This window comes from Pelmatolapia mariae, linkage group LG20 (genome assembly GCF_036321145.2).
Source record: "Pelmatolapia mariae isolate MD_Pm_ZW linkage group LG20, Pm_UMD_F_2, whole genome shotgun sequence".
Classification (NCBI taxonomy): domain Eukaryota; kingdom Metazoa; phylum Chordata; class Actinopteri; order Cichliformes; family Cichlidae; genus Pelmatolapia; species Pelmatolapia mariae.
In genome coordinates, this window is record NC_086244.1 from 44389414 (window position 1) to 44533592 (window position 144179).

Here is a 144179-nt window from a genome sequence, read left to right on the forward strand (position 1 = left end):
AATTACACTACAGTAGAACTCACTGTAGAAACTACTTACAGAGCCCTACATTTGTCATTTTAATTTTGCATTACACTTTGAAAAAAACACTGATAGTTTGGCTTACAAGTGCAATTTGATCAATTATATAAACTTATATACACCTTTTTTGAGATATTTGTAGGAAGATAATTGGATATTTTGTAATTCAGACTCTTATATTCACATAAATATTAAATTTGATTCAAATACATTTTTCAAGTCTGTTTCATTGGTTATAACATTTGACTACAAGTTTATACTATTATTATTTAAGGACAAACCCTTTTTGTCACTCAGTGTAAGTATTCAGTTAGAATTGTCACCTAGAGGCTCTCCTGAGAACCCAGACTTCCTGTTTCCTGACTGCTGCAGAACATCCAGCTGAAGAATCCCCATCGCCTGTCATCTGATCACCACACCATCACAGCTCCTCATATTTGCTTTAAATTTTAAATATCTGAAAGATTTACACAAAGTCTACTTAAAAGCTAAGAGTTTTATTATAGAGTTTTATTATAGCCTGTTGATTGATTGTTGAGATTTATTCTGCATATTACTTTACAGAAGTATAGACCTATTTGTTATCCAGTCTGGTTAAAAAAAATAGAAGTAATAATATACAGTTTTTGAAAAAGCTACAATAAAACTGTTTTTAAAGAACTTTCAATAAGTTTTATATTGAGATTGTACTTAAGTCAGCCTTTTACATCAATTACATAGTTATAAGAACACTTTACCATTTGTATAGTTTTACATTTCTCCATTTAATAGAAACTTGAGGAGTCATTAGTTTGTCAGTGTATACAGGTTGAATTTTGTTTACATTTGTGTATAAATACATATAAGGTCCAGTTTGTACTTGCACAAAATGCCAAGGAAAGGTCAAAGGTCGCAGTCCCAGAAGCTTAGATGGCAAAAGCAGAAAGAACAGGTAAATGTTTCTCAGTGCGGTGAGGAGGTAAAGGTGTCTGTTACAAGTATTCCCAGTCCAGAAGTGCAGAGCAGTGTTCAGACAGCTGCAGTGTCTTATGCAGATGTGGTAAAGAGAGGTGTTCGCTCAGCATGTGTGCCAGATGCTAAAGTACAGCAGGTAATCCAGACTGAACCCCAGGTAACTGTACAAACGCAGCATGATGGAGAAGCTCCAGGACCGTCTCATGTACAGGTTACAAACAGTGAAAGTCGTCCACGAATGAGTAGCATCTGTGCATCCCGAAGCCAGGCTTCTCCTAAGTATGGAAAGTACAGGAATCATCAATGCATGGCTAACAGTTTGGTTTTCCTGTCATTCTTACACGAGGATGAATTCATTACCAGAGCGGATCTTAACCGTGTGTTGGACAAAGGCCATGCCATGTATTCAGATGCCAGAAAGAGGTTTGTGAACAGCGTGTTTTTAGCCTCCGATGAGCTTCCCTCAGTGGTCACCAGCCGCAGACATGAGTATCAAGTGGACTTGTCTCAGTTAGCTCATTACGGCACATTTGATGGTACAGATCATTTTCTGAGCCTTGAACAGGGACTACAGTGTTTGGCTTCACAGGTTCGCTATGCTTTGCTAGTCATGGGAGGAAACGTCATTGCAGTTTGCAGGCTGTCTTCAGGTGAATACGCATATTTTGACCCTCACCCACGTAAGTCTACAGGAATGCCATTGTCGCTAGCTGTAAGTGGTGGAACTGCAGTTATGTTAAAATTCACACGTCTTAACGACATGATTGACAGGCTCAAACGCTTGTACCAAATGCTTAGCATCGCGCCAACCTGCACTTATGAGCTACAGCCTGTGGAGTTTCACAGTCAAAATGCTGCTAATCAAAGAGATGCTAATCAAAACACAGAATACAGACAATGCGCTACAAGTGCTCCAGCACCAGATTTAAATGAACCTGTTCCTGAATTAAACTCCCAGACATCCACTGAGACCGACACTTTAACCACAGAAGTGACATCATCCAGAGTGGATTATTCAAATGAGACAACTACTCCTGAAAGCAACCATCATCCTTCTGATTTTTTACAAAAAGAAACATCTGCATCCTCTATGAGAGAAACTCAGGTAACATCAGATTCTGTTCCTCAGAAGGATCCAACCACTGCCTCCTGTTCAACCAAGACAACACAGGAACTGCCACATAAACTGCTGAAATATAGTAAACAGGAAAGGAAAAAAATGAGAAGAAGATCACTGGCCCAACAAAAACTACCAAAAAGAAAGGAAAATCAGAAAAAGAAAGAAAGGCAGATGTACACTTCCAATGAAAGCTTTAAGGCAAAGAAAAGAAATTCCAGTAGACAGTCTAATGATCCTGATCACAGACAAAAGAAGAGTGTGTACAAAAGTAATCTATATAAGCTAAATCCTACATATAGAGAGAAACAGAGGGAACATTTGAGAAAGATCTATAAGGAAAGCGATGATTTTAAGGAAAAAAAGAAGGAGCAAATGAGAAGGATCTATAGAGAAAGTGCTAAAACTAGAGAGAAAAAAAGAGAACATGTCATAAGGATGTATAAAGACAATCCTATATTCAAAGAAAAGCAGAAGGAACGAATAAGTAGAACATACAAAGAATCTCCCGTGTTCCGAGAAAAGCAGAAGGAACGAATAACAAGAATATACAGAGAATCTCTTGTGTTCCGAGAAAAGCAGAAGGAACGTATTAGAAGAACATACAGAACTTGTGCTGAATTCAGAGAGAAACATAAAGCTTACATGAGGTCATATGTTTCTAACCTATATAAAGAAAGTGAAGAATTTAGACAGAAAAAACAATGTTACATCACTAAACGTTATGGAGAAGAGAGACAATTTCAGCAGAAACACAAGGAAAATATGAGAGAACGAATGAGAGTAAAATATTGGAACGGTTTTTCTTTTAGACAGATGCATAATATCAGATGTGCAATGAATATAAAAAGAAAATATCGTCAGATGCATCGACCAGCTGAAAGTTTACAGTCTAATCCAGATAACTCTTTGATGAATGAGGCCATATCTCGTTTCAGATCAAACATTAAGTCAGCACCATCATATGTTTGTACTGTTTGTCTAAAAGCTTCTTTTCCTAATCAGGTGAAAATCTGCAAAAGAGAAAATTACTCAAAACACCAAACTGTAGCTCATCAGTGTCTAACTGGTAAATTTGTTCATATGTGTGATGAAGCATGTCATGATAACTGCAGCTTTCCTGTTGAGAGAAAAAAGGAGTATATCTGTCACACGTGTCACAGTTCCCTCAAAAGTGGACGCATGCCAAGGCTTGCTGCTGTCAATGGTTTAGATCTGCAGGATATTCCAGCTGAACTGTGTGATCTCAACATTCTGGAGAGACATCTGATTGCCAAATGCATACCATTTGCTAAGATTATTCCACTTCCAAAGGGCAGACAAAGACTCATACGTGGTAATGTGGTGTGTGTACCATCTGAAGTCCAACAAACAGTTGACTCTTTACCTAGGCTCAGAAGCCAATCACAGATAATGAGGATCAAGTTGAAAAGACGACTGTGCTACAAAGGCCATCAGCTGTTCCAGACTGTCACCTGGTCTAAACTGATCCAAGCCCTGCATAAGCTCAAACAGATTCATCCACAGTACACAGATATTATTATCAGAGACGATGCATTGCTTTGTGATCCCACGTTACCTGATGATGACAGCAGTGATGAAGCCAGCATGGGAAGTGATGATTATGATGAAGCAGATTTAATGGAAATTGACAACTATGAAAAAGATGCCCTTTTGTGTGAAACGGAGTCTGAAAGTGAACAAGCTATTAATATGCAATCCTGTGATGAACAACCAGAGGAAATCAATCCAGAGGAACCAGAAAGTGATTTGAACAATGGAGGTTTTGCTCTAGAAAGTTGCCTGCAGCCTTTAGACATTTCAGAAGAGATTCTCTCTTTCACTGATAACACATATTGTGTGGCTCCTGCAGAAAGAAACAATCCTGTTAGCTTCTTCAGAACTCCTCATTTGGAAGCTATGGCATTCCCTGTGCAGTTTCCTACCGGTCAGAATACACTGGATGAAAAGAGACGTCTTAAACTCACACCAAGTGCTTACTTCAAGTCAAGGCTTTTCAACATTGATGCAAGATTTGCTAAAGATACAAATTACCTGTTTTTCTCACAGTTTGTCACTGAAATACACCTGGCTAATTCCAGCATGACAATACAGCTAAGGAAAGGTAAAACTATGACCAAAGATGGACGCAAAATCACATCAGGAATGTTACAAAATAAGACAGAAGTAGAGAAGCTGGTAAGAAATAAAGATGCAATCAGATTCATGCAGCCACTCAGAGGAACTCCAGCTTACTGGCAGAAAACCACCAAAGATCTATTCAGTATGGTTCGTCAAATAGGAACACCTCAGTTCTTTGTCACTTTCTCTGCTGCTGAGATGAGATGGCCTGAAGTGATTCAAGCTATAAAGAGACAGCAAGGTGAAGAGGTTGATTTTGAAGCCCTGGACTGGTCAGAAAAGTGTGAAATTCTAAGATCAAATCCAGTAACCACCATGCGAATGTTTGATAAGCGTGTTGAGGCTTTGTTCAGAGATTTGCTTTTTTCTCCTGCACAGCCCCTTGGTGAGATCATTGATTACTTTTACAGAGTTGAGTTCCAGCACAGAGGTAGTCCGCATATACACATGTTGCTGTGGATTCAAGAAAAGGTAGAAGTAGATGTGGATGATGACCAAACTGTCTGTGACTTTGTGGACAGATACATCTCAGCTCAACTCCCTGATCCAGAAAAACAGCCTGAACTGCACAAAAAAGTCACTGAACTACAGAAGCACAGCAAAAACCACACAAAAACATGCTTTAAGAGTGTGAACTCTGGTTGTAGATTTGGGTTTCCAAAACCGCCATCCACAAGAACAATGATTGTGAGACAGGATGAGGATTCAGACACTGAAGCTGCAAAAGCCAAACTTAGACCTTTGTTGAACCTGCTGAAAGAACCTGAAGCTGCTTCTCTCACCATAGAGCAGATTCTGTCACGATGCAACTTGACAATGAATGAGTATGAACAATGTCTCCAAGACATAAACAAGAAAACAGCTCTGATTCTGAAACGTGACCCAAAGGACTGTTGGATCAACAATTACAACCCAGACCTGCTTGAAGCCTGGAACTCTAATTTAGATGTCTCGTTCATATTGAATGCCTATTCATGTATAGAATACCTCTGTAAATATATAACGAAGAAAGAATCTGGCCTCTCTGAATACCTGAAGACAGTTATTGACAACTCTGATAAGAACACGGTCAATGAATGTGATGAAATGAGAGCTGTGATGCAGGCTTACTCAAAAAAGAGAGAAATCAGCGCACAGGAGTGTGTGACTCGAGTCTGTGGCCTAAAAATGAAAAAATGTTCCCGCAGTGTTGTATTTGTACCAACAGATGATAACCCGGTAAAAATGAGTCGCCCGATGAGCTATCTGGAAACCACAACACACGACAGCTGTAATATTTGGATGACAAGTTTGGCTGATAAATACAAATGCAGACCTGAGACACCAGAATATGAGGAAATGTCACTGGCTGATTTTGCTGCCTTCTGCAGGTTGGTGAGTGGTCCAAATGAAGGAAAAGATGTGCTTCCTCTTCTAAACCAGCTTGGATTTGTACAAAGGCGAAAGAATGATAAACCAGCTATAATCAGGTATTACCACTGTTCACAGGAAAAAGATCCTGAGCAATATTATGGTCGACTGTTGAGACTTTACCTTCCACACAGATCAGAGCAGGAACTGAAACCACAAGGGTTCCAAACCTATCAGTCCTTCTACAACTCAGGTTTTGTACGACTTCCATGTTCAGACCACAGTGAGTCTGTGAAAAGGGTTGTGAAGAGAAATAAAGACAAGTATGAGAAGAACTCTGAGGATATTGAGAGTGCACTGGAAGAGTTTGAACAAAATAGGGATGTTGTGATTGATGAATGGTGTAATCTTGCTCCTGAATCTGAAGTTGTGAGGTTGCAATGTGATGAGAATCTTCCTGAGAGACATTCTGATGATGAGAACGAACAGGAAAATGTCCCCGACTACAGTCGTCAGTCTGATGCTGTAACAGAGATCAGAGCCATCAGAGAACAACCTGCAGTCGATCCAGCTGTGGTACGTGTAATGTATCAGAATCTGAACCAGAAGCAGGCCTGCGTGTTCTATGCTATAAGAGACTGGTGTATTCAGCGAGTTTGTGGTTTGAACCCAGATCCATTTTTCTTCTATATCAACGGTGGTGCAGGAACTGGAAAGTCACATCTGATTAAATGTATTCACTCTGAAGCATCAAAGATCCTGAGCAGACTGCCTGCTAATGCAGAAGAAGCTGACATATCAAATCCAACTGTTTTACTGACGTCATTTACCGGTACAGCAGCTTTTTCTATCAATGGCTCTACGTTACATTCCCTACTGAAACTACCCAGGAGTCTGAAACCACCCATTCAAGGACTTGGTAACCAACTGGATGAAGTCAGATGTGAGCTTATAAATGCTGAAATTATTGTTATTGATGAGATTTCAATGGTTTCGAAACCCCTTTTTGCTTATGTGGATGCAAGACTGAAACAGATCAAAGGCACTCAGAGACCTTTTGGTGGAATGTCAGTTTTAGCTGTTGGAGATTTTTACCAGCTGCCACCAGTGCGACAGTCTAAACCTCTCTGTGTTTACGATCCAGAACAGATTGACCTATGGCGGGAACATTTTCAGATGATCACTCTAACCGAGATCATGCGTCAGAAAGATGATGTAGCCTTTGCAGAGATGCTGAACAGGATTAGAGTGAAGGAAAAGACAGATAAGCTTTCTCGGTGCGACAGAGATTTGTTGTCACAGGCTGTGACTGCACCAGAAGAATGTCCAACTGAGGTCTTACATATTTATGCCACCAACAAGAATGTTGAATCCCATAACACAGATACCCTGAAGAAGCTTCATTCAAACATCATAATCATCACTGCAGACGATTTCCAGAAGGATAAATGTACAGGCAGAATGGCACGAAGAGACAGACCATTTACAGGTGGGCGAAATGATTTACCCGACACCCTGAATGTTGCTGAAGGAGCTCGAGTGATGCTGACCAGAAACTTGGACACACTAAACGGTTTGGTCAACGGTGCTTTTGGTATACTGATAAAGGTGGTGAGATCTGAAAATGATGGACACATAATTAAACTGGGGCTCAGAATGGACAACCGGCAGCCTATGAGACACAACCGCAGTGCTAATGCAGCATCTGATGATCTGGTTTACATTGAGAGAGCAGAGGAGAGTCTGAAGTTTAAAGGAGCGGTACGCAGACAGTTTCCTGTAAAGCTCGCATTCGCCTGCACAATCCACAAAACCCAGGGTCTTACAACACAGACAGCTGTAGTTTCAATGAAGAACATTTTTGAACCAGGTATGGCTTATGTTGCTCTCAGCAGGGTGACGTCTCTCAGTGGACTCTATTTGCAGGACTTGGATGAGATCAAGATTTATGCCAATCCTGAGGTAACTGCAGCGCTCCAAACCATGAGACAAGCCAGTGTTGAGGAAATGATGCCTCTTCTTCAGGTCAGAGAAACAGCCAGCAGACCTGACACACTTACACTGATCCATCACAATACGGAGGGTTTACCATCTCACATCAGTGACATCAAGAGTCATCATGAAATGTGCTTAGCAGATGTTTTGTGTCTCACAGAGTCTCACCTCCAAGGCTCCTTTGTTGCAGACAGTCTTCATTTGGACGGCTACAACATGTTCAAACGCAACAGACATGTGTCCTACACAAACTTTCCTCACATGGCCAGCAGAAGTGGTGGTGGAGTTGTTGTGTATTTGAGGAATCATTTTCAGGTTCAGGTAAAACAGTATCTGCATAATGTCACTGATCTTGAGTTTTTAGTGTTGAAGGTTCAGGCTCCATTCCCTGCGCTCATTGCTGTTGTGTACAGACCTCCAGACTACAGTTTGACACCATTCATGCAAAACCTGGTAAGTCTTTTAGATTCTCTTGAAATAATGGACTGTCACCCAATCATTGTGTGTGGAGATTTTAATGAGAACCAGTTACAGAGTGGAAGAAAACAGATTCTGGAGCAGTTTCAGTCGAGAGGGTTTTCACAGCTGATCACTTCTGCCACTACAGACAAGAACACCCTGCTTGACCTCATTTTTATTTCTCAGCCACAGCAGAATCTTCATTCAGGTGTTTTGAGGACATATTACAGTTACCACAACCCTGTGTTTTGTGTCCTGTCCTCCAGCCAATCATGAAGTCGTCTGGTGAGTTTTGAAACAATTACAGATCATGTTTGTTACAGAGTTTACTGATTGTAGAGTATGAAAAAGATTTTTCATTGAAAAATCATATTTCTTCATATTGTCTTCCCTACTCTGTCTGTAAGAAGACTCTTTCTTATTGCAATGTTATTAATCATTTCACCCAATCATGGCTGTACTTCATGCAGAGCCGGGAGATCTGCCTTCTGTTATCATGCACCTCTGATCTGAAAATTGCTGCAAAAAGTATTAAACGGACATAATTTATTTTTTTATTCTCATGTTTTAAATGACTAAATCTACTAATGCATTTTTTCATGGATGTTAATTGTCATCTCCTTTTTGGATACTTTTTTTACTCTGACGTATGTATCTCAACAAACAAGAGTTTCCCCTCAAAGGGCTTTCAAATATGAAATAGTAAATAAATAAATCCCAGATAAATGCAGGTATTTATTATGGGTCACAAGAATAGTAACAGACAATTATATTTTCTTGATTATAGTAAATTTTGTAGAATCAAATGTTTTTGGGATGAATGAGATTTTGCTTATCATGTTTTACAGGTAAAAAATGTTAAAAGTTTTAAACTATCTTTAGGTTACCAGAGATGTCTATAATGATACATTATGTAGAGAAAAACATTTTTACAGCTTACAGAATATATATTAAATCTGATTTAGAAGTACATGGAAAGTTTCTGCATCCATTTTCTGACTTGGCCTTTATCCGGGTGGGTTTGGGTTTGGGTGGATAAAGGCCAAGTCAGAATTCTCTGAGCAGCTGGAAAAAGCTGCTAATAAACAAAGACATCAGAAAGCGGGGGCTTTGGGTGTAGCCCCCGCTTTCTGACGCACTAATTAGATTTAGCAACTGACACCCCATACCAGCATTACATAGACACTTGGGGGCTGAGATGGGTGGGTGGGGAGGGTGGGTGGGTAGTGTTAAAAGCACTTTATGTTTTGTAGATGTATTTTTTCAAACAGGGCACACACAGTCCTGTTTCCTTGTGGGAAAACCTTCAAGCTTCACCATCCTCAGCTGAAACAACAACATCTTAACACCATCTTCATGAACTGCTGAGCCAAACCTGATCCATCAGTGCTGGACTGCACAGATAACTACATGCCACAAGGAGACTGCTGTTTCATGAACTGCCATACCAGTGTGTCTTCAATGGAGAAGATGACACACCCATCACCTGATCTCCTGCCTGATCTGGAGACCATCATCATGCTGATACACTACACACCTCTGAGACCATCAATGATGACTGATACTGAGGAAACTGTATTTCCTGTCAGAGATGCTCAGTGATCCTCAGAGCAGAGAGAGGTATGATTCTTTATCTTTGATAAAAATGTCATTGCTTTTAATTAATTTAATTAATTTAAATCCTGTTTAATGCATAAAGAATTACACACCCAAATGATTATACTTGTTGACACTTTTTGAGTTTTAATTCACATTATGGATTACAAATCTATGCTTTTTCTACTTGGTCTCTCTGTGCAGGTATTCTACACAGAACAGATCTAAGTTCTTCAGTCTCCCAACTGAGACATTCAAACCTCATTGCAGAGCTCAAGTCTTTCCTCACCATCATGTGAGTGTGAGATTGCTCTGGATTCTGGTTATGTGGCCTGCAGCACCTATAAGGTATTTCAACATTGTTCATTGTATAACTTATTTGTAGTTTTTAGGCCTTTACACAAATAAAATGTTCCTTTTTCTGTATTTTTAGAACAAGCTCGTACAGTGTGCCTGCATTCCAGCTTCTTAGACTCTACGCAAGTGGACAGAGTGTCAGTGTTTGGCCACTCTTACAGACACCGACTTCTGTCAACTCACTGCTACTGATCAGGTACCCCACTCCAGGAACAGAGGGCTGCAAGCCTGTCATCGTTTCCAGTGTGGCTTTGAATTCTTGGGGTAGTATCAGATTTTTCCCACAAATATTCAAAGGTAACACTTATTTTACGCTTTGTTTTTAATCAAAAGTCTTCCCTTGTGTTAATTTTTTATTATTATTTTATTTATTTATTTTGTTTTCTTTTAGATTTATATGCAGTGATTGGATGTGGTGGAGCTTTGTTAACTGTGTGTAAAACATCTGTTTGTGATGATATTTACAATGAGGCTTTAAGGTGACAGTTTCCATGTAATTTCAGTCCTTTTACTAAGCAAAAACATGTTTGCAATTAACATATTTTTTTCAGTTTTGTCTTTTGGATTTATGCTTAACATTCCTCTGTGACAGCAAATACTAAACTCGTCCAAGTAACCAGCATATCGTTGGTTAAAGGCAAAAAGGACCACATGTCACACTAGCAATGAATTTTTGACTGTGTTTGTGTCACCAGATTTAACAAACAATATCAGACATATGAAACTGAACTCTGGATTAATGTCTAGATGTTTTTTGTGTTTTTTTTCATTGTTGAATAATTATTTTGTAGGACAAACCCAATCTATTTACCCAAACAATGTAACTTGTTTGGGTAAATAGTGGATTAATATATCTAAGTCTATAAGTATAGCAAGCTGAATTCATACAAACACACAGCTCTAAATCTTGAATTGTAGGATGTACAAAAATGATCATGTGATTATTATGGACATTTAAATAACTATATCTATTGCACCATTACACATATTCTTTATAGAAATTACACAATCTCAAAATGTGAAAAAAGAAAATGTTTAAGAGAATAAATAATGTGTGTTTGTATGAATCCTGCCTTAGTATGGGGTGTCAGTAACTACATTAGTATAGAGTAGGTCTAACAGTGGTTTTCGACATCTGCTCTAATATATATATATAGATAATGGGTCAGACATATAAAGTCATTTTGAAAAGTTCATAAAGGTTACATCCATTTATATGTGTTCCTCTTTATTATTTTATATCAGGTCACACAGCTGACTTGAGTTTTGATCAGAGTAGAACCATAACATTCATGCTAATGGTTCTACTGTTTACAGTTACTTTATGATGGATTTCATCCTGGTCACAGCACTATGTGAAAAGCTGTTAGAGGTAAAGTTAACCCAATTAATACCTCATCATAAGTCACTCTCTAACGCAAAGCAGTGATTATTTTCACTGTAATTTATTCCACAATAATGTTCTTTATTTGATCCCTCTTTCTTTAAATATGCACATCGATTGTTCAGCTGTGTGACTCTCTACACTTCAAATATATCACAATGTGGACTTCATTTCGACAGTATTTTGTAGATTGGTACCATATTTATCATAAAATCAGGAAACTGTAAACTAACTGAAAAAATGACGCTTATGAAAATTTTAACGTGGCATTGGAACATGTTGTTTATCCTTGCCAAATGGTATTTACACAAAACTCCAGCAAATCAGAGGATATATTTTTGTCTCTTTCTTGCTGTTTATATATGTGTATATTTTTGCAGTTAATAGCCTATCATGTGTCTGCGCATCTTAGGGCCATAAACATAAACATGGCAAACAAGGATATGTTCACAATTCCAACATATGCTTCAATTGTTTGTATAGATGTTAGATCCATTTGATTTGCATTTTCTATTAATATTTTTCTGTTTATCCCAAATAGGATTTTTATTTCTGTATGCGATTATTGTAATCATTGGAAAACCACTGAGTAAATATTTTGTATCATATGTTTCTAAATATATTTGAATGTTCTACTTTTCTACTACTGGTTTACTACTTTCTAAACTTTCTGTCACTCTTTGGCATTTCAATAACATTATTTTTGGGTGTTTTTATCTCTGACCGCTGCATCTTGTGCATTTATTACCTAAATGTTGTTTGTGTGGGTTTTGTTTTGGGGTTTTTTTTGTTTGTTTTGTTTGTTTGTTTGTTTGTTTGTTTGTTTGTTTTTGCCATTTTTAGATTCCACCAGCTGTGTAAACTCTGTTATTTTCCCTTGGTTTTGTTCCACATCAGTTTATCTGCTGGCTGATTTTCTTCCTTTTCTAATGTTTCTGGTAATTTTTAACAGTTAAACAAGTAACTTTGAGATTACTTGAGCCATTTCAGCTGTTATCTGTTGACAGTTTTGCCTAATTACTACATTTCTTCAAAATTATAGCAGTTCTGATAACTTGTAATATTCCTGCCAAGTTTTTAATTTTCTACTAAATGATATTATTTTTGCTAGGTTACACTACTTTTATTTATTATGTTATGTTATGTTAAGTTATGTTATTCTAAATTATTTCATTTCTGCTAAGTTGTAGCTTCTGGTAAACTACAACATTTCTGCTGAATTGTTATGTTTCTTCTAAGTTATTGCATTTCTGCTAAGTTATTACATTTTTGTTAACTTGATGTTGTTCTGCAACGTAATTAAAATTCAACAACTTTTTAAACACTGACTTTGATTTCTTCAGCTATTTTCAACTATTTTCAGCAGACAGCTTCAGCTTTACAGCATCCACACTGCATTTTCGCAGGAAATGCAAATTGTGTGGATGCTTTATGCATCCACACTATTGAGTTCCTGTTTCTCTTTATTCTTTATTATTGTGTGGATGCTGGAGGCATCCACACTATTGTTTTCCTGTTTCTCTTTATTGTGTGGATGCTGGAGGCATCCACACTATTGAGTTCCTCTTGGGACTTCCGTACACTTTTTGGCACTTAACTACTTCCACAATTTTCAGCCGATTTTCACCGTTCAAATTTTAAACTATTCTGCTATTTCTGCTAATGTGTGCTATGTCTTTTGGTATTTTTCACTATTATACTTTTTAAAATATTAAGCTTAATTTGTCCCATTGAAATGAATGGGAAACTTCTGCAATTCTGCTAAAACTTGCTTGTTTTTGAAACTTAACTACTTCCTCATATTTTCACGTAGAACAACCATTCAAACTTTAAAATGTTCTCAAATTATTGGGCTATTCAGGTATAAATCAGCTTTTTCAAATCTTTTACCGTTTTATTTTTATGCCTCTTAAAGTTTTCAGTTGCAAAATTGTGATTTTTCACAAAATACATGCGTTGTTATGGTTGCTATGCACTTGGCTTCCAGTGTGCCACTGAAGGTTTTGCAGTCTTCTCTTCATGTCTGAACAACTTCTTGCTACTTGCTCAATTTTCACTCAACTTCCACAAATTATACATCAAAACGTAGGTATTTTTGCTGGCTTTCCGAAAATGTCACTATCATTGTTTTGGGATTTATAGAATTTTGGCAAATCTCCTCAGACCAACACAAAGTCGCAAAACTCTCCATAGAAAGTCAATGGAGAGCTTGTTCAAAATCACCGCTTGATTTCTGTAATGAGAGGCATATTCGAATCATCATATCTCCTTAACGAAGCAAAGTTAAGACATAAGGCTTGTCCCAGTATATCTTCAGACACTCCTGACGCTCACAATTCAAGAATTATTTTCTCACCTATTACCGTTCTGAAATGAGTTAGACTTGTTTGAGGGTAGGAAATTCGTCCTTCGCTCAGATTTCTTCAGATTTCAAACTCTGGAAATGAACCACTTTTTTCTCTTGTCATATCTTTTTGATGGATTTCCACAGAGACCTGAAAATTTCCAGGATTGTTCACCAAAGCCTGCTGTTTCTTACGATGAAAGAATGATATTGATACTCCAAACAGATTTAGAGTTAGAAAGCGTTGTTTGAGGGCAAGTCAAGGCAGTTTTTGCTTTGGTCTACTCAGTTATGGTGCATTAGAAGTCAAATATCTTTAATAATTCATATTTTAATGATAAATTGTCAACACTTTAAGATTCCCCCATCTCTTCTGAACAAAACGGTGTAAGAATGACCGTTCTAGCCCCTACGGTTAGGAAATTATGGTCATTTGTTTGAGGGGAGTCCTGACTATGAGAAATAGACTGCAAAAATCCTGTGTCTCTCTGTGCTGCGTGCACCTGTTTTGGCGGGAAAAAGTGCACAGGCTCTCTGATTAGTGGATTCAAATTCAGCAGCTCCCAGGCTGCTTGACTGAGCTAGAAACTTACTTCTCTCTCCCTGTGTGTGTGTGTGTGTGTGTGTGTGTGTGTGTGTGTGTGTGTGTGTGTGTGTGTGTGTGTGTGACAGAGAGAGAGAGAGAGAGAGAGAGAGAGAGCCTTTTTATGGGATGATCTCATTGTAAGATTCAAATTCAATATATTTAGACTGGTTGACTGAATTGGATCTTGTGTGTGTGTGTGTTTGTGTGTTTGTGTGACAGAGAGAGAGAGAGAGAGAGGGCGAGAGAGAGTTTTTATGGGAGCATCTTATTGTATGATTTAAATTCAATATATTTAGACTGGTTGACTGAATTTGATCCTGTGTGTGTCTCTCTGTGCTTGTGTGTTTCCATATGTGTCCATATTTGTGATTGTGTGACTGTTATACTTTTTTTTGCTGATTTTTTTTTTCATTTAACAATTACATTTGAGGGACCCTTAGCATGTTCAGCATTTTTTCAGCTGTTCATTTTGCTTTTCCAATTTTTCTATTTAAGTTATTACTATTGTGCTAAGTCATAGCATTTCTGCTGCTTTTCAGTATTTGTGCTAAATACAGCATTTCTGCTAAATCATACTATTTCTGCTATTTTATAAGATTTGTGCTAAATACAGCATTTGTGCTAAATCATACTATGTCTGCTACTTTATAGGATTTGTACTTAATATATTATTTCTGCTTAATTATAGTATTTCTGCCATTTTATAGTATTTGTGCTAAAACATAGTATTTCTACTAAATGCAGTATTTCTGGGTAATCATTGTATTTCTATATATTTCTGCCAGGTCCCCAGGGAGTCAATCCTCTGTAAGGACTGTAATATTCAAAGTTACATATCAGGACCTGCACGACTTCACAACTAGCCAATCACATCTGAGGGCTGGCACATTCAAATTTGCATATTGTTGCCTTCATGGCTTCCCAGCCAGCCATTCATATCTGAGGGCTGGCACATTCAAATTTGCATATTGGGGCCTTCATGGCTTCTAAGCCAACCAATCATCTATGTCATATATCTATAATTATTTATATATTTTTTAAAAAGACAACACTTGACGATTCCCCCATCTCGTCTGAACAAAAGAATGTTAGACCTGAGACCTGAAAATTTCCATGACTGTTCACCAAAGCCTGCTGTGTCTTACGGTGAAACAATGATATCGATACTCTATATAGATTTAGAGTTACAAAGCGTTGTTTGAGCGCAAGTCAAAGCAGTTTTTGCTTCGCCTCTACTCAGTTATGGTGCATTGCAAGTCAAATATCTTTAATAATTCATATTTTAATGACAAATTGTCAACACTTTAAGATTCCCCCATCTCTTCTGAACAAAACGGTGTAAGAATGACTGTTCTAGCCCCTACGGTTAGGAAATTATAGCCATTTGTTTGAGGGGAATCCTGACTATGAAAAATAGACAGCACAAATCCTGTCTCTGTGCTGCCTGTGTGTAAAAACAGGTGCACCTGTTTTGGCGGGAAAAAGTACACAGCCTCTCTGATTGGTGGATTCAAATTCAGCAGCTCCCAGGCTGCTTGGCTGACCTAGAAACTTGCTTGTCTCTCCCTGTGTGTGTGTGCGTGTGCGTGTGTGTGTGTGTGTGTGACAAAGAGAGAGAGAAAGAGAGGGCGAGAGAGAGGTTTTATGGGAGCATCTTATTGTATGATTTAAATTCAATATATTTAGACTGGTTGACTGAATTTGATCCTGTGTGTGTCTCTCTGTGCATGTGTGTTTCCATATGTGTATATATTTGTGATTGTGTGACTGTTATACTTTTTTTTTGCTGATTTTTTTTCGTTTCACAATTACATTTGAGGGACCCTTAGCATGTTCAGGATTTTTTCAGCTGTCCATTTTGCTTTTCCAATTTTTCTATTTAAGTTATTACTATTGTGCTAAGTCATAGCATTTCTGCTGCTTTTCAGTATTTATTTTTATTTCAGTAATCATACTATTTCTGCCATTTTATAGGATTTGTACTTAATATATTATTTCTTGCTTAATTATAGTATTTCTGCCATTTCATAAGATTTGTGCTAAATATAGTTTTTCTGCTAAAAAATAGTATTTCTGCCAAATATAGTATTTTTGATTAATTATAGTTTTTCTACCAAATCATAGTAAAGTTTTACTGCTTTTTCTATGGCTTCTAAGACAACCAATCATATTTGAGGGCTGGCACATTCAAAGTTGCATATAAATATGCCTTCATGGCTTCCCAGCCAGCCAATCATATCTGAGGGCTGGCACATTCAAATTTGCATATTGTTGGCTTCATGGCATCCCAGCCAGCCAATCATATCTGAGGCCTGGCACATTCAAATTTGCATATTGGGGCATTCATGGCTTCTAAGCCAACCAATCATCTATGTCATATATCTTTAAATTTATATTTGTATTTTAAATGGTCAACATTTCAAGATTCCCCCATGTCTTCCGAACAAAATGGTCTCAAAATGACCGTTTTAGCCCCTACGGTTAGGAATTTATGGCTGTTTGTTTGAGGGGAGTCCTCACTATGAGAAATAGACTGCAAAAATCCTGTCTCTCTCTGTGCTGTGTGTGTAAAAGCCTGCACTTGGTGCACCAGTTTTGGCAGGAAAACGTACACAGCCTCTCTGATTGGTGGATTCAAATTGAGAAGCTCACAGCTGTTTGACTGACCTAGAAACATGCTGTTAACAGCCCCTGTTCACTTTCTGCTGCTGCTGCTGCTGTGTGTGTGTGTGTGTGTGTGTGTGTGTGTGTGTGTGTGTGTGTGTGTGTGTGTGTGTGTGTGTGTGAGAGAGAGAGAGAGAGAGAGAGACACACACACACACAAAGACCCTTTTTAAGGCAGCATCTCATTGTTGGATAAAAATATAATATATTCAGACTGGTTGACTGGCATAGACCCTGTCTGTGTGTCTCTCTCTGTACATTTGTGTATCCATATTTGATTTCTTGTGTATTTGTTGATTTGTGTATCCATATTTGATTTTGTGTGTATCTGTTGGCTGTTCTTATTTGTTTTTTTTCTAAATGTATTTTTATTTTATTTTTTCACAGGTGAACTAAAATTAGTTTTCAGCGAACTTAACCATGTTCCTTTTTATTCAGCTTGTCATTTTACCTTTCCAATATTTTTACTTAAGTTATTACTATTGTGCTCAATCATAGAATCTGTTCTAAATCATTGTTATTAAGCTATATTGTAGGATTTCTGCTAAATCAAAGTATTTCTACTATATTATATTTTTCTTTCTAAATATAGCATTTCTGCTATAGAATAGTATTTCTGCTATGTTATAATATTTGTGCTAAACTGGAGTATTTTTGCTAAAACATAGTATTTATTTAAAATTACAATATTCATAGTATATTGCAGTGTCTCTGGTAAATCACAGCATTTCTGCTATGTTGTACTGTTTTTCTAAATCATAGTATTTCTGTAATGATTAAGAATGTTTGGCTAAATATATTCTTTCTGTTATCTTATACTATTTCTCTTAAATTCTTGTATTTTTGAGAAGTTATCGTGTTTCTGGTAACTTACAATGTTTCTGCTAAGTTCTGCTATGCTATTGTATTTCTGCCAAGTATTATGTTTCCTCTAAGATATTGCAGTTCTGCTAAGTTACTACATTTTAGCAAAGTTCCTTAGCTTCTGCAAAATTTTTACAATTTCTGCAACTTTTCAGCTTTTTCAGCTATTTTTAGCAGACAGCTTCAGCATTACAGCATCCACACTGCATTTTCGCAGGAAATGCAAATTTTTCTAGTTCTTTATTATTATTATTATTCTAGTTGCGTTCCGTACACTTTTTGGCACTTAACTACTTCCACAATTTTCAGCCGATTTTCACCATTCAAATTTTAAACTATTCTGCTATTTCTGCTAATGCGCGCTATATCTTTTGGTATTTTTCACTATTATACTTTTTAAAATATTACGTTTTTTTCCTTTAATTTGTCCCATTGAAATGAATGGGAAACTTCAGCAATTCTGCTAAATTTTGCTTGTTTTTGAAACTTAACTACTTCCTCATATTTTCGCGTAGAACAACCATTCAAACTTTAAAATGTTCTCAAATTATTGGGCTATTCAGGTATAAATCAGCTTTTTCAAATCTTTTACCGTTTTACTTTTATGCCTCTTAAAGTTTTGAGTTGCAAAATTGTGATTTTTCACAAAATACATGCGTTGTTATGGTTGCTATGCACTTGGCTTTCAGTGTGCCACTGTAGGTTTCGCAGTTTTCTCTTCATGTCCGAACAACTTCTTGCTACTTGCTCAATTTTCACTCAACTTCCACAAATTATACATGAAAACGTAGGTATTTTTGCTGGCTTTCAGAAAATGTCACTGTCATTGTTGTGGGATTTATAGAATTTTGCCAAATCTCCTCAGACAGACACAAGGTCGGAAAAGTCTCCATACAAAGTCAATGGAAAGTTTGTTCGATATCACCGCTTGATTTCTGTCATGAGAGGCATATTCGAATCGTCATATCTCCTTAATGAAGCGAAGTTAAAACATGAGGCTTGTCCCAGTATATCTTCAGATAGTACTGACGCTCAAAATTCAAGAGTTATTTTCTCACCTATTACCGTTCTGAGATGAGTTACACTTGTTTGAGGGTAGGAAATTCATCCTTCGCTCAGATTTCTTCAGATTTCAAACTCTGGAAATGAACCACTTTTTTCTCTCGTCATATCTTTTTTTTGGATTTCCACAGAGACCTGAAAATTTCCATGACTGTTCACCAAAGCCTGCTGTCTCTTACGGTGAAAGAATGATATCGATACTCCAAATAGATTTAGAGTTAGAAAGCGTTGTTTGAGGGCAGGTCAAGGCAGTTTTTGCTTCGCCTCTGCTCAGTTATGGTGCATTACAAGTCAAATATCTTTAATAATTCATATTTTAATGATAAATCGTGAACACTTTAAGATTCCCCCATCTCTTCTGAACAAAACGGTGTAAGAATGACCGTTCTAGCCCCTACGGTTAGGAAATTATGGCCATTTGTTTGAGGGGAATGCTCACTATGACAAATACACTGCAGAAATCCTGTCTCTCTCTGTGTCTGTGTGTGTAAAAGCCTGCACTTGGTGCACCAGTTTTGGCGGGAAAAAGCACACAGCCTCTCTGATTGGTGAATTCAAATTAAGCAGCTCCCAGGCTGCTTGACTGACCTAGAGTCTTGCTTGTCTCTCCCTGTGTGTGTGTGTGTGTGTGTGTGTGTGTGTGTGTGTGTGTGTGTGTGAGAGAGAGAGCCTTTTTATGGGAGCATCTTACTGTATGATTTAAATTCAATATATTTAGACTGGTTGACTGAATTTGGTCCTGTGTGTGTATCTCTGTGCTTGTGTGTTTCTATATGTGTCCATCTTTGTGATTGTGTGACTGTTATACTTTTTTTTACTGATTTTTTTTTTTCATTTAACAATTACATTTGAGGGACCCTTATCATGTTCAGGATTTTTTCAGCTGTCCATTTTGCTTTTCCAATTTTTCTATTTAAGTTATTACTATTGTGCTAAGTCATAGCATTTCTGCTGCTTTTCAGTATTTGTGCTAAATACAGCATTTCTGCTAAATCATACTATTTCTGCTATTTCATAAGATTTTTGCTACATGTAATGTTTCTGCTAAAAAATACAATTTCTCCCAAATATAGTATTTTTGATTAATTATAGTTTTTCTACCAAATCATAGTACAGTTTTACTGCTTTTTATATGGCTTCTAAGACAACCAATCATGTCTGAGGGCTTGCACATTCAAATTTGCATATTGGGGCCCTCGTGGCTTCTTAGATAACCAATCATCTATGTCATATATCTATGATATTTCATATTTTTATTTTAAATGGTCAACATTTCAAGATTCTCCCATGTCTTCTGAACAAAACGGTCTAAGAACGACCATTTTAGCCCCTACGGTTAGGAATTTATGGCTGTTTGTTTGAGGGGAGTCCTCACTATGAGAAATAGACTGCAAAAATCCTGTCTCTCTCTGTGCTGTAAGAGCCTGCACTTAGTGCACCAGTTTTGGTGGGAAAAATACACAGCCTCTCTGATTGGTGGATTCAAATTAAGAAGCTCACAGCTGTTTGACTGACCTAGAAACATGCTGTTAACAGCCCCTGTTCACTTGCTGATGCTGCTGCTGCTGCTGCTGGTGTGTGTGTGTGTGTGTGTGTGTGTGTGTGTGTGTGTGTGTGTGTGTGTGTGTGTGTGACAGAGAGAGAGAGAGAGAGAGAGAGAGAGAGAGAGAGAGAGAGAGAGAGAGAGAGAGAGAAAGCCTTTTTATGGGATGATCTCATTGTAAAATTCAAATTCAATATATTTAGACTGGTTGACTGAATTGGATCTTGTGTGTGTGTGTGTCTGTGTGTGTGTGTGTTTGTGTGACAGAGAGAGAGAGAGAGAGAGAAAGCCTTTTTATGGGATGATCTCATTGTAAGATTCAAATTCAATATATTTAGACTGGTTGACTGAATTTGATCCTGTGTGTCTCTCTGTACATGTGTGTTTCCATAGGTGTCCATATTTGTGATTGTGTGACTGTTATACTTTTTTTTGCTGAGTTTTTTTTTTTCATTTAACACGTACATTTGAAGGATCCTTAGCATGTTCAGCATTTTTTCAGCTGTCCATTTTGCTTTTCCAATTTTTCTGTTTAAGTTATTACTATTGTGCTGAATCATACTATTTCTGCTATTTTACAAGATTTGTGCTAAATATAGTATTTCTGATTAATTATAGTTTTTCTACCAAATCATAGCATAGTATTTCTGCTTTTTATAGGATTTGTGCTTAATATAGTATTTTTGCTTTTTATAGGATTTGTGCTTAATACAGTATTTCTGCTAAATGTAGTATTTATGCTTAATCATACTATTACTATATATTTCTGCCAGGTCCCCAGGCAGCCAATCCTCTGAGGACTGAGACATTCAAATTTACATATCAGGGCCTGCACGGCTTCCCAGCCAGCCAATCATATCTGAGGTCTGCCCTTTCTTCTCTCGTCATATCTCTGCGTCGGATGTACAAAGAGCAATGAAAATCGCAGCCAAAGTACACCAAAGTCCGCTGATTCACCCAGTACAAGAATTATGCTGCTAGCCCTCCTAGTTTTTGAGTTAGACGACGTTTTGTAACTCCAAAAAACTGTATTCTTCGCCTCTCACCGCGATCTAATTCTGACTGCTCATCACCCTGTTTCCCAAGGGCTCACTGTCTTTCCCAGTGGCGCAGCTGGTAATGACACGGGTCTGCAACCCAAAGGTCGTGGGTTCAAGTCCACCTTGGTCAACATCTTTTTTGCCCTACAAATTAATACACTATCACAGACCACTAATTCATATTCATCATTTATTACAATTCTGCAAACTTTTTAGCAGCTTTTCTAATATGGACCTCAGTTTCTTGTTAACACTCCATGGCACAAATACTGTTCCCTTTAGGCTCTGTGTATGTGTGTGTGTATCAATATTTCTCCCATTTTAAAGTATTACTCCTCCATAATTGTATTTCTCTTAAATCAAAGTACTTTTACTACATCTTAGTACTTCTGCTCAATCATAGTATTTCTGCTAAATCATACTATTTTGCCAAATTATGGTTTTTGTGCCAAATCATAACATTTGTGTTATGTTATAGTATTACTACTAAGTGGAGGAATTTATGTCATGTTACAGTATATGTGCTGATTACAGTGTTTCTGCTAAATCATAGTATTTCTACTATATTATATTTTTCTTTCTAAATATAGCATTTCTGCTATATAATTGTATTTCTGCTATGTTAAAATATTTGTGCTAAACCAGTGTATTTGTACTGAAACATAGTATTTCTGCCAAATGTAGTATTTCTGTCAAATTACAGCATTTTTGCTATGTTGTACTGTTTCTCTAAATCATAGTATTTCTGTAATGTTTAAGAATGTTTGGCTAAATATATTCTTTCTGTTATCTTATACTATTTTTCCTAAATTCTTGTTTTTTTGAGAAGTTATCGTGTTTCTGGTAAGTTACAATATTTCTGCTAAGTTCTGCTATGCTATTGTATTTCTGCTAAGTATTATGTTTCCTCTAAGATATTGCAGTTCTGCTAAGTTACTACATCTTAGCAAAGTTCCTTTGCTTCTGCAAAGTTTTTACAATTTCTGCAACTTTTCAGCTTTTTCAGCTAGTTTCAGCAAAAAGCTTCAGCTTTAAAGCATCCACACTGCATTTTCGCAGGAAATGCAAATTTTTCTAGTTGTGTGGATGCCCTAAAAGGGCTTCCACACTATTGAGTTCCTGTTTCTCTTTATTCTTTATTATTATTCTTCTAGTTGCTTCCGTACACTTTTTGGCACTTAACTACTTCCTCAGTTTTCAGCCGATTTTCTCAGTTCAAACTCTATACTGTTCTGCTCTTTCTGCTCTTTCCGGCAATGATTTTTGGTGTTTATTACTTTTATACTTTTTCAAATATTACACTTTTTTCCTTTAATTTGTCCCATTGAAATGAATGGAAATCTTCAGAAATTCTGCTAAAACTTGCTTGTTTTTGAAACTTAACTACTTCCTCATACTTTCACCCAGAAACTCCATTCAAACTTTAAAATGTTCTCAGATTATTGGGCTATTCCTGTATGATTCAGCTTTTTCAGATCTTCTACCATTTTAATTTTATACCTCTTTAAGTTTTCAGTTGCAAAATTGTGATTTTTCAGAAAATACATGCGTTGTTATGGTTGCTATGCAATTAACTCAGAGTGGACAGTGGAAATTTCTGAATTTTCTCTTCATGTCTGAACAACTTCTTGCAACTCGCACAATTTACACTCAACCCCCACAAAGTATACATCAAAACGTAGGTATTTTTGCTGGCTTTCAGAAATTGTCACTATCATTGTTGTGGGACTTACAGAATTTTGGCACATCTCCTCAGAGCAACACAAAGTCTGTAAAGTCTCCTTAGAGAGTCAATGGAGAGTTTGTTCAAAATCAGCGCTGGATTTCTCTAATGACAGGCATTTTCAAATCGTCATATCTCCTTAATGAAACAAAGTTGACACATGACGCTTGTGCCAATATATCTTCAGACACCCCTGATGCTCACAATTCAAGAATTGTTTTCTCACCTATTACCGTTTGGCCATGAATTACATTTGTTTGAGGGTAGGAAATTCGTGCCTTGCTCAGATCTCTTCAGATTTCAAACTCTGGAAATGAGCAACTTTTTTCTCTCGTCAGATCTTTTTGATGGATTTCCACAGAGACCTGAAAATTCCCATGACTGTTCACCAAAGCCTGCTGTTTCTTACGGTGAAAGAATGATTTTGATGGTCCATATAGATTTAGAGTTACAAAACGTTGTTTGAGGGCAAGTCAAGGCAGTTTTGCTTTGCCTCTACTCAGTTACAATGTATTACAAGTCATATATCTTCAAAAAAGTATATTCTATCTCTGAATTAAGAAGACCTGCAGATTCCCCCATCTCTTCTGAACAAAACGGTGTCACAATGAGCATTGTAGCCCCTACGGTTAGGAAATTATGGCCATTTGTTCGAGGGGAATCCTGAATGTGAGAAATACACTGCAGAAAACTTATACCTCTCTGTGTGTCTGTGTGTGTAAGGGCTGATTACAGCAGGTGCAGCCAATTTAGCTGACCTAGATATACCAAGCCCAGAGTCTTAACAGCCACTGCTCCCTTTAGGCTCTGTGTATATGTATGTTTGTGTGTCTGTATCAATATTTCTCCCATGTTAAAGTATTACTCCTCCATAATAGTATTTCTGTTAAATCAAAGTGGAGAAGTTTTTACAGTCATCTTACTGTTGAGCCATATATTATGTTTGTTTGAAGGGTGGAAATCTGTCCTCCCTTTCACTTTTCAAACTCTGAAAATGAAGCCGTTCCTTCCCTCGTCATATCTCCGCGACGGAGGTACAAAGAGCAATGAAAATCGCAGTCAAAGTACACCAAAGTCCGCTGATTCACCCAGTAGAAGAATTATGCTGCTAGCCCTCCTAGTTTTTGAGTTACACGACGTTTTGTAACTCCAAAAATCGGCGTTTTACGCCTCAAGGCGATCTAATTCTGACAGTTCATCTTCCCCTTTTCTAAGCCACTGCTATGCTTCCCAGTGGCGCAGTTGGTAATGACACCGGTCTGCAGGCCGAAGTTCGCCGGTTCAACACCACCTTGGTCATCGTTTTTTTCCCCCCTACAAATTAATGCACTATCACAGACAAGTAATTCATATTTTGTTTATTTATTACAATTCTGCAAACTTTTATGATTTTAGCAGCTTTCCTAATGGAAATCTGTCCTTCTCTCAGTCTTCAAACTCTGAAAATGAAGCCGTTTCTTCTCTCGTCATATCTCCGCGACGGAGGTACAAAGAGCTTTGAAAATCGCAGTCAAAGTACACCAAAGTCCGCTGATTCACCCAGTACAAGAATTATGCTTCTATCCCTCCTAGTTTATGAGTTACACGACGTTTTGTAACTCCAAAAAACGGCGCTTTTCGCCTCTCACCGCGATCTATTTCTGATTCCTGATCTCTTAGTTTTTCAGCTGCTTGCACCCCTCTCAGGTGGCGCAATCAGTAATGACTCGGCTCTGCAGCTCAAAGGTCGTGGGTTCAATCCCACCTTAGTCAACATTTCTTTTTCACTACAAATTTATACACTATCACAGACCTGTAATTTATATTGCTATTTTTTTTCACTATAAATGAGTAGTGCAAAAACATACTATGTCTGCAACATCACAGTATATCTGTTATGTTATAGTATTACTACTAAATCACAGTATTTCTGCCGGAGGCTGACTGTTACTAAGTGCATCAGTGTACATAGGTCATCTCTTGTGTTGGAGTGCCCTCTTGTGGCGCCTTTTGGGTAGTGCCTTAGTAAACGTGAACACTGCAAATAAGTGGTATCAGACTGGTTTGTAGTGGAGGAATTTGTTGCCAGTTTCTTTCATCTTTAATCCGTATTCATGTTGTAATGTAGTTACTTTTGTGGCACAAATACCACAATATGGCAGAAATACTATGTTTTGGCACAAATACTTTGATTTGGTATACTTTAGCTTCCTCACCCCTTTTCAGCAAAATTTTCATTTTTTTCACCCCTTTTCAGCACAAATTCCAGCTTTTTTGGCTGTTTTCAGAAAAAAAACTCTTTTCAGCAGAAACTCTGCTGATTCACCTCTTTTCTGCAAAATTTTCAGCCTTTTCACCTGAAACCTGTACTGAAACATAGTATTTCTGCCAAATCATAGTATTACTGCTATTTCATAGTATTTGAGTGAAATTACAGTGTTTCTGCAAAAACATTGTATTTCTGCTAAATCATAGTGTCTGCCAAATCATAGTATTTGTGCCAAATTATGGGATTTTGCCATTTTGGCTAAGTAGTAGGGTGACTGTTACTAAGTGCATCAGTGTACATAGATCATCTCTTGTGTTGGAGTGCCCTCTTGTGGCGCGTTTTGGGTAGTGCCTTAGTAAACGTGAACACTGCAAAGAAGTGGTATCAGACTGGTTTTGTAGTGGAGGAATTTGTTGCCAGTTTCTTTCATCTTTAATCTGTATTCATGTTGTAATGTAGTAGTACCACAATATGGCAGAAACACTATGTTTTGGCACAAATACTTTGATTTGGTATACTTTAGCTTCTTCACCCCTTTTCAGCAAAATTTTCATTTTTTTTTCACCCCTTTTCATCACAAATTCCAGCTTTTTTGGCTGTTTTCAGAAAAAAAAAACTCCTTTCAGCAGAAACTCTGCTGATTCATCTCTTTTCAGCGCAAGTTTCTGCTTCTTTGCCTCTTTTCTGCAGAAATTCTGCTGATTCACCTCTTTTCCAGTTTGGCTCAATGAGTATCTGAAAATTTTCAGCCTGTTCTGCTCTTTCAGAAGAATTTCAGCTTTTCCACCTCTTTTCAACACTATTTCAGCATTTTCACCTGTTTCGAGCATACAGTTCTGCTTCTTCCCCTCTTTTCACAACAATTCAGCTTCTTCGGCCCCCCTGCATATTTTTTCTCTCATCATATCTCTTGTTGGAACAAGAACTGCTTTGGCTCAGTGAGATGAGCAGCTACTGTGATTGCTTCTCTCCGTCTTTTCTGCAGAAAGTATTACTCCTCCATAATAGTATTTCTGTTAAATCAAAGTACTTCTACTACATCTTAGTACTCCTGCTCAATCAAAGTATTTCTGCCAAATCATGGTATTTGTGCCAAGTTATGGTATTTGTGCCAAATTAAAATTTCCGTTATGTTATAGTATTACTATTAAGGCATAGTATTTCTACCAAATCATAGTATTCCTTCAAAATCATAGTATTACTGCAATTTCATAGTATTTGAGCGAAATCGTAGTGTTCATGCAAAAACATACTATGTCTGCAAAATCACAGTATATCTGTTATGTTATAGTATTACTACTAAGGCATAGTATTTCTACCAAATCATAGTATTCCTTCAAAATCATAGTATTACTGCAATTTCATAGTATTTGAGCGAAATCGTAGTGTTCATGCAAAAACATACTATGTCTGCAAAATCACAGTATATCTGTTATGTTATAGAATTACTACTAAGGCATAGTATTTCTACCAAATCAAAGTATTCCTTCAAAATCATATTATTACTGCAATTTCATAGTATTTGAGTGAAATCGTAGTATTCATGCAAAAACATACTATGTCTGCAAAATCACAGTATATCTGTTATGTTATAGTATTACTACTAAGGCATGGTATTTCTACCAAATCATAGTATTCCTTCAAAATCATAGTATTACTGCAATTTCATAGTATTTGAGCAAAATCGTAGTATTTGTGCAAAAACATACTATGTCTGCAAAATCACAGTATATCTGTTATGTTAAAGTATTACTACTAAGTCACAGTATTTCTGCCAATTCGTAGTATTTGTACTAAATCATGGTACTTGTGCCAAATCATAGTATTTTTTGCAAATCATAGTATTCGAACCAAAACATAGTATTTGTACGCAGTCATAGTATGTCTTCTAAATCATAGTATTTCAATAAAATCTCAGTAGTTGTGCTAAAACGCAGTATTATTGCCAAATCATAGTATTTGTACTGAAACATAGTATTTCTGCCCAATCATAGTATTTGTACTAAATCATAGTACTTATGCCAAATCATGGTATTTTGCCATATTGTGCATAGTTCTGCAAAAACATAGACTGTCTGCAAAATCATAGTATATCTATTTTGTTATAGTATTACTACTAAGTCGTAGACTTTCTATTTTAATATAGTATATCTGCTGAACATAGTATATGTGCCAAATCATAGTATTTAAAGCAAATCATAGTATTTGTGCTAAAACATAGTATTTCTGCCACATTATAGTATTTGTGTAAAACCAGAATGTCTGCAAAATCATCATACATCTGTTATGTTATAGTATTACTGCTAAGGCATAGTATTTCTGCAAAATCATAGTATTTTTGCAGAAACATAGTATTTCTGGTTAATTATAGTATTACTACTAAATAATAGTATTTCTGCCTAATCATAGTATTTGTTTCAAATCATAGCATCTGAACCAAATCATAGTACTTGTGCCAAAACATTGTATTTGTACAAAGTCGTAGTATGTCTTCTAAATCATAGTATTTCAATCAAATCTCAGGAGTTGTGCTAAAACGCAGTATTATTGCCAAATCATAGTATTTGTACCCAAACATATTAGTTCAACTTATTTAACTCTTCTCAACAGCCCAACACCTCTTCTTCACCGTTTCAGCAGAATTGTGAGTTTTTTCACCCCTTTTCAGCACAAATCCCAGCTTTTTAAAGTGTTTTCAACAGAAATCTCTTTTTTAGCAGAAATTCTGCTGATTCACCTGTTTTCAGTGCAACATTCTACTTCTTTAGCTCTTTTCAGTAGAGATTCTGCTGATTCACCTATTTTAAGCAGAATTTTCAGCCTTTCACCTCTTATCAGTACAAATCTCAGTATCTTCTGCTCATTTCAGAAGAAACTTTTTCACCTCTTTTCAGTACAAATTTGAACTTCTTTACCCCTTTGAAGCAGAATCTTTGCTTTTTCACCTCTTTTCAGCAAAAGATTCTGCATCTTCACCTGTTTTCAGCAGAATTTTTCAGTTTCTTTACTGCCATACAATTTTCGCAGCTTTTCATCTTTTTCAGTCATTTTAAGCAGACAGCTTCGGCGTTAAGGCATCCACACAGCATTTTCGCAGGAAATGCAAATTTTTCTAGTTCTTTATTATTGTGTGGATGCTGTTAAGCATCCACACTATTGAGTTCCTGTTTCTCTTTATTCTTTATTATTATTCTTCATCTTCAAGTTGCTTCCGTACGTTTTTTGGCCTTTAACTAGTTCCACAATTTTTGTGCTATTTTCACCGTTCAAATTTCACAATATTTTGCTATTTCTGCTCTTTCCGGCTATGACTTTTGGTATTTATTACTATTATACTTTTTGAAATATCAAGTTTTTTTCCTTTAATTTGTCCCATTGAAATGAATGGGAAACTTCCGCAATTCTGCTAAAACTTGCTTGTTTTTGAAACTTAACTACTTCCTTATACTTTCACATAGAAACTCCATTTAAACTTTAAAATGTTCACAAATTATTGGGCTATTCATGTTTGATTCAGCTTTTTCATATCTGTTACTGTTTTCATCTTATCCCTCTTTAAGTTTTGAGTTTCATCTTTGTGATTTTTCACAAAATACATGTGTTGTTATGGTTGCTATGCAGTTGGTTCTGTGTGAGCCACTGTACCTTTCGCAATTTTCTCTTTATGTCCGAACAACTTCTTGCTACTTGCTCAATTTCCACTCAACCGCCACAAATTATACATCAAAACGTAGGTATTTTTGCTGGCTTTCAGAAAATGTCACTATCATTGTTGTGGGATTTATAGAATTTTGGCAAATCTCCTCAGAGCAACACAAAGTCTCAAAAATCCCCATAGAAAGTCAATGGAGAGTTCGTTTAAAATCACCGCTTGATTTAAGTAATGAGAGGCATTTTCGAATCGTCATATCTCCCGAACGAAGCGAAGTTAAGACATGAGGCTTGTGCCAATATATCTTCAGACACTCCTGACGCTCACAATTTAAGAATTGTTTTCTCACCTATTACCATTTGGCCATGAATTACACTTGTTTGAGGGTAGGAAATTTGTCCCTCGCTCAGATTTCTTCAGATTTCAAACTCTGGAAATGAGGCACTTTTTTCTCTCGTCATATCTTTTTTTTGGATTTACACAGAGACCTGAAAATTTCCAGGATTGTTCACCAAAGCCTGCTGTCTCTTACGGTGAAAGAATGATATCGATACTCCAAATAGATTTAGAGTTAGAAAGCGTTGTTTGAGGGCAAGTCAATGCAGTTTTCGCTTTGCCTCTACTCAGTTATGGTGCATTAGAAGTCAAATATCTTTAATAATTCATATATTAATGATAAATTGTCAACACATTAAGATTCCCCCATCTCTTCTGAACAAAACGGTGTAAGAATGACTGTTCTAGCCCCTACGGTTAGGAAATTATGGCCATTTGTTTGAGGGGAATCCTGAATATGAGAAATACACTGCAAAAATCATGCCTCTCTGTGCAGCGTGTGTAAAAACGGCTGCACCTGTTTTGGCGGGAAAAAGTACACAGCCTCTCTGATTGGTGGATTCAAATTTAGCAGCTCCCAGGCTGCTTGACTGACCTAGAAACTTGATTTCTCTGTGAATTTGGTCCTGTGTGTGTCTCTCTGTGCATATGTGTTTCCATATGTGTACATATTTGTGATTGTGTGTGTGTGTGTGTCTGTGTGTGTGTGTGTAACAGAGAGAGAGAGAAAGAGAGGGCGAGAGAGAGTTTTTATGGGAGCATCTTAATGTATGATTTAAATTCAATATATTTAAACTGGTTGACTGAATTTGATCCTGTGTGTGTCTCTCTCTGTGTATGTGTTTTTCCATATGTGTCCATATATGTGATTGTGTGGCTGTTATATTTTTTTTGCTGATTTTTTTCATTTAACAATTACATTTGAGGGACCCTTATCATATTCAGGATTTTTTCAGCTGTCCATTTTGCTTTTCCAATTTTTCTATTTAAGTTATTACTATTGTGCTAAGTCATAAAATTTCTGCTGCTTTTCACCATTTGTGCTAAATACAGCATTTCTGCTAAATCATACTATTTCTTCTATTTTATGAGATTTGTGCTAAATACTGCACTTCTGCTAAATCATACTATTTCTGCTTTTTTATGAGATTTGTGCTAAATACAGCATTTCTGCTAAATCATACTATTTCTTCTATTTTATGAGATTTGTGCTAAATACTGCATTTCTGCTAAATCATACTATTTCTGCTATTTTATAAGATTTGTGCTAAATACAGCATTTCTGCTAAATCATACTATTTCTGCTTTTTTATGAGATTTGTGCTAAATACAGCATTTCTGCTAAATCATACTATTTCTTCTATTTTATGAGATTTGTGCTAAATACAGCATTTCTGCTAAATCATACTATTTCTGCTATTTTATGAGATTTGTGCTAAGTACAGCATTTCTGCTAAATCATACTTTTTCTGCTTTTTTATAAGATTTGTGCTAAATACTGCATTTCTGCTAAATCATATTATTTCTGCTTTTTTATGAGATTTGTGCTGAAAACAGCATTTCTGCTAAATCATACTTTTTCTGCTACTTTATGAGATTTGTGCTAAATACAGCATTTCTGTTAAATCATACTATTTTTAGTTTTTTATGAGATTTGTGCTAAATACAGCATTTCTGCTAAATCATACTATTTGTGCTATTTTATAAGATTTGTGCTAAATACTGCATTTCTGCTAAATCATATTATTTCTGCTTTTTTATGAGATTTGTGCTAAAAACAGCATTTCTGCTAAATCATACTTTTTCTGCTATTTTATGAGATTTGTGCTAAATACAGCATTTCTGCTAAATCATACTTTTTCTGCTATTTTATGAGATTTGTGCTAAATACAGCATTTCTGCTAAATCATTCTATTTCTGCTATTTTATAAGATTTGTGCTAAATAGAGCATTTCTGCTAAATCATAGTATTTCTACTATATTATATTTTCTTTCTAAATATAGCATTTCTGCTATAGAGTAGTATTTCTGCTATGTTATAATATTTGTGCTAAACTGGAGTATTTTTGCTAAAACATAGTATTTATTTAAAATTACAATATTCATAGTATATTACAGTATCTCTGGTAAATCACAGCATTTCTGCTATGTTATACTGTTTTTCTAAATCATAGTATTTCTGTAATGTTTAAGAATGTTTGGCTAAATATATTCTGTCTGTTATCTTATACTATTTCTCCTAAATTCTTGTATTTTTGAGAAGTTATCGTGTTTCTGGTAAGTTACAATGTTTCTGCTAAGTTCTGCTATGCTATTGTACTTCTGTCAAGTATTATTTTTCCTCTAAGATATTACAGTTCTGCTAAGTTACTACATTTTAGCAAAGTTCCTTTGCTTCTGCAAAGTTTTTACAATTTCTGCAACTTTCCAGCTTTTTCAGCTATTTTTAGCAGACAGCTTCAGCATTCCAGCATCCACACTGCATTTTCGCAGGAAATGCAAATTTTTCTAGTTGTGTGGATGCCCTAAAAGGGCTTCCACACTATTGAGTTCCTGTTTCTCTTTATTCTTTATTATTATTCTTCTAGTTGCTTCCGTACACTTTTTGGCACTTAACTACTTCCTCAGTTTTCAGCCGATTTTCTCAGTTCAAACTCTATACTGTTCTGCTCTTTCTGCTCTTTCCGGCAATGATTTTTGGTGTTTATTACTTTTATACTTTTTAAAATATTACACTTTTTTCCTTTAATTTGTCCCATTGAAATGAATGGAAATCTTCAGAAATTCTGCTAAAACTTGCTTGTTTTTGAAACTTAACTACTTCCTCATACTTTCACCCAGAAACTCCATTCAAACTTTAAAATGTTCTCAGATTATTGGGCTATTCCTGTATGATTCAGCTTTTTCAGATCTTCTACCATTTTAATTTTATACCTCTTTAAGTTTTCAGTTGCAAAATTGTGATTTTTCAGAAAATACATGCGTTGTTATGGTTGCTATGCAATTAACTCAGAGTGGACAGTGGAAATTTCTGAATTTTCTCTTCTTGTCTGAACAACTTCTTGCAACTCGCTCAATTACCACTCAACTCCCACAAAGTATACATCAAAACGTAGGTATTTTTGCTGGCTTTCAGAAATTGTCACTATCATTGTTGTGGGACTTACAGAATTTTGGCACATCTCCTCAGAGCAACACAAAGTCTGTAAAGTCTCCTTAGAGAGTCAATGGAGAGTTTGTTCAAAATCAGCGCTGGATTTCTCTAATGACAGGCATTTTCAAATCGTCATATCTCCTTAATGAAACAAAGTTGACACATGACGCTTGTGCCAATATATCTTCAGACACCCCTGATGCTCACAATTCAAGAATTTTTTTCTCACCTATTACCGTTTGGCCATGAATTACATTTGTTTGAGGGTAGGAAATTCGTGCCTTGCTCAGATCTCTTCAGATTTCAAACTCTGGAAATGAGCAACTTTTTTCTCTCGTCAGATCTTTTTGATGGATTTCCACAGAGACCTGAAAATTCCCATGACTGTTCACCAAAGCCTGCTGTTTCTTACGGTGAAAGAATCATTTTGATGCTCCATATAGATTTAGAGTTACAAAACGTTGTTTGAGGGCAAGTCAAGGCAGTTTTGCTTTGCCTCTACTCAGTTACAGTGTATTACAAGTCATATATCTTCAAAAATGTATATTCTATCTCTGAATTAAGAAGACCTGCAGATTCCCCCATCTCTTCTGAACAAAACGGTGTCACAATGAGCATTGTAGCCCCTACGGTTAGGAAATTATGGCCATTTGTTCGAGGGGAATCCTGAATGTGAGAAATACACTGCAGAAAACTTATACCTCTCTGTGTGTCTGTGTCTGTAAGGGCTGATTACAGCAGGTGCAGCCAATTTAGCTGACCTAGATATACCAAGCCCAGACTCTTAACAGCCACTGCTCCCTTTAGGCTCTGTGTTTATGTATGTTTGTGTGTCTGTATCAATACTTCTCCCATGTTAAAGTATTACTCCTCCATAATAGTATTTCTGTTGAATCAAAGTGGAGAAGTTTTTACAGTCATCTTACTGTTGAGCCATAAATTATGTTTGTTTGAAGGGTGGAAATCTGTCCTCCCTTTCACTTTTCAAACTCTGAAAATGAAGCCGTTCCTTCCCTCGCCATATCTCCGCGACGGAGGTACAAAGAGCAATGAAAATCGCAGTCAAAGTACACCAAAGTCCGCTGATTCACCCAGTAGAAGAATTATGCTGCTAGCCCTCCTAGTTTTTGAGTTACACGACGTTTTGTAACTCCAAAAATCGGCGTTTTATGCCTCACCGCGATCTAATTCTGACAGTTCATGTCCCCGTTTTCTAAGCCACTGCTATGCTTCCCAGTGGCGCAGTTGGTAATGACACCGGTCGGCAGACCGAAGATCGCCGGTTCAACTCCACCTTGGTCATCGTTTTTTCCCCCCCTACAAACTAATGCACTATCACAGACAAGTAATTCATATTTTGTTTATTTATTACAATTCTGCAAACTTTGATGATTTTAGCAGCTTTCCTAATGGAAATCTGTCCTTCTCTCAGTCTTCAAACTCTGAAAATGAAGCCGTTTCTTCTCTCGTCATATCTCCGCGACGGAGGTACAAAGAGCTATGAAAATCGCAGTCAAAGTACACCAAAGTCCGCTGATTCACCCAGTAGAAGAATTATGCTTCTATCCCTCCTAGTTTATGAGTTACACGACGTTTTGTAACTCCAAAAAACGGCGCTTTTCGCCTCTCACCGCGATCTATTTCTGATTCCTGATCTCTTAGTTTTTCAGCCACTTGCCCCCCTCCCAGGTGGCGCAATCAGTAATGACTCGGCTCTGCAGCTCAAAGGTCGTGGGTTCAATCCCACCTTAGTCAACATTTCTTTTTCACTACAAATTTATACACTATCACAGACCTGTAATTTATATTGCTATTTTTTTTCACTGTAAATGAGTAGTGCAAAAACATACTATGTCTGCAACATCACAGTATATCTGTTATGTTATAGTATTACTACTAAATCATAGTATTTCTGCCGGAGGCTGACTGTTACTAAGTGCATCAGTGTTCATAGGTCATCTCTTGTGTTGGAGTGCCCTCTTGTGGCGCCTTTTGGGTAGTGCCTTAGTAAACGTCAACACTGCAAATAAGTGGTATCAGACTGGTTTGTAGTGGAGGAATTTGTTGCCAGTTTCTTTCATCTTTAATCCGTATTCATGTTGTAATGTAGTTACCTTTGTGGCACAATTACCACAATATGGCAGAAATACTATGTTTTGGCACAAATACTTTGATTTGGTATACTTTAGCTTCTTCACCCCTTTTCAGCAAAATTTTAATTTTTTTCACCCCTTTTCAGCACAAATTCCAGCTTTTTTGGCTGTTTTCAGAAAAAAAAACTCTTTTCAGCAGAAACTCTGCTGATTCATCTCTTTTCAGCGCAAGTTTCTGCTTCTATGCCTCTTTTCTGCAGAAATTCTGCTGATTCACCTCTTTTCCAGTTTGGCTCAATGAGTATCTGAAAATTTTCAGCCTGTTCTGCTCTTTCAGAAGAATTTCAGCTTTTCCACCTCTTTTCAACACTATTTCAGCATTTTCACCTGTTTCGAGCATACAGTTCTGCTTCTTCCCCTCTTTTTACAACAATTCAGCTTCTTCGGCCCCCTGCATATTTTTTCTCTCATCATATCTCTTGTTGGAACAAGAACTGCTTTGGCTCAGTGAGATGAGCAGCTACTGTAATTGCTTCTCTCCGTCTTTTCTGCAGAAAGTATTACTCCTCCATAATAGTATTTCTGTTAAATCAAAGTACTTCTACTACATCTTAGTACTCCTGCTCAATCAAAGTATTTCTGCCAAATCATGGTATTTGTGCCAAGTTATGGTATTTGTGCCAAATTAAAATTTCCGTTATGTTATAGTATTACTATTAAGGCATAGTATGTCTACCACATCATAGTATTCCTTCAAAAACATAGTATTACTGCAATTTCATAGTATTTGAACGAAATCGTAGTATTTGTGTTAAAACATACCATGTCTGCAAAATCACAGTATATCTGTTATGTTATAGTATTACTACTAAGGCATAGTATTTCTACCAAATCATAGTATTCCTTCAAAATCATAGTATTACTGCAATTTCATAGTATTTGAGCGAAATCGTAGTATTCATGCAAAAACATACTATGTCTGCAAAATCACAGTATATCTGTTATGTTATAGAATTACTACTAAGGCATAGTATTTCTACCAAATCAAAGTATTCCTTCAAAATCATATTATTACTGCAATTTCATAGTATTTGAGTGAAATCGTAGTATTCATGCAAAAACATACTATGTCTGCAAAATCACAGTATATCTGTTATGTTATAGTATTACTACTAAGGCATGGTATTTCTACCAAATCACAGTATTCCTTCAAAATCGTAGTATTACTGCAATTTCATAGTATTTGAGTGAAATCGTAGTATTTGTGCAAAAACATACTATGTCTGCAAAATGACAGTATATCTGTTATGTTAAAGTATTACTACTAAGTCACAGTATTTCTGCCAATTCGTAGTATTTGTACTAAATCGTGGTACTTGTGCCAAATCATAGTATTTTTTGCAAATCATAGTATTCGAACCAAAACATAGTATTTGTACGCAGTCATAGTATGTCTTCTAAATCATAGTATTTCAATAAAATCTCAGTAGTTGTGCTAAAACGCAGTATTATTGCCAAATCATAGTATTTGTACTGAAACATAGTATTTCTGCCCAATCATAGTATTTGTACTAAATCATAGTGCTTATGCCAAATCATGGTATTTTGCCATATTGTGCATAGTTCTGCAAAAACATAGACTGTCTGCAAAATCATAGTATATCTATTTTGTTATAGTATTACTACTAAGTCATAGACTTTCTATTTTAATATAGTATATCTGCTGAACATAGTATATGTGCCAAATCATAGTATTTAAAGCAAATCATAGTATTTGTGCTAAAACATAGTATTTCTGCCACATTATAGTATTTGTGTAAAACCAGAATGTCTGCAAAATCATCATACATCTGTTATGTTATAGTATTACTGCTATGGCATAGTATTTCTGCAAAATCATAGTATTTTTGCAGAAACATAGTATTTCTGGTTAATTATAGTATTACTACTAAATAATAGTATTTCTGCCTAATCATAGTATTTGTTTCAAATCATAGCATCTGAACCAAATCATAGTACTTGTGCCAAAACATTGTATTTGTACAAAGTCGTAGTATGTCTTCTAAATCATAGTATTTCAATCAAATCTCAGGAGTTGTGCTAAAACGCAGTATTATTGCCAAATCATAGTATTTGTACCCAAACATATTAGTTCAACTTATTTAACTCTTCTCAACAGCCCAACAACTTTCTTCACCGTTTCAGCAGAATTGTGAGTTTTTTCACCCCTTTTCAGCACAAATCCCAGCTTTTTAAAGTGTTTTCAACAGAAATCTCTTTTTTAGCAGAAATTCTGCTGATTCACCTGTTTTCAGTGCAACGTTCTACTTCTTTAGCTCTTTTCAGTAGAAATTCTGCTGATTCACCTATTTTAAGCAGAATTTTCAGCCTTTCACCTCTTATCAGTACAAATCTCAGTATCTTCTGCTCATTTCAGAAGAAACTTTTTCACCTCTTTTCAGTACAAATTTGAACTTCTTTACCCCTTTGAAGCAGAATCTTTGCTTTTTCACCTCTTTTCAGCAAAAGATTCGGCTTCTTCACCTGTTTTCAGCAGAATTTTTCAGTTTCTTTACTGCCATACAATTTTCGCAGCTTTTCATCTTTTTCAGTCATTTTAAGCAGACAGCTTCAGCGTTAAGGCATCCACACAGCATTTTCGCAGGAAATGCAAATTTTTCTAGTTATTCTTCTAGTTGCTTCCGTACACTTTTTGGCACTTAACTACTTCCTCAGTTTTCAGCCGATTTTCTCAGTTCAAACTCTATACTGTTCTGCTCTTTCTGCTCTTTCCGGCAATGATTTTTGGTGTTTATTACTTTTATACTTTTTAAAATATTACACTTTTTTCCTTTAATTTGTCCCATTGAAATGAATGGAAATCTTCAGAAATTCTGCTAAAACTTGCTTGTTTTTGAAACTTAACTACTTCCTCATACTTTCACCCAGAAACTCCATTCAAACTTTAAAATGTTCTCAGATTATTGGGCTATTCCTGTATGATTCAGCTTTTTCAGATCTTCTACCATTTTAATTTTATACCTCTTTAAGTTTTCAGTTGCAAAATTGTGATTTTTCAGAAAATACATGCGTTGTTATGGTTGCTATGCAATTAACTCAGAGTGGACAGTGGAAATTTCTGAATTTTCTCTTCTTGTCTGAACAACTTCTTGCAACTCGCTCAATTACCACTCAACTCCCACAAAGTATACATCAAAACGTAGGTATTTTTGCTGGCTTTCAGAAATTGTCACTATCATTGTTGTGGGACTTACAGAATTTTGGCACATCTCCTCAGAGCAACACAAAGTCTGTAAAGTCTCCTTAGAGAGTCAATGGAGAGTTTGTTCAAAATCAGCGCTGGATTTCTCTAATGACAGGCATTTTCAAATCGTCATATCTCCTTAATGAAACAAAGTTGACACATGACGCTTGTGCCAATATATCTTCAGACACCCCTGATGCTCACAATTCAAGAATTTTTTTCTCACCTATTACCGTTTGGCCATGAATTACATTTGTTTGAGGGTAGGAAATTCGTGCCTTGCTCAGATCTCTTCAGATTTCAAACTCTGGAAATGAGCAACTTTTTTCTCTCGTCAGATCTTTTTGATGGATTTCCACAGAGACCTGAAAATTCCCATGACTGTTCACCAAAGCCTGCTGTTTCTTACGGTGAAAGAATCATTTTGATGCTCCATATAGATTTAGAGTTACAAAACGTTGTTTGAGGGCAAGTCAAGGCAGTTTTGCTTTGCCTCTACTCAGTTACAGTGTATTACAAGTCATATATCTTCAAAAATGTATATTCTATCTCTGAATTAAGAAGACCTGCAGATTCCCCCATCTCTTCTGAACAAAACGGTGTCACAATGAGCATTGTAGCCCCTACGGTTAGGAAATTATGGCCATTTGTTCGAGGGGAATCCTGAATGTGAGAAATACACTGCAGAAAACTTATACCTCTCTGTGTGTCTGTGTCTGTAAGGGCTGATTACAGCAGGTGCAGCCAATTTAGCTGACCTAGATATACCAAGCCCAGACTCTTAACAGCCACTGCTCCCTTTAGGCTCTGTGTTTATGTATGTTTGTGTGTCTGTATCAATACTTCTCCCATGTTAAAGTATTACTCCTCCATAATAGTATTTCTGTTGAATCAAAGTGGAGAAGTTTTTACAGTCATCTTACTGTTGAGCCATAAATTATGTTTGTTTGAAGGGTGGAAATCTGTCCTCCCTTTCACTTTTCAAACTCTGAAAATGAAGCCGTTCCTTCCCTCGCCATATCTCCGCGACGGAGGTACAAAGAGCAATGAAAATCGCAGTCAAAGTACACCAAAGTCCGCTGATTCACCCAGTAGAAGAATTATGCTGCTAGCCCTCCTAGTTTTTGAGTTACACGACGTTTTGTAACTCCAAAAATCGGCGTTTTACGCCTCACCGCGATCTAATTCTGACAGTTCATGTCCCCGTTTTCTAAGCCACTGCTATGCTTCCCAGTGGCGCAGTTGGTAATGACACCGGTCGGCAGACCGAAGATCGCCGGTTCAACTCCACCTTGGTCATCGTTTTTTTCCCCCCCTACAAACTAATGCACTATCACAGACAAGTAATTCATATTTTGTTTATTTATTACAATTCTGCAAACTTTGATGATTTTAGCAGCTTTCCTAATGGAAATCTGTCCTTCTCTCAGTCTTCAAACTCTGAAAATGAAGCCGTTTCTTCTCTCGTCATATCTCCGCGACGGAGGTACAAAGAGCTATGAAAATCGCAGTCAAAGTACACCAAAGTCCGCTGATTCACCCAGTAGAAGAATTATGCTTCTATCCCTCCTAGTTTATGAGTTACACGACGTTTTGTAACTCCAAAAAACGGCGCTTTTCGCCTCTCACCGCGATCTATTTCTGATTCCTGATCTCTTAGTTTTTCAGCCGCTTGCACCCCTCTCAGGTGGCGCAATCAGTAATGACTCGGCTCTGCAGCTCAAAGGTCGTGGGTTCAATCCCACCTTAGTCAACATTTCTTTTTCACTACAAATTTATACACTATCACAGACCTGTAATTTATATTGCTATTTTTTTTCACTGTAAATGAGTAGTGCAAAAACATACTATGTCTGCAACATCACAGTATATCTGTTATGTTATAGTATTACTACTAAATCATAGTATTTCTGCCGGAGGCTGACTGTTACTAAGTGCATCAGTGTTCATAGGTCATCTCTTGTGTTGGAGTGCCCTCTTGTGGCGCCTTTTGGGTAGTGCCTTAGTAAACGTCAACACTGCAAATAAGTGGTATCAGACTGGTTTGTAGTGGAGGAATTTGTTGCCAGTTTCTTTCATCTTTAATCCGTATTCATGTTGTAATGTAGTTACCTTTGTGGCACAATTACCACAATATGGCAGAAATACTATGTTTTGGCACAAATACTTTGATTTGGTATACTTTAGCTTCTTCACCCCTTTTCAGCAAAATTTTAATTTTTTTCACCCCTTTTCAGCACAAATTCCAGCTTTTTTGGCTGTTTTCAGAAAAAAAAACTCTTTTCAGCAGAAACTCTGCTGATTCATCTCTTTTCAGCGCAAGTTTCTGCTTCTATGCCTCTTTTCTGCAGAAATTCTGCTGATTCACCTCTTTTCCAGTTTGGCTCAATGAGTATCTGAAAATTTTCAGCCTGTTCTGCTCTTTCAGAAGAATTTCAGCTTTTCCACCTCTTTTCAACACTATTTCAGCATTTTCACCTGTTTCGAGCATACAGTTCTGCTTCTTCCCCTCTTTTTACAACAATTCAGCTTCTTCGGCCCCCTGCATATTTTTTCTCTCATCATATCTCTTGTTGGAACAAGAACTGCTTTGGCTCAGTGAGATGAGCAGCTACTGTAATTGCTTCTCTCCGTCTTTTCTGCAGAAAGTATTACTCCTCCATAATAGTATTTCTGTTAAATCAAAGTACTTCTACTACATCTTAGTACTCCTGCTCAATCAAAGTATTTCTGCCAAATCATGGTATTTGTGCCAAGTTATGGTATTTGTGCCAAATTAAAATTTCCGTTATGTTATAGTATTACTATTAAGGCATAGTATGTCTACCACATCATAGTATTCCTTCAAAAACATAGTATTACTGCAATTTCATAGTATTTGAACGAAATCGTAGTATTTGTGTTAAAACATACCATGTCTGCAAAATCACAGTATATCTGTTATGTTATAGTATTACTACTAAGGCATAGTATTTCTACCAAATCATAGTATTCCTTCAAAATCATAGTATTACTGCAATTTCATAGTATTTGAGCGAAATCGTAGTATTCATGCAAAAACATACTATGTCTGCAAAATCACAGTATATCTGTTATGTTATAGAATTACTACTAAGGCATAGTATTTCTACCAAATCATAGTATTCCTTCAAAATCATATTATTACTGCAATTTCATAGTATTTGAGTGAAATCGTAGTATTCATGCAAAAACATACTATGTCTGCAAAATCACAGTATATCTGTTATGTTATAGTATTACTACTAAGGCATGGTATTTCTACCAAATCACAGTATTCCTTCAAAATCGTAGTATTACTGCAATTTCATAGTATTTGAGTGAAATCGTAGTATTTGTGCAAAAACATACTATGTCTGCAAAATGACAGTATATCTGTTATGTTAAAGTATTACTACTAAGTCACAGTATTTCTGCCAATTCGTAGTATTTGTACTAAATCGTGGTACTTGTGCCAAATCATAGTATTTTTTGCAAATCATAGTATTCGAACCAAAACATAGTATTTGTACGCAGTCATAGTATGTCTTCTAAATCATAGTATTTCAATAAAATCTCAGTAGTTGTGCTAAAACGCAGTATTATTGCCAAATCATAGTATTTGTACTGAAACATAGTATTTCTGCCCAATCATAGTATTTGTACTAAATCATAGTGCTTATGCCAAATCATGGTATTTTGCCATATTGTGCATAGTTCTGCAAAAACATAGACTGTCTGCAAAATCATAGTATATCTATTTTGTTATAGTATTACTACTAAGTCATAGACTTTCTATTTTAATATAGTATATCTGCTGAACATAGTATATGTGCCAAATCATAGTATTTAAAGCAAATCATAGTATTTGTGCTAAAACATAGTATTTCTGCCACATTATAGTATTTGTGTAAAACCAGAATGTCTGCAAAATCATCATACATCTGTTATGTTATAGTATTACTGCTATGGCATAGTATTTCTGCAAAATCATAGTATTTTTGCAGAAACATAGTATTTCTGGTTAATTATAGTATTACTACTAAATAATAGTATTTCTGCCTAATCATAGTATTTGTTTCAAATCATAGCATCTGAACCAAATCATAGTACTTGTGCCAAAACATTGTATTTGTACAAAGTCGTAGTATGTCTTCTAAATCATAGTATTTCAATCAAATCTCAGGAGTTGTGCTAAAACGCAGTATTATTGCCAAATCATAGTATTTGTACCCAAACATATTAGTTCAACTTATTTAACTCTTCTCAACAGCCCAACAACTTTCTTCACCGTTTCAGCAGAATTGTGAGTTTTTTCACCCCTTTTCAGCACAAATCCCAGCTTTTTAAAGTGTTTTCAACAGAAATCTCTTTTTTAGCAGAAATTCTGCTGATTCACCTGTTTTCAGTGCAACGTTCTACTTCTTTAGCTCTTTTCAGTAGAAATTCTGCTGATTCACCTATTTTAAGCAGAATTTTCAGCCTTTCACCTCTTATCAGTACAAATCTCAGTATCTTCTGCTCATTTCAGAAGAAACTTTTTCACCTCTTTTCAGTACAAATTTGAACTTCTTTACCCCTTTGAAGCAGAATCTTTGCTTTTTCACCTCTTTTCAGCAAAAGATTCGGCTTCTTCACCTGTTTTCAGCAGAATTTTTCAGTTTCTTTACTGCCATACAATTTTCGCAGCTTTTCATCTTTTTCAGTCATTTTAAGCAGACAGCTTCAGCGTTAAGGCATCCACACAGCATTTTCGCAGGAAATGCAAATTTTTCTAGTTCTACTTTATTATTCTAGTTGCCACTTTTGCACTTTTTTTGGCACTTTTCTACTTCCACAATTTTCAGCCGATTTTCACCGTTCAAATTTTAAACTATTCTGCTATTTCTGCTAATGTGTGCTATGACTTTTGGTATTTTTTGCTATTATACTTTTTAAAATATTAAGCTTTTTTCCTTTAATTTGTCCCATTGAAATGAATGGGAAACTTCCGCAATTCTGCTAAAATTTGCTTGTTTTTGAAACTTAACTACTTCCTCATATTTACACGTAGAACAACCATTCAAACTTTAAAATGTTCTCAAATTATTGGGCTATTCAGGTATAAGTCAGCTTTTTCAAATCTTTTACCGTTTTACTTTTATGCCTCTTAAAGTTTTGAGTTTCATTTTTGTGATTTTTCACAAAATACATGCGTTGTTATGGTTGCTATGGTCTTGGCTTCCAGTGTGCCACTGAAGGTTTTGCAGTCTTCTCTTCATGTCCGAACAACTTCTTGCTACTCGCTCAATTTTCACTCAACTCACACAAATTATACATCAAAACGTAGGTATTTTTGCTGGCTTTCAGAAAATGTCACTGTCATTGTTGTGGGATTTATAGGATTTTGCCAAATCCCCTCAGACCAACACAAGGTCGGAAAAGTCTCCATACAAAGTCAATGGAGAGTTTGTTCAAAATCACCGCTTGATTTCTGTCATGAGAGGCATATTCGAATCGTCATATCTCCTTAACGAAGCGAAGTTAAAACATGAGGCTTGTCCCAGTATATCTTCAGACACTCCTGATGCTCACAATTCAAGAATTTGTTTCTCACCTATTACCGTTTTGAAATGAGTTAGACTTGTTTGAGGGTAGGAAATTCGTCCTTCGCTTAGATTTCTTCAGATTTCAAACTCTGGAAATGAACCACTTTTTTCTCTCGTCATAACTTTTTGTTGGATTTCCACAGAGACCTGAAAATTTCCATGCATGTTCACCAAAGCCTGCTGTCTCTTACGGTGAAAGAATGATATCGATACTCCAAAGAGATTTAGAGTTACAAAGCTTTGTTCGAGGGCAAGTCAGGGCAGTTTTCTCTTCGTCTCTACTCAGTTATGTGCATTACAAGTCAAATATCTTTAATAATTCATGTTTTAATGATAAATTGTCAACACTGAAAGATTCCCCCATCTCTTCTGAACAAAACAGTGTAAGAATGACTGTTCTAGCCCCTATGGTTAGGAAATTATGGCCATTTGTTTGAGGGGAGTCCTGACTATGAGAAATAGACTGCAGAAATCCTGTCTCTGTGCTGCGTGTGTGTAAAAACAGGTGCACCTGTTTTGGCGGGAAAAAGCACACAGCCTCTCTGATTGGTGGATTCAAATTTAGCAGCTCCCAGGCTGCTTGTCTGACCTAGAAACTTGGTTTTCTCTCCCTGTGTGTGTGTGAGACACAGAGAAAGAGAGAGCCTTTTTATGGGAGCATCTTATTGTATGATTTTAATTCAATATATTTAGACTGGTTGACTGAATTTGATCCTGTGTGTGTCTCTCTGTGCTTGTGTGTTTCTATATTTGTCCATCTTTGTGATTGTATTACTGTTATACCTTTTTTACAGATTTTGTTTAATTTAACAATTACATTTGAGGGACCCTTAGCATGTTCAGCATTTGTTCAGCTGTCCATTTTGCTTTTCCAATTTTTCTATTTAACTTATTACTATTGTGCTAAGTCATAGCATTGCTGCTACTTTTCAGCATTTGTGCTAAATACAGCATTTCTGCTAAATCATACTTTTTCTGCTATTTTATGAGATTTGTGCTAAATACAGCATTTCTGCTAAATCATACTATTTCTGCTTTTTTATGAGATTTGTGCTAAATACAGCATTTCTGCTAAATCATACTTTTTCTGCTATTTTATGAGATTTGTGCTAAATACAGCATTTCTGCTAAATCATACTATTTCTGCTTTTTTATGAGATTTGTGCTAAATACAGCATTTCTGCTAAATCATACTATTTCTGCTTTTTTATGAGATTTGTGCTAAATACAGCATTTCTGCTAAATCATACTTTTTTCTGCTTTTTTATGAGATTTGTGCTAAATACAGCATTTCTGCTAAATCATACTTTTTCTGCTTTTTTATGAGAGTTGTGCTAAATACAGCATTTCTGCTAAATCATACTTTTTCTGCTTTTTTATGAGAGTTGTGCTAAATACAGCATTTCTGCTAAATCATACTTTTTCTGCTTTTTTATGAGAGTTGTGCTAAATACAGCATTTCTGCTAAATCATACTATTTTCTGCTTTTTTATGAGATTTGTGCTAAATACAGCATTTCTGCTAAATCATGCTTTTTCTGCTTTTTTATGAGATTTGTGCTAAATACAGCATTTCTGCTAAATCATAGGGCACCTGTAACCGGAAGGTTGCCGGTTCGATCCCCGGCCTCTCTGTCCTGGTCGTTGTGTCCTTGGGCAAGACTCTTTACCCTGCCGCCTACTGGTGTTGGCCAGAGGGGCCGATGGCGCGATATGGCAGCCTCGCTTCTGTCAGTCTGCCCCAGGGCAGCTGTGGCTACAACCGTAGCTTGCCTCCACCAGTGTATGAATGTGAGCATGAATGAATAATGTCATTGTAAAGCGCTTTGGGTGCCTTGAAAAGCGCTATATAAATCCAATGCATTATTAATATTATTATTGTTATTAATTATTCATTTTTTTTTTTTAAAAAAGAAAACACTTGACGATTCCCCCATCTCTTCTGAACAAAAAAATGTTAGACCTGAGACCTGAAATTTTCCTGACTGTTCACTAAAGCCTGCTGTGTCTTACGGTGAAAGAATGATATAGAGACTCCAAATAGATTTAGAGTTAGAAAGCGTTGTTTGAGGGCAAGTCAAGGCAGTTTTCGCTTCGCCTCTACTCAGTTATGGTGCATTACAAGTCAAATATCTTCAATAATTCATATTTTAATGATAAATCGTCAACACTTGAAGATTCCCTGATCTCTTCTGAACAAAACAGTGTAAGAATGACCATTCTATCCCCTACGGTTAGGAAATTATAGCCATTTGTTTGAGGGGTGTCTTCACTATGAGAAATAGACTACAGAAATCCAGTCTCTCTCTGTGCTGCATGTGCAAAAGCCTGCACTTGGAGCACCGGTTTTGGCTGGAAAAAGCACACAGCCTCTCTGATTGGTGGATTCAAATTGAGAAGGTCACAGCTGTTTGACTGACCTAGAAACATGCTGTTAACAGCCCCTCTCCACTTGCTGCTGCTGTCTGTGTGTGTGTGTGTGTGTGTGTGTGTGTGTGTGTGTGTGTGTGTGTGTGTGTGTGTGTGTGTGAGAGAGAGAGAGAGAGAGAGCCTTTTTATGGGAGCATCTTATTGTATGATTTTAATTCAATATATTTAGACTGGTTGACTGAATTTTGTCCTGTGTGTGTCTCTCTGTGCTTGGGTGTTTCCATATTTGTGATTGTGTGACTGTTATACCTTTTTTTACTGATTTTCTTTCCTTTAACAATTACTTTTAAGGGACCCTTAGCATATTCAGGATTTTTTCAGCTTTCCATTTTGCTTTTCCAATTTTATCTATTTAAGTTAATACTATTGTGCTAAGTCATAGCATTTCTGCTGCTTTTCAGCATTTCTTCTAAATACAGCATTTCTGCTAAATCATACTATTTCTGCTTTTTTATGAGATTTGTGCTAAATACAGCATTTCTGCTAAATCATACTTTTTCTGCTTTTTTATGAGATTTGTGCTAAATACAGCATTTCTGCTAAATTATACTTTTCTGCTTTTTTATGAGATTTGTGCTAAATACAGCATTTCTGCTAAATCATACTATTTCTGCTATTTTATAAGATTTGTGCTAAATACAGCATTTCTGCTAAATCATACTATTTCTGCTATTTTATAAGATTTGTGCTAAATACAGCATTTCTGCTAAATCATACTATTTCTGCTATTTTATAAGATTTGTGCCAAATACAGCATTTCTGCTAAATCATACTATTTCTGCTATTTTATAAGATTTGTGCTAAATACAGCATTTCTGCTAAATCATAGTATTTCTGCTACTTTTTAGTATTTGTGCTAAAGACAGTATTTCTGCCAAATATTATTATTTCTTCCAAATAATAGTATTTATGCTAAGTTATTATGTTTCTCTTAAGTCACAATTTTTTTGCAAAGATGTTATGTTACTGCTCCATGTCTGAAATACATTACAGAAATCCCACGTCTCTGTCGGTGTGAGCAAGGGATGCAGCTGCATTGACAGGAACAACTATATAGCCTGATGAAACAGACAGAAGTGGCAGCTCTGATTGGTGGATTCAAAATGAGCAGATCCAGGCTTTTTGACTCTCATAGATACAGCATAAAATATAAAGCTGAAAAAAAAAAACTGAGTAAGCCGATGTCAGTGTTTGAAAAAGTTTTTGAACTTCTAATAACTTTACAGAAGCATGTCTGTGTCTGTGTGTGTGCTTGTGTGACTCAATTTTTATTTGTTGGTGACCAGCATCCATTAGTGGATTCAACTTGACCAGATTCAGACTGATTGACTGGCATAGAAACACACAGGACACTTCATGCTCTGTTTGTCTCTGTGTGCCCTTGTGTGTGTATGTTTGTGTGTCTGTGTGTTTATGCTTGCATCTATGTTTGTACACATTGTTTTCTGAACATGGGTTATGTGTCTGTGTGTGTGTGTGCGCGCGCGCGCGTGTGTGTCCCTATTTGTAAACATTGCTAGGCAGTCATTTTTGCCTTAGCTTTGTGTATCTGCTGGTAGTTCCTTTGTAACTTTCTAAAATTTCTGCTAATTTTTCACAGTTGAACAACAAATAATCTTTTCTAGGTTTGTGCTACATATGAACATTTCTGCTGTATTACAACACTTCTGCCACGTTGTACTTTTCTATTTCTATTTTCTATTTCTGCCAAGTTACTATTTTTCTGCTGAGTTATAATATTTCTGCTAAATTCTCCTTTGATACTGTCAGGAGATTTATTCTAAAACACTTCTTCAGTTGAGAATCAGAGAGGAGAAACACACACTGCAGTTAGTTACTTGCAAGCAAGGGCAGCCACAGAACTCACACAGAAGTGCGGGCTCTGAGACTCGCGCCGTGCCACTGCCCTGGTCTTTATTTATACATCAGTGGGTGTTTGTTCCTTACATTGGAATGTGGATGTTTAGGTGTGTGTGTGTGTGTGTGTGTGTGTCCATAACCAACTTCCTAACCTGCTGGCATGAACGTCCAGCAGTTCATCTAAACAAAATGCACTTAGAGTAAAACAGACATAGATACGTTTATCCTGCCATAAAACAATAAAAGAAGGTACGACCTCTCCCATACTCCCAGGATGTGGGTGGGAAAACCAGAACACTCTGGAATCAAACAAGCTTCTTAGGATGAGACATTCTTTCAGGATACTATCAACTACATACTTCTAAACACTAATGATTACATGCACATTCTACCATAAGTAAACCTATATAATTAAAAGCTAATACTGACATTATATTTGACATTTTATTAACAGATACAGTATTTTTACAAACGTATTATGTTTCTTCTTAAGTTTGCGTGTGTGTGTATGTTTCTGATTTTGTGCTGTTCTTTCTTGTTTTTCTAAACTTTTTGCCAATTTGCCTTAGTAGAGCAACAAATACTTTTGAGCAAAGTTTACCAGCGGTTAACTTATTTTCAGCTGGTAATATTGATTTTCCAATATTCCTGCTAAGTTACACATTCCTACTAAATCGGCTGCCAAGTCCCCAGGCAGCCAATCATCTATGAGGACTGGAACATTCAAGTCGCATATCCGGGCCTGCACGACTTCCCAGCCAGCCAATTGTCTAAGTTATATATGTTTAATAATTCATATTTTAAATATAAACAACACTTGAAGATTCACCCATCTCTTCTCAACAAAACAGTCTAAGAATGACAGTTCTAGCCCCTACGGTTAGGAAATGTACACACAGCACACAGTCCGACACATAACACAACAGCAGAGAGAGCACAGACTTTAAGGTGGTGAGGCGTGATTGCAGATGACGTCAGGTGCAACCACATCTCTTGCAGCGGCACTGCAGGCCACACAAAATATTTATGTAGATATTTTGCGAATATTTATTATTCATTTTTAAGAGCATAGTGCTTTTTTCCAATTATTTCTTTAAATTCAGGTCAAGGTTCTATATGCCCCGAAAGCCCAAAGGTGACATAAGGATCAGTTTTTGTTTGATACATGGATAATTTAAGTTCAGCTTTTTAATTCTTTTAAGAGAGACCTTCAACTGGATGCTTTTATTTATTTATTTTTTTCAAGAGTTCAAAATGTCCATTACACGGATAAAATTTCATTTACTTTGTAGCATTTCATGGATATCATACGCAACACACTATAGTTGTTTATACAAAGCATAAAGGTAAAAAACAATGTGTGCAGTGTTATCTTCATTTTAGATGTCAAAAAGTATTTGTGGCTCCCAGTGTTTTCTTTTCCGTGCAAACCAGGTCCAAATGGCTCTTTTGTCTTAAATGTTGCTGACCCCTGGTTTAGATGATTGTCTTTAAAACCCTCACTGAAGAGTCTTGCTGGAGACAGCCGCACCTTTACCTCACTGCGGCAGGGGTGAAGAAGTGGGTGCAAGTCCATTTAGGTCAGAATTCATATGATTACAACCAATACGTATTAGAATAAAATAAATAAATGTGCAATGAACATGTCAGGAGTCACTGTTAAAAAGTCTCATGGCAGTGGGGTTAAAGGATCTCTTGAACCTCTGATTCCTGCAGTGCAGTGAGGTGAGCCTCTGCAGCTCCTACTGTCCTGTGAGTATGCTCAGGTGAACATCAGCACCAGCCCCTTGGTGTTGTTGTTCAGGAGAAGACAGTTCTTATTACTCCAGCCAGTTAAGTAAATTTATCATAATACACTACATTTTAACATAATTACCTTATATTTTTTTATGACTTTTAACCATTATTTCAAATTCAAATAATCCTGTTTGAAATATTTATTAAACTTATAGAATTAAATTTCTGCTAGTTGTTTTCTGTTGCAAAGAAATCTAGTATAATAATATTTAAATTTACATATATATCTTTCACGTTTTCAATGCCAATTTTTTGTAATACCGGAGTTTCCCACTACCTGTGAATGCCTCTTTTTCATGTCTCCGGCTCACTCCTGCATCTCCGCCCACTCTCTGCTCGATCCCTGCCGGTAAGAATTGCTGCTCTGCTTCTCTTCTCTGAAATTAAATGTCTATAAGCTGTTTGAGTGATTTACCCAGTTGTTGTTTGTGCCTTTAAAGCTAGTCGAAGTATAAGTCATATCAAAGTAACACAGTGGCTGCTTTTTTTTAGTGAAACGTTGTAATTTTAGTATTTAAACAAGTATTGCTAAGCTAGCCCTAACAACCTAAGCGCTAACGCCTAGCGTTTTCTATAGGCCCAGTGTGAAATGAATATGGTTCATTTGATTGTATAATACAGTTATTGTGTTGTTTTATTTGGTTCCATTGGTGTGTTAGTGTTTCTGAGTCTCTTAGGGAAGCTGTCTTTCTCCTCTTCACAAATCAGTCAGTTAAAACGGCTTCATTCTTTAGTTTGTAAGGTAATGAGCCACCATAGAATCACTGATTAGCTACTGAAGCAGCAGGGTCGGCAACTTCAAAGGAGACATTTTACCGCCTCTGACTGAAGGCCACTTAAATGTAGCTATGAAAGTATGCTTGTAGCTCAGATTAACAAAAGTAGGACGATTTGCCATTAAATTATAGCTGTTTAAGTATGCTTGTAGGTGACATTCACAAAGGTAGGATGGTTTGGCAGTGAATGTTACCGGTCAGAGTATTTTTCTAGCTAATATTCACAAAGGTAGGACGGTTTGCCACTGAATTTCATGTTGTGCGCGCAGAAACAACGGTAGGATGGATTCCCAGAACACCGGGAGAAAAAGAGTCACGTGCCTGTGCCAGTGTGTCTGTGTTGTGGGTTAATTAACAGAAGGGAGAGAGAGTGAGGATAAAACACAAAATATAAGAATATTAACATCTCTTAACAATTAATTTGAGTTTTTTAGTAAATTTTTAAGAACTGTTTAACAAACACTTGTTTGTGCAGGTTGTTTTTTTAAATAAAACCTACACCTGCAGCTCTGTTTAACATCTCACTTTTTGAAAAATTAATGAAATATAAAAAAGGCCGCCTTCAAATAAATAAAATGCAGCAGTGCGCCATTAATATTATTAGTATGATATGTAGATATTTAAAACAACAGCATATTAAATGATACTAAATGATACTGTGTGCAGGTGATAATATTTTTAGGGACCAGAATTTGAATGCAGACCAACTCAAATGTTGAAGCCTACAAATATATCATCCAAGCTTTCATTTATGATTGTTCATGCTTTGAAATTGTGATGTGAGAATTTGATAAAGTGTGCAGTGCTAGGTGTAGCAAATCATTGCTTATGAAATCTACTGTGTTATCTAATAGCACCAATCTAATAGAGCTATCACATAACTGAGAAACTTGTGTGGCTTATTACAAATGGATGAAACCACATATTACCTTAATGAAGACAGTAATCTTTAATAAGGTGTAGAAAAAAAAGAAGTATTTTTGTTTATATTCCAGCTGTGGTAAACAAAGAAGTGTACTGAATCTTTGGGACTACGCAGAGTGATGTAGTATTCACTCTGATGCTGATCTGAGTCGTCTCATTTTGTATTTTTGTGCTTTGTCTTTTGTTACACAGAGTGAAAGAGATCTTTGGTTTTGCCTTTGCTGGTAAGTAAACAGTGATTGTAACTGAAGCAGTATGAACCTGGCATTGCATAGCACATTTGACGACTTACATACAGTAGTTTGACTTTTTGTGATATGTTTCCATTTACTGATTGGCAAAAACACAGGATTTGTGACCTGTAGCAGCAAAGCCCCCACACAGGGCCTCTGACTGTCCCTGAAAATGTCCCTGAAGTTTAATAGCCCATTTATGTATGATTTAAATTTCTTATGGTTTATTGAATCCAAACAGTTAAATGTCAGATGTCTTTATCCAGGTGTTCATTTTGTACTTATGTTTGTGGATTTAAGTAGCAGACAAAACAATGAAAGTGTTTTAGGAGAGTCAGTATAAGTGGTTGCTCAAACACTTAAGAGCTGCACAGGTATTGATTTATATTGTCTGTCAAATTGTGCTGATGTATTACATTAAAGTCAGAACACTGTAGAAGTATTTTGCCTGACTCGGTATAAGTAATAGCTTTAACAGTTAAGCAATAATAAAAACGAAGAGAACCAGAGGTGTGAGTGGACATTGTTAGGTACATTACAGCCAGTGTGTCTAATTAGTTTATTACTTATTTAGTGAATATAATGTGTTTTAAATTTAAATAGAAATGTTGCCAAAAAGGGACATTGCAAAATACATAAATATTCCTAGCAACAGGTACAATGAAATGAATTTTCAGTGTAATATTTTAAGACATTTCCTTTTAATCACAAAGCATTCTGCACCTCTGTTATTGTAACATGTCAATATTTACATGTATTTTAGGATTTACATATTCATATCAGACTAACCAAAACATGATGAGGTTTTCTTTTGCTTCTGATTTAAAGAATTACTTTGTACTTAATGTTTTAACCTAAAAGGACATTACGTTTTGGTTTTTCACACTTTATTAGCACTGACCTGTTGTAGAAAATGTTGGAGCCACAAGGCTTCTCTGTAGGAAATATTTGGTGTATCCTGCACTTGTGCCAACAAATATTGGTGCCTGTTCTTTGCATTTCTGTAGTAATAATGCTTTTATTACACTTGCTATAGCCATGTGAGACCCTGCAGTTCAATTATCTCCTCTTTAGACTAAAAAAAAGCTTAAAGTAATTGAGGGTTTTACTAGTTAATTTGTGTCACAGTAAATTGGATTGTGTGTGAAGAGGCTCAACAGTCTGAATCATCAAACAGTGATCTGATGAATTGTTTCCTTTCTCTAGACTGCTGATCTGATCGTCTCAAGTCTGGTAAGTAAAGGTTATTCTGAGGTGCAATGCTGGGAAATGTTTCTCATCATAGGAGATTCAGTGTAGTGCTGTGAGTCAGCACAGCTATTGATGATCATCAAAAGTCATCAAATCCTAGAAAAGTCTGTGTAAACATTTCCAGACCTACAGAGGTCTTTAGGTTATTGTAGCAGCACATATTGTTTCACATTAGAGCAGCTCATGGACAGCAGTTTAGGTACAATTAAGTCTTCAAGTAGGGCCTTGTGGATTTCAAAAGCTTCTTTCCCCTCAATAATTAAGTGACTGTCTGAAATCTGCTCTTTGAATTAGTCTTTTAATTAAAGATTTTGTTGATGACTGGAAAACGTCTAAAGCACAGATACAGCACTCATTTCGGTATTTTATGATTAAATGATTTACAAAGAAATTATCATCATACTACATTTTTTAATTAGACCTTTAAATCGGCCATTATAAGTATGTCCTGGATTTAGTGGAGTGCTTATGGCTGTGTATTAAACATACCCCAAATGTGATTGAAATATGTAGAAACTGCTTTGTAGGAACCATCCATCTCCAAATTTCTCATTTTGCCAAAAGTCATACTGAGTAAAGTATTGTTTACTTTTATGTTAACGGATCTCAAATACCTGTTTCTGTGTACCCAGATATTATGATGTACTGTTGTCCCAGGTAAGTACACACAGAAACAGGGATTTGAGAACTTTGGGGATTAAGGAACATGTGATGTGGCATGAATTTTAAGTAGGTGGCCTGAAACTGTCTGCTCTAACCTCAGTGTGTGGGTTTTGTTGGACCATATGATATTTACAGTAAGTTGTTGTTTTAATAGAAACATCTTTCCACCATCATTTGTTAAACATTGTCATTCTGTTCAGTCCAATAATTTACTGTAGAACTCTTTAGTATTTAAAGCCCTACATGTACTGTATTTTTGAGATTATAAGGCATAATGTCAATAAACAAGTCTGTTTTTAAGGCAGATTAAGCCAAACGAAACAGTCAGATAAGTCAAGCTTTATTCAAGTCATTCACAAACAACTCTGAACACTGTTCAGTTGTAACACATAAAATACAGAACAATACACTCACTTTTTCAGTTCATTCCTCATCCACAAATCCATCAAACTCTTCGTGGGTTGATCAATTTGAAATCTGCTTCATAAGCATGTCTCTTAGCACGTGCTAGGTCCTTGTACACAAACCATAATGTTATGTTGAAGCACCGTACAAATTACTCTGCGAGGGTCCTGACTATGGTAGCCATAATGCTCTGACAATACATCAAGCAGCGCAGCTTTGTAGCTTACCGAAGTCTTACTAAAATATTTGACAGAATTTTGAGCGCTGTGTACCACAGAAATCCCGTTCGAGGTCAGTAAGCATAACCAGAATCGATACATTAGGCACATTGTATGTTTTTGAGAAAATGACAGGATTTTAGGTGTGCCATATAGTCTGAAGAATATGGTAAATCCAAGCATATTGGAAATGCGACTAATTCCAGGCCTTCTGTGTCTTACAGGTGACCTGCTGCAGAAGATCCTCTCTCTCTATCATTATAAGCAATTCTCTCTATCCTATCACTCTCCCAACTCTACCTAATTTGACAGCCATTCTATCTTGTATCCCTCTATCCTCTACTGCTCTATCTAATTTGACAGCAATTCCATCTTGTATCCCTCTATCCTCTACTGCTCTATCTAATTTGACAGCAATTCCATCTTGTATCCCTCTATCCTCTACTGCTCTATCTAATTTGACAGCAATTCCATCTTGTATCCCTCTATCCTCTACTGCTCTATCTAATTTGACAGCAATTCCATCTTGTATCCCTCTATCCTCTACTGCTCTATCTAATTTGACAGCAATTCCATCTTGTATCCCTCTATCCTCTACTGCTCTATCTAATTTGACAGCCATTCTATCTTGTATCCCTCTATCCCAAGCGCTCTATCTAATTTCAGAAATCCAAGTTTTCAGAAATCCAAGTTTTCAGAAATCCAAGTTTTCAGAAATCCAAGTACCAGTACTTGATCTATCTGTTACAGAATTCTGAGAGATCTCTGCTCTCACTGCTCCTTCTTTCCTGTCATTAAACCCTCTCACATTCAGTCATTTTGCTGGAAATTGCAATTAGAAAGTTGAATATACAGTAGTAGAATTGCAGTACAGTTGAACTTATAGTAGAAAATACTTATACAGCCCTACATTTGTAGTTTTAACTTGGCATTACACTTTGGAATAAACACTGATAGTTTGGCTTACTGGTGCAATTACTTTGATACATTATATAAAATATACATCTTTTATAAGGTTTATTTGTAATAAAATAATCTGACTGTTCTGTAATATATTCAGAGGGCTATATTCACATAAATATTTTGATTCAAATACATTTTTCAAGTCTGTTTCATTGGCTATAACATTTGACTAAGTTTATACTATTATTATTGAAGGACAAAGCCTTTTTTGTCACTCAGTGTAAGTTTTCAGTTACAGTTGTCATCTAGAGGCTGCCCTGAGAACCCAGACTTCCTGTTTCCTGACTGCTGCAGAACATCCAGCTGAAGAATCCCCATCGACTGTCATCTGATCCCCACACCATCACAGGTCCTTATATTTGCTTTAAATTTTAAATATCTTAAAGATTTACACAAAGTCTACTTAAAAGCTAAGAGTTTTATCATAGCCTGTTGATTGATTGTTGAGATTTATTCTGCATATTACTTTACAGAAGTATAGACCTATTTGTTATCCAGTCTGGTTAAAAAAAATAAAAGTAATAATATACAGTTTTTGAAAAAGTTACAATAAAACAGACCAAAGTGTTTTCAAAGAACTTTAAATAACTTTTATATTGAGTTTGTATTTAAGTCAGCCTTTTACATCAATTCTGATAAATCTCTGATTTAATAGTTATTAAAGTCATTAGTTTTTCAGTGTTTACAGGTTGACTTTTGTTTACATTTGTGTATAAATACATATAAGGTCCAGTTTGTACTTCAACAAAATGCCAAGAAAAAGTCAAAGGTCACAGTCCCAGAAGCTTAGATGGCAAAAGCAGAAAGAACAGGTAAATGTTTCTCAGAGCAGTGAGCAGGTAAAGGTGTCTGTTACAACTGCTCCCAGTCCAGAAGTGCAGATCAGTGCTCAGACAGCTGCAGTGTCTTATGCAGATGTGGTAAAGAGAGGTGTTCGCTCAGCATGTGTGCCAGATGCTAAAGTACAGCAGGTAATACAGACTGAACCCCAGATAACTGTGCAAACACAGCATGATGAACAAGCTCCAGAACAGTCTCATGTACAAGTTACAAACAGTGAAACTCGTCCACGAGTGAGTAGCATCTGTGCGTCCCGAAGCCAGGCTTCTCCTAAGTATGGAAAGTACAGGAATCATCAATGCATGGCTAACAGTTTGGTTTTCCTGTCATTCTTACATGAGGATGAATTCATTACCAGAGCAGATCTTAACCGTGTTTTGGACAAAGGCCATGCCATGTATTCAGATGCCAGAAAGAGGTTTGTGAACAGCGTGTTTCTAGCCTCCGATGAGCTTCCCACAGTGGTCACCAGCCGCAGACATGAGTATCAAGTGGATATGTCTCTGTTAGCTCATTATGGCACATTTGATGGTACAGATCATCTTCCGAGCCTTGAACAGGGACTACAGTGTTTGGCTTCAGTGGTTCGCTACGCTTTGCTAGTCATAGGAGGAACAGTCATCGCAGTTTGCAGGCTGACTTCAGGTGAATATGCATATTTTGATCCTCACCCACGTAAGTCTACAGGAATGCCATTGTCGCTAGCTGTAAGTGGTGGAACTGCAGTTATGTTAAAATTCACACGTCTTAACGACATGATTGACAGGATCAAATGCTTGTACCGAATGCTTAGCACTGCACCAACCTGCACTTATGAGCTACAGCCTGTCGAGTTTCAGAGTGCAAACGCAGCTGACCAAAGAGATGCTGATGAAAACAGACAAACAGCTACAACTGTTCCAGCACCAGCTTTGCATGAACCTGAATTTGAAACCCCAAAATCCACTGAGCAGACACAGAAAACTGTGATCGACACTTTAGCCACTGAAGTGATGTCATCCAGAGTGGATTATTCAAATGAGCCAGCTGCTGAGCTGAACAATTGTCCTTCTGATTATTTAGAAATAGAAACCTCTGCATCTTCTGTAAGAGACACTCCGGTAACAAAAGAATCTGTTCCTCAGAATGATTTAAACACTGCCTCCTGTTTAACTAAGACAACAGAGGAACTCTCACATAAACTGTTGAAGCATAATAAAGAGCAAAGGAGAAAGATTAAGAGACGACTATTGGTCCAAGAAAAACTACCACAGAGAAAGGAAAATGAGAAAAAGAAAGAAAGACAGACGTACACTTTTGATGAAAGCTTTAAGGCAAAGAAAAAAGATTCTAGTAGAAAGTCTCATGATTCTGATCACAGTAAGAAAAAGAGTGTGTACAAAAATAATCTGTATAAACTCAATGCTACATATAGAGAGAAACAGAGAGAACATTTGAGAAAAATCTATAGAGATAGTGCTAAAATTAGAGAGAGAAAAAGAGAACGTGTCATAAGGATGTATAAAGAAGATTCTTTATTCCGAGAAAAGCAGAAGGAACGTATGACAAGAACATATAGAGAATCTCCCATTTTCCGAGAAAAGCAGAAGGAACGTATGAGAAAAACATATAAAGAATCTTATAGACAATCTCCTATGTTCAAAGAAAAGCAGAAGGAAAGAATAAGAAGAACATACAGAGAATCTCCCATGTTCCGAGAAAAGCATAAGGAACGTATTAGAAGAACATACAGAGAATCTCCCATGTTCCGAGAAAAGCAGAAGGAATGTATTAGAAGAACATACAGAACTTGTGCTGAATTCAGAGAGAAACATAAAGCTTACATGAGGTCATATGTTTCTAACCTATATAAAGAAAGTGAAGAATTTAGACAGAAAAAACGATCTTACGTCACTAAACGTTATGGAGAAGAGAAACAATTTCAGCTGCAACACAAGGACAATATGAGAGAACGAATGAGAGTAAAATATTGGAACGGTTTTTCTTTTAGACAGATGCATAATTTCAGGTGTGCAATGAAAATAAAAAGAAAATATCGTCAGATGCATCGACCAGCTGAAAGTTTACAGTGTCATCCGGATAACAGTTTAATGAATGAGGCCATATGTTGTTTCAGATCAAACATTAAATCAGCACCATCTTATGTATGTACTGTTTGTCTGAAAGCTTCTTTTCCTAATCAGGTGAAAATCTGCAAAAGAGAAAATTACTCAAAACACCAAACTGTAGCTCAGCAGTGTCTAACTGGTAAATTTGTTCACGTGTGTGATGAAGCATGTAATGATCACTGCAGTTTTCCTGTTGAGAGAAAAAAGGAGTATATCTGTCACACATGTCACAGTTCTCTCAAAAGTGGACGCATGCCAAGGCTTGCTGCTGTTAATGGTTTAGAACTTCAGGATATTCCAGCTGAACTGTGTGATCTTAACATTCTGGAGAGACATCTGATTGCCAAATGCATCCCATTTGCTAAGATTATTCCACTTCCAAAGGGCAGACAAAGACTCATACGTGGCAATGTGGTGTGTGTAACATCTGAAGTCCAACAAACAGTTGACTGTTTACCTCGGCTCAGAAGCCAATCACAGATAATGAGGATCAAGTTGAAAAGACGACTGTGCTACAAAGGCCATCAGCTGTTCCAGACTGTCACCTGGTCTAAACTGATCCAAGCCCTGCTCAAACTCAAACAGATTCATCCACAGTACACAGATATTATTATCAGAGACGATGCATTGCTTTGTGATCCAACGTTACCTGATGATGACAGCAGTGATGAAGCCAGTATGGCAAGTGATGATTATAATGAAGCAGATTTAATGGAAATTGACAACTATGAAAAAGATGCCCTTTTGTGTGAAAGTGAGTCTGAAAGTGAACAAGATGTTAATATGCAATCCTGTGATGAACAACCAGAGGAAATCAATCCAGACGAACCAGAAAGTGATTTGAACAATGGAGGTTTTGCTCTAGAAAGTTGCCTGCAGCCTGTAGACATTTCAGAAGAGATTCTCTCTTTCAGTGATAACACATATTGTGTGGCTCCTGCAGAAAGAAACAATCCTGTTAGCTTCTTCAGAACTCCTCATTTGGAAGCCATGGCATTTCCTGTGCAGTTTCCTACTGGTCAGAATACACTGGATGAAAAGAGACGTCTTAAACTCACACCAAGTGCTTACTTCAAGTCGAGGCTTTTCAACATTGATGCAAGATTTGCTAAAGATACAAATTACCTGTTTTTCTCACAGTTTGTCACTGAAATACACCTGGCTAATTCCAGCATGACAATACAGCTAAGGAAAGGTAAAACTATGACGAAAGATGGACGCAAAATCACATCAGGAATGTTACAAAGTAAGACAGAAGTTGAGAAGCTGGTAAGAAATAAAGATGCAATCAGATTTATGCAGCCACTCAGAGGAACTCCAGCTTACTGGCAGAAAACCACCAAAGATCTATTCAGTATGGTTCGTCAAATAGGAACACCTCAGTTCTTTGTCACTTTCTCTGCTGCTGAGATGAGATGGCCTGAAGTGATTCAAGCAATAAAGAGACAGCAAGGTGAAGAGGTTGATTTTGAAGCCCTGGACTGGTCAGAAAAGTGTGAAATTCTAAGATCAAATCCAGTAACCACCATGCGAATGTTTGATAAGCGTGTTGAGGCTTTGTTCAGAGATTTGCTTTTTTCTCCTGCACAGCCCCTTGGTGAAATCATTGATTACTTTTACAGAGTTGAGTTCCAGCACAGAGGTAGTCCCCATATACACATGTTGCTGTGGATTCAAGAAAAGGTGGAAGTAGATGTGGATGATGACCAAACTGTCTGTGACTTTGTAGACAGATACATCTCAGCTCAACTCCCTGATCCAGAAAAACAGCCTGAACTGCACAAAAAAGTCGCTGAACTACAAAAGCACAGCAAAAACCACACAAAAACATGCTTTAAGAGTGTGAACTCTGGTTGTAGATTTGGGTTTCCAAAGCCACCAGCCACAAGAACAATGATTGTGAGACAGGATGAGGATTCAGACACTGAAGCTGCAAAAGCCAAACTCAGACCTTTGTTGAACCTGCTGAAGGAACCTGAAGCTGCTTCTCTCACCATAGAGCAGATTCTGTCACGATGCAACTTGACAATGAATGAGTATGAGCAATGCCTCCAAGACATAAACAAGAAAACAGCACTGATTCTGAAGCGTGACCCAAAGGACTGTTGGATCAACAATTACAACCCAGACCTGCTTGAAGCCTGGAACTCTAATTTAGATGTCTCATTAATTTTGAATGCCTATTCATGTATAGAATACCTCTGTAAATATATAACGAAGAAAGAATCTGGCCTCTCTGAATACCTGAAGACAGTTATTGACAACTCTGATAAGAACACGGTCAATGAATGTGATGAAATGAGAGCTGTGATGCAGGCTTATTCAAAAAAGAGAGAAATCAGTGCACAGGAGTGTGTGACTCGAGTCTGTGGCCTAAAAATGAAAAAATGTTCCCGCAGTGTTGTATTTGTACCAACAGATGATAACCCAGTAAAAATGAGTCGCCCCATGAGCTACCTGGAAACCACAACACACGACAGTTGTAATATTTGGATGACAAGTTTGAGTGATAAATACAAATGCAGACCTGAGACACCAGAATATGAGGAAATGTCACTGGCTGATTTTGCTGCCTTGTGCCGGTTGGTGAGTGGTCCAAATGAAGGAAAAGATGTGCTTCCTCTTCTAAACCAGCTTGGATTTGTACAAAGGCGAAAGAATGATAAACCAGCTATAATCAGATATTACCACTGTTCAGAGGAAAAAGATCCTGAGCAATATTATGGTCGACTGTTGAGACTTTACCTTCCACACAGATCAGAGCAGGAACTGAAACCACAAGGGTTCCAAACCTATCAGTCCTTCTACAACTCAGGTTTTGTACGACTTCCATGTTCAGACCACAGTGAGTCTGTGAAAAGGGTTGTGAAGAGAAATAAAGACAAGTATGAGAAGAACTCTGAGGATATTGAGAGTGCACTGGAAGAGTTTGAACAAAATAGGGATGTTGTGATTGATGAATGGTGTAATCTTGCTCCTGAATCTGAAGTTGTGAGGTTGCAATGTGATGAGAATCTTCCTGAGAGACATTCTGATGATGAGAACGAACAGGAAAATGTCCCCGACTACAGTCGTCAGTCTGATGCTGTAACAGAGATCAGAGCCATCAGAGAACAACCTGCAGTCGATCCAGCTGTGGTACGTGTAATGTATCAGAATCTGAACCAGAAGCAGGCCTGCGTGTTCTATGCTATAAGAGACTGGTGTATTCAGCGAGTTTGTGGTTTGAACCCAGATCCATTTTTCTTCTATATCAACGGTGGTGCAGGAACTGGAAAGTCACATCTGATTAAATGTATTCACTCTGAAGCATCAAAGATCCTGAGCAGACTGCCTGCTAATGCAGAAGAAGCTGACATATCAAATCCAACTGTTTTACTGACGTCATTTACTGGGACAGCAGCTTTTTCTATCAATGGCTCTACATTACATTCTCTACTGAAACTACCCAGGAGTCTGAAACCACCCATTCAAGGACTTGGTAACCAACTGGATGAAGTCAGATCTGAACTGATAAATGCTGAAATTATTGTTATTGATGAGATTTCAATGGTTTCAAAACCCCTTTTTGCCTACGTGGATGCAAGACTGAAACAAATCAAAGGCACTCAGAGACCTTTTGGTGGAATGTCAGTTTTAGCTGTTGGAGATTTTTACCAGCTGCCACCAGTGCGACAGTCTAAACCTCTCTGTGTTTACGATCCAGAACAGATTGACCTATGGCGGGAACATTTTCAGATGATCACTCTAACCGAGATCATGCGTCAGAAAGATGATGTGGCCTTTGCAGAGATGTTGAACAGGATTAGAGTCAAAGAAAAGACAGATGAGCTTTCTCAGTGCGACAGAGATTTGTTGTCACAGGCTGTGACTGCACCAGAAGAATGTCCAATCGAGGTCTTACACATTTATGCCACCAACAAGAATGTGGAATCCCACAACACAGATACCCTCAAGAAGCTTCATTCAAACATTATAATCATCAATGCAGACGATTTCCAGAAGGATAAATGCACAGGCAGAATGGCACGAAGAGACAAACCATTTACAGGTGGGCGAAATGATTTACCTGACACTCTGAACATTGCTGAAGGAGCTCGAGTCATGCTTACCAGAAACTTGGACACACTAAACGGTTTGGTTAACGGTGCTTTTGGTATACTGATAAAGGTGGTGAGATCAGAAAATGATGGCCACATAATTAAACTGGGGCTCAGAATGGACAACCGGCAGCCTATGAGACACAACCGCAGTTCTAATGCAGCATCTGATGATTTGGTTTACATTGAGAGAGCAGAGGAGAGTCTGAAGTTTAAAGGAGCGGTACGCAGACAGTTTCCTGTAAAGCTTGCATTCGCCTGCACAATCCACAAAACCCAGGGTCTTACAACACAGACAGCTGTAGTTTCAATGAAGAACATTTTTGAACCAGGTATGGCTTATGTTGCTCTCAGCAGGGTGACGTCTCTCAGTGGACTCTATTTACAGGACTTGGATGAGAAAAAGATTTACGCCAATCCCGAGGTAACTGCAGCGCTCCAAACCATGAGACAAGCCAGTGTTGAGGAAATGATGCCTCTTCTTCAGCTCAGAGAAACAGCCAGCAGACCTGACACACTTACACTGATCCATCACAATACGGAGGGTTTACCATCTCACATCAGTGACATCAAGAGTCATCACGAAATGTGTTTAGCAGATGTTTTGTGTCTCACTGAGTCTCACCTCCAAGGCTCCTTTGTTGCAGACAGTCTTCATTTGGACGGCTACACCATGTTCAAACGCAACAGACATGTGTCCTACACAAACTTTCCTCACATGGCCAGCAGAAGTGGTGGGGGAGTTGTTGTGTATTTGAGGAATCATTTTCAGGTTCAGGTAAAACAGTATCTGCATAATGTCACTGATCTTGAGTTTTTAGTGTTGAAGGTTCAGGCTCCATTCCCTGCGCTCATTGCTGTTGTGTACAGACCCCCTGACTACAGTTTGACACCATTCATGCAAAACCTGGTAAGTCTTTTAGATTCACTTGAAATAATGGACTGTCACCCAATAATTGTGTGTGGAGATTTTAATGAGAACCAGTTACAGAGTGGAAGAAAACAGATTCTGGAGCAGTTTCAGTCGAGAGGGTATTCACAGCTGATCACTTCTGCCACTACAGACAAGAACACCCTGCTTGACCTCATTTTTATTTCTCAACCACAGCACAGTCTACATTCAGGTGTCCTGAGAACATATTACAGTTATCACAACCCTGTGTTTTGTGTCCTGTCCTTGAGCCAATCATGAAGTCGCCTGGTGAGTTTTGAAATAATTACAGATCATGTTTGTTACAGAGTTTACTGATTGTAGAGTATGAAAAAGTGTTTTCCCTTCTCTGTCTGTCAGAAGACCCCTTCTTATTGCAATGTTATTAATCATTTCACCAAATCATGGCTGAACTTCATGAAGAGCATGGAACATCTGCTATCATGCACCTCTGATCTGAAATGTGCTGCAACATTTGTTAAACCAACATCATTTTTTTTATTCTCATGTTTTAAATGACTAAATCTTTTTACTGTGACGTATGTAGCTCAACAAACGAGATCTTCCCCTCCAAGGGCTTTAAAATATGAAATAGTAAATAAATAAATTCCAGATAAATGCAGGTATTTATTATGGGGCACATGAATAAATACAGACAATTATATTTTCTTGATTATAGTAGATTTTGTATAATCAAAAGTTTTTGTGATGAATGAGTTTTAGCTAATCATGTTGTACAGGTATAAAATGTCAAAAGTTTTAAACTATCTTTAGGCTACCAGAGATGTCTATAATGATACATTATGTAGAGAAAAACATTTGTGCAGCTTACAGAACATGTATAAAAACTAATTTAGAAGTAAATGGATAGTTTTCTGAATGTTCCCGACTACAGTTTAACACCACCCACCCAGCTCAGCTCCTAAGTGTCTATGTAATGCTGGTATGGGGTGTCAGCTCTGACTTGGCCTTTATCCGGGTGGGTTTGGGTTTGGGTGGATAAAGGCCAAGTCAGAATTCTCTGAGCAGCTGGAAAAAGCTGCTAATAAACAAAGACATCAGAAAGTTTGGGCTTTAGGTGTAGCCCCCGCTTTCTGATGCACTAATTAGACTTAGTAACCGACACCCCATACCAGCATTACATAGACACTTGGGGGCTGAGCTGGGTGGGTGGTGTTATAAGCACGCGTTTTGTAGATGTATTTTTTCAGACAGGGCACAGTCTTCTTTGTGGCAAAACCTTCAAACGTCACCATCCTCAGCTGAAACAACAACATCTTAACACCATCTTCATGAACTGCTGAGCCAAACCTGATCCATCAGTGCTGGACTGCACAGATAACTACATGCCACAAGGAGACTGCTGTGTTATGAACTGCCATACCAGTGTGTCTTCAATGGAGAAGATGACACACCCATCACCTGACCTGCCTGATCTGGAGACCATCATCATGCTGCCACACTACACACCTCTGAGACCATCAAGGATGACTCATACTGAGGAAACTGTATTTCCTGTCAGAGATGCTCAGTGATCCTCAGAGCAGAGAGAGGTATGATTCTTTATCTTTGATTTTAAAAATGTCAGTGCTTTTAATTCAATTAATTAATTTAAATCCTGTTTATTGCACAAATAATTTCACACTCAAATGATTATACTTGTTGACACTTTTTGAGTTTTAATTCACATTATGGATTACAAATCTATGCTTTTTCTACTCTGTCTCTCTGTGCAGGTACTGCTGTCTCCTGAGTTCTTCAGTGTCCCAACTGAGACATTCAAACCTCATTGCAGAGCTCATGTCTTTCCTCACCATCATGTGAGTGTGAGATTGCTCTGGATTCTGGTTATGTGGCCTGCAGCACCTATAAGGTATTTCAACATTGTTCATTGTATAACTTATTTGTAGTTTTTAGGCCTTTACACAAATAAATTGTTCCTTTTTCGGTATTTTTTAGAACAAGCTCATCCAGTGTGCCTGCATTCCAGCTTCTTAGACTCTACGCAAGTGGACAGAGTATCAGTGTTTGGCCACTCTTACAGACACCGACTTCTGTCAACTCACTGCTACTGATCAGGCACCTCACTCCAGGAAGACAGAGGGCTGCAAGCCTGTGATCATTTCCAGTGTGGCTTTGAATTCTTGGGGTAGCATCAGATTTTTCCCACAAATATTCAAAGGTAACACTTATTTTAAGCTTAGTTATTAAATCAAAAGTCTTCCCTTGTATTATGTCTGTAAAGCTTCTCATGGTGTCCTTTGATCTACTCTCACTCTTCACTTGCATACCCACTACGGAGGCAGTGGAGACAGTTAGAAAACGACTACAAGAAGACAGCGCCTTGGAGGACAGGACCAACTTAAAACCCTCTGCCTTACCACTACATATTTCAAATACAACGAGGGTTTCTACAGACAAAAACATGGCTGCGCCACGGGCTCCCCCGTGTCACCTATTGTAGCCAACCTTTTCATGGAGGAAGTGGAAAGGAAGGCTCTTGGCTCTTTAAAAGGGAGAGTACCCAGCCACTGGTACAGATATGTAGACGACATCTGGGTCAAAATCAAAACACAAGAAGTGGAATCCTTAACTGCGCACATTAACGCCGTGGATAAAAACATCAAGTTCACCAGGGAAGACACAAAGGACAACTGCTTGCCTTTCCTGGACTGCGCTGTGCACATTGAAGAACATGGCAACCTCAACATTGAAGTGTACCAGAAGCCCACACACACGGACCAGTACCTCCTCTTTGACTCCCATCACCCTCTGGAACACAAACTTGGAGTAATTAGGACCCTAAACCACCGGGCAGAACATGTTCCCTCTAAGCCTGAAGGGAAAAAGAAGGAACACACACACTTAAAACATGTGGTTATCCTAACTGGGCGTTTATAAAGTCAGCAAAGATGCACAGAAAAGAAGATCAGACACCGGCGAAGGAGGATAAGAAAGACAGATGCAACAACATTGTTTTACGACACCAACTGTCTGCCATCTATAATCCAGTTTTGAGATCCCTTCCGAGTCACCTTAACACCCACTCACATCCTGGGCCATCTGACCTCAGGAAATCACATGATTGGGTGGGGCCAGGTTTCACAATGAGCTCACCCGAAACCCTGGCTGATTGGGACCCACACCCACTTTCACACCTTGACTCATGTGATTAGGTAGAGGATCATCAGGGAGTCCTTTGTCCCTCTTTGGGGGGGAAACTCTCACTGGGTTTAAATCTGGGACTCTCCACCATTGATCCTTAGAACTGAAGAAGCTTCTCGGATGAGAGGTGAAACGTCTTCAAGCAACTCAAAGAAGTCCAGACGCTTTTCTTTCCAAGCTCATTAGACTGCCCTTGTGTTAATTACATTTTATTTGTTGTTGTTTTCTTTTAGATTTATATGCAGTGATTGGATGTGGTGGAGCTTTGTTAACTGTGTGGAAAACATCTGTTTGTGATGATATTTACAATGAGGCTTTAAGGTGACAGTTTCCATGTTATTTCAATCTTTTTACTAAGCAAAAACATGTTTGCAATTAACATATTTTTCCTGTTTTGTCTTTTGGATTTATGGTTAACAATCCTCTGTGACAGCAAATACTAAACTGGTCCAAGTAACCAGCATATCATTGGTCAAAGGCAAAAGGGACCACATGTCACACTAGCAATGAATTTTTGACTGTGTTTGTGTTAGTATAGAGTCGATCTAACCGTGGTTTTCCACATCTGCTCTCATATATATAGATAATGGGTCAGACATATAAAGTCATTTTGAAAAGTTCTTAAAGGTCACATCCATTTATATATGTTCCTCTTTATCATTTTATATCAGGTCACACACCTGACTTGAGTTTTGATCAGAGTAGAACCATAACATTCATGCTAATGGTTCTACTGTTTACAGTTACTTTATGATGGATTTCACTCTGGTCACAGCACTATGTGAAAAGCTGTTAGAGGTAAAGTTAAGCCAATTAATACCTTATCATAAGTCACTCTCTAACGCAGGGTAGTGATTATTTTTCACTGTAATTTATTCCACAACAATGTTCTTTATTTGATACTTTAAATATGCACATCGATTGTTCAGCTGTGTGACTCTCCACACCTGAAATATATCACAATGTGGACTTCATTTCGACCTAAATGTTGTTTGTGGGTTTTCTTTTTTGTTTGTTTGGGTTTTTTGTTGTTGTTTTTTTTTTTGCAATTTTTACATTTCACCAGCTGTGTAAACTCTGCAATTTTACCTTGGTTTTGTTCCACATTAGTTTATTTGCTGCCTGGTATTCCTCTTTTCCTTCTCTCACCCCAACCGGTCGCAGCAGATGGCCGCCCCTCCCTGAGCCTGGTTCTGCCGGAGGTTTCTTCCTGTTAAAAGGGAGTTTTTCCTTCCCACTGTCGCCAAAGTGCTTGCTCATAGGGGGTCATATGATTGTTGGGTTTTTCTCTGTATCTATGAAGCACCTTAAGGCAACTTTTGTTGTGATTTGGCACTATATAAATAAAATTGAATTGAATTGGTTTTCTTCCTTTTCTAATGTTTCTCGTAATTTTTTACAGTTAAACAAGTAACTTTGAGGTTACTTCAGCATTTTCAGCTGTTATCTGTTGACAGTTTTGCCTAATTATTACATTTCTGCAAAATATTCTACTAACTTATATAATTTCTGCTAAGTTATGTTATTCTACATTATTACATTTCTGCTAAGTTGCAGTTTCTGGTAAATTACAATATTTCTGCTGAATTGTTATGTTTCTTCTAAGTTATTGCATTTCTGCTTAGTTATTACATTTTTGTTAACTTGATGTCGTTCTGCAAAGTTACTAAAATTTCAACAACTTTTTAAACACTGACTTTAATTAATTCAGCTATTTCAGCTATTTTTAGCAGATAGATTCAGCTTTAAAGCATCCACACTGCATTTTCGCAGGAAATGCAAATTTTTCTAGTTATTCTTCTAGTTGCTTCCGTACGTTTTTCGTCCGTTAACTACTTCCACAATTTTTGTGCTATTTTCACCATTCAAATTTTAAACTATTCTGCTATTTCTGCTAATTCCTGCTATGATTTTTGGTATTTTTTGCTATTATACTTTTTAAAATATTACGTTTTTTTCCTTTAATTTGTCCCATTGAAATGAATGGGAAACTTCCAAAATTCTGCTAAAACTTGCTTGATTTTGAAACTTAACTACTTCCTCATACTTTCACCTAGAACAACCATTCAAACTTTAAAATGTAAACAATTTATTGGGCTATTCATATATGATTCAGCTTTTTCATATCTTTTATAATTCTAATCTTATCCCTCTTTAAGTTCTGAGTTGCAAAATTATGATTTTTCAGAAAATACATGCGTTGTTATGGTTGCTATGCACTTGGCTTTCAGTGAGCCACTGTAAGTTTTGCAGTCTTCTCTTCATGTCCGAACAACTTCTTACTACTCGCTCAATTTTCACTCAACCCACACAAATTATACATCAAAACGTAGGTATTTTTGCTGGCTTTCAGAGAATGTCACTGTCATTATTGTAGGATTTATAGAATTTTGGCAAATCTCCTCAGACCAACACAAGGTTGGAAAAGTCTCAATACAAAGTCAATGGAGAGTTTGTTCAAAATCACCGCTTGATTTCTGTCATGAGAGGCATATTCGAATCGTCATATCTCCTTAACGAAGCGAAGTTAAAACATGAGGCTTGTCCCAGTATATCTTCAGACACTCCTGACGCTCACAATTCAAGAATTTGTTTCTCACCTATTACCGTTCTGAGATGAGTTACACTTGTTTGAGGGTAGGAAATTCGTCCTTCGCTCAGATTTCTTCAGATTTCAAACTCTGGAAATGAGGCACTTTTTTCTCTCGTCATATCTTTTTTTTGGATTTCCACAGAGACCTGAAAATTTCCATGACTGTTCACCAAAGCCTGCTGTCTCTTACGGTGAAAGAATGATATCAATACTCCAAATAGATTTAGAGTTAGAAAGCGTTGTTTGAGGGTGAGTCAAGGCAGTTTTCTCTTCGCCTCTACTCAGTTATGGTGCATTGCAAGTCAAATATCTTTAATAATTCATATTCTAATGATAAATTGTCAACACTTGAAGATTCCCCCATCTCTTCTGAACAAAACGGTGTAAGAATGACTGTTCTAGCCCCTACGGTTAGGAAATTATAGCCATTTGTTTGAGGGGAATCCTGACTATGAGAAATAGACAGCACAAATCCTGTCTCTGTGCTGCGTGTGTAAAAAGAGGTGCACCTGTTTTGGCGGGAAAAAGTGCACAGCCTCTCTGATTGGTGGATTCAAATTTAGCAGCTCCCAGGCTGCTTGACTGACCTACAAACGTGCTGTTCTCTCCCTGTGTGTGTGTGTGTGTGTGTGTGTGTGTGTGTGTGTGTGTGTGTGTGTGTGTGACACACACAGAGAGAGAGAGAGAGAGAGACTTTTATGGGAGCATCTTATTGTATGATTTAAATTAAATATATTTAGACTTGTTGACTGAATTTGATCCTGTGTGTCTCTCTGTGCTTGTGTGTTTCCATATGTGTTCATATTTGTGATTGTGTGACTGTTATACTTTTTTTTGCTGATTTTTTTTCATTTAACAATTACATTTGAGGGACCCTTAGCATGTTCAGCATTTGTTCAGCTGTCCATTTTGCTTTTCCAATTTTTGTATTTAACTTATTACTATTGCGCTAAGTCATAGCATTTCTGCTGATTTACAGTATTTGTGCTAAATACAGCATTTCTGCTAAATCATACTATTTCTGCTATTTTATATGATTTGTACTTAACATAATATTTCTGCTTAATTATAGTATTTCTGCCATTTTATAGTATTTGTGCTAAAACATAGTATTTCTACTAAATGCAGTATTTCTGGGTCATCATTGTATTTCTATATATTTCTGCCAGGTCCCCAGGGTGTCAGTCCTCTGTAAGGACTGTAATATTCAAACTTACCTATCAGGACCTGGACGGCTTCCCAGCCAGCCAATCATATCTGAGCCCTGGCACATTCAAATTTGCATATTGGGGCCTTCATGGCTTCTAAGACAACCAATCATATCAGAGCCCTGGCACATTCAAATTTGCATATTGGGTCATTCATGGCTTTTAAGCCAACCAATCATCTATGTTATATATCTTTAATATTTCATATTTGTATTTTAAATGGTCAACATTTCAAGATTCCCCCATGTCTTCTGAAGAAAACGGTCTAAGAATGACTGTTTTAGCCCCTACGGTTAGGAATTTATGGCTGTTTGTTTGAGGGGAATCCTGACTATGAAAAATAGACAGCACAAATCCTGTCTCTGTGCTGCGTGTGTGTAAAAATAGGTGCACCTGTTTTGGCGGGGAAAAGTACACAGCCTCTCTGATTGGTGGATTCAAATTTAGCAGCTCCCAGGCTGCTTGACTGACCTAAAAACTTGATTTTCTCTCCCTGTGTGTGTGTGTGTGTGTGTGTGTGTGCGTGTGCGTGTGTGTGTGTGTGTGACAGGGAGAGAGAGAGAGAGAGAGAGAGAGAGACTTTTTATGGGAGCATCTTATTGTATGATTCAAATTCAATATATTTAGACTGGTTGACTGAATTTGATCCTGTGTGTCTCTCTGTGCTTGTGTGTTTCCATATGTGTTCATATTTGTGATTGTGTGACTGTTATACTTTTTTTTTTGCTGATTTTTTTTCATTTAACAATTACATTTGAGAGACCCTTAGCATGTTCAGGATTTGTTCAGCTGTCCATTTTGCTTTTCCAATTTTTGTATTTAACTTATTACTATTGTGCTAAGTCATAGCATTTCTGCTGATTTACAGTATTTGTTCTAAATACAGCATTTCTGCTAAATCATACTATTTCTGCTATTTTATAGGATTTGTACTTAATATAATATTTCTGCTTAATTATAGTATTTCTGCCATTTTATAGTATTTGTGCTAAAACATAGTATTTCTACTAAATGCAGTATTTCTGGGTAATCATTGTATTTCTATATTTTTCTGCCAGGTCCCCAGGGAGTCAGTCCTCTGTAAGGACTGTAATATTCAAACTTACCTATCAGGACCTGGACGGCTTCCCAGCCAGCCAATCATATCTGAGCCCTGGCACATTCAAATTTGCATATTGGTGCCTTCATGGCTTCTAAGACAACCAATCATATCTGAGCCCTGGCACATTCAAATTTGCATATTGGGTCATTCATGGCTTCTAAGCCAACCAATCATCTATGTTATATATCTTTAATATTTCATATTTGTATTTTAAATGGTCAACATTTCAAGATTCCCCCATGTCTTCTGAGCAAAACGGTCTAAGAATGACTGTTTTAGCCCCTACGGTTAGGAATTTATGGCTGTTTGTTTGAGGGGAGTCCTGACTATGAGAAATAGACTGCAAAAATCCTTTCTCTCTCTGTGCTGCGTGTGTAAAAGCCTGCACTTGGTGCACCAGTTTTGGCGGGAAAAAGCACACAGCCTCTCTGATTGGTGGATTTAAATTGAGAAGCTCACAGCTGTTTTACTGACCTAGAAACATGCTGTTCACTTGCTGCTGCTGTGTGTGAGTGTGTGTGTGTGTGTATGTGTGACTGTGTGTGTGTGTGAGAGAGAGAGAGCGAGAGAGAGAGAGAGAGAGAGAGAGAGAGAGAGAGAGAAAGAAAGATATACACAAAGACCTTTATTAGGGCAGCATCTCATTGGTGGATAAAAATTTAATATATTCAGACTGGTTGACTGGCATAGACCCTGTGTGTTTGGCTCTCTCTATGCTGCGTATGTGTAAAAACAGGTGCATCTGTTTTGGCAGGAAAAAGTACACAGCCTCTCTGATTGGTGGATTCAAATTTAGCAGCTCCCAGGCTGTTTGACTGACCTACAAACTTGCTGTTCTCTCCCTTTGTGTGTGTGTGTGTGTGTGTGTGTGTGTGTGTGTGTGTGTGTGTGAGTGTGTGTGTGTGTGTGTGTGTGTGTGTGTGTGTGTGTGTGTGACAAAGAGAGAGAGATAGAGAGGGCGAGAGAGAATTTCTATTGAAGCATCTTATTGTATGATTTTAATTTAATATATTTAGACTTGTTGACTGAATTTGATCCTGTGTGTCTCTCTGTGCATGTGTGTTTCCATATGTGTACATATTTGTGATTGTGTGACTGTTATACTTTTTTTGCTGATTATTTTTCGTTTAACAATTACATTTGAGGGACCCTTAGCATGTTCAGCATTTGTTCAGCTGTCCATTTACTTTTCCAATTTTTCTATTTAAGTTATTACTATTGTGCTAAGTCATAGCATTTCTGCTACTTTTCAGCATTGGTGTTAAATACAGCATTTCTGCTAAATCACACTATTTCTGCTTTTTTATGAGATTTGTGCTAAATACAGCATTTCTGCTAAATCATACTTTTTCTGCTATTTTATGACATTTGTGCTAAATACAGCATTTCTGCTAAATCATACTTTTTCTGCTATTTTATGAGATTTGTGCTAAATACAGCATTTCTGCTAAATCATACTTTTTCTGCTATTTCATGAGATTTGTGCTAAATACAGCATTTCTGCTAAATCATAATCAATTATGTTTCCTCTAAGATATTACAGTTCTGCTAAGTTACTACATTTTAGGAAAGTTCCTTTGCTTCTGCAAAGTTTTTACAATATCTGTATTTTATCAGCTTTTTCAACTAGTTTCAGCAGACAGCTTCAGCGTTCCAGCATCCACACTGCATTTTCGCAGGAAATGCAAATTTTTCTAGTTTTTCTAGTTGTGTGGATGCTGTTAAGCATCCACACTATTGAGTTCCTGTTTCTCTTTATTCTTTATTATTATTCTTCATCTTCAAGTTGCTTCCGTACGTTTTTTGGCCTTTAACTAGTTCCACAATTTTTGTGCTATTTTCACCGTTCAAATTTCACAATATTTTGCTATTTCTGCTCTTTCCGGCTATGACTTTTGGTATTTATTACTATTATACTTTTTGAAATATCAAGTTTTTTTCCTTTAATTTGTCCCATTGAAATGAATGGGAAACTTCCGCAATTCTGCTAAAACTTGCTTGTTTTTGAAACTTAACTACTTCCTTATACTTTCACATAGAAACTCCATTTAAACTTTAAAATGTTCACAAATTATTGGGCTATTCATGTTTGATTCAGCTTTTTCATATCTGTTACTGTTTTCATCTTATCCCTCTTTAAGTTTTGAGTTTCATCTTTGTGATTTTTCACAAAATACATGTGTTGTTATGGTTGCTATGCAGTTGGTTCTGTGTGAGCCACTGTACCTTTCGCAATTTTCTCTTTATGTCCGAACAACTTCTTGCTACTTGCTCAATTTTCACTCAACCGCCACAAATTATACATCAAAACGTAGGTATTTTTGCTGGCTTTCAGAAAATGTCACTATCATTGTTGTGGGATTTATAGAATTTTGGCAAATCTCCTCAGAGCAACACAAAGTCTCAAAAATCCCCATAGAAAGTCAATGGAGAGTTCGTTTAAAATCACCGCTTGATTTAAGTAATGAGAGGCATTTTCGAATCGTCATATCTCCCGAACGAAGCGAAGTTAAGACATGAGGCTTGTGCCAATATATCTTCAGACACTCCTGACGCTCACAATTTAAGAATTGTTTTCTCACCTATTACCATTTGGCCATGAATTACACTTGTTTGAGGGTAGGAAATTTGTCCCTCGCTCAGATTTCTTCAGATTTCAAACTCTGGAAATGAGGCACTTTTTTCTCTCGTCATATCTTTTTTTTGGATTTACACAGAGACCTGAAAATTTCCAGGATTGTTCACCAAAGCCTGCTGTCTCTTACGGTGAAAGAATGATATCGATACTCCAAATAGATTTAGAGTTAGAAAGCGTTGTTTGAGGGCAAGTCAATGCAGTTTTCGCTTTGCCTCTACTCAGTTATGGTGCATTAGAAGTCAAATATCTTTAATAATTCATATATTAATGATAAATTGTCAACACATTAAGATTCCCCCATCTCTTCTGAACAAAACGGTGTAAGAATGACTGTTCTAGCCCCTACGGTTAGGAAATTATGGCCATTTGTTTGAGGGGAATCCTGAATATGAGAAATACACTGCAAAAATCATGCCTCTCTGTGCAGCGTGTGTAAAAACGGCTGCACCTGTTTTGGCGGGAAAAAGTACACAGCCTCTCTGATTGGTGGATTCAAATTTAGCAGCTCCCAGGCTGCTTGACTGACCTAGAAACTTGATTTCTCTGTGAATTTGGTCCTGTGTGTGTCTCTCTGTGCATATGTGTTTCCATATGTGTACATATTTGTGATTGTGTGTGTGTGTGTGTCTGTGTGTGTGTGTGTAACAGAGAGAGAGAGAAAGAGAGGGCGAGAGAGAGTTTTTATGATAGCATCTTAATGTATGATTTAAATTCAATATATTTAAACTGGTTGACTGAATTTGATCCTGTGTGTGTCTCTCTCTGTGTATGTGTTTTTCCATATGTGTCCATATATGTGATTGTGTGGCTGTTATATTTTTTTTGCTGATTTTTTTCATTTAACAATTACATTTGAGGGACCCTTATCATATTCAGGATTTTTTCAGCTGTCCATTTTGCTTTTCCAATTTTTCTATTTAAGTTATTACTATTGTGCTAAGTCATAAAATTTCTGCTGCTTTTCACCATTTGTGCTAAATACAGCATTTCTGCTAAATCATACTATTTCTTCTATTTTATGAGATTTGTGCTAAATACTGCACTTCTGCTAAATCATACTATTTCTGCTTTTTTATGAGATTTGTGCTAAATACAGCATTTCTGCTAAATCATACTATTTCTTCTATTTTATGAGATTTGTGCTAAATACTGCATTTCTGCTAAATCATACTATTTCTGCTATTTTATAAGATTTGTGCTAAATACAGCATTTCTGCTAAATCATACTATTTCTGCTTTTTTATGAGATTTGTGCTAAATACAGCATTTCTGCTAAATCATACTATTTCTTCTATTTTATGAGATTTGTGCTAAATACAGCATTTCTGCTAAATCATACTATTTCTGCTATTTTATGAGATTTGTGCTAAGTACAGCATTTCTGCTAAATCATACTTTTTCTGCTTTTTTATAAGATTTGTGCTAAATACTGCATTTCTGCTAAATCATATTATTTCTGCTTTTTTATGAGATTTGTGCTGAAAACAGCATTTCTGCTAAATCATACTTTTTCTGCTACTTTATGAGATTTGTGCTAAATACAGCATTTCTGTTAAATCATACTATTTTTAGTTTTTTATGAGATTTGTGCTAAATACAGCATTTCTGCTAAATCATACTATTTGTGCTATTTTATAAGATTTGTGCTAAATACTGCATTTCTGCTAAATCATATTATTTCTGCTTTTTTATGAGATTTGTGCTAAAAACAGCATTTCTGCTAAATCATACTTTTTCTGCTATTTTATGAGATTTGTGCTAAATACAGCATTTCTGCTAAATCATACTTTTTCTGCTATTTTATGAGATTTGTGCTAAATACAGCATTTCTGCTAAATCATTCTATTTCTGCTATTTTATAAGATTTGTGCTAAATAGAGCATTTCTGCTAAATCATAGTATTTCTACTATATTATATTTTCTTTCTAAATATAGCATTTCTGCTATAGAGTAGTATTTCTGCTATGTTATAATATTTGTGCTAAACTGGAGTATTTTTGCTAAAACATAGTATTTATTTAAAATTACAATATTCATAGTATATTACAGTATCTCTGGTAAATCACAGCATTTCTGCTATGTTATACTGTTTTTCTAAATCATAGTATTTCTGTAATGTTTAAGAATGTTTGGCTAAATATATTCTGTCTGTTATCTTATACTATTTCTCCTAAATTCTTGTATTTTTGAGAAGTTATCGTGTTTCTGGTAAGTTACAATGTTTCTGCTAAGTTCTGCTATGCTATTGTACTTCTGTCAAGTATTATTTTTCCTCTAAGATATTACAGTTCTGCTAAGTTACTACATTTTAGCAAAGTTCCTTTGCTTCTGCAAAGTTTTTACAATTTCTGCAACTTTCCAGCTTTTTCAGCTATTTTTAGCAGACAGCTTCAGCATTCCAGCATCCACACTGCATTTTCGCAGGAAATGCAAATTTTTCTAGTTGTGTGGATGCCTCAAGGCATCCACACTATTGTTTTCCTGTTTCTCTTTATTCTTTATCTTTATTCTTCTAGTTGCTCCGTTCTTTGCCGTGTAACTACTCCCTCAGTTTTCAGCCGATTTTCTCCGTTCAAACTGTAAAAAATTCTGCTCTTTCTGCTAATGTGTGCTATGACTTTTGGTGCTCATAACTTCTATACTTTTTGAGATATTGAATTTTTTTATGCAATATTTTTGCCCTTTGAAATGAATGGAACACATTATCAATGTGGTCACTTATTTCTGCTTGCCGGGCTGAGCTGTGTTTTAGCTCAGTGAGATGAGCAGCCGTTCTCAGACTGGGAGGTCCGGGTTCAAATCCTGCTTGTGGCAACATTTTTTTCAATTAACAGTTAAACCTTTTTTAACTCTTTTCAACACAAATTTCAGCTTTTTCACCCCTTTTCAGCAAAATATTCAGTTTTTTCTTCTTTTTTAAGAAAAAAACTATTTTCAGCAGAAATTCTGCTCATTCACCTCTTTACAGCGCAAAGTTCTGCTTCTTTCCATCTTTTCTAAAGAAATTCTGCTGATTCACCTCTTTTCAGCAGAATTTTTTCAGAATTTTCACCTCTTTTCAGCCCAAATTCTGCTTATTCACCTCTTCTGCAAAATTTTCAGCCTTTTCACCTCTTATGAGCACAAATCTCAGCTGTTTTCAGATAAAACCTCTTTTGAGCAGAAATTCTGCTGATTGATCGCTTTTCAGCGCAACCTTTTGCTTCTTTACCTCTTTTCAGCAGAAATTCTGCTGATTCAACTCTTTTCTGCAAAATTTTCAGCCTACTGTATTTCCGCTGTAATACGTAGTGGCAAAGTAGGAGGCTGACTGTTACTAAGTGCATCAGTGTACATAGGTCATCTCTTGTGTTGGAGTGCCCTCTTGTGGCACCTTTTGGGTAGTGCCTTAGTAAACGTGAACACTGCAAAAAAGTGGTATCAGACTGGTTTGTAGTGGAGGAATTTGTTGCCAGTTTCTTTCATCTTTAATCCGTATTCATGTTGTAATGTAGTAGTACCACAATATGGCAGAAACACTATGTTTTGACACAAATACTTTGATTTGGTATACTTTAGCTTCTTCACCCCTTTTCAGCACAAATTCCAGCGTTTTTGGCTGTTTTCAGAAAAAAAAACTCTTTTCAGCAGAAACTCTGCTGATTCATCTCTTTTCAGCGCAAGTTTCTGCTTCTTTGCCTCTTTTCTGCAGAAATTTTGCTGATTCACCTCTTTTCTGCAAAATTTTCAGCCTTTTCACCTCTTATCAGCACAATAAATTTGCAGAAATATATACAAGTACACAGCCTGATGAAGCAGGCAGAAGCAGTACCTCTGATTGGTGAATTTGAGCAGAACCAGGTTGTTCTGCCTCTTTTCAGCAGAAATTGTGCTGATTCACCTCTTTTCAGCGCAATGTTCTGCTTCTTTGCCTCTTTTCTGCAGAAATTCTGCTGATTTACCTATTTTCTGCGAAATTTTCAGCCCTTTTACGTGTTATCAGGACAATTCTCAGCAGCTTCTGCTCATTCCACCATAATTGTCAGTCTCTCCATCTCTTTCTTTGTCAGAGTGAGTTTGGCACAGTGAGATGAGTTGCTGCCTTTATCCCAGAAGGGCTAGGTTCAAATCCTGCTTAGGAAAACATTTTTTTTTTTCACCACCATACAACTTTTGCTACTTTTCATCTTTTTCAGCTTTTCAGCAGACAGCTTCAGCGTTAAGGCATCCACACAGCATTTTCGCAGGAAATGCAAATTTTCTAGTTATTATTCTAGTTGCTTCCGTACGTTTTTTGGACTTTAACTACTTCCACAATTTTCAGCCGATTTTCACCGTTCAAATTTTAAACTATTCAGCTTTTTCTGCTAACGACTGCTATGACTTTTGGTATTTTTAACTATTATACTTTTTAAAATATTAAGCTTTTTTCCTTTAATTTGTCCCATTGAAATGAATGGGAAACTTCCACAATTCTGCTAAAACTTGCTTGTTTTTGAAACTTAACTACTTCCTCATATTTTCGCGTAGAACAACCATTCAAACTTTAAAATGTTCTCAAATTATTGGGCTATTCAGGTATAAATCAGCTTTTTCAAATCTTTTACCGTTTTATTTTTATCCCTCTTAAAGTTTTGAGTTGCAAAATTGTGATTTTTCACAAAATACATGCGTTGTTATGGTTGCTATGCACTTGGCTTTCAGTGTGCCACTGTAGGTTTCGCAGTCTTCTCTTCATGTCCGAACAACTTCTTGCTACTTGCTCAATTTTTACTCAACTTCCACAAATTATACATCAAAACGTAGGTATTTTTGCTGGCTTTCAGAAAATGTCACTGTCATTGTTGTGGGATTTATAGAATTTTGCCAAATCTCCTCAGACCAACACAAGGTCGGAAAAGTCTCCATACAAAGTCAATGGAAAGTTTGTTCAAAATCACCGCTTGATTTCTGTCATGAGAGGCATATTCGAATCGTCATATCTCCTTAATGAAGCGAAGTTAAAACATGAGGCTTGTCCCAGTATATCTTCAGACACTACTGACGCTCAAAATTCAAGAGTTATTTTCTCACCTATTACCGTTCTGAGATCAGTTACACTTGTTTGAGGGTAGGAAATTCATCCTTCGCTCAGATTTCTTCAGATTTCAAACTCTGGAAATGAACCACTTTTTTCTCTCGTCATATCTTTTTTTTGGATTTCCACAGAGACCTGAAAATTTCCATGACTGTTCACCAAAGCCTGCTGTCTCTTACGGTGAAAGAATGATATCGATACTCCAAATAGATTTTGAGTTAGAAAGCGTTGTTTGAGGGCAGGTCAAGGCAGTTTTTGCTTCGCCTCTGCTCAGTTATGGTGCATTACAAGTCAAATATCTTTAATAATTCATATTTTAATGATAAATCGTGAACACTTTAAGATTCCCCCATCTCTTTTGAACAAAACGGTGTAAGAATGACCGTTCTAGCCCCTACGGTTAGGAAATTATGGCCATTTGTTTGAGGGGAATGCTCACTATGACAAATACACTGCAGAAATCCTGTCTCTCTCTCTGTCTGTGTGTGTAAAAGCCTGCACTTGGTGCACCAGTTTTGGCGGGAAAAAGCACACAGCCTCTCTGATTGGTGGATTCAAATTAAGCAGCTCCCAGGCTGCTTGACTTGCCTAGAATCTTGCTTGTCTCTCCCTCTGTGTGTGTGTGTGTGTGTGTGTGTGTGTGTGTGTGTGTGTGTGTGTGTGTGTGTGTGACACAGAGAGAGAGAGAGAGCCTTTTTATACGAGCATCTTATTGTATGATTTAAATTCAATATATTTAGACTGGTTGACTGAATTTGATCCTGTGTGTGTCTCTCTGTGCTTGTGTGTTTCTATACTTGTCCATCTTTGTGATTGTGTGACTGTTATACTTTTTTTTTGCTGATTTTTTTTCATTTAACAATTACATTTGAGGGACCCTTAGCATGTTCAGCATTTGTTCAGCTGTCCATTTTGCTTTTCCAATTTTTCTATTTAAGTTATCACTATTGTGCTAAGTCATAGCATTGCTGCCGCTTTTCAGCATTTCTGCTAAATAGAGCATTTCTGCTAAATCATACTTTTTCTGCTATTTTATAAGATTTTTGCTAAATACAGCATTTCTGCTAAATCATACTTTTTCTGCTTTTTTATGAGATTTGTGCTAAATAGAGCATTTGTGCTAAATCATACTATTTCTGCTATTTTATAAGATTTGTACTTAATATAGTATTTCTACTTAATTATAGTATTTCTGCCATTTTATAGTATTTGTGCTAAAACATAGTATTTCTACTTAATGCAGTATTTCTGGGTAATCATTGTATTTCTATATATTTCTGCCAGCTCCCCAGGGAGCTAATCCTCTGTGAGGAGTGTAATATTCAAATTTACATATCAGGGCCTGCACGACTTCCCAACCAGCCAATCATATCCGAGGACTGACACATTCAAATTTGCATATGGGGGCATTCATGGCTTCTAAGACAACCAATCATCTATGTCACATATCTATAATTATTCATATTTAAAAAAAAAAAAAAAAAAGAAAACACTTGACGATTCCCCCATCTCTTCTGAACAAACAAATGTTAGACCTGAGACCTGAAAATTTCCTGACTGTTCACCAAAGCCTGCTGTGTCTTACGGTGAAAGAATGATATCGATACTCCAAATAGAATTAGAGTTAGAAAGCGTTGTTTGAGGGCAAGTCAAGGCATTTTTCGCTTCGCCTCTACTCAGTTATGGTGCATTGCAAGTCAAATATCTTCAATAATTCATATTTTAATGATAAATTGTCAACACTTGAAGATTCCCCCATCTCTTATGAACAAAACAGTGTAAGAATGACCATTCTAGTCCCTACGGTTAGGAAATTATAGCCATTTGTTTGAGATGTGTCTTCACTATGAGAAATAGAGTGCAGAAATCCAGTCTCTCTCTGTGCTGCATGTGTAAAAGCCTGCACTTGGTGCACCAGTTTTGGCGGGATAAGCACACAGCCTCTCTGATTGGTGGATTCAAATTGAGAAGCTCACAGCTGTTTTACTGACCTAGAAACATGCTGTTCACTTGCTGCTGCTGTGTGTGTGTGTGTGTGAGAGAGAGAGAGAGAGAGAGAGAGAGAGAGAGAGAGAGACAAGGAGGGAGGGAGAGAGAGAGAGAAAGAAAGACACACACAAAGCATCTCATTGGTGGATAGAAATTTAATATATTCAGACTGGTTGACTGGCATAGACCCTGTGTGTTTGGCTCTCTCTATGCTGCGTATGTGTAAGCAGCTGCACCTGTTTTGGTGGGAAAAAGTACACAGCCTCTCTGATTGGTGGATTCAAATTTAGTAGCTCCCAGGCTGCTTGAATGACCTACAAACGTGCTGTTCTCTCCCCGTGTGTGTGTGTGTGTGTGTGTGTGTGTGTGTGTGTGTGTGTGTGTGTGACACAGAGAGAGAGAGAGAGAGAGAGAGAGAGAGAGAGAGAGAGACTTTTTATGGGAGCATCTTATTGTATGATTCAAATTCAATATATTTAGACTGGTTGATTGAATTTGATCCTGTGTGTCTCTCTGTGCTTGTGTGTTTCCATATGTGTTCATATTTGTGATTGTGTGACTGTTATACTTTTTTTTTTGCTGATTTTGTTTCATTTAACAATTACATTTGAGGGACCCATAGCATGTTAAGGATTTTTTCAGCTGTCCATTTTGCTTTTCCAATTTTTGTATTTAACTTATTACTATTGTGCTAAGTCATAGCATTTCTGCTGATTTACAGTATTTGTGCTAAATACAGCATTTCTGCTAAATCATCCTATTTCTGCTTTTTAATGAGATTTGTGCTAAATACAGCATTCCTGCTAAATCATACTGTCTGCTATTTTATAAGATTTGTGCTAAATACAGCATTTCTGCTAAATCATACGTTTTCTGCTATTTTATGAGATTTGTGCCAAATACAGCATTTCTGCTAAATCATACTTTTTCTGCTTTTTTATGAGATTTGTGCTTAATACAGCATTTCTGCTAAATCATACTTTTTCTGCTATTTTATGAGATTTGTGGTAAATACAGCATTTCTGCTAAATCACACTATTCTGCTATTTTATGAGATTTGTGCTAAATACAGCATTTCTGCTAAATCACACTTTTTCTGCTATTTTATGGGATTTGTGCTAAATACAGCATTTCTGCTAAATCATACTTTTTTCTGCTTTTTTATGAGATTTGTGCTAAATACAGCATTTCTGCTAAATCATACTTTTTTCTGCTTTTTTATGAGATTTCTGCCAAGTATTATGTTTCCTCTAAGATATTACAGTTCTGCTAAGTTACCACATTTTAGCAAAGTTTCTTTGCTTCTGCAAAGTTTTTACATTTTCTGCAACTTTTTAGCTTTTTCAGCTAGTTTCAGCAGACAGCTTCAGCGTTCCAGCATCCACACTGCATTTTCGCAGGAAATGCAAATTTTTCTAGTTATTCTTCAAGTTGCTCCGTTCTTTGGACTTTAACTACTTCCTCAGTTTTCAGCCGATTTTCTCAGTTCAAACTCTAAACTGTTCTGCTCTTTCTGCTCTTTCCTGCTATGACTTTTGGTGTTTATTACTATTATACTTTTTAAGATATTACACTTTTTTCCTTTAATTTGTCCCATTAGAAATGAATGGGAAGCTTTCACAATTCTAATAAAACTTGCTTGTTTTTGAAACTTAACTACTTCCTCATACTTTCCCCTAGAAACTCCATTCAAACTTTAAAATGTTGTCAGATTATTGGGCTATTCCTGTATGATTCAGCTTTTTCAGATCTTCTACCGTTTTAATTTTATACCTCTTTTAGTTTTCAGTTGCAAAATTGTGATTTTTCAGAAAATACATGCGTTGTTATGGTTGCTATGCAATTAACTTACAGTGTACACTCATCCATTCTGAATTTTCTCTTCATGTCTGAACAACTTCTTGCAACTCGCTCAATTTCCACTCAACCCCCACAAATTATACATCAAAACGTAGGTATTTTTGCTGGCTTTCAGAAATTGTCACTGTCATTGTTGTGGGAATTACAGAATTTTGGCAAATCTCCTCAGAGCAACACAAAGTCTGTAATGTCTCCTTAGAGAGTCAATGGAGAGTTTGTTCAAAATGAGCGCTGGATTTCTCTAATGACAGGCATTTTCAAATCGTCATATCTCCTTAATGAAACAAAGTTGAGACATGACGCTTGTGCCAATATATCTTCAGACATCCCTGATGCTCACAATTCAAGAATTTTTTTCTCAGCTATTACCGTTTGGCCATAAATTACATTTGTTTGAGGGTAGGAAATTTGTGCCTTGCTCAGATCTCTTCAAATTTCAAACTCTGGAAATGAGGACACTTTTTTCTCTCGTCAGATCTTTTTGATGGATTTCCACAGAGACCTGAAAATTTCCATGACTGTTCACCAAAGCCTGCTGTTTCTTACGGTGAAAGAATGATTTTGATGCTCCATATAGATTTACAGTTACAAAACGTTGTTTGAGGGCAAGTCAAGGCAGTTTTTGCTTCGCCTCTACTCAGTTACAATGTATTACAAGTCATATATCTTCAAAAATTTATATTCTATCTCTGAATTAAGAAGACTTGCAGATTCCCCCATCTCTTCTGAACAAAACGGTGTCAGAATGAGCATTGTAGCCCCTACGGTTAGGAAATTATGGCCATTTGTTCGAGGGGAATCCTGAATGTGAGAAATACACTGCAGAAAACTTATACCTCTCTGTGTGTCTGTGTGTGTAAGGGCTGATTACAGCAGGTGCAGCCAATTTAGCTGACCTAGATATACCAAGCCCAGACTCTTAACAGCCACTGCTCCCTTTAGGCTCTGTGTATATGTATGTTTGTGTGTCTGTATCAATATTTCTCCCATGTTAAGGTATTACTCCTCCATAATAGTATTTCTGTTGAATCAAAGTGGAGCAGTTTTTACAGTCATCTTACTGTTGAGCCATAAATTACGTTTGTTTGGGGGTGGAAATCTGTCCTCCTCTCACTTTTCAAATTCTGAAAATGAAGCCGTTTCTTCTCTCGTCATATCTCCGCGACTGAGGTACAAAGAGCAATGAAAATCGCAGTCAAAGTACACCAAAGTCCGCTGATTCACCCAGTAGAAGAATGATGCTTCTATTCCACCTAGTTTTGGAGTTACACGATGTTTTGTAACTCCAAAAATCGGCGTTTTACGCCTCTCACCGCGATCTAAATCTGACAGTTCATGTCCCTGTTTTCCAAGCTGCTGCTCTGTTTCTCAGTGGCGCAGTTGGTAATGATGCCGGTCGAAAGCCCAAAGATCACGGGTTCAATTCCACCTTGGTCAACATTTTCTATCCCCCTACAAATTAATACATTATCACAGACAAGTAATTCTTATTGTTCATTTGTTACAATTAAGCAAAGTTTTATGATTTTTAGCAACTTTTCTAATGGAAATCTGTCCTTCTCTCAGTCTTCAAACTCTGGAAATGAAGCCGTTTCTTCTCTCGTCATATCTCCGCAACGGAGGTACAAAGAGCAATGAAAATCGCAGTCAAAATACACCAAAGTACGCTGATTCACCCAGTACAAGAATTATGCTGCTAGCCCTCCTAGTTTTTGAGTTACACGATGTTTTGTAACACCAAAAAACAGCGCTTTTCGCCTCTCACCGCGATCTATTTGTGATTGCTGATGTGTTTGTTTTTCAACCGCCCGCCCCCCTCCCAGGTGGCGCAATCAGTAAGACACGGCTCTGCAGCTCAAAGGTCGTGGGTTCAATCCCACCTTGGTCAACATTTCTTTTTCACTACAAATTTATACACTATCACAGACCTGTAATTTATATTGCTATTTTTTTCACTACAAATGAGTAGTGCAAAAACATACTATGTCTGCAACATCACAGTATATCTGTTATGTTATAGTATTACTACTAAATCACAGTATTTCTGCTAATCCACGGAGGCTGACTGTTACTAAGTGCATCGGTGTACATAGGTCATCTCTTGTGTTGGAGTGCCCTCTTGTGGCGCCTTTTGGGTAGTGCCTTAGTAAACGTGAATACTGCAAAGAAGTGGTATCAGACTGGTTTTGTAGTGGAGGAATTTGTTGCCAGTTTCTTTCATCTTTAATCTATATTCATGTTGTAATGTAGTAGTACCACAATATGGCAGAAACAGTATATTTTGGCACAAATACTTTGATTTGGTATACTTTTTTTCACCCCTTTTCAGCACAAATTCCAGCTTTTTTGGCTGTTTTCAGAAAAAAAAACCTCTTTTCAGCAGAAACTCTGCTGATTCATCTCTTTTCAGCGCACGTTTCTGCTTCTTTGCCTCTTTTCTGCAGAAATTCTGCTGATTCACCTCTTTTCTGCAAAATTTTCAGCCTTTTCACCTTTTTCAATGCTTTCATCTTTTTCAAATCATAGAGTTCAAATCAAAATATAATATTTTTACCAAAGCATTGTATTTGTACGAAGTACAGTATTTCTGCCAAATCATAGAATTACTGCAATTTCATAGTATTTGAGTGAAATTACAGTGTTTCTGCAAAAACATTGTATTTCTGCTAAATCATAGTGTCTGCCAAATCATAGTATTTGTGCCAAATTATGGGATTTTGCCATTTTGGCTAAGTAGGAGGGTGACTGTTACTAAGTGCATCAGTGTACATAGGTCATCTCTTGTGTTGGAGTGCCCTCTTGTGGCGCCTTTTGGGTAGTGCCTTAGTAAACATGAACACTGCAAAGAAGTGGAATCAGACTGATTTGTAGTGGAGGAATTTGTTGCCAGTTTCTTTCATCTTTAATCCGTATTCATGTTGTAATGTAGTAGTACCACAATATGGCAGAAACACTATGTTTTGGCACAAATACTTTGATTTGGTATACTTTAGCTTCTTCACCCCTTTTCTGCAAAATTTTCATTTTTTTCACCCCTTTTCAGCACAAATTCCAGCTTAACTCTGCTGATTCATCTCTTTTCAGCGCCAGTTTCTGCTTCTTTGCCTCTTTTCTGCAGAAATTCTGCTGATTCACATCTTTTCTGCAAAATTGTCAGCCTTTTCACCTCTTATCAGCACAATTTTTTCACCACCATACAACTTTTTGCAACTTTTCATCGTTTTCAGCTTTTCAGCAGACAGCTTCAGCTTTAAGGCATCCACACAGCATTTTCGCAGGAAATGCAAATTTTTCTAGTTGTGTGGATGCTTTATGCATCCACACTATTGTGTTCCTGTTTCTCTTTATTCTTTATACTTTATTATTGTGTGGATGCCCTAAAAGGGCTTCCACACTATTGAGTTCCTGTTTCTCTTTATTGTGTGGATGCCCTAAAAGGGCTTCCACACTATTGAGTTCCTGTTTCTCTTTATTCTTTATTATTATTCTTCTAGTTGCTTCCGTACACTTTTTGGCACTTAACTACTTCCTCAGTTTTCAGCCGATTTTCTCAGTTCAAACTCTATACTGTTCTGCTCTTTCTGCTCTTTCCGGCAATGATTTTTGGTGTTTATTACTTTTATACTTTTTAAAATATTACACTTTTTTCCTTTAATTTGTCCCATTGAAATGAATGGAAATCTTCAGAAATTCTGCTAAAACTTGCTTGTTTTTGAAACTTAACTACTTCCTCATACTTTCACCCAGAAACTCCATTCAAACTTTAAAATGTTCTCAGATTATTGGGCTATTCCTGTATGATTCAGCTTTTTCAGATCTTCTACCATTTTAATTTTATACCTCTTTAAGTTTTCAGTTGCAAAATTGTGATTTTTCAGAAAATACATGCGTTGTTATGGTTGCTATGCAATTAACTCAGAGTGGACAGTGGAAATTTCTGAATTTTCTCTTCTTGTCTGAACAACTTCTTGCAACTCGCACAATTTACACTCAACCCCCACAAAGTATACATCAAAACGTAGGTATTTTTGCTGGCTTTCAGAAATTGTCACTATCATTGTTGTGGGACTTACAGAATTTTGGCACATCTCCTCAGAGCAACACAAAGTCTGTAAAGTCTCCTTAGAGAGTCAATGGAGAGTTTGTTCAAAATCAGCGCTGGATTTCTCTAATGACAGGCATTTTCAAATCGTCATATCTCCTTAATGAAACAAAGTTGACACATGACGCTTGTGCCAATATATCTTCAGACACCCCTGATGCTCACAATTCAAGAATTGTTTTCTCACCTATTACCGTTTGGCCATGAATTACATTTGTTTGAGGGTAGGAAATTCGTGCCTTGCTCAGATCTCTTCAGATTTCAAACTCTGGAAATGAGGCAACTTTTTTCTCTCGTCAGATCTTTTTGATGGATTTCCACAGAGACCTGAAAATTCCCATGACTGTTCACCAAAGCCTGCTGTTTCTTACGGTGAAAGAATGATTTTGATGGTCCATATAGATTTAGAGTTACAAAACGTTGTTTGAGGGCAAGTCAAGGCAGTTTTGCTTTGCCTCTACTCAGTTACAATGTATTACAAGTCATATATCTTCAAAAAAGTATATTCTATCTCTGAATTAAGAAGACCTGCAGATTCCCCCATCTCTTCTGAACAAAACGGTGTCACAATGAGCATTGTAGCCCCTACGGTTAGGAAATTATGGCCATTTGTTCGAGGGGAATCCTGAATGTGAGAAATACACTGCAGAAAACTTATACCTCTCTGTGTGTCTGTGTGTGTAAGGGCTGATTACAGCAGGTGCAGCCAATTTAGCTGACCTAGATATACCAAGCCCAGAGTCTTAACAGCCACTGCTCCCTTTAGGCTCTGTGTATATGTATGTTTGTGTGTCTGTATCAATATTTCTCCCATGTTAAAGTATTACTCCTCCATAATAGTATTTCTGTTAAATCAAAGTGGAGAAGTTTTTACAGTCATCTTACTGTTGAGCCATATATTATGTTTGTTTGAAGGGTGGAAATCTGTCCTCCCTTTCACTTTTCAAACTCTGAAAATGAAGCCGTTCCTTCCCTCGTCATATCTCCGCGACGGAGGTACAAAGAGCAATGAAAATCGCAGTCAAAGTACACCAAAGTCCGCTGATTCACCCAGTAGAAGAATTATGCTGCTAGCCCTCCTAGTTTTTGAGTTACACGACGTTTTGTAACTCCAAAAATCGGCGTTTTACGCCTCACCGCGATCTAATTCTGACAGTTCATCTTCCCCTTTTCTAAGCCACTGCTATGCTTCCCAGTGGCGCAGTTGGTAATGACACCGGTCTGCAGGCCGAAGATCGCCGGTTCAACACCACCTTGGTCATCGTTTTTTTCCCCCCTACAAATTAATGCACTATCACAGACAAGTAATTCATATTTTGTTTATTTATTACAATTCTGCAAACTTTTATGATTTTAGCAGCTTTCCTAATGGAAATCTGTCCTTCTCTCAGTCTTCAAACTCTGAAAATGAAGCCGTTTCTTCTCTCGTCATATCTCCGCGACGGAGGTACAAAGAGCTTTGAAAATCGCAGTCAAAGTACGCCAAAGTCCGCTGATTGACCCAGTACAAGAATTATGCTTCTATCCCTCCTAGTTTATGAGTTACACGACGTTTTGTAACTCCAAAAAACGGCGCTTTTCGCCTCTCACCGCGATCTATTTCTGATTCCTGATCTCTTAGTTTTTCAGCCGCTTGCACCCCTCTCAGGTGGCGCAATCAGTAATGACTCGGCTCTGCAGCTCAAAGGTCGTGGGTTCAATCCCACCTTAGTCAACATTTCTTTTTCACTACAAATTTATACACTATCACAGACCTGTAATTTATATTGCTATTTTTTTTCACTATAAATGAGTAGTGCAAAAACATACTATGTCTGCAACATCACAGTATATCTGTTATGTTATAGTATGACTACTAAATCACAGTATTTCTGCCGGAGGCTGACTGTTACTAAGTGCATCAGTGTACATAGGTCATCTCTTGTGTTGGAGTGCCCTCTTGTGGTGCCTTTTGGGTAGTGCCTTAGTAAACGTGAACACTGCAAATAAGTGGTATCAGACTGGTTTGTAGTGGAGGAATTTGTTGCCAGTTTCTTTCATCTTTAATCCGTATTCATGTTGTAATGTAGTTACTTTTGTGGCACAAATACCACAATATGGCAGAAATACTATGTTTTGGCACAAATACTTTGATTTGGTATACTTTAGCTTCCTCACCCCTTTTCAGCAAAATTTTCATTTTTTTCACCCCTTTTCAGCACAAATTCCAGCTTTTTTGGCTGTTTTCAGAAAAAAAACTCTTTTCAGCAGAAACTCTGCTGATTCATCTCTTTTCAGCGCAAGTTTCTGCTTCTTTGCCTCTTTTCTGCAGAAATTCTGCTGATTCACCTCTTTTCTGCAAAATTTTCAGCCTTTTCACCTGAAACCTGTACTGAAACATAGTATTTCTGCCAAATCATAGTATTACTGCTATTTCATAGTATTTGAGTGAAATTACAGTGTTTCTGCAAAAACATTGTATTTCTGCTAAATCATAGTGTCTGCCAAATCATAGTATTTGTGCCAAATTATGGGATTTTGCCATTTTGGCTAAGTAGGAGGCTGACTGTTACTAAGTGCATCAGTGTACATAGATCATCTCTTGTGTTGGAGTGCCCTCTTGTGGCGCGTTTTGGGTAGTGCCTTAGTAAACGTGAACACTGCAAAGAAGTGGTATCAGACTGGTTTTGTAGTGGAGGAATTTGTTGCCAGTTTCTTTCATCTTTAATCTGTATTCATGTTGTAATGTAGTAGTACCACAATATGGCAGAAACACTATGTTTTGGCACAAATACTTTGATTTGGTATACTTTAGCTTCTTCACCCCTTTTCAGCAAAATTTTCATTTTTTTTTCACCCCTTTTCATCACAAATTCCAGCTTTTTTGGCTGTTTTCAGAAAAAAAAAACTCCTTTCAGCAGAAACTCTGCTGATTCATCTCTTTTCAGCGCAAGTTTCTGCTTCTTTGCCTCTTTTCTGCAGAAATTCTGCTGATTCACCTCTTTTCCAGTTTGGCTCAATGAGTATCTGAAAATTTTCAGCCTGTTCTGCTCTTTCAGAAGAATTTCAGCTTTTCCACCTCTTTTCAACACTATTTCAGCATTTTCACCTGTTTCGAGCATACAGTTCTGCTTCTTCCCCTCTTTTCACAACAATTCAGCTTCTTCGGCCCCCCTGCATATTTTTTCTCTCATCATATCTCTTGTTGGAACAAGAACTGCTTTGGCTCAGTGAGATGAGCAGCTACTGTGATTGCTTCTCTCCGTCTTTTCTGCAGAAAGTATTACTCCTCCATAATAGTATTTCTGTTAAATCAAAGTACTTCTACTACATCTTAGTACTCCTGCTCAATCAAAGTATTTCTGCCAAATCATGGTATTTGTGCCAAGTTATGGTATTTGTGCCAAATTAAAATTTCCGTTATGTTATAGTATTACTATTAAGGCATAGTATTTCTACCAAATCATAGTATTCCTTCAAAATCATAGTATTACTGCAATTTCATAGTATTTGAGCGAAATCGTAGTGTTCATGCAAAAACATACTATGTCTGCAAAATCACAGTATATCTGTTATGTTATAGTATTACTACTAAGGCATAGTATTTCTACCAAATCATAGTATTCCTTCAAAATCATAGTATTACTGCAATTTCATAGTATTTGAGCGAAATCGTAGTGTTCATGCAAAAACATACTATGTCTGCAAAATCACAGTATATCTGTTATGTTATAGAATTACTACTAAGGCATAGTATTTCTACCAAATCAAAGTATTCCTTCAAAATCATATTATTACTGCAATTTCATAGTATTTGAGTGAAATCGTAGTATTTGTGCAAAAACATACTATGTCTGCAAAATCACAGTATATCTGTTATGTTATAGTATTACTACTAAGGCATGGTATTTCTACCAAATCATAGTATTCCTTCAAAATCATAGTATTACTGCAATTTCATAGTATTTGAGCAAAATCGTAGTATTTGTGCAAAAACATACTATGTCTGCAAAATCACAGTATATCTGTTATGTTATAGTATTACTACTAAGGCATGGTATTTCTACCAAATCACAGTATTCCTTCAAAATCGTAGTATTACTGCAATTTCATAGTATTTGAGCGAAATCGTAGTATTTGTGCAAAAACATACTATGTCTGCAAAATGACAGTATATCTGTTATGTTAAAGTATTACTACTAAGTCACAGTATTTCTGCCAATTCGTAGTATTTGTACTAAATCATGGTACTTGTGCCAAATCATAGTATTTTTTGCAAATCATAGTATTCGAACCAAAACATAGTATTTGTACGCAGTCATAGTATGTCTTCTAAATCATAGTATTTCAATAAAATCTCAGTAGTTGTGCTAAAACGCAGTATTATTGCCAAATCATAGTATTTGTACTGAAACATAGTATTTCTGCCCAATCATAGTATTTGTACTAAATCATAGTACTTATGCCAAATCATGGTATTTTGCCATATTGTGCAGAGTTCTGCAAAAACATAGACTGTCTGCAAAATCATAGTATATCTATTTTGTTATAGTATTACTACTAAGTCGTAGACTTTCTATTTTAATATAGTATATCTGCTGAACATAGTATATGTGCCAAATCATAGTATTTAAAGCAAATCATAGTATTTGTGCTAAAACATAGTATTTCTGCCACATTATAGTATTTGTGTAAAACCAGAATGTCTGCAAAATCATCATACATCTGTTATGTTATAGTATTACTGCTAAGGCATAGTATTTCTGCAAAATCATAGTATTTTTGCAGAAACATAGTATTTCTGGTTAATTATAGTATTACTACTAAATAATAGTATTTCTGCCTAATCATAGTATTTGTTTCAAATCATAGCATCTGAACCAAATCATAGTACTTGTGCCAAAACATTGTATTTGTACAAAGTCGTAGTATGTCTTCTAAATCATAGTATTTCAATCAAATCTCAGGAGTTGTGCTAAAACGCAGTATTATTGCCAAATCATAGTATTTGTACCCAAACATATTAGTTCAACTTATTTAACTCTTCTCAACAGCCCAACACCTCTTCTTCACCGTTTCAGCAGAATTGTGAGTTTTTTCACCCCTTTTCAGCACAAATCCCAGCTTTTTAAAGTGTTTTCAACAGAAATCTCTTTTCAGTAGAGATTCTGCTGATTCACCTATTTTAAGCAGAATTTTCAGCCTTTCACCTCTTATCAGTACAAATCTCAGTATCTTCTGCTCATTTCAGAAGAAACTTTTTCACCTCTTTTCAGTACAAATTTGAACTTCTTTACCCCTTTGAAGCAGAATCTTTGCTTTTTCACCTCTTTTCAGCAAAAAATTCTGCATCTTCACCTGTTTTCAGCAGAATTTTTCAGTTTCTTTACTGCCATACAATTTTCGCAGCTTTTCATCTTTTTCAGTCATTTTAAGCAGACAGCTTCGGCGTTAAGGCATCCACACAGCATTTTCGCAGGAAATGCAAATTTTTCTAGTTCTTTATTATTATTCTTCTAGTTGCTTCCGTACACTTTTTGGCACTTAACTACTTCCTCAGTTTTCAGCCGATTTTCTCAGTTCAAACTCTATACTGTTCTGCTCTTTCTGCTCTTTCCGGCAATGATTTTTGATGTTTATTACTTTTATACTTTTTAAAATATTACACTTTTTTCCTTTAATTTGTCCCATTGAAATGAATGGAAATCTTCAGAAATTCTGCTAAAACTTGCTTGTTTTTGAAAGTTAACTACTTCCTCATACTTTCACCTAGAAACTCCATTCAAACTTTAAAATGTTCTCAAATTATTGGGCTATTCCTGTATGATTCAGCTTTTTCAGATCTTCTACCATTTTAATTTTATACCTCTTTAAGTTTTCAGTTGCAAAATTGTGATTTTTCAGAAAATACATGCGTTGTTATGGTTGCTATGCAATTAACTCAGAGTGGACAGTGGAAATTTCTGAATTTTCTCTTCTTGTCTGAACAACTTCTTGCAACTCGCTCAATTTCCACTCAACCCCCACAAAGTATACATCAAAACGTAGGTATTTTTGCTGGCTTTCAGAAATTGTCACTATCATTGTTGTGGGACTTACAGAATTTTGCCAAATCTCCTCAGAGCAACACAAAGTCTGTAAAGTCTCCTTAGAGAGTCAATGGAGAGTTTGTTCAAAATCAGCGCTGGATTTCTCTAATGACAGGCATTTTCAAATCGTCATATCTCCTTAATGAAACAAAGTTGACACATGACGCTTGTGCCAATATATCTTCAGACACCCCTGATGCTCACAATTCAAGAATTTTTTTCTCACCTATTACCGTTTGGCCATGAATTACATTTGTTTGAGGGTAGGAAATTCGTGCCTTGCTCAGATCTCTTCAGATTTCAAACTCTGGAAATGAGGCACTTTTTTCTCTCGTCATATCTTTTTGATGGATTTCCACAGAGACCTGAAAATTCCCATGACTGTTCACCAAAGCCTGCTGTTTCTTACGGTGAAAGAATCATTTTGATGCTCCATATAGATTTAGAGTTACAAAACGTTGTTTGAGGGCAAGTCAAGGCAGTTTTGCTTCGCCTCTACTCAGTTACAGTGTATTACAAGTCATATATCTTCAATAATTTATATTTTATCTCTGAATTATGAAGACCTGCAGATTCCCCCATCTCTTCTGAACAAAACGGTGTCAGAATGAGCATTGTAGCCCCTACGGTTAGGAAATTATGGCCATTTGTTCGAGGGGAATCCTGAATGTGAGAAATACACTGAAGAAAACCCATAGCTCTCTCTGTGTCTGTGTGTGTAAGTGCTGATTACAGCAGGTGCAGCCAATTTAGCTGTCCTAGATATACCAAGCCCAGACTCTCAACAGCCCCTGTACACTTTGCTCTCTGTGTATGTGTGTGTGTATCAATATTTCTCCCATGTTAAAGTATTACTCCTCCATAATAGTATTTCTGCTAAATCAAAGTACTTCTACTACATCTCAGTACTTCTGCTACATCATAGTATTTTTGAAAATTCATGGTGTTTGTGCCAAATCATGGTTTTGGGGCAAAACCATAATATTTATTTTATGTTATAGTATTACTACTAAGTGGAGGAATGTCTGTTATGTTATTGCATATTTACTGAATACACTATATCTGCCAAATCATAGTATTTATCCCAAATCATAGTATTTATGCAAAATTGCAGTATTTCTGCTAAAAAGCAGAAATAGTACGTTTTAGCAGAAATTTTTGTCAAAAGATATTATTTATGTTAAAACATAGTATTTCTGCTAAATCATAGTATTTCTGCCAAATCATAGTATTTGTACTAAGTCATAGTACTTGTGCCAAATCATAGTATTTGTACCCAATCATAGAATTTCTGCCATATCATCATATTTGTGCCAAGTCATGGTTTTTTTTTGCCAAATCATGGTATTTGTGCCAGATCATGTTATTTGTGCCCAATTAAAATTTCTGTTATGTTATAGTATATCTCCTGATTATAGTATATGTGCCAAATCATAGTATTTATAGCAAATCATAGTATTTGTGCCCAAACATAGTATTTCTGCCAAATTGTAGTATTCCTTCAAAATCATAGTATTACTGCAATTTCATAGTATTTGAGCAAAATTGTAGTATTTGTGGAAAAACATATTGTCTGTTAAATCACAGTATATGTGTTATGTTATAGTATTACTAATAAGGCATAGCATTTCTACCTAATCATAGTATTCCTTCAAAATCATAGTATTACTGCAATTTCATAGTATTTGAGCAAAACTGTAGTATATGTGCAAAAACATACTATTTCTGCAAAATCACAGTATATCTGTTATGTTAAAGTATTACTACTAAGTCACAGTATTTCTGCCAATTAGTAGTATTTCTACTAAATCATGGTACTTGTGCCAAATCACAGTATTTCTGCCACATTGTGCTAGTTGTGCAACAACATAGACTGTCTGCAAAATCATAGTATATCTATTATGTTATAGTATTATTACTAAGTCGTAGACTCTCTATTTTGTTATAGTATATCTGCTGAATACAGTGTATGTGCCAAATCATAGTATTTATAGCAAATCATAGTATTTGTGCTAAAACATAGTATTTCTGCCACATTATAGTATTTGTGTAAAACCAGAATGTCTGCAAAATCATCATATATCTGTTATGTTATAGTATTACTACTAAGGCATAATATTTCTGGAAAATCATAGTATTTCAACTAAATAACAGTATTTCTGCCAAATCATAGTATTTGTTTCAAATCATGGCATCTGAACCAAATCATAGTATTTGTGCCAAAACATTGTATTTGTACAAAGTCATAATATCTTTTCTAAATCATAGTATTTCAATCAAATCTCAGTAGTTGTGCTAAAACGCAGTATTATTGCCAAATCATAGTATTTCTGCCAAATTATAGTATTTGTACCCAATCATAGTATTTGTGCCATATCATCGCATTTGTCAGTTCAACTTATTTAACTCTTCTCAACAGCCCAACACCTCTTCTTCACCCCGTTTCAACAGAATTGTGAGTTTTTTCACTCCTTTTCAGCACAAATCCCAGCTTTTTCAGGTGTTTTCAACAGAAATCTCTTTTTTAGCAGACATTCTGCTGATTCACCTGTTTTCAGTGCAACGTTCTACTTCTTTACCTCTTTTCAGTAGAAATTCTGCTGATTCACCTATTTTAAGCAGAATTTTCAGCCTTTCACCTCTTATCAGTACAAATCGCAGTATCTTCTGCTCATTTCAGAAGAAACCTCTTCACCTCTTTTCAGTTCAAATGTGGACTTCTTTACCTCTTTTAAGCAGAATCTTTGCCTTTTCACCTCTTTTCAGCAAAAGTTTCTGTTTTTTCACCTGTTTTCAGCAAAATTTTTCAGTTTCTTTACTGCCATACAATTTTTGCAGCTTTTCATCTTTTTCAGTCATTTTCAGCAGACAGCTTCAGCGTTCCGGCATCCACACAGCATTTTCGCAGGAAATGCAAATTTTTCTAGTTGTGTGGATGCCCTCAAAGGGCTTCCACACTATTGAGTTCCTGTTTCTCTTTATTCTTTATACTTTATTCTGGTTGCTTCCGTACGTTTTTTGCCGTTTAACTACTTCCTCAGTTTTCAGCCGATTTTCTCAGTTCAAACTCTAAACTGTTCTGCTATTTCTGCTAATGTGTGCTATGACTTTTGGTGTTTATTACTATTATACTTTTTAAAATATTACACTTTTTTCCTTTTTTTTGTCCCATTGAAATGAATGGAAATCTTCTGAAATTCTGCTAAAACTTGCTTGTTTTTGAAACTTAACTACTTCCTCATACTTTCACCTAGAAACTCCATTCAAACTTTAAAATGTTCTCAGATTATTGGGCTATTCCTGTATGATTCAGCTTTTTCAGATCATCTACCGTTTTAATTTTATACCTCTTTAAGTTTTCAGTTGCAAAATTTTGATTTTTCAGAAAATACATGCGTTGTTATGGTTGCTATGCAATTAACTCAGAGTGTGCACTTGTCCATTCTGAATTTTCTCTTCATGTCTGAACAACTTCTTGCTACTCGCTCAGTTTCCACTCAACCCCCACAAATTATACATCAAAACGTAGGTATTTTTGCTGGCTTTCAGAAAATGTCACTATCATTCTTGTGGGATTTACAGATTTTTTGCAAATCTCCTCAGAGCAACACAAGGTCTGAAAACGCTCCATTGAAACTCTATGGAGAGTTTGTTCAAAATCAGCGCTGGATTTCTCTAATGAGAGGCATTTTCAAATCGTCATATCTCATTAATGAAACAATGTTGAGACATGAGGCTTGTGCCAATATATCTTCAGACATCCCTGATGCTCACAATTCAAGAATTTTTTCCTCACCTATTACCGTTTGGCCATGAATTACACTTGTTTGAGGATAGGAAATTTGTCCCTCGCTCAGATTTCTTCAGATTTCAATCTCTGGAAATGAGGCACTTTTTTCTCTCGTCATATCTTTTTGATGGATTTCAACAGAGACCTGAAAATTTCCATGACTGTTCACCAAAGCCTGCTGTTTCTTACAGTGAAAGAATGATGTTGATACGCCATATAGATTTAGAGTTACAAAACGTTGTTTGAGGGCAAGTCAAGGCAGTTTTGCTTCGCCTCTACTCAGTTACAGTGTATTACAAGTCATATATCTTCAATAATTTACATTTTATCTCTGAATTATGAAGACCTGCAGATTCCCCCATCTCTTCTGAACAAAAGGGTGTCAGAATGACCGTTCTAGCTCCTACGGTTAGGAAATTATGGCCATTTGTTTGAGGGGAATCCTGAATGTGAGAAATACACTGAAGAAAACCCATAGCTCTCTCTGTGTCTGTGTGTGTAAGGGCTGATTACAGCAGGTGCAGCCAATTTAGCTGACCTAGATATGCCAAGCCCAGACTCTTAACAGCCCCTGTACACTTTGCTCTCTGTGTATGTGTGTGTGTGTGTGTGTGTGTATCAATATTTCTCCCATGTTAAAGTATTACTTCTCCATAATAGTATTTGTGCTAAATCAAAGTACTTCTACTACATCTTAGTACTTCTGCTCAATCACAGTATTTCTGCTAAATCATAGCATTTTTGAAAAATCATGGTATTTGTGCCAAATCATGGTTTTGGGGCCAAACCAATAATATTTATTTCATGTTATGAGATTACTACTAAGTGGAGGAATGTCCGTTATGTTATAGTATATGTGCTGAATATAGTGTATCTGCCAAATCATAGTATTTATCCCAAATCATAGTATTTATGCAAAATTACAGTATTTCTGCTAAAAATCAGAAATAGTACCTTTTAGCAGAAATTTCTGTCAAAAGATTTTATTTATGTTAAAACATAGTATTTCTGCTAAATCATAGTATTTGTGCCAAATCATAGTATTTGTAGTAAGTCATAGTACTTGTGCCAAATCATAGTATTTGTACCCAATCATAGTATTTCTGTCATATCATCGTATTTGTGCCAAATCATGCTATTTGTGCCAAATCATGTTATTTGTGCCCAATTAAAATTCTGTTATGTTATAGTATTACTACTAAGTCGTAGAATTTCTGTTATGTTATAGTATATCTGCTGATTATAGTATATGTGCCAAATCATAGTATTTATACCAAATCATAGTATTTGTGCCCAAACATACTACAATTTGGCAGAAATACTATTTGTACATAAACATAGAATGTCTACAAAATCATAGTATATCTGTCATGTTATAGTATTACTACTGAGGCATAGTATTTCTACCAAATCATAGTATTCCTTCATAGTATTTGAGCGAAATCGTAGTATTTGTGCAAAAACATACTATGTCTGCAAAATCACAGTATATCTGTTATGTTATAGTATTACTACTAAGGCATAGTATTTCTACCAAATCAAAGTATTCCTTCAAAATCATAGTATTACTGCAATTTCATAGTATTTGAGTGAAATCGTAGTATTTGTGGAAAAACATACTATGTCTGCAAAATCACAGTATATCTGTTATGTTATAGTATTACTACTAAGGCATAGTATTTCTACCAAATCATAGTATTCCTTCAAAATCATAGTATTACTGCAATTTCATAGTATTTGAGTGAAATCGTAGTATTTGTGCAAAAACATACTATGTCTGCAAAATAACAGTATATCTGTTATGTTAAAGTATTACTACTAAGTCACAGTACTTCTGCCAATACGTAGTATTTGTACCAAATCATGGTACTTGTGCCAAATCATAGTATTTTTTACAAATCATAGTATTCAAACCAAAACATAGTATTTTTACGAAGTCATAGTATTTCTTCTAAATCATAGTATTTCAATCAAATCTCAGTAGTTGTGCTGAAATGCAGTATTATTGCCAAATCATAGTATTTGTACTGAAACATAGTATTTCTGCCAATAAGAGTATTTCTACTAAATCATAGTACTTGTGCCAAATCATAGTATTTATGCCACATTGTGCTAGTTGTGGAAAAACATAGACTGTCTGCAAAATCATAGTATATCTATTATGTTATAGTATTACTACTAAGTCGTAGACTCTCTATTTTGTTAAAGTATATCTGCTGATACAGTATATGTGCCAAATCATACTATTTTTAGCAAACCATAGTATTTGTGCTAAAACATAGTATTTCTGCCAAATTGTAGTATTTGTGCAAAAACATAGAATGCCTGCAAAATCATAGTATATCTGTTATGTTATAGTATTACTACTAAGGCATAGTATTTCTATCAAATCATAGTATTCCTTCAAAATCATAGTATTACTGCAATTTCATAGTATTTGAGCGAAATCGTAGTATTTGTGCAAAAACATACTATGTCTGCAAAATCACAGTATATCTGTTATGTTATAGTATTACTACTAAGGCGTAGTATTTCTACCTAATCATAGTACTCCTTCAAAATCATAGTATTACTGCAATTTCATAGTATTTGAGCAAAATCGTAGTATTTGTGCAAAAACATACTATGTCTGCAAAATCACAGTATATCTGTTATGTTATAGTATTACTACTAAGGCGTAGTATTTCTACCTAATCATAGTACTCCTTCAAAATCATAGTATTACTGCAATTTCATAGTATTTGAGCAAAATCGTAGTATTTGTGCAAAAACATATTATGTCTGCAAAATCACAGTATATATGTTATGTTATAGTATTACTACTAAGGCGTAGTATTTCTACCTAATCATAGTATTCCTTCAAAATCATAGTATTACTGCAATTTCATAGTATTTGAGCGAAATCGTAGTATTCGTGCAAAAACATACTATGTCTGCAGAAATCACATTATATCTGCTATGTTATAGTATTACTACTAAGGCATAGTATTTCTACCAAATCATGGTATTCCTTCAAAATCATAGTATTACTGCAATTTCATAGTATTTGAGCGAAATCGTAGTATTCGTGCAAAAACATACTATGTCTGCAGAAATCACATTATATCTGCTATGTTATAGTATTACTACTAAGGCATAGTATTTCTACCAAATCAAAGTTTTCCTTCAAAATCATAGTATTACTGCAATTTCATAGTATTTGAGCGAAATCGTAGTATTTGTGCAAAAACATACAATGTCTGCAAAATCACAGTATATCTGTTATGTTATAGTATTACTACTAAGTCGTAGACTTTCTGTTTTGTTATAGTATATGTGCTGAATATAGTATATGTGCCAAATCATAGTATTTATAGCAAATCATAATATTTGTGCTAAAACATAGTATACTGCCACATTATAGTATTTGTGTAAAACCAGAATGTCTGCAAAATCATCATATATCTGTGATGTTATAGTATTACTACTAAGGCATAGTATTTCTGCAAAATCATAGTATTTTTGCAGAAACGTACCTCTGGTAAATCACAGTATTTCTACTAAATAATAGTATTTCTGCCAAATCATAGTATTTGTTTGAAATCATAGCATTCGAACCAAATCATAGTATTTGTGCCAAAACATTGTATTTGTACAAAGTCATAATATTTCTTCTAAATCATAGTATTTCAATCAAATCTCAGTAGTTGTGCTAAAACGCAGTATTTTTGCCAAATCATAGTATTTGTACCCAAACATATCAGTTCAACTTATTTAACTCTTCTCAACAGCCCAACACCTCTTCTTCACCCCTTTTCAGCACAAATCCCAGCTTTTTCAGGTGTTTTCAATAGAAACTTCTTTTTTAGCAGACATTCTGCTGATTCACCTGTTTTCAGTGCAACGTTCTACTTCTTTACCTCTTTTCAGTAGAAATTCTGCTGATTCACCTATTTTAAGCAGAATTTTCAGCCTTTCACCTATCAATACAAATCTCAGTATCTTCTGCTCATTTCAGAGGAAACCCTTTCACCTCTTTTCAGTACAAATTTGAACTTCTCTACCCCTTTGAAGCAGAATCTTTGCCTTTTCACCTCTTTTCAGCAAAAGTTTCTGTTTTTTCACTTGTTTTCAGCATAATTTTTCAGTTTCTTTACTGCCATACAATTTTTGCAGCTTTTCATCTTTTTCAGTCATTTTCAGCAGACAGCTTCAGCGTTAAGGCATCCACACAGCATTTTCGCAGGAAATGCAAATTTTTTTCTAGTTATTCTTCAAGTTGCTTCCGTACGTTTTTTGCCGTTTAACTACTTTCTCAGTTTTCAGCCGATTTTCTCAGTTCAAACTCTAAACTGTTCTGCTCTTTCTGCTAATGGTTGCTATGACTTTTGGTGTTTATTACTATTATACTTTTTAAAATATTACACTTTTTTCCTTTTTTTTTGTCCCATTGAAACGAATGGAAATCTTCTGAAATTCTGCTAAAACTCGCTTGTTTTTGAAACGTAACTACTTCCTCATACTTTCACCCAGAAACTCCATTCAAACTTTAAAATGTTCTCAGATTATTGGGCTATTCCTGTATGATTCAGCTTTTTCAGATCTTCTACCGTTTTAATCTTATACCTCTTTAAGTTTTCAGTTGCAAAATTGTGATTTTTCAGAAAATACATGCGTTGTTATGGTTGCTATGCAATTAACTCAGAGTGTGCACTTGTCCTTTCTGAATTTTCTCTTCATGTCTGAACAACTTCTTGCTACTCGCTCAATTTCCACTCAACCCCCACAAATTATACATCAAAATGTAGGTATTTTTGCTGGCTTTCAGAAAATGTCCCTATCATTGTTGTGGGATTTAAAGAGGTTTTGCAAATCTCCTCAGAGCAACACAAAGTCTTAAAACTCTCCATAGAAAGTCAATGCAGAGTTTGTTCAAAATCAGCGCTGGATTTCTCTAATGACAGGCATTTTCAAATCGTCATATCTCCTTAACAAAATAAAGTTGAGACATGACGCTTGTGCCAATATATCTTCAGACATCCCTGATGCTCACAATTCAAGAATTTGTTCCTCACCTATTACCGTTTGGCCATGAATTACACTTGTTTGAGGATAGGAAATTTGTCCCTCGCTCAGATTTCTTCAGATTTCAAACTCTGGAAATGAGGCACTTTTTTCTCTCGTCATATCTTTTTGATGGATTTCAACAGAGACCTGAAAATTCCCATGACTGTTCACCAAAGCCTGCTGTTTCTTACGGTGAAAGAATGATTTTGATGGTCCATATAGATTTAGAGTTACAAAACGTTGTTTGAGGGCAAGTCAAGGCAGTTTTGCTTTGCCTCTACTCAGTTACAGTGTATTACAAGTCATATATCTTCAATAATTTATATCTTATCTCTGAATTATGAAGACCTGCAGATTCCCCCATCTCTTCTGAACAAAACGGTGTTAGAATGAGCGTTCCAACCCCTACGGTTAAGAAATTATGGCCATTTGTTCGAGGGGAATCCTGAATGTGAGAAATACACTGAAGAAAACCCATAGCTCTCTCTGTGTCTGTGTGTGTAAGTGCTGATTACAGCAGGTGCAGTCAATTTAGCTGACCTAGATATGCCAAGCCCAGACTCTCAACAGCCCCTGTACACTTTGCTCTCTGTGTATGTGTGTGTGTATCAATATTTCTCCCATGTTAAAGTATTACTCCTCCATAATAGTATTTGTGCTAAATCAAAGTACTTTTACTATATCTTAGTACTTCTGCTCAATCATAGTATTTCTGCTGAATCATAGTATTTTTGCCATATCATGGTATTTGTGATAAAGCATTGTATTTCCACAAAATAACAGTATTATGTACTGTTATATTATTACTGCTTATAGTATTTCTGCCAAATCATAATATAACTGCAAAATAAAGATTTTTGAGCCAAATCATAGTGTTTGTGCTAAATCCTAGTAATTCTGCTCAGTGATATAATTTCTGCTATGCTGTAGTGCTTTTTGCTAGATTATAGAATTTCTTCTAAATCAAAGTATTTCATGTAAATCATAGAGCGGTTTTTACAGTCATCTTACTGTTAAGCCATAAATTACGTTTGTTTAAGGGTGGAAATCTGTCCTCCTCTCACTTTTCAAACTCTGAAAATGAAGCCGTTTCTTCTCTCATCATATCTCCGCGACGGAGGTACAAAGAGCTATGAAAATCGCAGTCAAAGTTCAGCAAAGTCTGCTCATTCACCCAGTACAAGAATCGTGCTTCTATCCCACCTAGTTTTGGAGTTACACGACGTTTTGTAACTCCAAAAATCGGCGTTTTACGCCTCTCACCGCGATCTAAATCTGACAGTTCATCTCCCCGTTTTCCAAGCTGCTGCTCTGTTTCCCAGTGGCGCAGTTGGTAATGACGCCGGTCGGCAATCCAAAGATCACGGGTTCAATTCCACCTTCGTCAACATTTTTTTTTTTTCCCTAGAAATTAATACACTATCACATACAAGTAATTCATATTCATCATTTATTACAATTCTGCAAAGTTTTATGATTTTAGCAGCTTTTCTAATATGGACCTCAGATTCTTCTTAACACTCCATGGCACAAATACTCTTCCCTTTAGGCTCTGTGTATCTGTGTGTGTATCAATATTTTTCCCATTTTAAAGTATTACTCCTCCATAATTGCATTTCTGTTAAATCAAAGTACTTTTACTACATCTTAGTACTTCTGCTCAATCATAGTATTTCTGCTAAATCATAGTATTTTTGCCATATCATGGTATTTGTGCCAAAACATTGTATTTGTACAAAGTCATAATATTTCTTCTAAATCATATTATTTCAATCAAATCTCAGGAGTTGTGCTAAAACACAGTATTATTACCAAATCATAGTATTTGTACCCAAACATATCTGTTCAACTTATTTAACTCTTCTCAACAGTCCAACACCTGTTCTTCACCCCGTTTCAGCAGAATTGAGTTTTTTCACCCCTTTTCAGCACAAATCCCAGCTTTTTCAGGTATTTTCAACAGAAATCTCTTTTATTTCTGATTGCTGATGTCTTTGTTTTTCAGCCATCCGCCCCCTTTCCAGGTGGCGCAATCAGTAATGACACGGCTCTGCAGCATAAAGGTCGTGGGTTCAATCCCACCTTGGTCGACATTTCTTTTTCACTACAAATTTATACACTATCACAGACCTGTAATTTATATTGCTAATTTTTTTCACTACAAATGAGTAGTGCAAAAACATACTATGTCTGCAACATCACAGTATATCTGTTATGTTATAGTATTACTACTAAATCACATTATTTCTGCCAATTCAAGGAGGCTGACTGTTACTAAGTGCATCAGTGTACATAGGTCATCTGTTGTGTTGGAGTGCCCCCTTGTGGCGCCTTTTGGGTAGTGCCTTAGTAAACGTGAACACTGCAAAGTTGTATCAGACTGGTTTTTAGTGGAGGAATTTTTTGCCAGTTTCTTTCATCTTTAATCCGTATTCATGTTGTAATGTAGTAGTACCACAATATGGCAGAAACACTATGTTTTGGCACAAATACTTTGCTTTGGTATACTTTAGCTTCTTCACCCCTTTTCAGCAAAATTTTCATTTTTTTCACCCCTTTTCAGCACAAATTCCAGCTTTTTTGGCTGTTTTCAGAAAAAAAAAACTCTTTTCAGCAGAAACTCTGCTGATTCATCTCTTTTTAGCGCAAGTTTCTGCTTCTTTGCCTCTTTTCTGCAGAAATTCTGCTGATTCACCTCTTTTTCTGCAAAATTTTCAGCCTTTTCAAAAGGCTGAAAATTATTACCAAAATTATTATTACCAAACAGTATTATTACCAAATCATAGTATTTGTACCCAAACATATCTGTTCAACTTATTTAACTCTTCTCAACAGTCCAACACCTCTTCTTCACCCCGTTTCAGCAGAATTGAGTTTTTTCACCCCTTTTCAGCACAAATCCCAGCTTTTTCAGGTGTTTTCAACAGAAACCTCTTTTATTTCTGATTGCTGATGTCTTTGTTTTTCAGCCGCCCATACTCTTCCCAGGTGGCACAATCAGTAATGACACGGCTCTGCAGCATAAAGGTCGTGGGTTCAATCCCACCTTGGTCAACATTTTTTTTTCACTACAAATTTATACACTATCACAGACCTGTCATTTATATTGCTAATTTTTTTCACTACAAACGAGTAGTACAAAAACATACTATGTCTGCAACATCACAGTATATCTGTTATGTTATAGTATTACTACTAAATCACAGTATTTCTGCCAATCCACGGAGGCTGACTGTTACTAAGTGCATCAGTGTACATAGGTCATCTCTTGTGTTGGAGTGCCCTCTTGTGGCGCCTTTTGGGTAGTGCCTTAAACATGAACACTGCAAAGAACTGGTATCAGCCTGGTTTGTAGTGGAGGAATTTGTTGCCAGTTTCTTTCATCTTTAATCCGTATTCATGTTGTAATGTAGTAGTACCACAATATGGCAGAAACACTATGTTTTGGCACAAATACTTTGATTTGGTATACTTTAGCTTCTTCACCCCTTTTCAGAAGGTCTGCTGATTGAACTCTTTTCAGCAGAATTCTGCTCATTTACCTCTTTTCAGCAGAAGTTCTGCTGATTGAACTCTTTTCAGCAGAATTTTCAGAATTTTCACTTCTTTTCAGCCCAAATTCTGCAAAATGTTCAGCCTTTTCACCTCTTATTAGCGCAAATCTCAGCTGTTTTCAGAAAAAAACTCTTTTGAGCAGAAGTTCTGCTGATTCTTCTCTTTTCAGTGCAACTTTCTGCTTCTTTACCTCTTTTCAGCAGAAATTCTGCTGATTCACCTCTTTTCTGCAAAATTTTCAGCCTTTTCACCTCTTACCAGCACAATTCTCAGCACCTTCTGCTCATTTCAGCAGAATTGTCCGTCTCTCCACCTCTTCTTTGTGAGAATGAGTTTGGGTCCGTGAGATGAGTAGCTGCCTTGACCTCTGGAGGCCCCGGTTCGGATCCTTCTCAGGGTGACATTTTTTTTTCACCACCATACAACTTTATGCAACTTTTCATCTTTTTCAGCTTTTCAGCAGACAGCTTCAGCGTTAAGGCATCCACACAGCATTTTCGCAGGAAATGCAAATTTTTCTAGTTATTCTTCAAGTTGCTTCCGTACGTTTTTTGCCGTTTAACTACTTCCTCAGTTTTCAGCCGATTTTCTCAGTTCAAACTCTAAACTGTTCTGCTCTTTCTGCTAATGGTTGCTATGACTTTTGGTGTTTATTACTATTATACTTTTTAAAATATTACACTTTTTTCCTTTAATTTGTCCCATTGAAATGAATGGAAATCTTCAGAAATTCTGCTAAAACTTGCTTGTTTTTGAAACTTAACTACTTCCTCATACTTTCACCTAGAAACTCCATTCAAACTTTAAAATGTTCTCAGATTATTGGGCTATTCCTGTATGATTCAGCTTTTTCAGATCTTCTACCATTTTAATTTTATACCTCTTCAAGTTTTCAGTTGCAAAATTGTGATTTTTCAGAAAATACATGCGTTGTTATGGTTGCTATGCAATTAACTCAGAGTGTGCACTTGTCCTTTCTGAATTTTCTCTTCATGTCTGAACAACTTCTTGCTAATCGCTCAATTTCCACTCAACCCACACAAATTATACATCAAAACGTAGGTATTTTTGCTGGCTTTCAGAAAATGTCACTATCATTGTTGTGGGACCTACAGATGTTTTGCAAATCTCCTCAGAGCAACACAAAGTCTGAACAGTCTCCACAGAAAGTCAATGGAGAGTTTGTTCAAAATCACCGCTGGATTTCTCTAATGAGAGGCATTTTGCAGTATTTCTGCTAAAAAGCAGAAATAGTACTTTTTAGCAGAAATTTCTGTCAAAAGATATTATTTATGTTAAAACATAGTATTTCTGCTAAATCATAGTATTTGTGCCAAATCATAGTATTTGTACTAAGTCATAGTACTTGTGCCAAATCACAGTATTTGTACCCAATCATAGTATTTCTGCCATATCATTGTATTTGTGCCAAATCATGGTATTTTTTTGCCAAATCATGGTATTTGTGCCAGATCATGTTATTTGTGCCCAATTACAATTTCTGTTATGTTATAGTATTACTACTAAGTCGTAGAATTTCTGTTATGTTATAGTATATCTGCTGATTATAGTATATGTGCCAAATCATAGTATTTATAGCAAATCATAGTACTTGTGCCCAAACATAGTATTTCTTGCCAAATTGTAGTATTTGTGCAAAAACATACTATGTCTGCAAAATCACAGTATATCTGTTATGTTATAGTATTAGTACTAAGGCATAGTATTTCTACCAAATCATAGTATTCCTTCAAAATCATAGTATTACTGCAATTTCATAGTATTTGAGCGAAATCGTAGTATTCGTGCAAAAACATACTATGTCTGCTAAATCACAGTATATCTGTTATGTTAAAGTATTACTAGTAAGTCACAGTATTTCTGCCAATTCGTAGTATTTGTACTAAATCATGGTACTTGTGCCAAATCATAGTATTTTTTGCAAATCATAGTATTTCAATCAAATCTCAGTAGTTGTGCTGAAACGCAGTATTATTGCCAAATCAATAATACTGCGTACTGCACATTCAGGGGAATCCTGAATGTGAGAAATACACTGAAGAAAACCCATAGCTCTCTCTGTGTCTGTGTGTGTAAGTGCTGATTACAGCAGGCGCAGCCAATTTAGCTGAACTAGATATACCAAGCCCAGACTCTTAACAGCCACTGTTCCCTTTAGGCTCTGTGTATGTGTGTGTGTATCAATATTTCTCCCATGTTAAAGTATTACTCCTCCATAATAGTATTTCTGCTAAATCAAAGTACTTCTACTACATCTTAGTACTTCTGCTCAATCATAGTAATTCTGGGTAATCATAGTATTTTTGCCAAATCATGGTATTTGTGCCAAATCATGGTTCTGGGGCCAAATCATGATATAAATTTCATGTGATGAGATTACTACTAAGTGGAGGAATGTCTGTTATGTTATAGTATATGTGCTGAATATAGTATATCTGCCAAATCATAGTATTTATCTCAAATCATAGTATTTATGCAAAATTGCAGTATTTCTGCTAAAAAGCAGAAATAGTACTTTTTAGCAGAAATTTCTGTCAAAAGATATTATTTATGTTAAAACATAGTATTTCTGCTAAATCATAGTATTTGTGCCAAATCATAGTATTTGTACTAAGTCATAGTACTTGTGCCAAATCACAGTATTTGTACCCAATCATAGTATTTCTGCCATATCATTGTATTTGTGCCAAATCATGGTATTTTTTTGCCAAATCATGGTATTTGTGCCAGATCATGTTATTTGTGCCCAATTAAAATTTCTGTTACGTTATAGTATTACTACTAAGTCGTAGAATTTCTGTTATGTTATAGTATATCTGCTGATTATAGTATATGTGCCAAACACATCACAGTATATCTGTTATGTTAAAGTATTACTAGTAAGTCACAATATTTCTGCCAATTCGTAGTATTTGTACTAAATAATGGTACTTGTGCCAAATCATAGTATTTTTTGCAAATCATAGTATTCGAACCAAAACATAGTAGTATTTGTACGAAGTCATAGTATTTCTTCTAAATCATAGTATTTCAATCAAATCTCAGTAGTTGTGCTGAAACGCAGTATTATTGCCAAATCATAGTATTTGTACTGAAACATAGTATTTATGCTAATAAGAGTAATTCTACTAAATCATAGTACTTGTGCCAAATCATAATATTTCTGCCACATTGTGCTAGTTGTGCAAAAACATAGACTGTCTGCAAAATCATAGTATATCTGTTATGTTATAGTATTACTACTAAGGCATAGTATTTCTACCAAATCATAGCATTCCTTCAAAACCATAGTATTACTGCAATTTCATAGTATTTGAGCGAAATCGTACCATATGTGCAAAAACGTACTATGTCTTCAACATCACAGTATATCTGTTATGTTATAGTATTACTACTAAGTCACAGTATTTCTGCCAATTCGTAGTATTTGTACTAAATCATACTACTCGTGCCAAATCATAGTATTCAAATCAAAATATAGATTACAGTGTTTCTGCAAAAACATTGTATTTCTGCTTAATCATAGTATTTCTCTCATCTTACAGTACTCAATTATAGTATTTGTGCCAAAGTTTAGTATTTCTGCCAAATCATATTATCTCTGCTAAATCATAGTGTCTGCCAAATCATAGTATTTGTGCCAAATTATGGGATTTTGCCAAAACATGGTACTTGTGCCAAATTATAGTATTTGTGCCCAATTAATATTTCTGTTATGTTATAGTATTACTACTTAGTCGTAGAATTTCTGTTATGTTCTGCCAAATCATAGTATTACGGCTATTTCAAAGTATTTGAGTGAAATTACAGTGTTTTTGCAAAAACATTGTATTTCTGCTAAATCATAGTTTTTCTGTTATCTTAAAGTACTTGCACTCAATTATAGTATTTGTGCCAAAGTTTAGTATTTCTGTCAAATCATATTATCTCTGCTAAATCATAGTGTCTGCCAAATCATAATATTTGTGCCTAAGCGCAGCATTTGTACCAAAACATAGTATTGTTGCTATATCATAGTATTTCTGCCAAATCATAGTATTTGTCCTAAAGCATAGTATTTCAACAAAATCACAGTATTTCTGCTATGTTATCGCTGTATTACGTAGTGGCTAAGTAGGAGGCTGACTGTTACTAAGTGCATCAGTGTACATAGGTCATCTCTTGTGTTGGAGTGCCCTCTTGTGGCGCCCTTTGGGTAGTGCCTTAGTAAACGTGAACACTGCAAAGAAGTGGTATCAGACTGGTTTGCAGTCGAGGAATTTGTTGCCAGTTTCTTTCATCTTTAATCCGTATTAATGTTGTAATGTAGTAACTTTTGTGGCACAAATACCACAATATGGCAGAAATACTATGTTTTGGCACAAATACTTTGCTTTGGTATACTTTAGCTTCTTCACCCCTTTTCAGCAAAATTTTCATTTTTTTCACCCCTTTTCAGCACAAATTCCAGCTTTTTTTGGCTGTTTTCAGAAAAAAAACTCTTTTCAGCAGAAACTCTGCTGATTCACCTCTTTTCAGCGCAAAGTTCTGCTTCTTTGCCCCTTTTCTGCAGAAATTCTGCTGATTCACCTCTTTTCTGCAAAATTTTCATCCTTTTCGCCCCTCATCAGCACAATTCCCAGCAGCTTCTGCTAATTTCAGCAGAATTGTCAGTCTATCCACCTCTTCTTTGAGAGAATGAGTTTGGCTCAGTGAGATGAGTAGCTGCCTTAAGACCAGGAGGGCCAGGTTTGAATCCTGCTCATTGTAAAATTTCTTTTCACCACTTTTCAGCAAAAATTTCTCCGTCTTTACCCCTTTTCAGTAGAATATTTGGCTTTTCCCCACTTTTCAGCAAAAAGTTGTGCTTCTTCATCTGTTTTCAGCAGAATTTTCAGCTCTCTACCGCCATACAATTTTTTGCAACTTTTCAGCTTTTTAAGCTATTTTCAGCAGACAGCTTCGGCGTTAAGGCATCCACACAGCATTTTCGCAGGAAATGCAAATTTTTCTAGTTGTGTGGATGCTGGAGGCATCCACACTATTGAGTTCCTCTTGGGACTTCCGTACACTTTTTGGCACTTAACTACTTCCACAATTTTCAGCCGATTTTCACCGTTCAAATTTTAAACTATTCTGCTATTTCTGCTAATGTGTGCTATGTCTTTTGGTATTTTTCACTATTATACTTTTTAAAATATTAAGCTTAATTTGTCCCATTGAAATGAATGGGAAACTTCTGCAATTCTGCTAAAACTTGCTTGTTTTTGAAACTTAACTACTTCCTCATATTTTCACGTAGAACAACCATTCAAACTTTAAAATGTTCTCAAATTATTGGGCTATTCAGGTATAAATCAGCTTTTTCAAATCTTTTACCGTTTTATTTTTATGCCTCTTAAAGTTTTCAGTTGCAAAATTGTGATTTTTCACAAAATACATGCGTTGTTATGGTTGCTATGCACTTGGCTTCCAGTGTGCCACTGAAGGTTTTGCAGTCTTCTCTTCATGTCTGAACAACTTCTTGCTACTTGCTCAATTTTCACTCAACTTCCACAAATTATACATCAAAACGTAGGTATTTTTGCTGGCTTTCCGAAAATGTCACTATCATTGTTTTGGGATTTATAGAATTTTGGCAAATCTCCTCAGACCAACACAAAGTCGCAAAACTCTCCATAGAAAGTCAGTGGAGAGCTTGTTCAAAATCACCGCTTGATTTCTGTCATGAGAGGCATATTCGAATCATCATATCTCCTTAACGAAGCAAAGTTAAGACATAAGGCTTGTCCCAGTATATCTTCAGACACTCCTGACGCTCACAATTCAAGAATTATTTTCTCACCTATTACCGTTCTGAAATGAGTTAGACTTGTTTGAGGGTAGGAAATTCGTCCTTCGCTCAGATTTCTTCAGATTTCAAACTCTGGAAATGAACCACTTTTTTCTCTCGTCATATCTTTTTGATGGATTTCCACAGAGACCTGAAAATTTCCATGATTGTTCACCAAAGCCTGCTGTTTCTTACGATGAAAGAATGATATTGATACTCCAAACAGATTTAGAGTTAGAAAGCGTTGTTTGAGGGCAAGTCAAGGCAGTTTTTGCTTTGGTCTACTCAGTTATGGTGCATTAGAAGTCAAATATCTTTAATAATTCATATTTTAATGATAAATTGTCAACACTTTAAGATTCCCCCATCTCTTCTGAACAAAACGGTGTAAGAATGACCGTTCTAGCCCCTACGGTTAGGAAATTATGGTCATTTGTTTGAGGGGAGTCCTGACTATGAGAAATAGACTGCAAAAATCCTGTGTCTCTCTGTGCTGCGTGCACCTGTTTTGGCGGGAAAAAGTGCACAGGCTCTCTGATTGGTGGATTCAAATTCAGCAGCTCCCAGGCTGCTTGACTGAGCTACAAACTTACTTCTCTCTCCCTGTGTGTGTGTGTGTGTGTGTGTGTGTGTGTGTGTGTGTGTGTGTGTGTGTGTGTGTGTGACAGAGAGAGAGAGAGAGAGAGAGAGAGAGAGAGCCTTTTTATGGGATGATCTCATTGTAAGATTCAAATTCAATATATTTAGACTGGGTGACTGAATTAGATCTTGTGTGTGTGTGTGTGTGTGTGTGTGTGTGTGTGTGTGTGTGTGTGTGTGTGTGTGTGTGTGTGTGACAGAGAGAGAGAGAGAGAGAGAGAGCCTTTTTATGGGATGATCTCATTGTAAGATTCAAATTCAATATATTTAGACTGGTTGACTGAATTGGATCTTGTGTGTGTGTGTGTTTGTGTGTTTGTGTGACAGAGAGAGAGAGAGAGAGATAGAGAGGGCGAGAGAGAGTTTTTATGGGAGCATCTTATTGTATGATTTAAATTCAATATATTTAGACTGGTTGACTGAATTTGATCCTGTGTGTGTCTCTCTGTGCTTGTGTGTTTCCATATGTGTCCATATTTGTGATTGTGTGACTGTTATACTTTTTTTTGCTGATTTTTTTTTTCATTTAACAATTACATTTGAGGGACCCTTAGCATGTTCAGCATTTTTTCAGCTGTTCATTTTGCTTTTCCAATTTTTCTATTTAAGTTATTACTATTGTGCTAAGTCATAGCATTTCTGCTGCTTTTCAGTATTTGTGCTAAATACAGCATTTCTGCTAAATCATACTATTTCTGCTATTTTATAAGATTTGTGCTAAATACAGCATTTGTGCTAAATCATACTATGTCTGCTACTTTATAGGATTTGTACTTAATATATTATTTCTGCTTAATTATAGTATTTCTGCCATTTTATAGTATTTGTGCTAAAACATAGTATTTCTACTAAATGCAGTATTTCTGGGTAATCATTGTATTTCTATATATTTCTGCCAGGTCCCCAGGGAGTCAATCCTCTGTAAGGACTGTAATATTCAAAGTTACATATCAGGACCTGCACGACTTCACAACTAGCCAATCACATCTGAGGGCTGGCACATTCAAATTTGCATATTGTTGCCTTCATGGCTTCCCAGCCAGCCATTCATATCTGAGGGCTGGCACATTCAAATTTGCATATTGGGGCCTTCATGGCTTCTAAGCCAACCAATCATCTATGTCATATATCTATAATTATTTATATATTTTTTAAAAAGACAACACTTGACGATTCCCCCATCTCGTCTGAACAAAAGAATGTTAGACCTGAGACCTGAAAATTTCCATGACTGTTCACCAAAGCCTGCTGTGTCTTACGGTGAAACAATGATATCGATACTCTATATAGATTTAGAGTTACAAAGCGTTGTTTGAGCGCAAGTCAAAGCAGTTTTTGCTTCGCCTCTACTCAGTTATGGTGCATTGCAAGTCAAATATCTTTAATAATTCATATTTTAATGACAAATTGTCAACACTTTAAGATTCCCCCATCTCTTCTGAACAAAACGGTGTAAGAATGACTGTTCTAGCCCCTACGGTTAGGAAATTATAGCCATTTGTTTGAGGGGAATCCTGACTATGAAAAATAGACAGCACAAATCCTGTCTCTGTGCTGCGTGTGTGTAAAAACAGGTGCACCTGTTTTGGCGGGAAAAAGTACACAGCCTCTCTGATTGGTGGATTCAAATTTAGCAGCTCCCAGGCTGCTTGGCTGACCTAGAAACTTGCTTGTCTCTCCCTGTGTGTGTGTGTGCGTGTGCGTGTGTGTGTGTGTGTGACAAAGAGAGAGAGAAAGAGAGGGCGAGAGAGAGGTTTTATGGGAGCATCTTATTGTATGATTTAAATTCAATATATTTAGACTGGTTGACTGAATTTGATCCTGTGTGTGTCTCTCTGTGCATGTGTGTTTCCATATGTGTATATATTTGTGATTGTGTGACTGTTATACTTTTTTTTTGCTGATTTTTTTTCGTTTCACAATTACATTTGAGGGACCCTTAGCATGTTCAGGATTTTTTCAGCTGTCCATTTTGCTTTTCCAATTTTTCTATTTAAGTTATTACTATTGTGCTAAGTCATAGCATTTCTGCTGCTTTTCAGTATTTATTTTTATTTCAGTAATCATACTATTTCTGCCATTTTATAGGATTTGTACTTAATATAGTATTTCTGCTTAATTATAGTATTTCTGCCATTTTATAAGATTTGTGCTAAATATAGTTTTTCTGCTAAAAAATAGTATTTCTGCCAAATATAGTATTTTTGATTAATTATAGTTTTTCTACCAAATCATAGTAAAGTTTTACTGCTTTTTCTATGGCTTCTAAGACAACCAATCATATCTGAGGGCTGGCACATTCAAAGTTGCATATTGTTGCCTTCATGGCTTCCCAGCCAGCCAATCATATCTGAGGGCTGGCACATTCAAATTTGCATATTGTTGGCTTCATGGCATCCCAGCCAGCCAATCATATCTGAGGCCTGGCACATTCAAATTTGCATATTGGGGCATTCATGGCTTCTAAGCCAACCAATCATCTATGTCATATATCTTTAAATTTATATTTGTATTTTAAATGGTCAACATTTCAAGATTCCCCCATGTCTTCCGAACAAAATGGTCTCAAAATGACCGTTTTAGCCCCTACGGTTAGGAATTTATGGCTGTTTGTTTGAGGGGAGTCCTCACTATGAGAAATAGACTGCAAAAATCCTGTCTCTCTCTGTGCTGTGTGTGTAAAAGCCTGCACTTGGTGCACCAGTTTTGGCAGGAAAACGTACACAGCCTCTCTGATTGGTGGATTCAAATTGAGAAGCTCACAGCTGTTTGACTGACCTAGAAACATGCTGTTAACAGCCCCTGTTCACTTTCTGCTGCTGCTGCTGTGTGTGTGTGTGTGTGTGTGTGTGTGTGTGTGTGTGTGTGTGTGTGTGTGTGTGTGAGAGAGAGAGAGAGAGAGACACACACACACACACACACAAAGACCCTTTTTAAGGCAGCATCTCATTGTTGGATAAAAATATAATATATTCAGACTGGTTGACTGGCATAGACCCTGTCTGTGTGTCTCTCTCTGTACATTTGTGTATCCATATTTGATTTCTTGTGTATTTGTTGATTTGTGTATCCATATTTGATTTTGTGTGTATCTGTTGGCTGTTCTTATTTGTTTTTTTTCTAAATGTATTTTTATTTTATTTTTTCACAGGTGAACTAAAATTAGTTTTCAGCGAACTTAACCATGTTCCTTTTTATTCAGCTTGTCATTTTACCTTTCCAATATTTTTACTTAAGTTATTACTATTGTGCTCAATCATAGAATCTGTTCTAAATCATTGTTATTAAGCTATATTGTAGGATTTCTGCTAAATCAAAGTATTTCTACTATATTATATTTTTCTTTCTAAATATAGCATTTCTGCTATAGAATAGTATTTCTGCTATGTTATAATATTTGTGCTAAACTGGAGTATTTTTGCTAAAACATAGTATTTATTTAAAATTACAATATTCATAGTATATTGCAGTGTCTCTGGTAAATCACAGCATTTCTGCTATGTTGTACTGTTTTTCTAAATCATAGTATTTCTGTAATGATTAAGAATGTTTGGCTAAATATATTCTTTCTGTTATCTTATACTATTTCTCTTAAATTCTTGTATTTTTGAGAAGTTATCGTGTTTCTGGTAACTTACAATGTTTCTGCTAAGTTCTGCTATGCTATTGTATTTCTGCCAAGTATTATGTTTCCTCTAAGATATTGCAGTTCTGCTAAGTTACTACATTTTAGCAAAGTTCCTTAGCTTCTGCAAAATTTTTACAATTTCTGCAACTTTTCAGCTTTTTCAGCTATTTTTAGCAGACAGCTTCAGCATTACAGCATCCACACTGCATTTTCGCAGGAAATGCAAATTTTTCTAGTTATTATTCCAGTTGATTCCGTATGTTTTTTGGCACTTAACTACTTCCACAATTTTCAGCCGATTTTCACCGTTCAAATTTTAAACTATTCTGCTATTTCTGCTAATGATCGCTATGACTTTTGGTATTTTATGCTATTATACTTTTTAAAATATTAAGCTTTTTTCCTTTAATTTGTCCCATTGAAATGAATGGGAAACTTCCGCAATTCTGCTAAAACTTGCTTGTTTTTGAAACTTAACTACTTTTTCCTACTTTCACCTAGAACAACCATTCAAACTTTAAAATGTTCACAAATTATTGGGCTATTCATTAATGATTCAGCTTTTTCATATCTGTTACAGTTTTACTTTTATCCCTCTTAAAGTTTTGAGTTGCAAAATTGTGATTTTTCAGAAAATACATGCGTTGTTATGGTTGCTATGCACTTGGCTTCCAATGTGCCACTGTAGGTTTCGCAGTCTTCTCTTCATGTCCGAACAACTTCTTGCTACTTGCTCAATTTTCACTCAACCCCCACAAATTATACATCAAAACGTAGGCATTTTTGCTGGCTTTCCGAAAATGTCACCATCATTGTTGTGAGATTTATAGAATTTTGGTAAATCTCCTCAGACCAACACGAAGTGTGAAAACTCTCCATAGAAAGTCAATGGAGAGTTTGTTCAAAATCACCCCTTGATTTCTGTAATGAGAGGCATATTCGAATCGTCATATCTCCTTAACGAAGCGAAGTTAAAACATGAGGCTTGTCCCAGTATATCTTCAGACACTCCTGACGCTCACAATTCAAGAATTTTTTTCTCACCTATTACCGTTCTGAAATGAGTTACACTTGTTTGAGGGTAGGAAATTCGTCCTTCGCTCAGATTTCTTCAGATTTCAAACTCTGGAAATGAACCACTTTTTTCTCTCGTCATATCTTTTTGATGGATTTCCACAGAGCTGAAAATTTCCATGACTGTTCACCAAAGCCTGCTGTCTCTTACGGTGAAAGAATGATATCAATACTCCAAATAGATTTAGAGTTACAAAGCGTTGTTTGAGGGCAAGTCAAGGCAGTTTTCGCTTGCCTCTACTCAGTTATGGTGCATTACAAGTCAAATATCTTTAATAATTCATATTTTAATGATAAATTGTAAACACTTGAAGATTCCCCCATCTCTTCTGAACAAAACGGTGTAAGAATGACCGTTCTAGCCCCTACGGTTAGGAAATTATGGCCATTTGTTTGAGGGGAATCCTCACTATGACAAATACACTGCAGAAATCCTGTCTCTCTCTGTGTCTGTGTGTGTAAAAGCCTGCACTTGGTGCACCAGTTTTGGCGGGAAAATGTACACAGCCTCTCTGATTGGTGGATTCAAATTCAGCAGCTCCAGGCTGCTTGACTGACCTAGAGACATACAGGAAACACAGTATGCACAGCCCCTGTTTGTTCACTTGCTGCTGTGTGTGTGTGTGTGTGTGTGTGTGTGTGTGTGTGTGTGAGACCCTTTTTATGGCAGCATGTCATTGTAGGATTCAAATTGATTATATTTAGACTGGTTGACTCGATTACATCCTGTGTGTGTGTCTCTCTGTGCATTTGTGTTTCCATTTGTGTCCATAATTGTAATTGTGTGTATCTGCTGGCTGTTATTTCTTTCTTTTCTTTTTTTGTCAATTTTTTACCTTTCAACAAGCACATTTGAGCGACCCTTACCATGTTCAGCATTTTTTCAGCTGTCCATTTTGCTTTTCCAATTTTTCTATTTAAGTTATTACTATTCTGTTAAATCATGCTATTTCTGCTATTTTATAAGATTTATGCTAAATATAGTATTTCTGCTTAATAATAGTATTTCTGCTGAATTATAGGATTTCTGCCAAATCATAGTATTTCTGCTACTTTTTGGTATTTGTGATAAATACAGTATTTCTGCTAAAACATAGCGTTTCTGCTATTTTATAGGATTTGTACTAAATATAGTAATTCTGCTTAATAATAGTATTTCTGCTGAATTATAGGATTTCTACCAAATCGTAGTGTTCCTGCTAAATCATAGTATTTCTGCTACTTTTTGGTATTTGTGATAAATACAGTATTTCTGCTAAAACATAGAATTTCTGCTATTTTATAGGATTTGTGCTAAATATAGTAATTCTGCTAAATCATAGTAATTAGCCAGAAGAGTCTGTTCAGTGACAGGTTGATTCTCCCAAAGACAAGAACCAACAGACTTAAAAATTCCTTTGTCCCACACGCCATCAGACTGTTTAACTCCTCTCTGGAGGGGAGAGGGAGGGGAAACAGGAGGAAAAAGGAGGGGGGGGGACAACTAAGCTGTAGTGCCTTTTCACTGTGCAATAATTTTTGTTAGTAGTCAACGGTGCAATAGACTTCAATATTTGAAATGTGCAATTCACTTGTAATCTTATTCCTATTTATTCTATTTATCCCTTTAATATATTTTATTTATATATATATATATCTGTATTTCTATATGTGTGTATATATAATATTCTGCTCACGCTGTGTAACTTCTGTCGGTGTTGTGCTTTTGGAAACCGAATTTCCCAGAGGAACCCACCCGAGGGATTAATAAAGTCTTATCTTATCTTATCTTATCTAATTCTGCTAAATCATAATATTTCTGCTTCTTTTTGGTATTTGTGATGAATACAGTATTTCTGTTAAAACATAGCATTTCTACTAAATGTAGTATTTCTGCTTAATTATAGTATGTCTACCAAATCATAATATTTCTGACACAAGCAGCGTGTGTGCGTGTGTGTGTGTGTGTGTGTGTGTGTGTGTGTGTGTGTGTGTGTGACCCTTTTTTTGGCAGCATCTCATTGTAGGATATAAATTGAACATATTGAGACTGGTTGACAGGCATAGATCCTGTGTGTGTGTGTCCCTCTGTGCATATGTGTCCATATTTGTAATTGTGTGTATCTGCTGGCTGTTATTTCTCTTTGTTTGTTTATTTTTTTTAAAAATTTCTGTGAATTTTTCACTGGAACCTAACCATGTTCAGCATTTTTTCAGCTGTCCATTTTGCTTTTCCAATATTTTTACTTAAGTTATTACTATTATGCAAAATCATAGTATTTCTGCTACATTTTACTATTTGTGCTAAATACAGTATGTCTGCTAAGTCATGCCATTTCTGCTATTTTATAGGTTTTCTGCTAAATGTAGTATTTCTGCCAAATACTATTATTTCTTCCAAATCATAGTATTTCTGCTAAGTTATTATGTTTCTCTTAAGTCACAATTTTTTTGCTAAGATGTTATGTTAATGTTCCATGTCTGAAATACATTACAGAAAGCCCATGTCTCTGTCGGTGTGAGCAAGGGATGCAGCTGCACTGACAGGGACAACTACATAGCCTGATGAAGCAGACAGAAGTGACAGCTCTGATTGGTGGATTCAAATTGAGCAGATCCAGGCTTTTTGACTCTCATAGATACAGCTGAAAATATAAAGCTGAAAAAAAAAACAGAAGAAGCCGATGTCAGTGTTTGAAAATGTTTTTTAACTTCTAATAACTTTACAGAAGTGTGTGTGTGTGTGTGTGTGTGTGTGTGTGTGTGAGAGAGAGAGAGAGACCCTTTTTATGGCAGCATCTCATTGTTGGATAAAAATATAATATATTCAGACTGGTTGACTGGCATAGACCCTGTTTGTGTGTCTCTCTCTGTACATTTGTGTATCCATATTTGATTTTGTGTGTATCTTTTGTTTTGTGTATCCATATTTGATTTTGTATGTATCTGTTTGCTGTTCTTATTTGGTTTTTTTTTCTAAATGTATTTTTATTTTATTTTTTCACAGGTGAACAAAAATTAATTTTGAGCGAACTTAACCATGTTCCTTTTTATTCAGCTTGTCATTTTACCTTTCCAATATTTTCACTTAAGTTATTAATTAATCATAGTACCTGTTCTAAATCATTGTTATTAAGCTATATTGTAGGATTTCTGCTAAATCATAGTATTTCTACTATATTATATTTTTCTTTCTAAATATAGCATTTCTGCTATAGAATAGTATTTCTGCTATGTTATAATACTTGTGCTAAACTGGAGTATTTTTGCTAAAACATAATATTTATTTAAAATTACAATATTCATAGTATATTGCAGTGTCTCTGGTAAATCACAGCATTTCTGCTATGTTGTACTGTTTTTCTAAATCATAGTATTTCTGTAATGTTTAAGAATGTTTGTCTAAATATATTCTTTCTGTTATCTTATACTATTTCTCCTAAATTCTTGTATTTTTGAGAAGTTATCGTGTTTCTGGTAAGTTACAATGTTTCTGCTCAGTTCCGCTATGCTATTGTATTTCTGCCAAGTATTATGTGTCCTCTAAGATATTGCAGTTCTGCTAAGTTACTACATTTTAGCAAAGTTCCTTTGCTTCTGCAAAGTTTTTACAATTTCTGCAACTTTTCAGCTTTTTCAGCTATTTTTAGCAGACAGCTTCAGCGTTCCAGCATCCACACTGCATTTTCGCAGGAAATGCAAATTTTTCTAGTTGTGTGGATGCCCTAAAAGGGCTTCCACACTATTGAGTTCCTGTTTCTCTTTATTCTTTATTATACTTTATTGTGTGGATGCCTCAAGGGCTTCCACACTATTGAGTTCCTGTTTCTCTTTATTCTTTATTCCACCATAATCTAGTTGCTTCCGTACGTTTTTCGGCACTTAACTACTCCCTCAGTTTTCAGCCGATTTTCTCCGTTCAAACTCTAAACTGTTCTGCTCTTTCTGCTAATTCCTGCTATGACTTTTGGTGTTTATTACTATTATACTTTTTAAAATATTACACTTTTTTCCTTTAATTTGTCCCATTGAAATGAATGGAAAACTTCCACAACTCTGCTAAAACTTGCTTGGTTTTGAAACTTAACTGCTTCCTCATACTTTCACCTAGAAACTCCATTCAAACTTTAAAATGTTCTCAGATTATTGGGCTATTCCTGTGTGATTCAGCTTTTTCAGATCTTCTACCGTTTTAATCTTATCTCTCTTTAAGTTTTCAGTTGCAAAATTGTGATTTTTCAGAAAATACATGCGTTGCTATGGTTGCTATGCAATTAACTCAGAGTGTGTGCTGGTCTGTTCTGAATTTTCTCTTCATGTCTGAACAACTTCTTGCTACTTGCTCAATTTCCACTCAACCTCCACAAATTATACATCAAAACGTAGGTATTTTTGCTGGCTTTCAGACAATGTTACTATCTTTATTGTGAGATTTACCGTTTTTTCGCAATTTGCCTCGAAGTGACACAAGGTGTGTTAACTCCCCATTCAGAGTCTATGGGGAGGTTTTGAAATTCAGAGCTGAAATTCTGTAACGGGAGGCATTTTCAAATTGCCATATCTCCTTAATAAAGCAAAGTTAGGACATGAGGCTTGTGCCAATATATCTTCAGACACTGCTGACACTCACAGTGGAAGCAGTTTTTACAATTATCTTACCGTTGAGCAATGAATTACGTTTGTTTAAGGGGTGGAAATCTGTCCTCCTCTCAGTTTTCAAACTCCGAAAATGAAGCCGTTTCTTCTCTCGTCATATCTCCGCGACGGAGGTACAAAGAGCTATGAAAATTGCAGTCAAAATACACCAAAGTCCGCTGATTCACCCAGTACAAGAATTATGCTGCTAGCCCTCCTAGTTTTTGAGTTACACGACGTTTTGCAACTCCAAAAAACGGCGCTTTTCGCCGCTCACCGCGATCTATTTCTGATTGCTGATCTATTTGTCATTCAGACGCCCACCTCCTTTCCAGGTGGCGCAATCAGTAATGACACGGCTCTGCAGCTCAAAGGTCGTGGGTTCAATCCCACCTCAACATTTTTTTTTCACTACAAATTTATACACTATCACAGACCTGTAATTTATATTGCTAATTCATTACAATTCTGCAAAGTTTTATGATTTTAGCAGCTTTTCTAATATGGACCTTAGATTCATGCCAGAAATACATACCAGTACACAGCCTGATGAAGCAGACAGAAGCAGTACCTCTGATTGGTGAATTTGAGCAGAACCAGGTTGTTCTGCCTCTTTTCAGCAGAAATTCTGCTGACTCACCTCAGACTTTTTAGCCTTTTCACGTCTTATCAGCGCAATTCTTCTGCTCATTTCAGCAGAATTGTCCGTCTCTCCACCTCTTCTTTGTGAGAATGACTTTGACTCATTGAGAGTGACTTTGGCTTAGTGTGATGAGTAGCCACCTTGAGACTAGAAGAGCCAGGTTCGAATCCTGCTGGTGAAAACATTTTTTTTCACCTCTTTTCAGTGCAATGTTCTGCTTCTTTGCCTCTTTTCTGCAGAAATTCTGCTGATTTACCTCTTTTCTGCAGAATTTTCAACCACTTCACCTCTTATCAGCACAATTCTCAGCAGCTTCTGATCATTTCAGCACAATTGTCAGTCTGTCCACCTGTCCCTTTTGAGAAGGAGTTTGGCTCAGTTAGATGAGTAGCTACCTTGAGCCCAACAGGGCTGGGTTCGAATCCTGCTCAGGGTGACATTTTTTTTCCCACCACCATACAACTTTTTGCAACTTTTCATCTTTTTCAGCTTTTCAGCAGACAGCTTCAGCATTAAGGCATCCACACAGCATTTTCGCAGGAAATGCAAATTTCTCTAGTTCTGGTTGCTTCCGTACGTTTTTTGTCGTTTAACTACTCCCTCAGTTTTCAGCCGATTTTCTCCGTTCAAACTCTATACTGTTCTGCTCTTTCTGCTAATTATTGCTATGACTTTTGGTGTTTATTACTATTATACTTTTTAAAATATTACACTTTTTTCCTTTAATTTGTTCCATTGAAATGAATGGAAAACTTCCACAATTCTGCTAAAACTTGCTTGTTTTTCAAACTTAACTACTTCCTCATACTTTCACTTAGAAACTCCATTCAAACTTTAAAATGTTCTCAGATCATTGGGCTATTCCTGTGTGATTCAGCTTTTTCAGATCTTCTACCGTTTTAATTTTATACCTCTTTAAGTTTTCAGTTGCAAAATTGTGATTTTTCAGAAAATACATGCGTTGTTATGGTTGCTATGCAATTAACTCAGAGTGGACAGTGAAACTTTCTGAATTTTCTCTTCATGTCTGAACAACTTCTTGCTACTGGCCCAATTTCCACTCAACCCCCACAAATTATACATCAAAACGTAGGTATTTTTGCTGGCTTTCAGAAAATGTCACTATCATTGTTGTGGGACCTACAGATGTTTTGCAAATCTCCTCAGAGCAACATAAAGTCTGAACAGTCTCCACAGAAAGTCAATGGAGAGTTTGTTCAAAATCACCGCTGGATTTCTCTAATGAGAGGCATTTTCAAATTGTCATATCTCCTTAACGAAACAAAGTGGAGACATGAGGCTTGTGCAAATATATCTTCAGACACTCCTGATGCTCACAATTCAAGAAGTTTTTTCTCACCTATTACCGTTCTGAGATGAATTACACTTGTTTGATGGTAGGAAATTTGTCCCTCGCTCAGATTTCTACAGATTTCAAACTCTGGAAATGAGGCACTTTTTTCTCTCGTCATATCTTTTTGATGGATTTGCACAGAGACCTGAAAATTTCCATGACTGTTCAGCAAAGCCTGCTGTTTCTTACGGTGAAAGAATGATTTTGATGCTCCATGTAGATTTAGAGTTACAAAACGTTGTTTGAGGGCAAGTCAATGCAGTTTTGCTTTGTCTCTACTCAGTTACAGTGTATTACAAGTCATATATCTTCAATAATTTATATTTTATCTCTGAATTATGAAGACCTGCAGATTCCCCCATCTCTTCTGAACAAAACGGTGTCAGAATGAGTGTTCTAGCCCCTACGGTTAGGAAATTATGGCCATTTGTTCGAGGGGAATCCTGAATGTGAGAAATACACTGAAGAAAACTCATACTTCTCTCTGTGTCTGTGTGTGTAAGTGCTGATTACAGCAGGTGCAGCCAATTTAGCTGACCTAGATATAACAAGCCCAGACTCTTAATAGCCACTGTTCCCTTTAGGCTCTGTGTATGTGTGTGTGTATCAATATTTCTCCCATGTTAAAGTATTACTCATCCATAATAGTATTTGTGCTAAATCAAAGTACTTCTACTACATCTTAGTACTTCTGCTCAATCATAGTATTTTTGAAAAATCATGGTATTTGTGCCAAATCATGGTTTTGGGGCCAAATCATAATATTTATTTTATGTGATGAGATTACTACTAAGTGGAGGAATGTCTGTTATGTTATAGTATATGTGCTGAATATAGTATATCTGCCAAATCATAGTATTTATCCCAAATCATAGTATTTATGCAGAATTACAGTATTTCTGCTAAAAAGCAGAAATAGTACGTTTTAGCAGAAATTTCTGTCAAAAGATATTATTTATGTTAAAACATAGTATTTCTGCCAAATCATAGTATTTGTACTTATTCATAGTACTTGTGCCAAATCATAGTATTTGTACCCAATCATAGTATTTCTGCAATATCATTGTATCTGTGCCAAATCATGGTATTTTTTTGCCAAATCATGGTATTTGTGCCAAATCATGTTATTTGTGAGCAATTAAAATTTCTGTTATGTTATAGTATTACTACTAAGTCGTAGAATTTCTGTTATGTTATAGTATATCTGCTGATTATAGTATATGTGCCATATCATAGCATTTATAGCAAATCATAGTATTTGTGCCCAAACATAGTATTTCTGCCAAATTGGAGTATTTGTGCAAAAACATACTATGTCTGCAAAATCACATTATAACTGCTATGTTATAGTATTAGTACTAAGGCATACTATTTCTACCAAATCATAGTATTCCTTCAAAACCATAGTATTACGGCAATTTCATAGTATTTGAGCGAAATTGTAGCATATGTGCAAAAACATAATATGTCTGCAACATCACAGTACATCTGTTATGTTATAGTATTACTACTAAGTCACAGTATTTGTGCCAATTCGTAGTATTTGTACTAAATCATAATACTTGTGCCAAATCATAGTATTTGTTGCAAATCATAGTATTCAAATCAAAATATAGTATTTGTACCAAAGCATTGTATTTGTACGAAGTACAGTATTTCTGCCAAATGATAGAATTACTGCAATTTCATAGTATTTTGAGGAATCCCTTTCGTTATAGTATTACTTCTAAGTCATAGTATTTTAGCTTTGTCATAGTATTTGTACTGAAACATAGTATTTCTGCCAAATCATAGTATTACTGCTATTTCATAGTATTTGAGTGAAATTACAGTGTTTCTGCAAAAACATTGTATTTCTGCTAAATCATAGTATTTCTGTTATATTAAAGCACTCAATTAGAGTATTTGCGCCAACGTTTAGTATTTCTGCCAAATCATATTATCTCTGCTAAATCATAATGTCTGCCAAATCATAATATTTGTGCCTAAGCGCAGCATTTGTACCGAAACATAGTATTGCTGCTATATCATAGTATTTGAGCCAAATCATAGTATATGTCCTAAAACATAGTATTACTGCCAAATCATAGTATTTGTCCTAAAGCTTAGTATTTCAACAAAATCACAGTATTTCTGCTATGTTATAGTATTTGTGCTTGTAGAAAAACCTGTGTTAGTGTGAGCTACATTACCCAGCAGCCTCTGTCAGTGAGGGAATTCATGGGACTTCTGAGCTAGATGGTCTTCCTTCGTTCCTGGGCTAACGATTGAGGAGAGAGCTGCTGGGAAGGGGAGCAAATAGCCCATCCTGTATTTGTTGGGGATGGTGTGTGTCACATAAATGTGAGTTAATGTTCCATTCTTAAGATGTTTACCCTGCTACTTGTGTGTATTGGTTTTAGTTACCTTTAGCGTATGTGCTAGTTAGCGATAGCTATGGCAGCCCAGTTATTTTATTGTTTTGTGCTTGTTCCTGCTTTGTTTGTTCCCCCTGCAAATTTATGTGAATTTGTACACTGCAATATCGCTGTATTACATAGTGGCTAAGTAGGAGGCTGACTGTTACTAAGTGCATCAGTGTACATAGGTCATCTCTTGTGTTGGAGTGCCCTCTTGTGTCGCCTTTTGGGTAGTGCCTTAGTAAACATGAACACTGCATCTCTCTCGTCATATCTCCGCGACGGATTTACAAAGAGCTATGAAAATCGCAGTCAAAATACACCAAAGTCCGCTGATTCACCCAGTATAAGAATTATGCTGCTAACCCTCCTAGTTTTTGAGTTACACGAAGTTTTGTAACTCCAAAAAACGGCATTTTTCGCCTCTCACCGCGATCTATTTCTGATTGCTGATGTCTTTGTTTTTCAGCCGCCCACCCCGTTCCCAGGTGGCGCAATCAGTAATGACACGGCTCTGCAGCTCAAAGGTCGTGGGTTCAATCCCACCTTGGTCAACATTTCTTTTTCACTACAAATTTATACACTATCACAGACCTGTAATTTATATTGCTAATTTTTTTTACTACAAATGAGTAGTGCAAAAACATACTATGTCTGCAACATCACAGTATATCTGTTATGTTATAGTATTACTACTAAATCACATTATTTCTGCCAATTCAAGGAGGCTGACCGTTACTAAGTGCATCAGTGTACATAGGTCATCTCTTGTGTTGGAGTGCCCTCTTGTGGTGCCTTTTGGGTAGTGCCTTAGTAAACGTGAACACTGCAAAGAAGTGGTATCAGACTGGTTTGTAGTGGAGGAATTTGTTGCCAGTTTCTTTCATCTTTAATCCGTATTCATGTTGTAATGTAGTAGTACCACAATATGGCAGAAACACTATGTTTTGGCACAAATACTTTGCTTTGGTATACTTTAGCTTCTTCACCCCTTTTCAGCAAAATTTTCATTTTTTTCACCCCGTTTCAGCACAAATTTCAGCTTTTTTTGGCTGGTTTCAGAAAAAAACTCTTTTCAGCAGAAACTCTGCTGATTCACCTCTTTTCAGCGCAACGTTCTCCTTCTTTGCCCCTTTTCTGCAGAAATTCTGCTGATTCACCTCTTTTCTGCAAAATTTTCATCCTTTTCGCCTCTTATCAGCACAATTTTCAGCAGCTTCTGCTAATTTGAGCAGAATTGTCAGTCTATCCACCTCTTTTTTGAGAGAATGAGTTTGAGATGAGTAGCTGCCTTGAGACCAGGAGGGCCAGGTTCAAATCCTGCTCATGGCAAAATTTCTTTTCACCACTTTTCAGCAAAAATTTCTCCGTCTTTACCCCCTTTTCAGTAGAATATTTGGCTTTTCACCACTTTTCAGCAAAGATTTGTGCTTCTTCACCTGTTTTCAGCAGAATTTTCAGTTCTTCACCGCCATACAATTTTTTTGCAACTTTTCATCTTTTTCAGCCATTTTCAGCAGACAGCTTCAGCGTTAAGGCATCCACACAGCGTTTTCACAGGAAATGCAAATTTTTCTAGTTATTATTATTCTTCAGTTTCCACCTGAAAATTTTTAGCGAAACTCGCCCCGCAGTTTTGAGGCAAGCTTCATATATGTTACCTCATTTTGTGCGGCTGGATCTGGAATGGTGTGCTATGACCTTTGGTGTTCATGACTTTTGTTTTTCATGAAGTTTTTTAAATATTAATATTTTAGTGAAAATTTTCCCGAGCTTCTCTGCCGAACAGTTTTGACAATAGGGTTACATATGTTAGATGATTTTGTGCGGCTGGAGCTGGACTAGTATGGTATGACTGTTGGTGTTTATGACTTTTATAGTTTTTTAAATATTAATATTTTAGTGCAAATTTAGAAAGATTCTTCTTTTGGCGCCATAGAAACAGACTTCATTTGTGGTGCGTTGGCTCCATCTTTTGGTCCCACTGAAACAAATGTCAAACTTCATTTGTGGTGTGTTGGCTCTCTCTAGTGGTATGCCGGGAGTGGTACATCCTGTCTACCCTTATTTGGATACCGTAATGACGACAATATCAATGGCGGGCACAGCCTCGCTGCTTTCAGGAACCATTGGAAGTTTTAAGGTTGCGCGAACCATTGAATAGTTACGGTAACCGCAATGCTTGGTGGAAAACTCCATATCCCACAATTCATAGCACGTCTCTACCGAGTCAAACAATGGCGGACACCACTTCGTTTTATAAGTCTTTCATTAGTGTTTCTAGGTCACAAAATAAACTTTTAAGATATTTTCAGGCGAGAATATAGGTGTGTAAACTTCAAATATCTGATCGTTTTATCAAGACATCCCATATTAGCAACAGTTGTCTTAGGTGTTGCTGCTAGCCGGCTAGCTAGCTAACGCCACTAGCGTAGCTAGCTAGCGCCGGTAGCGACCCTTCGTGAAAAAGCCCCCAGGCTTGTCTTATCGTGAGGCGGCTGAAACTCAATTCACCACCCGATCGCTCGCCAACAGTCCGTGTTTTAGCTGGACTTAGTTTTCGTTTATATGGGCCGATGATGCTGGAAACCGAAGGCAGGAGCATGAGGTGAACTGAATTTCAGGTATGAAGTTATGAACTGCACTCTATTTGGGTCAGATATAAACCGAGTTTAGGTGTAGTTTATTTTCGTTGTGCTGACCTTTTACAATCGTACTGCGTACTGCTGATCAGCTGACAGCTGGTAACTGTGCAGGGGCGGATCTAGCAAAGCTTTTGCCAGGGGGCCAGGTAGGGCATTAACAGGGAAAGGGAGACACAAAGATATACTTTTCTTTCTTACTCTCATATAAAATATATAGCTTTTTATTAAATAGTTATCTGCATCTTACAACCAAAGTTTGTATAATAATACACAAGATTGGCTGTAGACCATTGTTAATCATTCAGAACACTGTGTAAAAAAACAAAAAAAAAAACAAAAAGTGAATGCAAAAGTGCATAAATATTTATTTTACGTGTTTGATGTGTGTGGCGGGGAGTGGTCTGCAGTGCCGCTGCAGGGGAGGTGGACCCACGGGTGCAAAGTCTGTGCTCTCTCGGCTGTTTTTTGGGTGTGTGTTGGGCTGTGAGTTGAAAAGCTGCAGCTGGCTGTGTGGGTACACCAACCATGTGTGAAAAGTGGTCCATAACGGTCCATAAATGCTTCAAAGCGTGTTCATGCAAACATTGTCAGGTCTGCCGTGGTACAATGGGACTTCTGCTCATGAACCTCTGTGCACAGTGTCTGCAAATCGGGGCTGTACGAAGTCAGCTCATCTTTACCCAAAACTGTAAGCTGTCATCTGTGAGGCGCGAGCGGTGTTTGTTTTTACCATAGCTCATGGTGGAGAATGGCTGCTCTTCTGAGTTTTGCCCTAAGCAGCCGTATGAATGGCAAATTACACTGATTAGCAGCGGCATAGGCACACTTAAAATTTCTTCCGAAATTTTCGCTTTCTAGTTAATTATATTATTGTTTACTAATATGTCAGGGTTATTCCAGATAAGTGTACGTTTGCATGGGATTAATGAAGACTTTGTTATTTTTAGAAACTCCCACCATGCTGTCAGAGAAGAGCTGATGTTGATGCTTTTAAAGCATTCATGTCTTTTGATGTTTGAGCTGATAAATGGTAGGTCTGAAATCTCTAGATTATTGCATAGTGCCTGTTCAACATCTAGCCAGGGCTCATCTAAGAAGGTATGTATTAACCATTCTGAAATGAACTGAAGCCTGTTGGCTAAGAAGTATTGTTGAAAATTAGGTAGATCTCATCCTCCTTTATCCTTGGTTCTTTGTAGCGTTTTTAAGCTGATACGTGGGGGTTTATCTTTCCAAAGGAATTTAGAAATATATGAATCCAGAGATCTGAACCAATCTTGTGATGGTTTGTTAGGGATCATTAAAAATAAGTAATTTATTTTTGGCAATATCATCATTTTTATAGTGGCGACCCTTCCCATTAGTGATATGGGTAAAGATTTCCATCTAGTCAGATCGCCTTCTACTTTCTTTGGAAGTGGGATGTGGTTTAATTTAGTTAAGTCTGAAAGCTTAGGAGAAGCATTAATACCTAAATATTTAATATTTCCAGATTGTAGTGGGGCGGAATAAGAATTATGGAAGGAGCAGTTAATGGGAAGAACTGTAGATTTTGGCCAGTTAATTGAATAATCTGAAACTCTTGAAAACCAGTTTATTAGAGTAATTACCTCAGAAAGGTTGGTTTGTGAGTTTTGCAGAAAAAGCAACACATCATCCGCATAGAGACTGATTTTATGTTCTACGTTCTTACATTTTATGCCCGTAATTGTTGTAGCCTTTCTAAATGCTGCCACTAGTGGTTTGATAAAAATTGCAAAAAGTGAAGGGGAGAGTGGGCACCCCTGCCTGGTGCCCCTCAGGAGACAGAAGCTGGAGCATGTTTGGTCATTTGTTCTGACACAAGCTGTTGGGGAATTATATAATATTCTGAAAGAGGTTCCAAAACCAAATTTGTGTAAAGTTGCAAATAAAAATTTCCAGTTAACTCTGTCAAACGCTTTTTCTGCATCTAGAGACAATATTGTGGTTTCAATGTTTTTACTGTATGAGTAGTCTATTAAATTAAGTAATCTACGAGAGTTTGTTGATGAGTGCCTACCTTTTATGAAACCAGTTTGGTCAGGATGAATTAAGAGGGGGGTTATTTTCTCTAATCTTTTTGAGAGAGCTTTGCAGATTATTTTGAGGTCTACATTTAAAAGAGATATTGGACGATAGCTTGAGGGAAATAAAGGGTCCTTGCCTGGTTTTAGTAGGAGACTAATGTTGGCAGAATTCATATTTGGTGGTAGTCTGCCATTTTATACAGGCATCCTGACTAGGTACCTAGAGTGGAAACCCTGGATTCTGGCGTTGGATGTGTATTCTCCTCCTGTGGACCCCTACCATGTCACCCTCTTTTATGATCAAGGTCACACAGAATGGTATGAAGATGTATTTGATGACATTGATGACTATATCCCTAACTAAACAGGCCTTACACAGCCATTAAGTGACATGGTTAAAGAGCAGGGCATGCGAAACACGTCAGCAAAATTAAACTGGACCACTGAGGCAGAGCAGACATTCATTACGTTAAAACAATGACTTTCTCGAGCAGAGGATTGAGCAAGGAATCAACATGGCTGACAGAATGGGAGTAGGAGAACCACATGAATGCTCCCAGGTGGTCCAAACGGAGGAGAAAGTCCGGCCTGATTTGAAAACAGAGGCTATTCAAGGGGCGGAGGAGTATTACGCGGATGGGTGTTGTTTCAAACACAACACAGATGGAATACAGGCAGGATATGCAGTGGTAAGAAGAGAGGAGACGCAACTGGAATTGGTCAAGGAGGAGAGACTACAAGGACAGCAGTCACCACAAAGAGCAGAAGTAGTGGTACTGGTGGAAGCCTTAAAGGACAGTAAAGGAAAAAAGGTAAATATATACACAGATTCACCGTACGCCTTCGGAGCTGTAAATGTAGAACTAGGGCAATGAAAAAGAGCTGGCTTCCTGACAGCAGGAAATAAGCCAATCAAACATGAGAAGGAAATGAGAGAGCTGGAAGAAGCCCTGAAGGGACCTGTAGAGGCTGCAATCATTAAATGTAAAGGACATGACACAGCAAACACCCCGGTGGCAGAAGGAAACAACAGGGCAGACCACAAAGCCAAAAAGGTTGCTGGATATCAAGTAGGAAACCAGATGGTAAGTATGGGAAGCGACTGGGAAGGACACCCAGATCTGACCCAAGAGGTGATTATAGAAGCACAAAAGGGGGCCAGCCCCCAGGAAAAGACAGCATGGAAACAGAGAGGTGCAACAGAAAAATGAGGGCTATGGAGAGGACCAGATGGACGACCAGTCTTGCCCCCAGAGATTAGAACGAGGGCTATTGAAGAGGCCCATGGGTTGGGACATGTAGGAGCAGCCCAGATGGAAAGGAATCTCTGCCACTGGTGGCATCCATTTCTGAAAGACATGAACAAAAGACACCTGAAAGACTGCACTACCTGTGAGCAATACAACCCCAGACCGACAGTGAAACTGGAAATGGGAGCGTTTCCTTTGACGTCGCAGCCTGGGCAGGAAATCATCATAGATTTCACTGACATGGTAACATCAGTAAGGGGTTACAGGTATGTATTGATGTGTGTAGATGCATTTACTGGACGGCCAGAAGGATGGCGAGAAGCATGGCCTACTAAAAGGGAAGACAGTAAATCAGTAATTAAATGTCTGGTAAATCATTACATCCCCAGGCATGGATTTCCGGAGAAGGTAAGATCAGACAATGGAACCCATTTTAAAAATGCTGATCTGCAGAGAGTGGAGGGTATGCGAGGGTTGAAACATAAATTTGGGACAGTCTATCATCCACAATCACAAGGAAAAGCTGAAAGAATGAATCAGAATTTTAAAAACAAATTAGCTAAAATCTGCGCACAGACTAAAATGAATTGGGTTGATGCATTACCAGTAGCATTGATGTCAGTCAGGTGCTCGGTTAATCAGGCTACCGGGTTCACACCTTATGAATTGATAACAGGAAGACAGTTTCCAGGACGGGGAGCGGAAATAAAAGCATTCAGAGAAGGAGCCGAGGGCAGGGATATGATAAGCAATTTGATGAACTAAAAGCTCTTGTCTCAAGGTTTACCAAACAGGTGGGAGTGAGAACACTGCCCGCTGCAGGAAGCACGCTGCCAGAAGCACGCTGCCAGAAGCACGCTGCCAGAAGCACGCTGCCAGAAGCACGCTGCCAGAAGCACGCTGCTAGAAGCACGCTGGGTACATCTGAAGGTGCTCAGAAGGAAGTGCTCAGAGCCGAGGTGGACAGGACCATTCGAGGTGGTGGAAAGGACATCGCACGCTGTTCGACTGAAGGGCAAGGGCAAAGCCTGGTACCACTGGAGCCAATGTGCAGTAGCTGAGGAGCCAGGGAGGACGGTGAAGGAAATCCAGGAGCAACTGGAGCACCGAAGAGGAGAATCGAGCCCTGACTCAGACAACTCAGAGGACACCCAGACCTCAACCACAGGGGCAGAATAATCCCCTGGTCTGTGGCAAGGTCTCAGGGTAGTCTACCCCTGAGACTGAAGAAAGATGATGAGGAAGAATGCTGAGAATCACCCCACGCTGGAAAAAGACTGTGAATAGATAGGAAGGTTGTGAACTCCCCAGAAAATACCCTTAGGCAAGATGATTTGGGGGGAAAAGAAGAAACTGGTAGCAACTGGCAGCTGTGTTAGTAAATGGTAAACGGGCTGGTTCTTATATAGCGCTTTTCTACTCTTCTGAACACTCAAAGCACTTTACACAACTTGTGCATTCACCCATTCACACCCATTCGCACAAGCACATTGTTCTAAGTGCTTTCTAAGTAACATTCACACACATTCATACTCTGATGGATGCATCGGAGAGCAATTTGGGGTTAATATCTTACCCAAGGATATTTGGCATGCAGACCAGGGGAAGCCAAGAATCGAACCACCAATCTTCCGATCAGTAGATGACCTTCTGTACCGCCTGAGCTACAGCCTTAGTGTTTTTATTTGTGTGGATGCCCTAAAAGGGCTTCCACACTATTGAGTTCCTGTTTCTCTTTATTGTGTGGATGCCCTCAAGGGCTTCCACACTATTGAGTTTCTGTTTCTCTTTATTGTGTGGATGCCCTCAAGGGCTTCCACACTATTGAGTTCCTGTTTCTCTTTATTCTTTATCTTTTCTTCATCTTCAAGTTGCTTCCGTACGTTTTTCGGCGCTTAACTACTTCTGCAGTTTTTGTCCGATTTTCTCCGTTCAAACTCTATACTGTTCTGCTCTTTCTGCTTATTGCAGCTATGACTTTTGGTGTTTATTACTATTATACTTTTTAAAATATTACACTTTTTTCCTTTAATTTGTCCCATTGAAATGAATGGAAATCTTCAGAAATTCTGCTAAAACTTGCTTGTTTTTGAAACTTAACTACTTCCTCATACTTTCACCTAGAAACTCCATTTAAACTTTAAAGTGTTCTCAGATTATTGGGCTATTCCTGTATGATTCAGCTTTTTCAGATCTTCTACCATTTTAATTTTATACCTCTTCAAGTTTTCAGTTGCAAAATTGTGATTTTTCAGAAAATACATGCGTTGTTATGGTTGCTATGCAATTAACTCAGAGTGGACAGTGGAAATTTCTGAATTTTCTCTTCTTGTCTGAACAACTTCTTGCTACTGGCCCAATTTCCACTCAACCCCCACAAATTATACATCAAAACGTAGGTATTTTTGCTGGCTTTCAGAAAATGTCACTATCATTGTTGTGGGACCTACAGATGTTTTGCAAATCTCCTCAGAGCAACATAAAGTCTGAACAGTCTCCACAGAAAGTCAATGGAGAGTTTGTTCAAAATCACCGCTGGATTTCTCTAATGAGAGGCATTTTCAAATTGTCATATCTCCTTAACGAAACAAAGTGGAGACATGAGGCTTGTGCAAATATATCTTCAGACACTCCTGATGCTCACAATTCAAGAAGTTTTTTCTCACCTATTACCGTTCTGAGATGAATTACACTTGTTTGATGGTAGGAAATTTGTCCCTCGCTCAGATTTCTACAGATTTCAAACTCTGGAAATGAGGCACTTTTTTCTCTCGTCATATCTTTTTGATGGATTTGCACAGAGACCTGAAAATTTCCATGACTGTTCAGCAAAGCCTGCTGTTTCTTACGGTGAAAGAATGATTTTGATGCTCCATGTAGATTTAGAGTTACAAAACGTTGTTTGAGGGCAAGTCAATGCAGTTTTGCTTTGTCTCTACTCAGTTACAGTGTATTACAAGTCATATATCTTCAATAATTTATATTTTATCTCTGAATTATGAAGACCTGCAGATTCCCCCATCTCTTCTGAACAAAACGGTGTCAGAATGAGTGTTCTAGCCCCTACGGTTAGGAAATTATGGCCATTTGTTCGAGGGGAATCCTGAATGTGAGAAATACACTGAAGAAAACTCATACTTCTCTCTGTGTCTGTGTGTGTAAGTGCTGATTACAGCAGGTGCAGCCAATTTAGCTGACCTAGATATAACAAGCCCAGACTCTTAATAGCCACTGTTCCCTTTAGGCTCTGTGTATGTGTGTGTGTATCAATATTTCTCCCATGTTAAAGTATTACTCATCCATAATAGTATTTGTGCTAAATCAAAGTACTTCTACTACATCTTAGTACTTCTGCTCAATCATAGTATTTTTGAAAAATCATGGTATTTGTGCCAAATCATGGTTTTGGGGCCAAATCATAATATTTATTTTATGTGATGAGATTACTACTAAGTGGAGGAATGTCTGTTATGTTATAGTATATGTGCTGAATATAGTATATCTGCCAAATCATAGTATTTATCCCAAATCATAGTATTTATGCAGAATTACAGTATTTCTGCTAAAAAGCAGAAATAGTACGTTTTAGCAGAAATTTCTGTCAAAAGATATTATTTATGTTAAAACATAGTATTTCTGCCAAATCATAGTATTTGTACTTATTCATAGTACTTGTGCCAAATCATAGTATTTGTACCCAATCATAGTATTTCTGCAATATCATTGTATCTGTGCCAAATCATGGTATTTTTTTGCCAAATCATGGTATTTGTGCCAAATCATGTTATTTGTGAGCAATTAAAATTTCTGTTATGTTATAGTATTACTACTAAGTCGTAGAATTTCTGTTATGTTATAGTATATCTGCTGATTATAGTATATGTGCCATATCATAGCATTTATAGCAAATCATAGTATTTGTGCCCAAACATAGTATTTCTGCCAAATTGGAGTATTTGTGCAAAAACATACTATGTCTGCAAAATCACATTATAACTGCTATGTTATAGTATTAGTACTAAGGCATACTATTTCTACCAAATCATAGTATTCCTTCAAAACCATAGTATTACGGCAATTTCATAGTATTTGAGCGAAATTGTAGCATATGTGCAAAAACATAATATGTCTGCAACATCACAGTACATCTGTTATGTTATAGTATTACTACTAAGTCACAGTATTTGTGCCAATTCGTAGTATTTGTACTAAATCATAATACTTGTGCCAAATCATAGTATTTGTTGCAAATCATAGTATTCAAATCAAAATATAGTATTTGTACCAAAGCATTGTATTTGTACGAAGTACAGTATTTCTGCCAAATGATAGAATTACTGCAATTTCATAGTATTTTGAGGAATCCCTTTCGTTATAGTATTACTTCTAAGTCATAGTATTTTAGCTTTGTCATAGTATTTGTACTGAAACATAGTATTTCTGCCAAATCATAGTATTACTGCTATTTCATAGTATTTGAGTGAAATTACAGTGTTTCTGCAAAAACATTGTATTTCTGCTAAATCATAGTATTTCTGTTATATTAAAGCACTCAATTAGAGTATTTGCGCCAACGTTTAGTATTTCTGCCAAATCATATTATCTCTGCTAAATCATAATGTCTGCCAAATCATAATATTTGTGCCTAAGCGCAGCATTTGTACCGAAACATAGTATTGCTGCTATATCATAGTATTTGAGCCAAATCATAGTATATGTCCTAAAACATAGTATTACTGCCAAATCATAGTATTTGTCCTAAAGCTTAGTATTTCAACAAAATCACAGTATTTCTGCTATGTTATAGTATTTGTGCTTGTAGAAAAACCTGTGTTAGTGTGAGCTACATTACCCAGCAGCCTCTGTCAGTGAGGGAATTCATGGGACTTCTGAGCTAGATGGTCTTCCTTCGTTCCTGGGCTAACGATTGAGGAGAGAGCTGCTGGGAAGGGGAGCAAATAGCCCATCCTGTATTTGTTGGGGATGGTGTGTGTCACATAAATGTGAGTTAATGTTCCATTCTTAAGATGTTTACCCTGCTACTTGTGTGTATTGGTTTTAGTTACCTTTAGCGTATGTGCTAGTTAGCGATAGCTATGGCAGCCCAGTTATTTTATTGTTTTGTGCTTGTTCCTGCTTTGTTTGTTCCCCCTGCAAATTTATGTGAATTTGTACACTGCAATATCGCTGTATTACATAGTGGCTAAGTAGGAGGCTGACTGTTACTAAGTGCATCAGTGTACATAGGTCATCTCTTGTGTTGGAGTGCCCTCTTGTGTCGCCTTTTGGGTAGTGCCTTAGTAAACATGAACACTGCATCTCTCTCGTCATATCTCCGCGACGGATTTACAAAGAGCTATGAAAATCGCAGTCAAAATACACCAAAGTCCGCTGATTCACCCAGTATAAGAATTATGCTGCTAACCCTCCTAGTTTTTGAGTTACACGAAGTTTTGTAACTCCAAAAAACGGCATTTTTCGCCTCTCACCGCGATCTATTTCTGATTGCTGATGTCTTTGTTTTTCAGCCGCCCACCCCGTTCCCAGGTGGCGCAATCAGTAATGACACGGCTCTGCAGCTCAAAGGTCGTGGGTTCAATCCCACCTTGGTCAACATTTCTTTTTCACTACAAATTTATACACTATCACAGACCTGTAATTTATATTGCTAATTTTTTTTACTACAAATGAGTAGTGCAAAAACATACTATGTCTGCAACATCACAGTATATCTGTTATGTTATAGTATTACTACTAAATCACATTATTTCTGCCAATTCAAGGAGGCTGACCGTTACTAAGTGCATCAGTGTACATAGGTCATCTCTTGTGTTGGAGTGCCCTCTTGTGGTGCCTTTTGGGTAGTGCCTTAGTAAACGTGAACACTGCAAAGAAGTGGTATCAGACTGGTTTGTAGTGGAGGAATTTGTTGCCAGTTTCTTTCATCTTTAATCCGTATTCATGTTGTAATGTAGTAGTACCACAATATGGCAGAAACACTATGTTTTGGCACAAATACTTTGCTTTGGTATACTTTAGCTTCTTCACCCCTTTTCAGCAAAATTTTCATTTTTTTCACCCCGTTTCAGCACAAATTTCAGCTTTTTTTGGCTGGTTTCAGAAAAAAACTCTTTTCAGCAGAAACTCTGCTGATTCACCTCTTTTCAGCGCAACGTTCTCCTTCTTTGCCCCTTTTCTGCAGAAATTCTGCTGATTCACCTCTTTTCTGCAAAATTTTCATCCTTTTCGCCTCTTATCAGCACAATTTTCAGCAGCTTCTGCTAATTTGAGCAGAATTGTCAGTCTATCCACCTCTTTTTTGAGAGAATGAGTTTGAGATGAGTAGCTGCCTTGAGACCAGGAGGGCCAGGTTCAAATCCTGCTCATGGCAAAATTTCTTTTCACCACTTTTCAGCAAAAATTTCTCCGTCTTTACCCCCTTTTCAGTAGAATATTTGGCTTTTCACCACTTTTCAGCAAAGATTTGTGCTTCTTCACCTGTTTTCAGCAGAATTTTCAGTTCTTCACCGCCATACAATTTTTTTGCAACTTTTCATCTTTTTCAGCCATTTTCAGCAGACAGCTTCAGCGTTAAGGCATCCACACAGCGTTTTCACAGGAAATGCAAATTTTTCTAGTTATTATTATTCTTCAGTTTCCACCTGAAAATTTTTAGCGAAACTCGCCCCGCAGTTTTGAGGCAAGCTTCATATATGTTACCTCATTTTGTGCGGCTGGATCTGGAATGGTGTGCTATGACCTTTGGTGTTCATGACTTTTGTTTTTCATGAAGTTTTTTAAATATTAATATTTTAGTGAAAATTTTCCCGAGCTTCTCTGCCGAACAGTTTTGACAATAGGGTTACATATGTTAGATGATTTTGTGCGGCTGGAGCTGGACTAGTATGGTATGACTGTTGGTGTTTATGACTTTTATAGTTTTTTAAATATTAATATTTTAGTGCAAATTTAGAAAGATTCTTCTTTTGGCGCCATAGAAACAGACTTCATTTGTGGTGCGTTGGCTCCATCTTTTGGTCCCACTGAAACAAATGTCAAACTTCATTTGTGGTGTGTTGGCTCTCTCTAGTGGTATGCCGGGAGTGGTACATCCTGTCTACCCTTATTTGGATACCGTAATGACGACAATATCAATGGCGGGCACAGCCTCGCTGCTTTCAGGAACCATTGGAAGTTTTAAGGTTGCGCGAACCATTGAATAGTTACGGTAACCGCAATGCTTGGTGGAAAACTCCATATCCCACAATTCATAGCACGTCTCTACCGAGTCAAACAATGGCGGACACCACTTCGTTTTATAAGTCTTTCATTAGTGTTTCTAGGTCACAAAATAAACTTTTAAGATATTTTCAGGCGAGAATATAGGTGTGTAAACTTCAAATATCTGATCGTTTTATCAAGACATCCCATATTAGCAACAGTTGTCTTAGGTGTTGCTGCTAGCCGGCTAGCTAGCTAACGCCACTAGCGTAGCTAGCTAGCGCCGGTAGCGACCCTTCGTGAAAAAGCCCCCAGGCTTGTCTTATCGTGAGGCGGCTGAAACTCAATTCACCACCCGATCGCTCGCCAACAGTCCGTGTTTTAGCTGGACTTAGTTTTCGTTTATATGGGCCGATGATGCTGGAAACCGAAGGCAGGAGCGTGAGGTGAACTGAATTTCAGGTATGAAGTTATGAACTGCACTCTATTTGGGTCAGATATAAACCGAGTTTAGGTGTAGTTTATTTTCGTTGTGCTGACCTTTTACAATCGTACTGCGTACTGCTGATCAGCTGACAGCTGGTAACTGTGCAGGGGCGGATCTAGCAAAGCTTTTGCCAGGGGGCCAGGTAGGGCATTAACAGGGAAAGGGAGACACAAAGATATACTTTTCTTTCTTACTCTCATATAAAATATATAGCTTTTTATTAAATAGTTATCTGCATCTTACAACCAAAGTTTGTATAATAATACACAAGATTGGCTGTAGACCATTGTTAATCATTCAGAACACTGTGTAAAAAAACAAAAAAAAAAACAAAAAGTGAATGCAAAAGTGCATAAATATTTATTTTACGTGTTTGATGTGTGTGGCGGGGAGTGGTCTGCAGTGCCGCTGCAGGGGAGGTGGACCCACGGGTGCAAAGTCTGTGCTCTCTCGGCTGTTTTTTGGGTGTGTGTTGGGCTGTGAGTTGAAAAGCTGCAGCTGGCTGTGTGGGTACACCAACCATGTGTGAAAAGTGGTCCATAACGGTCCATAAATGCTTCAAAGCGTGTTCATGCAAACATTGTCAGGTCTGCCGTGGTACAATGGGACTTCTGCTCATGAACCTCTGTGCACAGTGTCTGCAAATCGGGGCTGTACGAAGTCAGCTCATCTTTACCCAAAACTGTAAGCTGTCATCTGTGAGGCGCGAGCGGTGTTTGTTTTTACCATAGCTCATGGTGGAGAATGGCTGCTCTTCTGAGTTTTGCCCTAAGCAGCCGTATGAATGGCAAATTACACTGATTAGCAGCGGCATAGGCACACTTAAAATTTCTTCCGAAATTTTCGCTTTCTAGTTAATTATATTATTGTTTACTAATATGTCAGGGTTATTCCAGATAAGTGTACGTTTGCATGGGATTAATGAAGACTTTGTTATTTTTAGAAACTCCCACCATGCTGTCAGAGAAGAGCTGATGTTGATGCTTTTAAAGCATTCATGTCTTTTGATGTTTGAGCTGATAAATGGTAGGTCTGAAATCTCTAGATTATTGCATAGTGCCTGTTCAACATCTAGCCAGGGCTCATCTAAGAAGGTATGTATTAACCATTCTGAAATGAACTGAAGCCTGTTGGCTAAGAAGTATTGTTGAAAATTAGGTAGATCTCATCCTCCTTTATCCTTGGTTCTTTGTAGCGTTTTTAAGCTGATACGTGGGGGTTTATCTTTCCAAAGGAATTTAGAAATATATGAATCCAGAGATCTGAACCAATCTTGTGATGGTTTGTTAGGGATCATTAAAAATAAGTAATTTATTTTTGGCAATATCATCATTTTTATAGTGGCGACCCTTCCCATTAGTGATATGGGTAAAGATTTCCATCTAGTCAGATCGCCTTCTACTTTCTTTGGAAGTGGGATGTGGTTTAATTTAGTTAAGTCTGAAAGCTTAGGAGAAGCATTAATACCTAAATATTTAATATTTCCAGATTGTAGTGGGGCGGAATAAGAATTATGGAAGGAGCAGTTAATGGGAAGAACTGTAGATTTTGGCCAGTTAATTGAATAATCTGAAACTCTTGAAAACCAGTTTATTAGAGTAATTACCTCAGAAAGGTTGGTTTGTGAGTTTTGCAGAAAAAGCAACACATCATCCGCATAGAGACTGATTTTATGTTCTACGTTCTTACATTTTATGCCCGTAATTGTTGTAGCCTTTCTAAATGCTGCCACTAGTGGTTTGATAAAAATTGCAAAAAGTGAAGGGGAGAGTGGGCACCCCTGCCTGGTGCCCCTCAGGAGACAGAAGCTGGAGCATGTTTGGTCATTTGTTCTGACACAAGCTGTTGGGGAATTATATAATATTCTGAAAGAGGTTCCAAAACCAAATTTGTGTAAAGTTGCAAATAAAAATTTCCAGTTAACTCTGTCAAACGCTTTTTCTGCATCTAGAGACAATATTGTGGTTTCAATGTTTTTACTGTATGAGTAGTCTATTAAATTAAGTAATCTACGAGAGTTTGTTGATGAGTGCCTACCTTTTATGAAACCAGTTTGGTCAGGATGAATTAAGAGGGGGGTTATTTTCTCTAATCTTTTTGAGAGAGCTTTGCAGATTATTTTGAGGTCTACATTTAAAAGAGATATTGGACGATAGCTTGAGGGAAATAAAGGGTCCTTGCCTGGTTTTAGTAGGAGACTAATGTTGGCAGAATTCATATTTGGTGGTAGTCTGCCATTTTATACAGGCATCCTGACTAGGTACCTAGAGTGGAAACCCTGGATTCTGGCGTTGGATGTGTATTCTCCTCCTGTGGACCCCTACCATGTCACCCTCTTTTATGATCAAGGTCACACAGAATGGTATGAAGATGTATTTGATGACATTGATGACTATATCCCTAACTAAACAGGCCTTACACAGCCATTAAGTGACATGGTTAAAGAGCAGGGCATGCGAAACACGTCAGCAAAATTAAACTGGACCACTGAGGCAGAGCAGACATTCATTACGTTAAAACAATGACTTTCTCGAGCAGAGGATTGAGCAAGGAATCAACATGGCTGACAGAATGGGAGTAGGAGAACCACATGAATGCTCCCAGGTGGTCCAAACGGAGGAGAAAGTCCGGCCTGATTTGAAAACAGAGGCTATTCAAGGGGCGGAGGAGTATTACGCGGATGGGTGTTGTTTCAAACACAACACAGATGGAATACAGGCAGGATATGCAGTGGTAAGAAGAGAGGAGACGCAACTGGAATTGGTCAAGGAGGAGAGACTACAAGGACAGCAGTCACCACAAAGAGCAGAAGTAGTGGTACTGGTGGAAGCCTTAAAGGACAGTAAAGGAAAAAAGGTAAATATATACACAGATTCACCGTACGCCTTCGGAGCTGTAAATGTAGAACTAGGGCAATGAAAAAGAGCTGGCTTCCTGACAGCAGGAAATAAGCCAATCAAACATGAGAAGGAAATGAGAGAGCTGGAAGAAGCCCTGAAGGGACCTGTAGAGGCTGCAATCATTAAATGTAAAGGACATGACACAGCAAACACCCCGGTGGCAGAAGGAAACAACAGGGCAGACCACAAAGCCAAAAAGGTTGCTGGATATCAAGTAGGAAACCAGATGGTAAGTATGGGAAGCGACTGGGAAGGACACCCAGATCTGACCCAAGAGGTGATTATAGAAGCACAAAAGGGGGCCAGCCCCCAGGAAAAGACAGCATGGAAACAGAGAGGTGCAACAGAAAAATGAGGGCTATGGAGAGGACCAGATGGACGACCAGTCTTGCCCCCAGAGATTAGAACGAGGGCTATTGAAGAGGCCCATGGGTTGGGACATGTAGGAGCAGCCCAGATGGAAAGGAATCTCTGCCACTGGTGGCATCCATTTCTGAAAGACATGAACAAAAGACACCTGAAAGACTGCACTACCTGTGAGCAATACAACCCCAGACCGACAGTGAAACTGGAAATGGGAGCGTTTCCTTTGACGTCGCAGCCTGGGCAGGAAATCATCATAGATTTCACTGACATGGTAACATCAGTAAGGGGTTACAGGTATGTATTGATGTGTGTAGATGCATTTACTGGACGGCCAGAAGGATGGCGAGAAGCATGGCCTACTAAAAGGGAAGACAGTAAATCAGTAATTAAATGTCTGGTAAATCATTACATCCCCAGGCATGGATTTCCGGAGAAGGTAAGATCAGACAATGGAACCCATTTTAAAAATGCTGATCTGCAGAGAGTGGAGGGTATGCGAGGGTTGAAACATAAATTTGGGACAGTCTATCATCCACAATCACAAGGAAAAGCTGAAAGAATGAATCAGAATTTTAAAAACAAATTAGCTAAAATCTGCGCACAGACTAAAATGAATTGGGTTGATGCATTACCAGTAGCATTGATGTCAGTCAGGTGCTCGGTTAATCAGGCTACCGGGTTCACACCTTATGAATTGATAACAGGAAGACAGTTTCCAGGACGGGGAGCGGAAATAAAAGCATTCAGAGAAGGAGCCGAGGGCAGGGATATGATAAGCAATTTGATGAACTAAAAGCTCTTGTCTCAAGGTTTACCAAACAGGTGGGAGTGAGAACACTGCCCGCTGCAGGAAGCACGCTGCCAGAAGCACGCTGCCAGAAGCACGCTGCCAGAAGCACGCTGCCAGAAGCACGCTGCTAGAAGCACGCTGGGTACATCTGAAGGTGCTCAGAAGGAAGTGCTCAGAGCCGAGGTGGACAGGACCATTCGAGGTGGTGGAAAGGACATCGCACGCTGTTCGACTGAAGGGCAAGGGCAAAGCCTGGTACCACTGGAGCCAATGTGCAGTAGCTGAGGAGCCAGGGAGGACGGTGAAGGAAATCCAGGAGCAACTGGAGCACCGAAGAGGAGAATCGAGCCCTGACTCAGACAACTCAGAGGACACCCAGACCTCAACCACAGGGGCAGAATAATCCCCTGGTCTGTGGCAAGGTCTCAGGGTAGTCTACCCCTGAGACTGAAGAAAGATGATGAGGAAGAATGCTGAGAATCACCCCACGCTGGAAAAAGACTGTGAATAGATAGGAAGGTTGTGAACTCCCCAGAAAATACCCTTAGGCAAGATGATTTGGGGGGAAAAGAAGAAACTGGTAGCAACTGGCAGCTGTGTTAGTAAATGGTAAACGGGCTGGTTCTTATATAGCGCTTTTCTACTCTTCTGAACACTCAAAGCACTTTACACAACTTGTGCATTCACCCATTCACACCCATTCGCACAAGCACATTGTTCTAAGTGCTTTCTAAGTAACATTCACACACATTCATACTCTGATGGATGCATCGGAGAGCAATTTGGGGTTAATATCTTACCCAAGGATATTTGGCATGCAGACCAGGGGAAGCCAAGAATCGAACCACCAATCTTCCGATCAGTAGATGACCTTCTGTACCGCCTGAGCTACAGCCTTAGTGTTTTTATTTGTGTGGATGCCCTAAAAGGGCTTCCACACTATTGAGTTCCTGTTTCTCTTTATTGTGTGGATGCCCTCAAGGGCTTCCACACTATTGAGTTTCTGTTTCTCTTTATTGTGTGGATGCCCTCAAGGGCTTCCACACTATTGAGTTCCTGTTTCTCTTTATTCTTTATCTTTTCT